Below are 142,988 nucleotides of genomic sequence, written 5' to 3'. Positions count from 1 at the left end.
GGGCCAGTTGTTGAGACACGCTTGTACGGCGAACGGTAAAGGCGGCACCAAAGAAGATCCGATGACAGCACCGATTCCAGTCCACTTATTTGGCATCGTCTTAAGCGCTATTCTGGTTAGTCCTTCGTTCAGACGTATAGCGCTTAGTGAAGATAAGAGGCTTTGGAATTAAGCGCGTCGTCGCGAAGGCGATCATTTGACCGTGGCGACGTGTGTAGTACGCCTGGATGCGTTTGCGCGTCTCTTCCTCCTGAGGTGCGCTCAGCATTCCTCGAGGGCCGCGTGGACCCACTGCGCTACTGCATGTGCGCCCTCCTTGCGGTTGCATGCCGGCCTTCCCCGCGCTGTATGTGCCGCGGGCATTCTTCCGGGGTCGTGATTACGGTGTTTGCGTTCACGCGCCATTAAAGCCCAGCGGTTCGGACAAGGGCAGGGGCCATTCGCTCCGCGTGTCCCCGAAAGTGTGCCAGGGCCGGGCCGCGCTAGTTGAACAAGATTGACACGCGATGGCTGTGAGAAAAGGAGGCGCTCCGGACGCTTTGCGATGAGTGCTGCCGCAGAGCTAGCACGCGGGGTGTGACGGGGTGCTTCGTGTGCGTGTGGTCTTCGCTTGCGACTGGGTTTCGGATGTGTAAATCGATGGTTTTGTGCCGAAGTCGCAGGAACGTGTACGCCGGGATAGTTTTATGATTATACAGGGTGTTTCATGTTATTCGCTGCAGTTTTCTTGTATACAAATGCAATAACATACTGTAGATGCGCTCCACCGCGTTTGATGACCATATTTCTGAATGTTAATTGATAATTTACCTCTGATCTGATAAATTTTATAAATGATCGGTCGTAGTTAACGAGCATCGAATAAAATGAAACGGCCATGTACAAAGCTTCAAGCTCAAGTTGAAGATAGGACATTATTGGATTTCTGCGCGTGCCTTCGTCACAGTCGTATAGCAGTAAGCGAGACCTGCGCTGTTGGAGGCTCTGAAAACGAAGCTAGCTGAAGGCATCTTCTGAACATCCAGTAGCTAGAGCCAACTCGTTGTTCCATTCTGTGTGCGGAAATAGGAGCTCTCCGGATTTGGCTCTGAGAAAAGGGCTATTTGTCGTCCTGCTAATCAACGGCCGGCTGTCCAAGTAGGGGACTCTGGCGAAGCGTGTATTGCCTGCCTTGTTATGTGCTTCCACCGCCGCTGAACCTATGCGTGACCGTCTCTATATTTCTTTTCCCCGTATCGCCCGCCTACTTTCCTTTTGTCTGTGGCTGAAACGTGTATACGTCAACCATTGTTTGATATACAATTGAACAAGGAAGGCACTTCTTAGTAAAACATTTATTGTCCACGTTTACGTTTACTGCCGGATCCCAGCCTTTCTCAACAGTCTCGAGAAAGGCCGGGCCCCGGCTGTAAGGTCGACAATGTCTCAAGTGCCTTGCTCACATTTTCCCTGCGAATGCCAACAGAACTGTAAACATCACTGTGCGCGCAGTTCACATTTGAACCTAGCACTTGATGCGTAGCAATTATGCAACGACTGTCTTAGAAGACAGGTAGGTGCGGGCGCACCCGATAGCGAGTAAGCTTCAAACGGTACTGCGGACAACGCATATGTGCGAGCCGTGGGAAGTAAAATGATGGGTGCAGTGTTTTGGAGACCTGGGACAGACAGACAGAGAGAGAGAGATTGCATGGTCCTTTCGGCCCTCGTCCAAGCCCCGCGTCTCTGTTCGGTGCAGGACCTGAGTGGAGCCATCCCGGAGAGCTGTGCTCCCAGCAGCGATGACGTTCCCGCCGCCGCGGAGCTCAGGTCTCCGCCCCCGCCCATGGGACGCCGTGCGTCGGCCGACGGCGCCGCCTGCAGCCCTCTGACTTGTGAGTTGCGCTTGCTTTTCGCGGTGGCCCGTAATCTTGTTACACTCGTCGGTCGACTGAATCTGCGTTCGAGGGAACTTTTCTGCTCCAGTCGGTTTTCTTTTGCGGTCGCGTCTAGTGTTGGATACGCTAATTTTTGAGCCATGAGCGAGTATATGCTAATTTCAGCGACACTCTAGTGCATTGAATGCTCTCTAATCGAACAATTTTTTTGCTGACTTTAGCGTGTAAAGGCCCCGTTTACTTCATAAAGACAGGCGCGTCCAGTTGAAACAGGGCAGGCTAGATTATATAAAAAAAGACAAAAATTCCAGACTTCTCGTCTACCTTCCTCTATAAAGTGGAGAAGTCAGTGATATCCAGCGCCGACTGGTACCTGTATACTGTGCATTCATTTTTCTCACAGGAGCATCTGATAAACTTAAAGATGTGCGTTATGAAAATGAAACATCCCCTCCATCATCCTTCCTTTCCAAGCCTCCTCCAATAGTTGCCCCTAAATCCACCATGGTTGCACAAGCTGCCGCGGTGGCGAAGTGGTCATGGTGCTCGGCTGCTGACCAGAAAGACGCGGATTCGATCCCAGCCGCAGCGGTCCCATTGGATGGAGGTGAAATACTAGAGACCCGTGTGTTGTACGATGTCTGCACATTACCCCAGGTGGCCTAAATTACCCGGAGCCCTCCACTGCGGCGTCCCTCACAGCCTGAGTCGCTCTACAACGTTAAACCCCATAAAACCAAGCCAAGCAATCGTTGCACCGTTGCTGAATGTACCTGTTCCAGCATCATTATCCAGTCGTGTCTTCGCGGAACAGTGGTTATTTGAAGAGGGGCGTATTGCGTTAATTGACAGCGCTTCTCTGGATCGTCGCCATGCATTCAGCACTGGGAAGCGGCTCTTTACGAAAAGACTACTTGGCTATTCGTGTGACAGTTGTCTTTTCTCCCCTGCAGCCCCCTCCGCGCGGCCCGCGCCTCCACCGCCGCCGTCCCCTCCGGCGCAGAGTGACGCCGAATCCATCCACGGCGCCCGCTCCTCGCCTCCGCCGCTGCCCTCGGCACCTGCACCGTCCGCGAGCAAATGCCTGCTGCTCGGCCGGCCGGGCAAGCTGATCCGCGACCGGCCCATCTCGCGCTCCGAGCGTCACCTCAAGGCCGCCAGCACGCCCGAGTTTCACAGCGGCAGCACCGAGGATGTCTGCTGCAGGTCAGCCGCCTTCCCTTTCACTCCCGCATAGTATAACGGGTGCATGGTAAGATCGGGCCTACCCTCGGAGGCCGCTTTCAAGAGATCGTGCGTAACGTGGCGCAGCGCTAAGGGAACTAAGTCGGTAAACGTCTAATGCGCACTTTGTCACTGTAGCTGGCCCTTCTTCTCTTTTGGATTCTTTCCCATACGTCCTTATGTCGGGTCTTGCGCAGCTTTATACTATCATCAGAGCGGACCGGGTGTCTCGTCCTGATGCGTAGACTTATATAAGCCTGCGAAGAGGTCACGGAGGCCGTTCTCTGCATTCGCAGTGGATCAAATGTTAAAACCGAATTGCCGGGTAACGCGAAGTCCCCCCACCCGTGTTTTTGGCTCCCTCTGTAGAAGGGTATGCGTATCTTCAAAGTCTGTCTTGAGCTGAATGGTTCGTCGTCCGGTCGGCAGGAACGTGCGCCGTCCCTGGTCCCAGCTGTACAGCGATGCGGAGGCCGAGCAGCTGTTCGCCGCCGTGGGCAGCATGTCCAACCTGCAGCAACAGCCGCATCAGCGTCAGTCGTCGTCCCCTCCCGACGGCGTCCACCCGGGACTGCCCCCGCGCTACTCCTCCCTGCGGGCGTCCAGCCCCCGGCTCATCGCGGACAGCGTTCTGCAGAAGTTCCGCAAGACGTTCTCGCTGCGCTTCCAGCGGAACCGCAAGGGGTCCACCACCTCGCTGCCGGCCGTCTCGGCCCCGTGCTCGTCAGTGGCGGCGGCTGAGGCCCCCGCACACCTGCTGCTGGCCAACGGCGGGGGCAGCGACGAAGAAGGCGGCTGGCCCCCCTGCGCCCCGGCTGGCGAGGACGAAGAAGAGGGCGGCTTCCGGCCGGGACCCACCATCCTGCGGTCGTCGCGCGAGCGCCGTCTGCACCGCAAGAACCGCGAGCTGCGCGGCTCAAAGTGCAGCAGCGCTGATAGTGGGATCCAGCTGGAGGCCCCCGGAGGACAGGGCGCTGACCAGTCCGAGGTATACGAACGCCGCTCTCTCTCTTCTGTATCCCGTCTCTCGCGCCCTTTCTCAGAGACTTCACAGAGCAGGGCATAGCGACAAGGGTAGTATTGTACTGCCGAAGCCAACTTTTGGGAACTTTAATTTTTATCCCTTCCCTTACGGCGCGGTTCAGGTGTCCAACGATATATGAGACAGATACTGCGCCATTTCCTTCCCCAAAAAAACGATTATTATTATTAATTTTACTCTGAACAGCCACCAAGTCTTCACAGTGCTCCTTCCTCGTGTCCTTGGCCATTATATAGATCTAAATAAGAATCAGGATCACGTGGCCAGAGTCGTTCAGCTGTGTGCAGAGCAGGCGCCGCGCCAATCGCCGCTGAAATGCTTCCTGGGGGAAAAAAAAGGTGTTTCCCGTAAAAGAGTTGTGGAAGTGGAAGTTTGAGCGGCTTCCGGGATTCCGGTTTTCAGACGTTGTTAAGGAGCCGTTCTCGGTGCCTCCTGCCCTGTATATGGTGTGGATGCCTGAGGAAGTTATGACAATTTGTCATCCACTCACTTCGAGTCTGTTTCCTTTGTTCTACTTTTGGCACCGTAAAGGATAGCCGACGAGGAGACTTTCTTTTCGATGACCGGAACGTCTTTGCATGTGTGCATAATTTGTCTCGCTCATGCCTTAATAAACGGGGCCCGTTTCATGGAGTCTCATCCGGGTCGGGAGAATGCATATAGCGCCCCTATTCTGCGTGTATTTCGGTTGCTTTAATGATGGCTTTCGTGCTGGGTCGTCTCCGCGCGACGGGAACATAGTCGCGTTAGCTGCAGAGGAATAAAGGAAAGGAGCTCGGAAAAGATGTCAGCTGCAGGGCGCCTACCGCGCTTGTCGCGCCATTGGTGAGTGGCGCGAGCTGTGAGAGGCATGTTTGGTTTTGGCTTAGCGACAGCTTTCCGCAGATATGCAATGGACGCTACGAGCACGGTCCATCGCGTCCTGAACGTTCGCGGACTGCTCGTGAGCGTGTGAAAGGAAAGCACGTGAACGAAACTTTGCAGCGTGAGAACGTTCCTTCGCGCGCGAGCTTCGTGACTGCGTCATCCTAGAGTTGTTCGAGCTATAGACTTTTTTTGCGCTGAACCTCTCGTGCACTCGAAGTATTCCAATAACGCGCGTGGCAAGGCCTGAACAGAGTTTTTGCGCCGACTGCTTTTCCGAAGACGAAAAAGGCTGCGGCGCACGCTTTCCTCTTCACTGAGCCCACACTCGCTCAGCGGCTTAGCATCGTCGTCTACGGCGCGGCTCACGCGTTGTCATGGAACCAGCGAAGGCAAGTGCCGCGGGTTACTGTCGGAAAGGTCGGCACACGCTGATGCGTCGCGCCGGCACGTGTTATCCACCATCGTGGCGTGAGGCTTAGCACAGCGGACGGCAGCGCGTCAGGGGCACGCATCGCAGAGAGTTTCGGGGTCTTAGCTAGCTACGCAGCTGGTCCTGTCAGGGCAGCGGCGCTGTGTGGTGCACGAAAGGAAAAATAAACAAATGTGAAAATACGAGGCGAAGGCGTCGTTTCGCGCCCTCGCGCCGGGATGTAGCGTTGCAGCCTAAACGCATCCACAGTGGGCTGGAGCTTGTATTGAAATGTGATCTTATAGCTTATTTTTTTTTCGTCCGAAATAAATTGAAAGTGTGAAAGTGCAGTCGTATTTTTAGTCAAAATGTGCAAAGGTGGAAAATGCCGTCTCTTGTTCTGCAGCCGGCTTCCTTCTGTGTAGTTGCTTTCATACACTCATCCATTATCTGGCAGGTTATTTTCTCATTGCTATATGGTTGGGGTGTCCTTTTTGACGAGACTTCAGTAATGTGAACTGTAAAGTGTGAACTGTAAAGTGTGAACTGTAAAGTTCACCCTATCTTTTGATCTGTCATTTCATCTGGTGCCTTGTTTGCACAGGTGGCAGTGGCTCACTCGTTAAGTTTTAAAACTGCTGCTCTCAAGGTGCATTGAGCAGACACACTATTCTATAAAATTTATGATGATGATATTATATTGGTCGGGTTTATGTGGTTTAACGTCCCAAAGCAACTCAGGCTATGAGGGACTCCGTAGTGGAGGGCTCCAAAAATTTCGACCACCTGGGGTTCTTTAGTGTGCACTGACATCGCACAGTACACGGGACTCTAGAATTTTGCCTCTATCGAAATTCGACCGCCGCGGCCGGGATCGAACCCACATCTCTCAGGTCAGGTCAGATCACCGAGTCACTGCGGCGGGTTATTATTATTATATTATATTAATTTATATTTATAACCCAATCAACCACTGTACATTCAGCGGAAATACGATGTACGTCCCTTTTCGAATATACGGATATCCGTGGGAGATCCGCCGATCTCCGACGGATCTCCCACGGACGTCCGACGGAGGTACATGTGTAACTGGAACGATCTTCCATGGACATCCGATCCGGATATCCCCCGGGGATCTAATGAGGCAATTCGCATGTGATACCTTCTGCGCTTTCATGAAGCAGGCCTTGGTGATTGCAGCCAGTAATATATCTGGCAGTTCCCATGGACTTTGATTTCGGGCATTCTGTGTGCTTTTATACAAGTCTATGGGAACTGCCTGATATATTACTGGCTGCAATCACCATATGTCCATCATTTGTCAGATATGCATGCATCTATGAAGAAACGGCCACAAAGCAAAATGTATCACTTTGAAGGCAATTTTATTAATGACGTTAAAGCTGCTTTCAATCTTCAAGAATTATTCAAGCCGGTCATACCAGCAGAAGTTTCATGCTATAGGAAGAGTTACTGTGAGCAGACAGTACTTTCATGGTTGAACTTGGTATTCCAAAAAGGGATGCTCTGAAAAAACAAATAAAAACAAACACAATACTGTTACTGAAAGGTTGAGCCAATTTTTTAAGTGGGAGATACTGCAAGTGAAAACGTTAATGAAAGACAATACCAGGAGAATTTCGTAATTTTAACCCAGCCTTGCTGCAACATACCAATGCAACTCAGTGACGTGATAAGAGGTACACAAGCATTTGCAATGCATATAGCACACAAAACAAAATCGGGCTAGTAGTCTACAATGCCGCAGTGCCAACCGCAGCTTGCAGAGGTATGTTACCTTCCGGTTGCAAAGGTCTGAAAAAGGGTGGAAAAACACGAGCAGGCAATTTTTTTCCAACCGGTTGCATTAGAAAAGATAATACCACACTTATGTTTTCCTACATATTACTAAAATAGCATTCATTTCCCCTAATGATCCTGAAAATATTTATCCATCACTGTACAATTACACTGCACAGAGCAAAGAAAAAGAAAGTGTCGATTGCATGAGGGGAGGAAACTTGCAATGGAGTTCAAACTTTCCTGCAGGCTGCTGCTGCACACTGCAGGTATCGTATAGGTCATAAGTCAGTCACATCCACACTGCATGGCTAAGGAAATAAAATATGAGAGAGTAACTTGTACTGCACTTTGTTAACATAACGGTTGATGCCATGACATAGCAAAACAATCTTTGTTGACACCCACTGCCCACAAGGTTCACTGATGGAGCAAGCATCCAGCACTAACAGCATATTTGATGATCCACAGCTCTGCCAGATTAAGGAAGAAAGGTCTGCTCACAATCCAGGGACATGTAGCTCTAGGGGTGCCATATATGGTACTGCTACCTTGCTCAGCATTGAACCCTGTCGAGAAGCTGTACAGGTAGATAAATTTTACATCATTTTCAACTTAACTGTAATTTTAAAGACATGGCGTTATTTAGGCACCAGTACACTCCACACTCTGGCCAAACCCACACCGCAAAGGCATTAAGAAACATTATTCTTTCCGTGCTTGTCTTATTGCAGTTGAAGGGCAAGAGACAAGCTCGACGCTCTGGCTTCCGGAGCTTTGTGGTAGGCTCGCGAACCCGGGCAAACACATTTGCGGCAGCTAATGCATCGTAATTGTAACTTCCACTCCAGTACAAACAAGTTGTGCAACAGAGTGTAATTGCGTTGCAGCGCTTCACTCATCCCACAGCAACATCCTCAAAGTAATTTTCAAGCTCAGTTACTTACCTCGCAAGTGATAACACCAGGCCACTTCTTTCATCAGAAGCAACAAAGCATCGGCGTCTCAGAAAGGGATCAGTTCGGTTTCACGAGAGATTCAGGCGCAGAAGAAGGTCTTGTCGAGTGTATAGCTAACAAATCACATTTCCAGTGCAGCCAAGCAACCACACAACAAACCGCACACTGTAGCAAAAATAAAGGCTGAGAGAAGCACATCGCAACGAAAAACGACGCAAAGACAACAAAGACCACGCCGGAACTGCTGACTGACGGATTGGATCGACTTTTAGGCCTATTACCGCTATCGCTCCGCCGCGGCCCCTGGAAGGAGTTTTAGCTTTGATGGAAGGCTGCATCACTGCAAGCATTGTTTACCTCGGTGGAATGCTAGAGAACAAAAGGGTGTTAATTATGAGCACTGGTGCCAGAATGTCATGCAAAAAAATCCAGGTTCTTTCGTATGAACACAATATTAAACTAATTGCTGGTATAGAAATTTAATTGCCTGAATTTTGTCATTGCAAATAAAATGCCTTTTAAATTTATTGTCTGAGGAAAAACAAAATACATATGTGATGTAAGCTCAAATTCCTAAAGAAATATTCACGGATACCTGTCGGACGTCCGTCCGTGGATATCCGCCAGCCATCTGATAATGAATGTCCATCGGACTTTCTCCAAATCTCCAATGCATATACGGATATGGACGTCCGCAGGGATGCTCTACAGACATCCTCACCTGGCGCTGGAGATTCGTATCTTAATCGGACATACCACGGATATCCGTGGTTTACTGGGAATTATTACAAGTATGTTTTACAGGGTGAAATTGTGACTTCACTGAACTGACAATCTTCAGTGTTTCTTTTGTTTTATGGAAATATCAGCATGTTTATTCATTGCCTTTGTGAAGACATTTGCATAGATGGTTTGGCTTTGCTTGTTTCTGTAGATGCTACTTGTTAAGTATACAACATGACTTCCTATTTCTCTTTCCAAGCTGTTTCCTTTCAGTATATTTTTTTAGTCGCATTTTTTCAGTTGATGAAAGCTCTCCTTGCTTTCTTCTTGTGTCGTTCCTGCCTTTAGGCCGATTCCACTGATGACAGCAGCCAGACCAGCATCCAAAGGAAAGCTGAAAGCATATCTGCAGTGATCACCATCAATGGCGTCACCTGCTCAGGTCGTCAGGGGTCTTACTCTAGTCTTTCACAAGCCAGGGCCGAAGCCGAATCTGTTGTGTGTGATGACAATCAACTTCCGAGCTCCCCGCACTCAAGCTCCCACGTGCCACCGCATGCACATAAGGCTCCATCCTTTGATAGGGTGAGCACAACTTCTCCTATGGCTACCAGTGTGAAGCATGCTTCGCTCTTTCTAGAAACAATTCGAGTTCATTGTACCAAAGTTTGATCTTTTATGGCCCACATATGAAAACACATACAGCATTTTTTTGGCTTGCTCGGAGTATCTCGGAGTGGTTCAGAAATCATTGGAGCTTTTAAGACAACAAGAAAAGCAAATAGGTGTTATTGCCATACTGTAATATCACGAAAGACGACAGCGCTTGAGTTGTTAGTCAGCACTGTGTTGTCTTGCCTTTTTCTTAGTCTGTCTCCTTTCGCACTGTTAAAGTATGGAACATTCGAAATAACTCGCCAGCTTTTTGGCCTCCAGAGATATTAGTAACTGAGAGAAATCAGTTGCATTATCATTGTAGGCATCCTTACTGTAAATATTATTTTTCCTCATGTGGGATTTGTTTTTTTTAGTGGTCACATGATGCTAGCTTAGCAGAATACAATAAATAGCTCTTTTGGCCTTTGCATGTGTGTATGAGTACTGAAGGCTTTCACTGTGTTGTACTATTATTGGTACTTTACTAAGGATGTACTTCTATTTTTTTTAATCCCTTCTGATGAACTGTTTATTTGTGAAACAGCAATTCTCTACGCCACCGCCAATTAAGACAAGGATTGAGCGTAGCCGCCCGACAATTCGTCGACAGAAAGGCCGGGGTGCTCTGCGGAGGTCTATAAGCCAGCCGCTGGACCTTGAGAAGTCCGATAAGAATGACCTTGCCCAAAAGGAGCAGCTTTCTCATGGTAAGATGATTTTTCCAAATATGAAGTAAGTTGGGTGTGTGTACACATAGTGAATTACAGTTGTTCACATTGGTAGCTGTGTCGTGCTGACCCAGTTGGCCGATGATGGATCTGTGTGAAGTTTTATTCAACTGAGTAGACCTGCTCATGATAGTGTCAAATAGTTGTTAACAGCATCATTTATGTTAGGCAGTGGTTTATGTGAAATATGGCAGCCACTGTACAGAAACCTGTCCAGTCAGGTAAAGTCACGTTACATGAAGACATGTCATCACCAGTTGACGCACAAACAAAAAGGTTTAGTGTAGTTATTCTCATAATAAATACACCTTTATCTGAGAACAAGTAAGAAAATTTGTGGTGGATGTATTCATTACATGTGATATTAGCAAAAGTTTATATTTTTGCCTCCAGAATAACGGGTGCATTCATTTGCTAAGTGTGTCTGTTATACAAGTAGATATTGTATGCTAAAATGTCTATCTGTTTCGTTGTTTGTGCACACACTGAAGTGTCATCCTTTTTCTTCACAGCTTTCTTTGGTGTCTACTGATTCAAATAAGCTAGTTTCCTTGTGGTCTACAAGATTTTTTCGACTAGGTGTCCTTTTAAACACTAAAATGGCTGTCTTTCTGTTCTTGTATATGCCTATGGCATTATAGTTTATTGCTGACAAAGCAGCAGTTGTTTCATAGACAACCATGATAAATTCTTTGCACTTCGAGGTAATGTTGCACATAAATCCACTGAGTTTCATATTGATACAGCTCCTAGTAACATATTTTGCTATATTCAGAATTTATTGTTCCCTTCAATGCTGCTTACAGGATATTACAAGAAAAGCCGGTGACGAAAGAGCCTGTATTAAACGGTGCCTTGTTTATTGTTGTTCAGTGTTGTTCTGCTTGTTGTCTGCTTCATTTTTGCTTGTTTGGCTTTTCTCATTCCTTAGGCTTGTCAGACCAAGAAGCATCCAGAAACCCCAGTACAGCGTCTTCAGAGGAAGACTTTTCATCTGACGGGGAGTCCTATTCTCAAATTCCCAAAGATGTGAGTGGTTGAGTATTTCTCAGGTGTTGAGGGTAGTAAATCTTTCCCAGCCAGATTGATTTTCTGTGCTTTGAACAACAGCAGATGTGCATTGTCTTTGTTGCATCTGTTTTCTTTTTGGTTTCTTTTTTTTGTTTAGTATGAAGGCGTTACGTACGTTGAGGCACTTTGGGACCATGTGACCCTAGACTCTGAGGAGCTGGCCTTTCAAGCCGGCGAAGTGATCGAAGTGACCGACATGTCTGACAAGGACTGGTGGTGGGGCTCAGTTGACCAGCGGCATGGCTGGTTCCCAGCAGCATTTGTTCGGGTAAGGAAATGGTTTCCCTTTTAAAATATCTTTGCAGTCTTGGAGGAGAAAAAATAAATGGAACTATTGAAAAATGTGGCAAGGTACCATATTATGCTGAAATGGCATTTTTAATGCTTGACAATGTTTCGGATTTTTTGCATACATTGTTTTTGCTGCTTTTATTTTGTATTGGAACCAGGATGACGCTTAGAGGCTGAAAGGATCTCTCAGCAAAAAGAAATCCTGGGCATTTCTTGTGCTATTACGGCAGGTAGAGCTCACACGGGTTTGCTCAACACAGCAGCGTCCTGATAATTACTCCAATTTTGGCACCACATGGAGTCCATGCTTGCGTTTAAAATGACCAACAAGAAGACTGTTTTCAAGTTGAAGAAGCAGTGCAGTGGTGATTCTTTGAGCAATGAACAGTTTAATGGGATTACAAAAGTTTAGAGTAGCAATGGGAATAGCAGTACAGAATAGCAAAGCATAATGTGTACCACTACCAAACTCATTAATGTTCAAGGGTGGAGGATTTCATGTCATTTTTTATGTTGTGGGCACTGTCATTCAAAAGCAGGCTGATAGGTACAGCTTTCTTTCTTGGGAAAAAAAAGGTTCTGAAGGTGCATGAAATTCGTTTCTCTGCTAATAATCTTGTAGCGGTGAGCTGGCCGAAAAATTTATTATGCATTTTGTTAGACTAGCTCCCACTAGGACTGCTTGTTTGCCGATTTCCAGTATTTGTAGCTCAGCAGCTGTGGTTACAAATTTAATCAGCGATTTTTATGCAGAATGCCATTTTTGATGGCTCTTATGGCGGGAACTATTTCTATCCTTAGGCCCCCACTGCTCAAAACTACATTGATGATGCCATCTCACATCTAAGAGGGCTTTTGCTCGTCTAAGTCCTTTAAAAGTCATGCAAGATCTTAAGATTCGTGACCTCAATTTACATTGAAAGCTAGACAAGAGGTGAAGAGGCCACAGCGTTGGGGCATCCTCCAGTGCACACATACTGCTCTGTATGAGTGCAATATTGCCAGGAAATGCAGGGCTGTTCCTTACATTTCATTTTTAACACAAAGCAATGTTCACCATTGTGCCTTTGTTGCGTGGTCGCTTGCAGTTACGTGTTGGCCAGGAAGACACTGTGGAGGATTGCATCACCAAGATGGCAGATGGCACACTCACACAGCACAAGCCTCGAAAGATGAGCATTGGCCTACTGAGCAACGAAGAGGTGCGCGCCAAGGTTGTCATGGAGATTGTCAACACCGAGCGGGACTTCGTGCGCCATCTCAAGGATGTCGTTCAGGTGGGTGACAATTTTTATAGTACGCATTTCCAAGAGCCAACTTTTTCTTAATGCAAGTAGTATTCACTGCCTTATAATGATGGTAGGACATGGGTAGACCAGTTATTTTTTAAATGTAGGTAATGCATGCTGTAAAAGCACTTCAAAGCTACAACAATATGTAGCTGGGTTAGTTAAATGATATGAGAACATGAAAAAACAACGCATAGAAGCAGAACAAAGAAGTAATGACACACAACACCGTGTGACTTTTGTCATTTGCTTGACCTTTTTCCACATGCTGTTTTTCAGCGTGTTCTATCAAAGAACATTGGAGCATGAAAAAATGCTGAAGTAATGTGTAATAAGACTCGTATGTCAGTGCAACTCTTAACACTAATTTCAGGCAGAAAAGGAAAGAGAAGAACTTGCAAAAAATTGGTGGAATTGGTTTAACTGTTTTATGCCTTTTTTTGTATATGCTGGAAGTATGGGTACTTCACAACATTTAGTATTTATTTTGCCCCTAAAAGTGATACTTACTGATCTTCTATTCACCTTGCAGAAACAGTCTGCCACTTCATGACACATGGTTTTGTTGCACACTGTTGTTGATACAGGACTATTATTTTTTTTTTTCTCTGTCGTTCTGATGAGGCCATTACTAAGCGCACAATTTTTTTTTTCAAGAAAAAATAAAACCGCTTATAACGCAGTGTGCAGAAATGTTCTTTCTTCTGTGCGTGGTGCAACTTCTAAGAAAGTGGTCCTCGAACAAGGGCTTGCAGACCACGGGCTTACTGTACGGAGTAGATTGTGCCTTTTAGCCAGTCGTGCCTTTCAGCCCTGCTTCTCCCTGAGTTATAATATATGTAACTAAATACATAATATTGTAAAAATAAACAAAAAGGTTAAGATCTGAATGGCTGAGAGCCAGTGGTACTTGCACAAAACAAACTGAAGATATCTGTTTTGCATGTCTGTCAACAGGGCTACCTGGCACAAGTCCGACGGAGGCCCGACATGTTCTCTGAGGAGCGCCGTGCAACCATATTTGGAAACATTGAGCAGTTATACGAGTTTCAGAATGGCTTTCTCAAGCATCTTGAGTCTGCTGTTGATTGGGAGCAGCCACATCTAAGTCAGATCGGACGTGTGTTCCTGAAGCATGTAAGCCACCACTTTTTATTTTATTTTCATTCTTGTAGCTCTGGCATCGCTTCCATATTGTTCATATAAAGTTTTCATTATTTGCAAAAGCAGTGCATGATTTGAAGTACACATTTGCATAGACTACATGGCTGCCTGTGGTTGCTGTGACCATTGACATGAAACACTAATTTTTTTATTTTTTTTTGTTTCAGAGGCAAGAATTCAAGATCTATTCGGAGTACTGCAACAATCACCCACTTGCTGTCAGCGAACTCCAAGAAGTCTATGCTGACTCCAAATATGTTCATTTCTTTGAGGCAAGTGTGTCATTTCCTTTGAAACCTTCCCTGCAAAATTGGGTCAATTTGTAATTCAAACCAAATTGGGTGGTAATTCCATTATAGTTTCATGATAAGTCTGTATCAGAACGTTAATGATCTCTCTGATGTGTCAGTTTGTATATAAAAGGCTCAATGTTACAGAAGGAACTAGCAGAACCAAGACTTCTTCTTCAGCACATATTGATAGTGCATTTCTGAAGTCTCCTCATTGTGTGCATGGTTCCAGTTTTACATGTTACTGTTTAATAAAACACGTTGCGGGGCTAGTTGGTGATGCATTTTTATTTTCATGAAATTAAACAGCGCTACACATTTAGACGAATACACTGTTCTGTCATGTCTTTCTGTGTATTTGTCGAAATGTGTAGCACTGTTTAATTTCAAGGAAAAAAAAAATGCTACTGTTTGCCGTTATTTCTGGACAACTCTGCTGAAAAGAGTAACAGGGGAAGTGAAAAAGTTCTACCAACAATACCAATACTTTCCTCTTTGTCATGACGAGAAGTCAAGCAAATATAAAAATACACGTAAACTTGTAACCGTTCTTGATATGTATTTCACAAATATCAACTTGAACATTTAGGCACTTCTATTTCTTGCTAAAAATATCTAAGAGCAAGTAACTGCCATTTTGGAGTTTAGCACATAGTATGTGACAAGATAAAAAATAATAACTGCATTATACTTTGCCATTTAAACATGGGAAGAAAATGCCATTGCTATGGATATAAAGCAGCTGACTATTTGAAATACCAGAAGAGAAACATTGGTTGCGTTAGGTGTCTACAGGCTCACTCAGAGGGCGTGTTCAGATTTAATGGTAATTATTGGAAACAGTTCTGAACATTGACAGTCATTTCAGAACTGAACATGTGGGGAGAAAGCTTTCTCTTTATCGTTTTTAGGCATATTTCTTTTTAGTCTGCTGTTCTATTTGGCTAAGCAATAACATCATAGTCTCTCTATCTCCTCTGCCTGTTCTAGAGGAGAGGCTTTAAACAGTAATACTTAGGACTCTAGGCTTATGTTGAACATGAGAAGAGCGAGATATGTTCTTCATTTGTTCGCTCGTTTTGTTCTTTTTCATACGATGTCGCTGTTGTCAGAACATGGATGTCCAAAACTGTATCGAGAATTTAGGTGTCACTTGAAACCTACCGAATATATCTAATTTCTATGCTCGGCAGCCTTTGTCCAGCAGTTGCAGAGATGCTTGTCATATCTTGCTTGGCAGGTGTTTGTCATATCTGTGGTGCGGAGAAAATGAGGCCGTAGAAAGGTTTCAGTTTTTTCTTACATTTCTTTTCTTTGTTTCTGCATGCAGGCATGCCGCCTTCTCCAGGACATGATTGACATCTCCCTGGATGGGTTCCTGCTGACCCCAGTGCAGAAGATTTGCAAGTACCCGCTGCAGCTGGCTGAGCTGCTAAAATACACACGGCCTGACCATGCCGACTACCATGCTGTGCGGGAAGCCCTGGCAGCCATGAAGGGCGTGGCTCAGATGGTCAACGAGCGTAAGCGCCGCATGGAATGCCTAGAGAAGCTGGCCGAGTGGCAGAACAGCGTCTTCAACTGGGAGGCAAGCTCTCTCTCTCTCTATCCTCTAACACATCTGCACCACTCTGCAGCATCTTTAAAGTGTACGGGCAAGCAGCTTGGGCCCATGGTGCTGCCAGTATTTGCAGACACTTCAAGCAGCTTGGAGCAAGTTACATTCTTGTGGCGTTTAAAGCCAGAAAGGCACACTGTTTCGTGGTCTTCTCCTGTCTTTTGTGATGCTAATAGTGACTGCGAGACATCCAGCCAACATTCTTAGTATGCACAGACAGTTTAAAGCACGACCAGTGATACAGACTGCTGCTGCATCTTTCGTAAAGCAGCGACTAGGAAATCAGATTCTCTGCAACCAGTTATGGGCACATCTCAGTGTCTTGTCTGTGTATGACATCGTGTGGTAATCTGCTCACAATGACCACTGAAGATTTCATTTCTTTTATATTCTTGCTCTGTCTGGCAGAGGGAATAAGCAAGAAATGTTTGTAGTGCAGATAATTGGGCACCGCTTGGCATTGTACAAGGAAAGTTAACAGCGAACAACTTTCTGGTTCATTGCACAGAAAGGCCTTGGTGCCCTTGGCATCACTCCTGTTTCTGCAGCCTCACTGCTTCATCGTTCTGCTATCTTGCATGTTAAATTAATTTTCTGCTAATCACACTTTGATGCTGTTCAAATTTTGCTTAGAACCGGTGCAGCAGCCTCTGCTGCAAGCATATGTTGAGTTTTGGAGCAGGATTCAACCTTGTTTCAATGTATTTGTTTCTGAAGGGCTGTGTGTTGCCACCTGTTTAAAGAGCTCGCTTCATATCTATAAATTCAAGTCTCATTTCATGCAACTCAAAGCTGCTCCTAGTGACATTATAAGATATGACATTGGATGCCATGAAGTGCTTTCGCTGATTGTTTGTTTTTTTCCCTCGTGCATCCAACAGGGTCCCGACTTGCTGGACACAAGCTCCATGCTGGTGCACTCTGGTGAAGCAGTTCGAGTGTCATCAGTGTGGTCCAGGGATGTGGTCAGCCTGTTTTTGTTTGACAACCTGCTGGTGTACTGCAAAAAGGTGAGCTGCCTCTTTCACCACGGAATGGTGAAGCCTTTCTGTGGACCTCCCCCCTTTTTTTTGTTATGGACAGGTCAGCTGCCATGGTGGTTGAGTAGCTGTCTTGTTTTATACTACCATGTGCAGGTTCAGTTCAGCTGTAGCAGCTAACAGAAGAAAACTATAAAAACACCTTGATGTCAAGATTTCAGTGCAGATTAAGGGCCACATGCGATTGAAATTGCTCAGGAGCCTTTTACCAAGTCATGCCTCATGGCCTAGGTGTTGCTTTGGAACAGGAAAATTTAACAACATGAGCGTTTTGTGGGGCAGTTTCTGTCACGTAGGGTAGAGAGCTGAATAAGCAGATTGGGGGCCCATGCTGCCGCCAGGTGCACAGCTTGTGATTGCAGAATTTTTGACAAAACAGTCATGTGGGATATTCACACAAAATATTAGTAAACAACTGCTTATATGAAGCCACTGATTATGCATTGTACATTCAAATTTGAATAATACAGCATTGGCAGCATAAATGCATTTTCACAAAGGGGACCACAAATTAATTATAATAAAGAATTAAAAACAAGAGGAGCTTTTTTAATACACTTGATGCTGATGCTACCAAATCATCAGTTTGATTAAACCGTATGTTTGAATTAAGTGGATTCATATCAACAAGAGCCTACTGTATAAGCAGAATCAAGCTTTCAATTATTCAGTTCATGGGTGCACCGAAAAATTATGTAAAAAAGAACTGGTTCTTGTTTTAATACAAACAACAGAATCATTTGGCATACCTGGTGCCGTCTTCCTGTTGATTATTTTAGTAAGACTATTGGCTGGATTTTTTTCTTTAGGTGTGTATTAGAATGGTTAGCTTTTGATTGCATAAGCATGGTAACACCTTGCCTAGTTTTAAAATATTTAGCAGCTCTGTTAAGTAGTAGTAGTAAAGTTTTTGTCTGTATTGAATGGGTTGTGCATGTAGAACAATGGTATACATACTCTAGCACCAATCACACAATTACTCTGTTTGCCTACACAGCATTTTATCTCAAGTATTTTGTAGCGTGATTTATGCAAATTATATGTCATCAGCATTAACAACCACATATCTCAGGTGGTTGTGAATAAAGCAGAAGTTGTCATTGTTAAAACTTACTCAGATGTTGCATGTGTCTTTTATTATGCTCAGGACATGATAAAGAGGAACACATTGTCATACAAGGGCAGACTGAACATGAACTCCTGCTGCGTTGTGGACGTTGAGAACGGCAAAGGTAAGCGTTGTTACAAAATGCTACCTGCTAGATCTTTGTGCTTGAAGACAGCATTTGAGATGTCACTGCATTTTGGTGTGAAGCGAAAATTATGAGATCTTTGGCACCAGTTTTGCATTGCTTCTCCATGTTTTATGCTTATAATTCACCACTTGCATTCTCAAGCTACATTCGACCACTTATCTGTTTTAATGTGCTTCTAATATCACTTGCTAAGGCAGAAACCTTTTTCACACCTGGTACACTACACTTTGCTTGGTGGAAACAATACAAAACGCCTTTTCTGTTGTTGCTCTCATTTTTAAATAAGAAAATGCAGGCAGAATTTGAATAAAATCACACCTATATTGAGCATAAGCTTTCAAACTTCTCCTTTTGATATCTTAATGTCACCTTCCTTTTTCCTTTTGTTTTGCATGCTGTTATCTGTACCATATTAAACCAATAACTAAAAGCAAAAGGTTATTCCCCACCTTTCACAAGGTTACTAAATCTTCAGTTGCAAACATGATCATTGCTAAACCATAGTGATGGTAGTCTCCTTGTGGCGAGGCTGCAGTCCATGTATCCTGAGCTACTAGGACATCATTGTGAGATCCATTGAACTTCACCTAACATGCAACTTGCTAGGTGCTGTGTAAAATTCTGTTAGCTTAAGTGATAACCAATTTGACTTCATAGAAGGCTTGTGACATGCCATTATTAATTTAGGTGCTGGGCATTGCAACTAGCGCTCAGAATATCTCATGGTACACTTTTCCTCTCAGATTCCCAGTTTGGAACAACCGTGAGGAATGCCTGGAAGATATACTGCACCACGAGGGAGAAGTGGTACCTGTTCTACACAAAGACAGCTGCTGAGAAAGAAAAGTGGCTGCAGGCATTCCACGCTGAACGGAAACGGGTGCGAGACGACCGGGAGCAAGGTAATGTAGTGCAGTTATAATGTTGATGCATAGACATATATTGTCAACTGCAACAGTTCGTAACCTGCTGGAGGTGTTCAGAAACAAGCATTTCTGCATGGAATATGCTAGGAACCAGCTGATGCAGAGAAGAGTATTGGGCTGCACATACAGTCTGTGTGATTTTTTTTTTTCTCATGCTCCATTGCCTTAAACTTTTGCAGTTAACAATACATTTCATTCCTTTTTTAATAATGTGAATTGCTAATGCTAATAGAAACAGGAAATCAGTCTTTATATTATTGACTGCAAAGAAAAAAAAAGTATGATATGGGAACACAGAACACATTCGTAGCCCGAACGAAAAGTGTTAATGTGAATCTGCCTCGTGTGTCATTCCAAGTAGCACTATGTTGACTGCAGTTTTATATCTGATCGTGTTCTTTGTGCATGCAAGGTGACGGGCACTAGTGGTGGTAATTTACGGTATGTTCCTGGAATGCTCAGTGCTGTAGTACTACCAGTGCCTCTTGTGTTATCACCATGGAGTAAGTTGCAGGAGGTCTGTCATGCACTTTTTAAATTTGTTGTTCTTTGTTGGTAGTGACTAAGCCTCAACTTTGCTAACTTTCAGGCTATGTTGTGACCGAGAGTGCTAAGAAGTCTGCAAAGATGGCCCTGCACAACAAGCTTAAGCCAAAACGTCCACGCGGTAGGTAACCTCAGCTTTTTCCTTGCCGTCAGGAGTATTTGAATCGGTTCCATGCTGTTGCAAAACCCTCGCAACCACTGCCTGAAAGTGAAGTGTACAGTGGGATTTTAGGGCTATACAGCCAACCATATTCCACCCTTCCTAATATTGGAATCTCAATGATATAAATTTCAGGTGGTCATGAAAAACATTCCTATCTGCAATTCGTATTGTCCGAAGCGAGCAAAATTCATAGCAGAAGCATGGGAAATACATTTACGCATATCTGTTGTCGGCTTACAGGATTTGTTTATGGCCGCGCCCACCATTCATTCGCTATATTGCCACAGTGCAGGCCAAATGCTACCACTTGTGGCTCATGTGACTGGTGTTCCTGGCCCATATGTAGCTTTAGGATATTAAACTCTACATACCATACTACACCATACCGTACTAGCTGCACCTTAGCATCCCATAGCATACCATATGATACCAAGCCAAACCATATGCTACCTTTAAAAAAACCCTGAAATGATTTTGATGGTCATATTCTAGTGCAACAGATCTGTGGAGATTGCCTTTGTGAGTATTTGAGTCAAATTTAAAAGCTTTGAGTAGAACCTATAGTTTATAAGTAATTTTTAAAAACTACTGCTTACAATGGCTTGCAGCTGGTTAGGACAACACCTTACAGTGTGTTCTTAGCTGCCCCTATCCCGCTGACATAAAGTGGGCAGTCCAAGTGAGCCTTCTCATTGGGTATGCCCAACTAACGTAGGTGGGATGGGGTGCAATGGGGCCAGGCAGGGTGTAATTCCGACCTGTTTTCTTTGTTTCTTTTTCTGGTGCATTGGCGTGTATTAGTTGAGGGGGCAGAGATGGAGGAGCATCATTATTAATGCCGATATTTTCAGTTTTAATGAATCTAGCTTAAATGTTTTTGCAGTGCGGTGACAAGTTATAGAATGCCATCACTCCTACGCATTTTCTAACCTCAGTAATTATCATATCATGGTCCCTTTAATGCCCATGAAACTGCATGTTGGGAAAACAGATGGAGAATGCATCAGCTAGAGGAAGAAAACTTTGAAAATACCCAGTCATCTATTGGTGAACATGCTGCATTGCACAAGCACATTATGTTCATTATGTTATATACATGTACTAACCGTTTTTATGCGGTTAGTACATACAACACTAACATACCTAAATTAACTTTTTTGGTATGTTGTCGTTTGCAGCAAAGCTGCCCAAAGGCCCCCGGTCTCAGCATCCTGATGTCGCAGTCGTCGAGATTCTTCTCGACCCTCCTGGCCCAAAGCCTCGAACTGGCAGCCTGCCATCGACTCTTCACACCAGCCACCACACCGTCTCAGCCAACGGATTGCCAAAGAAGAAGGGTTCAGGCTGGTTTCACTTTGGCAGTGGCAAGAAGGTCAAAAAGTAGGGGTGTGCAAACATTGTAAATATTTTTCAAATACAAATGGAATGTGAATATTAAGGAAGACGGAGTCAATATGGATCACCTGTTGTGTGGCCCCTCTCTCCTCCATCCGTAAATGTTATGAAGAGCCATCATGGGAGCGAGACTGAACAAAATCACTTTTTGCCAGCTTCAAAATGCAGAGCCGTCTTTGCACCAATGTGCACTCTAGTTGCAATGGGTTGGAGAGCACACAAGGTGCGCATATGGCACCAGGATTTACCACTTCTGTTTGCCGCTGCTACCAGAGAGGAAAATAATGAGCTACGCCCAACTGAAATGTGACTTCTATTGAAGGACGTGAATGAAACAGTCGGCTTGTATCTCATGACTGATAGAGCTGGCTGTGCATTCTGTACAAGCTTACTGACGACGACCTTTGCAAAGAAGCCAAACAAGGCTATGGCCACAGTCAACTTTCAAATAGCACTTGAACCTCTGCATGCTTCTTCAGTTCGTTATAGCTAGCCACTGTGCCTCTTGAACACAAAAAAATGACCCAGATTGCTCCGGGCACAGCATCTGATACCAGCCAATAAAAATGATGCCATGTGAGAGGTTCCTATAAGGCAAAGCGAAACTTACAGCATGGTAGCAGTGATAGGTACTGTTCCTACCAGCCGAGGATATCACTGTGGTCAACTTGAAGAATGCTTGATGATATGTGAGCAGAGGAGCTATCTGTTTGTGCTGTTTTAGGATGTTATCCAATCGCATATGAATGTCACTGGCTGATGTGACAGGCAGTATCGTACAAGGTGGTGACTGCTAACAGCCAGTTTACAGATAAATGATCATTGTAATTATTGCTAAAAAAATATTAAATGGAACAGTGGCTTCCACAGAACAAAGACCAGCCAAGTGGACACAAAATGAATAAATGAGACAGATATATATACTCTTCCTAGCGTTTAGGACCAGTGCATCATAGTTTTGACTGGTCACACAGTTAAACCTCATTGTAATAAAATTAAAAAGGGTGAAAATGCTTGTTCGTTTAATGTTTTGTTTTATAACTGTAAATGACCTTGACCTCAAGCTTTTGGCACCACTTCAGCTGTTCAGCTAGCAAGAGTTTGACTGAGGTAGAAGTAGCGGCCTGCAAAAAGGCTGAGCAACTCTGTGCATGATAAAATCCTAATACCATTTGTTATGTTGCATGCAGAAGCAAGAAACAAATCAGGTATGTGCAGTATTGGACGCATGCTGCATAACCTTCTGATGTGAGAATACCTAATAAAGTCTTTCGCATAGGTTCGGGCTAGCAGGCAGTCTATTGAATGGTCTTCCACAGTGAACCACAATAAAGAATCAAGGATGTAAGAAAGGGACATGGCCTACGTGGGTCAAGTGCTACCCAATGTCTGTCCTATGTCCATTTCATATTTCTTTATTTGTTGTGGCACACTTAACAAGATATTTCAGTGAAAACGCCATGCGAAGTAGTCTGCTGTTTTTCTGTTTGGAGAGATTATTCGTCGTGTATTTGGAGGGAAATTTTATTTTGTTAAAATGAAATGAAGGATACTTGCATTTTTATGCGCACTTTTAAAATGAACTGCTTGTGATTTGTTATGTCTGTTATCTCACTGGATGTCATTTTCTTTTAGCAAAGTTTGACTGTGTGAACGTGGAAAGTCAGTGACAATTCACGAGAGGCATATTGGTGTCTGCCTGTCAAAATCTATAGTGCAGCTTTGCATGTCGTGCATCCTGTCACAGATGGCATCATCCTGAAATTTTGTTTCATTAGTGCCTCTGCTTTAATAGCGTACCTTGCTTTGTCATTGATTTTGTGATGTTAATTGCCTAGATTTTGAATGGAAATGAAATATTGCTACTTGGCATTCAGTTTTTATTCAGAGTGTCAAAATGTTCACCCACCCTTAGATTGGGAGCTGGCAGCTTGTTTTTCTGTCTTTCCATCAACCCCCAAAATGCACCATTCCATTCTGCATGTTGTGTTTTGGACACTGTGGCCTTTTATTTATACTCTCTTTGCTGGGAATAGGGGTAACCCAGAAATGTCATGCGCCTTGGTACACGCACATGTGGGAGATGGCTGAGGCCTGGTCCTCTTGTATGATCAAACTACACAGGTCTCTTTGTAGGCCTAACCAAGTCACAGAAAAGAAGAAAAGAGTGGGGAAGCACTTGATGCCTAATCTGAAACTTGCAATCGCATAACATAGACATGCTTGTTTTTGTATGAAATGCTGACAAAGTGTCACGCATTTACATAATGGCATATACACGATAATCATATTTAACAGTTAATCCTGCCATCCTGGGGAGTGTAAAGTGGATTGCAAGGCGTACAATTTGCGTAATCCTGGCAGTGGCCAGTCTGCCTTGCAGATTGCTATGTCACCTTGTTGCTCTGCGAACGTTTGAAGTGGACTTCAGGTTCTAAAGTTTCGAGGTCTCAAGAGATTTGAGTGACGGTGACATGAGATGCCTGCTTACGTGGGAAGATTACTATTTATTAGTCAAGGTGCTGCCACTGGTAGATTCGTGTTTGGCCTTCTGGGTCAGTTATTGCTGTAGGACATTACTGCTTGTCTGCTCTGCCCCTTGTGCTGTTCAATCGCAGGTATATGCCGCTGTATACTTTGCCAAGATTGTCACTTGGAGGCAATAACCACTGCAGCTTTGAAGTCTGTATATTAACATCTGTTTCTCTGTGTGGCATATTGCACTGCCCTTTTTTTATTTATTTAATGGTGGTGCTACTCACTTGCCCTATCCAAACATGTAAAACCACTGTCCAACTAAACAGAACTCTGCCATACTCAGAATGTTTAATCAGTGGTCTGGTAAGACCTGCTGGTAACAGGATGGTGATAAAAACGTTGCTCTTTTGTTTATTGTTATCATGCTTCATGGACTTTTGCCAGTGCTCTATGCATCTGCAGCCTGTCTGCAGTTACAAGTGACATATACTATTGCATCCTGTAGTCACAGGGGTTAGTGCTAATACTGTTGGCTCTTTATGATGTTTGCCCAGCCATTATAGCCACTTGTGTTGGTTACTCTTGCATGGTTTTTTTCTCACCCACTGTTTATAGGATCTTATGTACATAACTGCTTGGCCAGCAAACACTAAATGTTCTGTATAATGACCTAGTCTAGACGAAACAGCCCAGACGTTGCACCTTGTTTATTGCATAATAGCTATGAACACTCAGGCTACTTTTATTTGCGTGCGTGTTGCACAAATGTTTAAGGCGTTGTTGTTGCTGATGTAGTGGAAACTTGACACATTTCTGTACAGGTACAACTCACTCACGGGTTTCTGCAGATTGTAACATTGTTGCATCCAAGTGTTGTCTCTAGGTGATTGTAAATGATTCCACCCTCTAGGTCTTGTTACTTCCCCAACCAGCAACATTGCGTGCACCCGCGCGTTATCACGCACTGCACTGGACAGTGTGGGATGAAGCGCTTCCTCTGTCTTGTTGGTAGTGCTGCCAGTGTGGACCGATTGTGTGGATTGTTAAGTGTGTCAGCACTCCTTCGGACATGTTCTTACCTTCTCCGAATGGCACAATCTTTCTTTTGTATAACGTCTTCCAGTGACAGGCACCTGGGGCTGTCCCAGACCAGCTAGTCTATAGCAGGAGGAGATGGGGACGGTAGCACCTGAGTCGAGGCACAGCGTGGATGTCCCAAGGCCGAAGCCCTTATTGTGTCAGACTCTGTGTGTCTGTGTGTGTATGATTTGGGCCTTTTGTAAAATATGCGCCTGTATATTTTAAACTTGTACATACTTTTATATGTTTCCACCATCTCTAGGATGTTGCAGAGTGTTTATGCATGAAATAAATATACGTTTACATTTACACATCCTGTTCCACTTGTTTGAGTCATTAATCTGTGTTTCCAGGGCTCTCCTGAGCCTTTCTCTGTGTTCGGAGGGCCAATGCGACTGATATTTACGCAGGACTAGGTGAGAACATGACGCATGACATAAATTAATTGCCTTGCACTTGCATTCTACAAGTTCACTACCATCATTTCTTGAGTCTGCTGGCAAGTTGCATATTGATGGTCATAAGTGTGCATGCTGCAGTGTGGAACAGTCTCCAGAGAAGCATATTTGTGCCCAGAAAAGTTGCTGGAAGGTATATAAGTCGGCAGTGTTCAACATTGGTCGTGATGCTGCTACCCAAGGATTCATATCTAAAAAGCCATTTAATGCATTGGCCTTAGAAAGAAAATTCACAGGGACACCTAATTCCATCATATGCTAGCAATGCAGTAGCGTTAGCAGCCGCTGATGCCTTTACAAAAAGTGATGTCACTTCCGTCCAGCCAGTGGGCGAATTTTATGACCGGCAAGGCATTTTGGCCCCATGGGGCTCCTAACGTTACTGTTTTAAAAAGCGCTAACAACTCTAGGCATGTTTTCGAAGATTCTTCACTAAGCCAAGCCATTTTGCCAAAACTAGGCCAGCTCAAGTCTGTGAATTGCAAGTGGCTCATTTCAGCAAAGTGATTCAAATCATTCCATCTTTTGCATAGCTGTAAATTTACAATGGCAATTTATGCAAGTTATCCTGTGAATATGCAGTCAAACTAGGCATGTTTGTTGCCAAGTAACCAGCACAGCCTGAAAATACAGCAATGGAACATTCACAGATCTAAAAGTTCGTGTGAGGTGTCCAGAGAACAACTCGTGTCATCAAGAGCATGGAATCTGTGCAAACCTTTTACTAAACGTGGCCAATAGACTTCATGACTGACCTGCATTGTATGGACGTGAAATCACATACTAATGTGGCTAGCTGCAGCTGTCAACGTTCATCGCTTTTAATAACAGCCTGTGTCACAAGCCGAAGGCGGCAGAACAGCAGCACTAGAATAGTGGTGAGCATGCCTGGATCCAGAGGAGGGGGTGTGCAGTCTTTTGCCTATCTTTTCTAACTTTTCAGAGCAGTCTGCAGCATATACTGCAGACAAGACGTTATTCATATGCGTTCAATAAATACAACCAGGAATTGTAGTCATATAAACCAGGTGTAGCACTCTGGCCACTCTGGCTACACCCTGGCACACTGGCCCCACGTAGGGATGACATTCTTCTATAACGAATTGGGAGCGCGAGAACTTGATAGAATTCACTAAAAGCGGGAGAAGATAAATTAGCATTGCGTACGTCGGTAACTCATCTCACAAGATTTCGTTATGGCATGGGTTTGTCGAGTATCTCGGGAAGTTACCGCATTCGTCCGGGTCTTCTCGGTCTGGCGAGCGTCGTAATCCGTCGTCTGCTTGCATGTCATCGTCAGCTAGCTTTGTACGCTGACGATTACTCGCAGCCGCAGCATAAAGCCTTGAAAATCACGTCTATGGTCGCGGCGTACCTGGGCTGACAGCAGCGTAGCATTGAACACAGCTGAATAAACAAGTGGTGGCGTTTCTTTCATTCGATCTTCTGCCAGTAAGTGTTAGTCAGAAAGCGCTATAAGCGACTTTACATTCAAAAGCGGGTATCAAAGCAAGAACATCGCGCGCATAGGAATTTCTAGGAGGTTTTTTCTGAGGCAGCCCAGCTTGAACTGTTGTTACGCCGTTTTCGAAGAAGTTCGCGGCCTAGGAAGGCCACACGTTCTAAATTTGGACGCCTCCTCTCATGGTTAGCTTGCTTGCTGTCTGGCCCGAACTGGAACAGCGAGGCACCCCGTGCGGCCAAATGAACAGATATAAGTCATGTGACCTTAAAAATCGTCTGCATTGAACTAGGCCTAAAATTCCTCTACAGCTCGCGAGGCTCACGATAACAATATAACACCTTGCGATATTGCTCGCGTAATTTGAATCGAAGGACTCTGGTTAGAACGATGTTGCTTCATTTTGTGCCAATATGCTTATAACATTTAGGTAAGAATGCCTTATTGCCGCTACGCGGTGAGCAAGCTTCAGAGAGAGTATATGCGACAACGTAGTAGCAACTGAAGCCGAGAAACTGCCGATCTAAATCGCCAAAACGTAAGTACGCGTTAGTACTGCATTCGTGCATGGCTACACCTGCATGCCAGTACCTATACTGTGATAATCTACTCGTGCTGGAAGCGTATAGAAACCGCTGGTCACTTGTCTTTCAGGTAGAGCGGTCGGGTTGCGACTGTCTGTGAAACGGGATGCAATATCTTCTACATTTCGCAGTACTCTGCTGTCGCACAAACCGCTCGCTTGCTTTGTTTAGGGCTTTACGTGTTTACTCGAAACGGATTCCTTCGAGTGTTCTGTAAGATATAAGAATAAAGCTTTTGCATACGTGCAAATTCGAGCGGTCTTTTCCCGAGCTTGACAGTTTTGTGTACTTGCGAACCCAAACAAGCAGAATTGCCCACGGTTTGCAAAAGAAAACAGTAAATAGCAGCTTTCAGATACTACGCAGAGAAGCCGTTTGATTATATAGACGTCAACTTCAAGCAGTGCCTGAAATTATTTGTTTTATCGATTGTGTGCTCTGAGTGTGTCGAATAGTCTAGCAGGCTTTTGTCGCATCGCCAATACATGATCACGCAGTGAAACTTTTGGCTACTATCTGTCACCTGAACAGTAAGGCGAAGGAACACAAGTGTAGTAGTGATCATAAGACGCTTTCGCTTTCCCGCATGATTTACACTACCAATTACTTGCTCTCATCTCGTACGTGACATCTGCCAGCAACTTTTGCGTTAAGTTCATGCAGTGCAAATGGCTGCCATCGCAGTCGGGTCCATTCTAGACATCTGAGACATTCTAGCTTAGTAGCATGCTGGTGAAATGCTGAAACCTGAATTTGCATTTGTATCTTGCACTTGGGCGCACTATAGCGTCCAACACGAGCTTTTGTTGAAATTCTGCTGAAGTTATCTACAATGTGGGTATTTAGTGCCTTCTCCTGTTATGTGAGACATGACATTTTGTTATTGGTGAGCTTTCTGTTGTTATTGCTAGAATATAATCTGACAGCCACAGTGCAGAGCGCTACGATTGACTTCACATTGCTTATGCATTTGGTGTATCTTTGAATTCATGTTTGCTGGGTAGCAATTACCTTGCTGTGTTAATACCACTCACATGTTCTCTGTGCAGTGCAGCTTATTCAGAAAGTAAGCATTCTCGCCGAGCTCAGAAGTTTCTCTGAGATGAACGGTCTTGCCTTATCATCATGCCAAGGTGCTTTGTTTGATACAACTGAATTGACAGTCGTAAAAATTTTAGTAATATATTTAGAAATACTGGTCAGCACATCCTTAAAGGTCCGCAAACATTAAGCAGAAAATTTCTGCACACCGTTGTCTAGTACTACAGTGGTGTAAATATGCGCAGCTGGTACTGCAATGGTGCAGGTATGCACAACTAGAGTACTGTCACATATTTTTGGCAGGTCTGATCCAGGATGGCTGCTGAGTCTGGAGGCAGTGCAGGCACCATGATGCCCTCCCAGACCGAGAGCAGTTTTGACTTGTCCACAAACCAGCAGACAATGCCGACAAGTGAAGAATTTGCTGAAGATGAGCGCTCGAACAACGACAGTGCTTCCTGGCAGGATGGGGACACTGAGCTGACAACTGAGTGTGCGAGTTCAGAGTTCTCGTGCCCGCCCTTCCTGGAAGTGGACTTCGCGGACCTACAGTTCTACGAGCGATGTGGAGGTGGTGCCTTTGGAAGCGTTTATCGTGCAAAGTGGAAATCTCAGAATCTCGTGGTGGCTGTCAAGAAGCTCCTTGTTCTAGAAAAAGAGGCAAGTTCCAAAATCAGCATTCTTCTGGCGGCAGCAAAATAATGAATGGATTTCTGTTATCACCGGTGCACCATGTTTTTACCTAATTCTAAATTTTTGTTTTCTGGGCCCTTACAGTTGCCATTTAACTCAAAAGCCAGTTATTACCAGGCCCAGCAGGACACAAATGGATGTGTACATGTCTGTTGTGACATCCGCATATAATTTTTTGTTTACTTTTCTTGAGCCCTAGAAGTTTGGTTTCGTTTGGTTTTATGGGGTTTAACGTCCCAAAGCGGCTCAGGCTATGAGGGACGCCATAGTGGAGGACTCTCGATGATTTCGACCACCTGAGGTTCTTTAACATACACTAGCATTGAACACTCCAACAATCCAAAACCCTGCATTATAGTGCCTCCTTCTCTCTTCCTTCTTTCAGTCCCTTCTTCGTCTATTCCCTCACAGTGTGGTTGAGATGTTTGCAAAGGGTGAGACAGTTGCTACGCCTTTCCTCTCCTTACAACCAGTTTTCAGTTTTTTTCACTAATCTATAAACGAATCCAGCGCATTTGAGTAAGAGCATTCAGTAATGTTTAAACTTTTCTAGTATTCATTATGTCGTTTAATGCCATATGCAAAGATTACCAGTTTTCTAAGGAACACTTTTCAGTCTTTGGAAAATAGCACCTAGCTTCAGTTGCTCACACTAGCAGAATAGGTTGACACATAATTGAATCCAGGAGAAATAGTGATTAAGAGACTAAAGTCAAAATGAAAATCAGTATTCAAAAGCAGATTGAGTGCGAATAAAGAAGCTGCATTAAAAGATGGAGTGCTGCCGCACCCACCTGCTTACCCGAAAGATGCAGGTTCGATCCCAGCCACGGCAGTTGCATTTTGATGGAGACAAAATGCGAGAGGCCCATGTACTGTGCGATGTCGGTGCATGTCAAAGAACCCCAAGGGGTCGAAATTTCCGGAGCCCTTCACTACGATGTCACTCATAGCCTGAGTCATTTTGGGACGTTAAACCATTACAAACCAAGCCAAACCAAAATTTTTACTTATTTGTTCTACATCACATCACATCACTTCAGTGGTCCAGACAAGCCAGCTCATGGCTGTATGCATGGTAGTTTGCTACTTAATTTCTGTCCTTAAATTTTTTGCAATGGCTAACAATATCAATTTTCGTACACCATTTAATTTTGTCTATACTACAAAAGCTCATTTATGAATACTTTATAAAAGCGAAAACGTTCAGGTGTGCAATGCCTTCAGGGTAGTCACTCAATCTATTTTATTTAAGGGCACACCCACTGGCATTCAGTGTTCACCAACTTATGCACTGCATAGCTGCCTTCTTTTGTATGTTAGCCTAAACAGCAGCTGAGGTTGAACTACGAAGGCATGCATAGAAGTAGTCAGTACTTTAAGGAGATGGAGGGTGCATGTACCAGAACGACTTACTGGCACTCGAATGCAGGTGTTTGTTGAATTGACTTTACTAGCACTGAATATACTTGTACACGCTTCATGGTTAGCTTTGCTGGTAAGAGTCAATGGTGTGCAGCATGCATACCTGTTTGATGCTTCACTACAAAGCCACAATTTAGGCTTTTACATTATCATGGTGTTCATTGTGTGCGAAGCTTACATGTGGTTGTTTCGGCTTGTCTCTAGGCCCAAGTATTGAGTGTTCTGAGCCACAAGAATATTATAACATTTTACGGAGCTGCCACCAAGGCACCAAATTTCTGTATTCTCACAGGTGAGCAAAGCCTTGTTATCAGGGGATAGTGGTGTGCCTTATATATACTTGTCAAACCTCTTTATTTTTTTTTTAAACGTCATGTAATTCTTGTGTTGTATGCTATGACCAATATGCGCCCTGCTTCTACAAAGGCATGAATATGCAGGGTGCTGTAGCTAACATAAACGAAAGGTTTAAAGAAACTAATGCAGGTTGTGGGAATGAATCAAAAACATTATTACTAGCTATCACCTGGAGAAAGCAGGATCATTTTTTAGCCTCAAATTGAATTAGTTACAACAGTAACATTTAAACAATGTGAGATTACAGAAAATTTTAACTTTGAAAGTTGTAAAGCACCAACAGAAATAAAAAATGGCTTACCTTTTGTTGCAGTAGCTTTATTTTGAAAATGTTTTTGTCCTTAGAAGAAAGTTGCGAATCCTCAAATGCATTCAGCGAGAGCAGGTTACAAGACACACCCAAGTTCACACAGCTGCAGTCACTGAGTGTGTATGAGTGGCTGAACTCTTGTTCTATTATGGTCTATCACATGTTTCATTCAGTGTATGGGAGAAACAGCCGTAATGAAGCAATGTTTTCATAAATTATGCTATTTGAAATTCTTTTGTGTACTTGAAGGAGTTTGAAATTTAATTCTGTCTAAATAATTAACAAATAAACAAGCCACTCATTCTTAATGATAGGCATCAAAGCACATTTGGAAGACAGACGGGCAGGCTGGTGTAGAACTTTAAACCAACTGTTCAAGCAGCGAGCCTTTGCTGACAGAAAAGAGCAAACAAACTTGCCAGTGGCAATGCTGACAGGCACACTCAGTGGTCATAAGGATTTAATGCCTGACACTGTTGGGTGCACTTTATTTAAACATCACTCAGAACTTCCCAGGTAATGGAATCGAAGCACATTGTTGGAAACAGTTGTGAACATCACAGAGTCGTACGTACTTGATTGCAATCCTTCTCGAAGGAACTAGTAGCGTTGTCGCAAATGCACACCAACGTAGATCACCCCTTGTAGCCGAAAAAGAAGTTATTAGACCATGTGCTGGACAGTGATGAGGAAGGCACATTGGTGAAAAAGCAAAAAGAACATAATTTCATTGCTATACAAAGCAAAATACACACTGTCTGTGCTTGGTGACCACTATTGACACTGCTTCAGTTTAATTCTTGCAACCAGTGGCAGAATTTCCTAAATGCTGCCTCACTTGAACTGGGGCACCCATTTTGCACGTATTTGGCTCTCGTCTGAATGTCTGAATTAAGTAGATGTGTACTCTGTGCATTACACGATCTATAGAACTCTTTGTTTTGGCAGAATATGCGGAGCATGGTTCCTTGTATGCATTTCTGGCTATGCAAGAAAATGACTCCATGCTGAGCTTTGGCCAGATTCTTCTCTGGGGCATCCAGATTGCCTCCGGTGAGTGGACGGCTCTTGTAGTGGTATGATGTGAGGTGTGCCTAAGGCAAAACAGCAAAATGTTGCAAAGCTTAGCGTTTGTTTGTTAGTTTGTTTGCCTGCAATGCCCAAGGTGCATTTAGGGAGATAAATACAATAATAACATGCAGAAATTGGCCACAAACGAAACCGTGCAAAAAAAAGTTTGGCTATAAATAGGATACAGGAAAATATGCACACTAGATGTATAGGTATGCCAGTAGTGAAAAATATATACAGCAGTACAGAATGTGAGCAAACAAAGCAACTGTGGACGTAACTTATGTAGGATGGCTTAGCCCAGAATGACACTTCAGCGTGACAGTGAACAGTGTCTTGTGGTAATTTATTCCAAGCAGTAGTGGTGATAAGAAAGAATGAACACTGGAACACTTTAATATGGCACATTATTTCTTGAAGTTTTTATGTATGCTCACACCTTTCAGAGATGAAATGAAGGGTTAATAAGTGAAGTGAATTCTGATTTTGGAGTGGTGAACATGAAAAAACATTTTTAACTTAATGCAAAGATTTTATGTGACTTAGTAGTTCCCCCCCTGATGAAGCCTTAATAGACATGATACTCTCTTAATAATTACATTTGCTGCTTATGAACCAAGCAGCCTAGGTATTTGTGCTCCTGTATTCTCGTAAGGTGTACGCTGTCTGTGAAGTATTTAGTCACAGGCAGGGAGTGCCTGCACATAGAAGATACAGAGTGGCACTACGCGGTATTTGAAGGGCATTCACACGTTCATTGTACCCCTCCTTGGGAAAAGGAGAAAGCGTGTCATGTGACTGGAGGGTCACGCTTTCAAGAGGCAGTGCAGTGACATAGGCTTCGGCAGTGGGGAGGAGCCCATTTGCTCGACTTACTCAAATTATATCCCTTCCCTACCATCCTTTGCCTGGTTGAGTGCAGAGTTTTCCTCGTGTGTGTGACAAGTTGTGAGGATGTGCCTTGTGGTACATGTGGCGGCGTGGCGTCTGCTTTTTTTGCCAGCAGTTTACTATGCGGTAACACTGATATATCTCTTGGCTACATGTTCCACTCTATGCACCAGCTGTAAATATGATTCACATCATGCTGAAGGCAAGCAGCATCAGACGCACAGCCTACATACTTTTGTAGGCGGCAGTCATCTGCATAAAGCTGTTCCATGGGGGACTCATTTTGGACAATATCATTGATATACGCCAACAACAGGAGTGACCCCAGTACGTATCACCAGGCACACAGATGTCAGAGGGAAGCTATCAGATTAGCAGCCGTTATGACACATTGCATGTGCCCTTGCAGGTAGTCATGGATCCATCCAACTACATATTTTGTGTATTGTGAGGAAAAATGCCGTATTTTCCGGTATATAGGTCACTCCTATGTAAGTCTCACTGGTGTATAACATGCATCTGTTGATTCGGTGAACGTTATAAAAACACATTGAGAACATACAAGTCACATTGTTGTATAATACGCACTGATGAAAAATTCTGAGAAAGAAAAAAAAAAAGGAGATTCTCCCCAGAAAAATATGGTAGCTTACAGAGCAAATTTGCATGCTAGACTGAATCAGAAGCTTTTTTAAGATCTAACGATATGCAGTCCACCTATTCATGGCAGTCAAATGCAGAAGAAAAAAAACTTGTGACCAGGTTCTAAGAGTTACTGCACAAGAACAGTCATTCCTAAAATCTTGGTGGAATTTTTTGAGGTCTTTTATGTTTGAGATGCTTTGTTACCATGCTATACTTATGTGCACCATCATTTTGCAATTGACACTTATCAGCGAAATCAGTCTTTAGTTTTCTGTACTTTTCACCAGGACGATTCTTGTGTACCGAAACAACATTAACATTTTTTCCAGTAATTTGGCAGACAATCAGTTTTCAGTGATTTGTCTCTCTATTAAAGAGATAGCTACTTTGTCAGTACAAGAGTATAAAATACAAGTTTCATTTCCATCTGGTTAATGTTGTTCGGTGCTCTTTCCCTGGCTGTTAACACACACCATGTTTCCGTTCCTTTGTACTGTATTATATTTGCAACAGCTGTTTGCTGGTCTTTGCAGGCATGCATTACTTGCATGAGGAGGCACCTATCAAAGTCATTCATAGAGACCTGAAATCTAAGAATGGTAAGGCTTCCTTCTAATTTGGGTTATAATGATTCAGTAGGCATAGCAGCAAACGTAGATGAGATGGATCGTTCAGGATGTTGCTAGTCCAGTTGGCCCCAGCTAGTATGCATTTGACCTACTAGCACAGAAGCATGCGTGCTAAGCAGAGATGTCTGCTAATCTGAAAGCATATTAAATATATTACGTCTAAGGAATAGTTTGTAAATTTAGAGACTTTTATAAAAGTTCATTTTTATGTCTGATGTGATAAGTGTTTTGTGACAATCGTCTGAATGTAGCGAGCAAGAGTAAGTGTGTCTGTGCACGTTTCATTTTGTTTTAGCCGATACAGTTTTTAAAAACTTTCATTCATTTGATACCTACCATTTGCAACTAACGGGATGATGTTTGCGCTTTTTCTTTTTCAGTCGTGATATGTTCAGACTACACATGCAAGGTAATGGTTTTCATTGTTTTCTTTTGCATGAAAATTGCATTAGCAACGTTATACATATAGTGGAAGGGGCTAGACAGGGTAAATCTTATAGCTTTTAATTTTTTTCTTTTAGGCAACAATTTACTCTGAAGTGTTAATATAATTCATTTATTACAACGTTAAGAGAGGACACTTTTTTGTGTTGAAATACATGAAGAACTTCCATAGTAAAAGAAAACAAAGCAATTGTGCATGCAAAATATATTTTATAGAATGATTCAATGTATTGGACAATATAATGGACATGGATAGTGAATTTTTTCTTTTTTTCTTGTGCATGCATTTTTGTTTTTGTGTATTGTTGTGTATTACAAGATGTTTTTGTTGATCATTGCATGTAATACAGTCTGATCTGAACTTATTATTTAGTCACTGCAGATGCTAATTTTACTTTTCCTTTTAATCAGATATGTGATTTCGGAGCCTCTCGATTCCTGGGTGCTACGACCAGAATGTCACTGGCAGGCACTCTGCCTTGGATGGCTCCAGAGGTGATCCTGTTAGGTTTTAATGTACTTTTTTTTTCTTCTGTTTAATCATTGCAACATCAGCTTTGAATAAAAAGGAACAGTAAGGACCAAGGATGCATTTATCAAGCAACGTGTAACAGAAATGAAACTTTGACTATGAACTGGCATCATGATTTTGTATTGCTGGCTAGCATAAATTGTTGTTCCTTTTACTGGTTCCCAAATGAACCAAACCACAGCTATTCAGCTCACTACAGAAGCCAGCATGCGTCATAACTCATAGTTCTTACTAGAGGCCCAGAATGTGTTAGTATACCTGGAGTGTCGTGACAAAGAATTTCCGCTGCTTATACTTTTTCTGAAACATTAATGTTGATTCTCTTTTTCTTATACCTCAAAGATGCTACAAGTAAAAATCCTGTCAAGTGCTCAGAGTAGATTTTCATTTCATGTCCAGAACAAAGCATAGGGTTGCTTGTTTGGGGTAAAGGATTTTCCATAGCTTGTAGACATTCTATAAGCAACTGTTGTTTTGGTTGGCCATGTAGCCCTCAATGATGTTGAGCAGGTGCATCAAATATGCGTTTGACACTAATGCAAGCTTTATTGTTTCTGATAAGTTTATTGCGTCTCAAGGACTATATATTTCAATCTAGCTGGACAACTGCTGCAAACATGTTGGAGGAGCTTTATTGTGACTTGTTAAATTATTTTGAATAGCAGTAGAGGCACACTGAGGGCAACTCTATGCAATTTTTGTTCTTAGTGAAAACAGATTCTATGGCCCTTTCTGGGTATATTGATGTTTGTCTGGCAGGAAAAGATGCATTTATTGCAAGGAAAATTGCGTTTAAATATTTCCCACCTCTTGATTCAAACTCGTGATGTCTACACCGAAAAAGGCTCTGTGATTACCATTTTTAAATAAAAAGTGGTGCAGCATAGCCTCTGGTATCCGTGTGAAGAAAACTATGTCAGCTCACCACAGCTTAACTGCAAAAGCGAGTGATTGGCGACACATATATTTAATTTCTTTACCTTTTCTAGCTTATAAAAGGTCCACTTAACTGAAAGTAGTGTCTTTGTTGTTAGAATGTGCTAATCTACTGATACAGGCCACCTTTAATTTGCCCTCATTGTCCCTTGGAAACATCTTTAGTACTTAGTTATACACAAACTATGAGAAATGTGTGCTTGTACCTGCCCCTGTTGCGGTTATTACCAACTTTACTGCATCCGGTTCAAAACATGGGAGCGCATTGTGAACTAGAAGTCTTGACCTCATTAAGTGGTGCACTGCATAATTTTTGCGTTGGCGAGTAGATCTGCTGAAAGAAATTTATGATGCACTCATGCATTGTGCGCAGTAAATATTTTTACATGCACACAAAAACTGTCCTGTCTAGTAGCTGTTGCATTTCTCATGTTCTTTCTGTGCAGGCAACTTTAATTGTCATGCTATCATCCTATGATGGACAACTAGTTTCAACAAAACTCAGTGCTTGCGCCAATTTTTTCAGGTGATTCAATGTTTGCCATCATCAGAAACATGTGATGTCTGGTCCTTTGGTGTTGTTCTTTGGGAGCTGCTCACTCACGAAGTTCCCTTCAAAGGCATAGAAGGATTCCAGGTGGCCTGGGCAGTTGTTGAGAAGGAGGAGGTGCGTCTTTTCTCTTTCTTGCTACAAATTGCTTTCTCATATTTTCATGCTGCGTTACTTCGGATGAGCAGTCATGTCTTAAGATTATGTGCTCATCTTGTTCCCTCCATCTGTCTTCCCATGTTTCTGCTGCCTCTGTTCAGCGGCTCACCATTCCGAGCACGTGCCCTGCCGCCTTTGCGAATTTGATGACCGCCTGTTGGAAGACAGATCCCAAGGTACACTAAAATTCTTCTCCTGTCCTCTGATGCACCTCGAAATAAGCCTGGTTGCCATTGCGTTGGGTTTATTTTTTTTTTTTTTTTGTAGTACTCGTGCATTTGTCTGCATCCCATTATGCATGCACACTAAAAATCAGTACATCTTGTTCTTAGACGGTAATCGGTACGTGGCACATGCGCTGTTTTGTGGGGCATAATATCAGATATTTTCTTCTGTTTTTGTTTAAATTTATCATATTTACATCTCATCAGAAGTATGCCCTAATTATTATGTTTACGTGCTTCATAATGTTTCTCATTCGCCACTCTTGAGAAATATACACAGTTGGAGGAGAGAGGCCCCAGACTAGTTAAGTGGGTGTGGCTAAATGCTTTGCTATAGTCAGTAATATTGGCTTGAACCAGTCTCAGCAAATTTAGGGGTTTGAAATTAAACAAGCTACATTGGCTGTGCTGAGGTCTAACATTATGGGACATTTCTGTCATGAGTCCATGCAGTGTTATGTCTTGTGGTGCGACTCAATGCAACATGGAGAGCATCGTTTTTGTTTTTTTTTCATGAATAATGAAGTCAAATGTTTGTCATAGGTAACATCTTTCATTGAACTTAGTGGTGCTAAAGGTTGGGCAGGGGTATTGAATACATGTAGGGGAGAGGGAGAAAAACTTATCACATATTTGTGAGTCACTGCTTTCTTTTCATTATTCACAAGTATCAACAAATAAATATTACATAATTATTTGCTATTGTCCTGTCATCGCGCTCACTCAGTGTGAAAAGGCCAGTTAAAGTGGAGCGCAAAATTTTATGAAATTATAAAGAAAATTTTCACATTTTGTCCTGACACTCAGGAAAAAAATAAGAGTGCACAGGGCAAAGGGAGAAGCCGTTCTAAAATTAATTAATTTTCTACTTAATTTTCTTTACCGCTCTGTGTTGGGTGCCTTTAGGGATAACAAAATGCTTAGTGGCACCGGCACACCTTTGTACTCTCCAGAGCTTTTTTCATGCCTTCTTTGTGCCATTTGTTAATCATTCATTTCTTTCTGTATGTTTGTACTATCCTAGAGAGAAGAAAAAGCAAAGCTTTGAAGCAGACAATAAAACAATTATTGTTACTTTAGGCCCTGCGGAGCGCAATGATGTTGTTTTACCCCACGTGTTGCCAGGTGCTAAAACAATTCTCTTGTAAGAACACAAACACACAAACATTCTTAAACTTTGCGTAAGATAAGAATAATAACCAATTGTAATAAATACTTTTGTTCGTCCAGGACTCTTGGTCGATCAATCTGCAGAGTACCATAAAAACGTAGCGACCTGGAATTCACAACTTTTATACTGCGCTCTCGTTCTCATTTTGTAGTTTTCTTTCTTCTTTGAGCATAATAATTTCATCAGCCTTAAGAGGAGTTTCAGCAGATATGTGGCCGCTTGTGTCAGCTTAATGTTCAATTAATATGATTAAGTAACAAAATGTCACATTTTGCCCCACTCTTCCCTAACCTGAAACGTAAATGTAACTTGTAAGCATGAATTGCTCCTAATCTTTAAAACTTTAGGTATCGGGAGGGTTACTGGGACCAGAAATAAACAGCATTAAAGCCATAAAAGTAAAGCCTCATGCAGGAACCTCTCTGTTAAGAAGGTGTTGTCAGGTCTTCCTGTAGCAGGACAAGTGGATACTGCCGGTGCTATTCAGTATCATTGCTTCCAAGGCATCATCTTGGCGTTTTCACTTGTCTCGCAGTGTTTAAACACTGTGGAATTAGTCGAAATGTCAAGCAAATGCGTTGAAAATGAATAATGTTGTGTGGCATTGGTGTGGTGCCTGGGCTGTCCTGGTAAGGAAGGACATGGCATTACCTCAGGCAATGAGAGCTTTGTGCAGGTGCCTGAAACTATCATGGGTGCCGTGCTTCGTTTATTTTTATCAGTTGTAAATGGTGCCGCTCCATGTCTATCTATGGCCTCTGCAATTATGCCAAGCCTTGAGCGTTTGCTTGCCTAATATTTTTTTGGGAATCTTGTAAAGTGGTGGAGCAGGTTTGAGACAAGAATGTAATTGGATTTAAGTTTTACTGAGCATAGTTGTGCCTTTGCAAAGCTTCTGCAATTTTTTTACAGATATGACCACTTTGAAAATGCAAAGGCAAAGTGAATTAGTAAATTTGTTTACTTCAAGATTGACGGTGTTTTAGTAATACTAGCAGCTTGATCATTTCCTGCATTTGTGTGTTTGTGAACTTAGTTTTCTGAAATACAGGATCTATCACTGTTTTTTTTTTCACTTAGTTTTCTTTTCCTATAGCTTGCCACAGCACCAGTACTCAGTTAGTGTGATTGTTTGATTTAATGTCATAATCAGGGACAGATTTTTGGGGTGCCCTCGCCAATCTGCCTTCAAGTTCTAAATTTTGGCTTGACGTACAGTAAAGGCAAGTTTTGTGGTAGCGAAATAAAAAATTATCATTGCTTTGTTTTATCTGCTTGCAGGAGCGGCCTTCATTTTCAACTATTTTGCACCACTTGAATGCGATGAGCGAAGATGGTGAGTGTGAGTTTATTATTAAGGTGCCATTGTGAGCATGCCGGGCATGTTTAATAAACAAGCGGCACCCTTGTGTCAGTCAGTGTGCTGTTGAGAGCATCATGATTCATGAATGTCGGGGTCAGTCTAGATGTTCCAGCCCTTGCAGCTCACTAGTTGTGATGGATTCAGTTTTAATCTTTTGTTATAGCTTGCCTGAAATATGCTACTGGTTGCATGACTGCTATCACAATGAACTGAAAGACGCGGGTTCGAAACCGGCCATGGCAGTCCAATTTCGATGGAGGCGAAATGCTAGAGACCCATGTATTGTGCGATGTCAGTTCATGTTAAAGAACCACAGGTGGTCGAAATTTCTTGAGCCTTTCACTACGGCGTCCCTCATAGCCTGAGTCGCTTTGGGATGTTAAACCCCCATAAACAAAACAAAATCTTTTGCTGTCCTGTCATTTTGTGAGCATGGCATTTTGTGAAAATTTTGTGAAAATTTTTGAATAAGGCATTCATCCTGCGAATAGAATTTCTAACCTTGTGCTTGCTGAAGGTAGGGCTGACAAGTATTATGTTTGTCTATTTGCCATTTGTCTTTGTTTCGTCTTGTAAGATGTAAGACTGGTCATGTTGAGATTTCATCTCATTGTGATAGGAGTCATGTAACTGGTAGCATATTCCAGGCAAGCGCTAAAAAAGGTTTAAAATAACAGCTGTTAATGGTGTAGGGTGTGAAGAAAGGTGAAACATTCAAGCAGGAAGGCCTGGAGACCTTGACTGTTTGGTTTTGGTATTGTTGAGTTACTTTTTTGAATGTTAGTTTTTGAGTTTGCTGTAATCAGCTGTCTTGTTTAACAGCTCAGCAGTGTTGCACTTTGTTCATAATAACACCTTTTCCTGAGTATTGAGAGGGTAGTTCATGCTTTATCTGTATAGATGTGGTAAGTCTTTTAGGTTGGTAGAGGCAGGGAAAATTATGACATTGCTGCAAAATTAAAGTGAAAGGTAAAAAGTATGTCCTCCTAGCATCTTAGCATAATAGTCTTGCTATTGCTTACTTTTTGGCTAATTGCTTTTATTTTGTTTCTTTGTACTGGCTCGTGCACATTTGGGGAGGCACCACATTTTTCTCTGGGCACACATAATACCGTAGTTACACGATTGTAAGTCGATCTATTTTTTAAAATTTGAAAATCCGAAGTAGGGGGGTCGACTTACGATCGAAACAAAAACATCGCACTATAAGTAAAGGCGAGACAAATGAGATATCAGGCATGCTACAGCGTGGTTGCATTTTTGCTGCGCGGCTCCGTCGCATCGCTCTTGGTGCTGGCCTTGAGCAGCTGCTATGTCAACGCGCAGAACTGGCATCCCCTCCCCGCGCACGTGGGTGGCGGCCGATGGCGGCTATCGATAAGCAGCAAACTTGCACCCCACGCTCCCCACACGTGGCTACTGACTGCGGTTGCTGACTGTGGTTGCTGATAAGTGGCGGCGGCCTGATAACGCAACTGCGTTTTAAGGGAAGCTCAAGCGTCCAACAAGTTTTCTTTGTACTTTCAAATGCGCACTTGGCGCTCAAGGGAGCGTTGATAGTTGATGGAAGGGCCGCTGTTCCAATCAAGGCAGCACTCCCACTCGGAACGGCAGCAGTGCCGGGGAGTGTCGGTAGCCAACGGAAGAGCCGACACCATTCACGCGTAGTTTCTATTTGGCTCTGACGCATTTGACTACTGCCGGGCGCATTTCACAAGCTTTTAAGTAGTGCTTCGTCAGTCATCATTTGTGCTCCAGGTCCAGCAAGCGACCAGCGCTCGTTCACGGCTACATTCAAGATGGCTGCCATTTTTTACGGCAAAGAAACGAACAGCCGGGCGCCGGGCCACAAGTTCGACATTCGCAACGGGTGTGGCAGCTGCAGCGAGGAAAATTTTCAGCTGTTCCACGCGATGTCGTGATGTGGCTGTTTTCGAAGTGCGGGACTTCGCTGGATGATGATGTTAGAACAACATGCTGAGGGACCGCAGCAGCGATCACGACGGCAGCGCTAGTGAGGACGATGGCGCAAGTGTGGACGAGTAGTCCAGTGACTAATACATTTTCGTTTTGGAATGTGCCCACAGCTGATAGCGGCTGGCAATAAACGGCGGCCACTGGATAATGCTATCGCGTTCAACTATTCAAAGGCAAGCTTAAACAACCTCGGAAGTTTTTTTCATTTTTCGGAAATGTGATATGGGGGGTCGACTTGCATTCGAGTCGACTTACAATCGCGTAAATACGCTACTCATATGTGCTCTCACATGGCATTTCTTATCTAATTTCTATTTAATATTTTCCTCAGGAACCTTTGGCTGTCATTTCCTGCACAGTTAGAGAGCCAATATCTATGAATTAAATTTTTACAGTGGTATGCATTATTTATAAAAATGGTCTGGGTTTCGTGCAATTCTTTGTTTCACATGAAAATTCGCAGAGGTAGCGAGTATTTGTTGTAAAAATATTCAGTTCAGTTCTATCACTTTTTTATTCCTATTCAATTTGGCCTTTAGCTGCTCAACAGACAGCGCGCATTACAGGCACGCACTTTTATGTGGGGTATCATGCTACTCCATATTATTTCACACTAGCTACACTCATAGTGTTCGATTCAGTAACAATGATTTACTATTTCTCTTTGATTCAGTTTTGAAAAAGTACTATTTACGCACTCCTAGCTTCACAAATTAGGCAACCTCAAGACCGGATGGAACTGGCACCGGTTACATCCTGTGTTATGATAGTGTAATTTTTTAAACCTGTCTCGTTCAGATTTTCATGCACTCAGTTTTACCTTCACAGTTTCACCTGCCTGCAATTCTGGGCGTTTATAATTAAAGAGGATGTGTACAAACCTTCAAATAAAATTCTACAAAAACAAATTAGTGTAGGCTGCTCACAATGCAGGCACAACTAATTTAATTCTTCCTTTTCTTGTAGCTGTGCAACAAACAAAAATTATGTTTTCATTTTTTCAAAAATAATTCTTTTATGTATTTGTGCAGCACGCTTTTGTAGCTTCCTCCCTTTCTCTCTCTGGCACTTTTCAGATTCTCTTTGCAACCTTGCATCTGCATATTTAAGTCAGCGCAGTGTTTGGAAGTAAGTTCTTTCCATCTTGCTAAAGCACTCTATCGTAATCAACTGCAAGTGATCACATTTAATGTAAATTCTTGCAACTTTTTGACCGATTTTTATTTTTTTGAGGCAAACCTCTGCAAAGGATACATATAAAAAATGCAAACCAGTGAACTTGGAATTTTTTGCTTAGTGACATACATGTATGTATACATTGAATCAAATAGAAATAGAAACAGATGTTCTTACCCAGAGTAATCTTTTTGCTTTTACCCTTTTCTTAGAATATTACATCTGTAATTTTAGTTTCCTTGTAGATTCGGCCCATGTGTTTTTCTTTTTTCACGAAGTATAACTGCTGACGCATTTATCTGTACCATGATGCTGGCCATTTTTGCAACACTGGTATAAGATGCATGTAATTTAGCACACATTTTGAAAACACTTATATGCATGCAGGCAAGAAATCGAATCTACTCTGGAGTTGATGAAGCGTGCCGAGCGTGACCTCAGTCAAAAGCAGAAGCAGCTGGAAGAATGGGAAAGCCGTTTACAGCAAAAGGAGCAACTGCTTGAACGACGCAGGGGTTGCATGGTGGTGTACCAATCCGTTATCTGCTTTTCTTGGAGGCATTACAGGGTTTAAGCCCTGTAAGAAGAGTTTAACGTTTGCTCATCAACTGTGTAATGGTTCAGCCCTCTTTCAGAAAGTTGTTAAAATGGTTTCACATTTTTTACCAAAGTCTTCTTTAAATAAACCATTCTAAGAAACCAGGTGATCATTTAAATGTTAGTCAACTGCTGGCAATTCATATTGTTATGCTTAATATTTAACTAGATGACTATAATTAGGTAAACTTGCTATTACCAAGAATTTTTATTTCTATATTGTGCTCTTTTTTTGGCAGAAAGAAAGAACAAGGTGGAGCAAAAAAAATGCATTTCAAATGACGCATTACTGTGCGCTGCTGTCTCTATCATTAACGATCTGATTACATTGGCTACTGTATAGATTTGTGTACACCTCAGAGCAACTTTCTGTTTGAAACATGAGAATTTAATGTGATATCTAGAAAAAAAGTTAATTAATAATGATAATTAACTGAAAAGTCTCAAGGAAAAGTAGTGATGGCTACTACACTTGGCATTCACCTAGTGCCATTTTTGTCTAAAATTTGTACTTCTTGATGTACATTTCTTTTTAAGTGATATTTCTGACTTCTGTCAGCTTAAACAGTACATCAAAAATAAGCAAACAAAGCATACTACTTACAGCTTTTCGCAGATTTAACTTTAAATTCCAAACTATAACTAACAAGTAGCAAAATAGCGCAAGTTTCTACTGTAGCGAGTGGTGCACTGGGAGGGCTTTTATAAAAAGTCAGTAAAACATAGACATTATGGTGAGCATGTCACACTCCCTTGAGTTGTTAGACATGAACAAGAGTTTTATGTTTGTATACCTTCAGCTTGGTTTCTTTATGCTTCTTATTAGGTACTGCAAATTAACTCTGCGTATATTCCTATATCGTACTATTCCAGTGATAGATTCTCAAATTATTAATGCACTGAGGGCAACGCGAAGTTTTATGGGAGGTGCGGTAGTGACTATCTTTCCTCTGCTGTAAATGGCATATATAGTTCATTCTGTTTACATTTTTTTTGCCACCTAGCAGTTTTTCTAATGTGAGCTGAATAAACTGTATTTTGCAGGAGCTGTATGTTCATGATGTGAACACATGGACAGTGGATCACGTGGTGAGTTTATAGTTCTATTTAAGTTACGCTTATGACTATGCAGATTGCTCCAGTGCATAGAGTCAGATCTAAAAGTGCTTTTATAATTTTAAACATAGCTAAACTTATGCTTGCTTGACATTATGAGGAGAATTGTTTGAATTCAAGGTGTCTTGTTCTATTTTGCTGTTGTGTACTTCAAATTTGTATTGTGTCCCAGCCTATTCAGATTGTTTTATTCTCATTCACTTTTTTCTCATTTCAGTTCCTTTGGGTGCAGCAGCTGGGCTGTGATGGTGAGGCTTTGCGAAATGATTTTTGAACACAACTGAAGAGAAGTTTGGTTGTCTGTATGGTAATATATATACAGGGCAGTTTGCTAGCCTTCTAGTTCACTTGTGGCGGCTGGCATATGTACACGTGAACAGTCATTGCAAACGTTAATGAAGAGCCATCTTCATATTTTTTGTGGCATTTTTTTATACAGGTACTGCCTGGTTGCACTTGCAATTGCAGTTTTAGTGCTTGAACACTAAACTCACAAAGCTCAGATGGCCAAGGAGTGCGGTCAATTGTTTTTGTGTGCATTTTGTGGTGGCTATGCTTTTTTTTTGTTAAGCATACCGTGTAGATAGTGGTGTGGTAGGCAATAAATCATAGACCTGTAACCATAAGCTCAGTGTGTGCTAGAGGGTGGCAGTGTAGCTTGCTAATTTTTGTTAACCATACTCATTTACACATCATTATCAGAGTCTTCATTTTATGATGAGTCTTCTGTACGCGGCATTGAAACAACTATCTGGGTCTCATCAGCGTGCTTGTCAACAGCTTTCAGTAGAGATAACCCGTGCAGAAACACTGTTGAATGAATTTTGAATTTGAGTGTACTGGAAGTTGTTTACATCTGCAATTCATTAGAATGAGTCAGCAGCCGTCACAAGGTGTACCTGCATGCATAAAGCCTACTATGAGCCTCTGTTTCGTAACAGCATCTCATTGTTTTTTGTTGGTCCCTGTGTTTCATGCTGTCTTCCCTGAAGCTCATCATGCATAACTTCATTACTGTGTTTACATGCTGTCTGGTTTGCTCTTGTGTAGAGGCCACAAAGGACTTGGAACAGTATGCTGAACTGTTTCGAAGCGAGCACATTGCAGGCAAGAGGCTGCTGCTTCTCACGGTGGAGCACCTGAAAGACATGGGCATTGCTCCATTGGGGCATAGGTTGGCACTGATGGTATGGGCCAAGGAAGCTTTTTATCTTTTCGTGCATGCTGTCCGGTGATGTGCATCTGTTTTTCTCCTCTCACTACTTACAACAGCAGCTTCGCAAACTCGAGAAGTGTCCTCCGAATGATCCTTTTTCCAGATTTTGTTTTTGTGAAAATGTAAAACCGAAAAGGAAGACATTTTCAATAAATAGTTTGAGCTCCGCGGGAAACATTTTGCATTTTTATTTTTGAAGGAAAATTTTGTGCTTCAAATATCATGTGACTGAGTTTCATCACTGACCCGTTCTGAAACCATGGTCAATGTGACACACATGACAGAAACAGAAGTAAGACTCGGTGCTCCTTTGCATGTTCCCATGCCGTACTGGCCATTTCATTTGTGAAGCAGGTGTTAGCAAGGTTAGTGTCAGCAAATGGAATCTCCTGTACTGGTAACATTAATCACGACAGTGTTTACTTGGATGTAAATTATAAGGCTGAAGAGGTGCCATTGGTACGTTCATCCTTCTAGTTATGTAAGCTGCTGCAAAGGCCATGCAAGGCCTGCTGTGGTGGATCTTTGTCCAAATAAGTTACGCCGTTGTCGTTTGCATCAATCACCTTTCCAGGATGAAATTGAAAAGCTCGCCATGGAGAACAGGCGCAAGTTTGAGATTTCGCAGCGTGAGGTAAGTTTGGTTTTGCGCAAAATGAGTCTAGTGGCTCCTAGTGTTTTGTGGGCTTTCATTGTTATATCATATACTTTGTATTCAACCATGCAGCAGTTTTTTTATTGTCAAGTACCAGCAGTGAACATTTTGCCCAAGATAGAGTAAGGCAAGGCAGCATCATTAAAGCACGCTCATCCCTTTGTGGTGTCATTGTTTCCTGAGACCAGCTGTAGCATTTTGGTGTGCAGTGTGAAAATTGGCATGCTTTTAGCTGCACTAATGGCATTGAAATGGTAGTAGGTAGGCCTTCTGTGCTGCATTCGTTAAATTAGATGTTTGCATTAAGACAGAGCTTCTGTTTTTTAATATTCTTCACAATCATTTTAGCAGGCATACTTTAGTTGATAGAAGGAGGAGTGTTTCCGAGTTGACTCATTTGTGCTTGTCCATGCCCAAATTCAGTTGTGATGAACACAATGTTGCAGCTAGTGCAGAGAAAATGTAATCTAATAAAGGCACTTTTATAGCGACCCTCTTTACTGTGAAGTTATCTAATTCTGATATTTGAAGATTTTACAAAAAGGACCATTAACTGAAATCTTCCTGTGCCTTAGAAGCATTCGGGATACAACAGGTATTGTTTTGTTCTTAAAGAGCTAGCCACTATCCTCAAAACATGCCCAGAGTGACTCATCTAGCTCCCATAGCAGAACTGTGTTTTTGCCTTTTGTCTTCTTTTTCAAAATTTTAAGTTGAAGACCAAGCAATGACTCCAGTTTTTAAATACAAGAAAACTGTTTTACTTGTATAGTAACTACTCAGTAAAGGCTTCGGGCTTGTTAGTGTGAAGTCATATGCAGTCCTTATTGCCTATAGAGTAGACTTCTTTTTAGGCAAACATAACAAGATCTTATGAACCTATCAAACATCTCAGAGGTGCAGCCGATTGGAGGTGCCTGAAATACGACATTATATCCAAGAGCAAAAAGTCACTTTTAGTAAACTGTTAATGAGAGAAGCAGGGATGAGTAGAGTTCACTAGGAAACATTTATAAGGGAATCTGAAAAATATTTTTTACCATCTCATACAGCACTGTTAGTCAAGCAATTAGATTTCTCGGGTTCCATCTTTTTCTTGGACGACTGCCCCATTTTGTCTTAAAAGGGCATTTTCCAAAGATGCTAACAAATGTAAAGTTTCTGGAAAATCTGTTGTAGTGTTTAAATAGGAGGGCAAACTTAATTGCATTTCATATGAGAGGACACTATCATTCACTACTGTAGAATCTCAGTGATACGAATCTCGCAGGATATTGCAAAAATATCCATATCATTCAAATTTTGTATCATCCAAAAACGAGCAAGATTTGCATGAAGTAGGAGAAACACATTTAAACAAGTCTGTTTATGGTTGACGGGATTTATTTACGGCTGCACAGCAACCACTCGGCGCCCGCTGTGTGTACTGCATGACTAGCTATCACGGTGTTGGCGATGCGTGCACCACATGTCAGCTGTTGGAGATCGCAGTATATACTGCATGACTGGCAAGGGCGGCTCTTAGTGCTCGTGGTTGCAGTCACAACTCCCGCGTTCATATCAACTCTAGTGATGTGGGAGAGTGTAACATCTGAATTTCTGCATATTGTACACAAAGCACTTAAGCCAGGGAATTTTACCAATTCATTTCGTCCATGATCATGTCATCCAGATTCTGCTGTATTTGCCTTGCCAGGCAGAAAACACACTGCTTGAACAAGCTCGTTGACTTATACTGCTTTGCTTTTCTTATTGCTTTTTATTCACTTATAAAACTTAACACAGTCACAAAGCAGCCGTCCTCTTGGAATTATGTAATGCTAGTTGGTCACAGTTTGTTTCAACCAATGTGGAAGTGTAAATGTGTCATGCTAAGCGGAGTTCTTTTCGCATTTTTTCTATGCGAAACTAAATAAGGGTCCCTGAACTCTTTAGCTTTGAAGTGAATCAGCTTAGCAGAATTGACCTAAATGGAGTCCACACTTTCAGAATTGAGGCTTTGCATACTGGTTTTTGGTACATCTTTCCTTTCTGCCTTTTTTTCTTTGCGTATGTGCATGTATGAATGCGTGCATGTGCAATCATGGTCAGAATAATATGAGGTATGCTGCCTCAATCTAACTTTTTCCTTGTTTTGTGAAAGGGTATAGGAAGGTTTGCTATGTTTAAGCATAAGTGCATTAGTGGCGCTTACTTGCACAGCTATTAAATACTACTCAGTTATTGTCAGGTAACACACGAGAGGACTTTGATTGACAAAGCACACTCCATATTATTCTGGCCGCTACGGAACACCTCTTTACTATGTTAGTTTCCACTCTACATTTTGCTGCTTATGCAAACATGTCAGCTTGCTGGCTCATTTGGTGGCCTTGTCTCTCCCAGTCCCTGAGCCATGACCGCAGCTCCTCCACCTTTGGGTCGTCCGCCCTGGGATCTGTGAGCCTTGCATCAATGACATCCTTTGGGTCCCTGGGCTCCAGGGCACCATCAAAGTCAGCTCCCGCCTCAGAACAAGCGCTGCTGCGACTGACGCTGCTCTTTGGCACACACGTTCGGCTGGGCGCAAGCCCCCGCGAGCATAAGTGGAAAGCCTTCGTGGAGCTGGACACGGGCGAGACACACTTGGCCAGTGATGGTGCTGCCCGCTTCATTAGCAACGTCACCTTCGAGTGTGCCCAGTCTGGGCTCTTCCTCACGCGCATCGCTCAGGTGGGTTAGAGGGTTCATTTGCAAGAGGCTATGCATATCTTAACTGGACGGGCATAAGCGGAAGATGCCATGTGGTGTTTCTGTGCACTATCTGTAAAATATTTGTAGTCTCCTTTATGAATGTCTGGAGCGTGTCTCTGGATGTTATATTGTAGCTTGTGTGCTACTTGTAGAAAGAGAGAGAGAGAGAAAAGCACTTTACTAAAGAGCGGCACATTAAGCACATTAAGCGCTCAAAATATCCTGGGCATGGAGCACCAGAACACACTGGTAGTCTTGTTGGTTCGATGCCAGCCAGGAACTCCATGTAGGAGGGGGTGAAAGGGGAAGAAGGTAGTTCGGAGGTCTTCTGGGCACTGAAAGAGACAGTGCTGCAGATTGGCATAGGGCATTGGCATAGTTGGGGCACTATTCAGAAGTTTCTAAAGGTTCAGGAAATTGTCTCTTTGCTCCCTTTGGCTTTGGAGAAGTTTTACTGCATGGAACAAAGAGTGCTTACGCTGCTTGCTTAGTTACATACTTTTTATAAGTGCATGTGCTTTTCGCCTTATGCAGTCTTATAGTATAGTTCAACCTGGAGCCTTCTACTATGTCATTGCTCAAAACACTTTAATGGTGATATTAAAATTCATGTTTAATGGAGCTTTACAGTGGGACTTGCACATAAAGAATGTTCTATTTCTTCATGAATCTCTGCAAACAAGCTTTTTTTGTGATTCAATCTCCATTTATGGTCAGTGACTTTGGTTCTGATTTCTTTCATGCTACAAGGCTGGTGAATTTGTAAAACTGTTTTTTTGGTTCTTTAGCTTAAGCCTTTTTGTACTGAATGTCAATTCCTGTTTGTTTTTGTCAATTTGCTGAACTACAATTGCATGATGTGCAGGCCATGCAATGTCAAGTAACCATTTCTTTGGTAGTTAGGTAACAGATTTGTGCTCACCCCTCGAGCTACACGTTGCTCTTACAACACCCACCATTGGCTTCAAACAGCTTTGAATAATTCAGTTCATGTTACAATCCATAGGTGAGGGAATGGTTTTTTAGCTTTTAAATTTATAACTGTTAGTGTGTTGTTTTTAAAACCTTTGGAGATGTGTGACATTCTGCATGACACATGGTTGTGGAGCTCAGATGGGACTGCTGAGGTCGTTGTCCTTTTACTGACAAGCTTTCTTGCTACTTTGCAGCACATTGTTTTGGAAAGTCAGTGAGTCTTTTGCAGATTTCAGACACCAGGATGTAATGCCAAATGACATAGGTTCTCCAACAACTTGCGCATAAACCAAGCATTGGATGTTCTGTGCTGCAGCCACATTTGAGGTTTTGCGTGCTGCCTAATTTGTCACTATCCTTCGGAAAGTACTATACATAGAACTGCATATCCTGTTAAATATACTACAAATGGTGCAACTAGCTACGCTCTGCTTGCTTTTATAGTAAAGCTTGCTGTACACTTTGCCTTTGCAGCCACCTTTTGTGATGGACAGATGGTGCATTGGTATCGCTCCGGAAACAGTTGTCACATGCATAGTCAATTATGAGGTGAGCCTTTTAGTCCTGTTCTTTCAGTAGTGCAATCTCTACGTTCTCCCTGTGACCCTTGACACTTTTTCTCAAGGTTGTTTCTTGGAACTATTGCCATTTTCTGAATTGCTACTTTCTTAGGTCATGATAATTTGCTGCCATGAGTTTGAGTGAATAAATTTGTAATGAGCCATATCTTGCTCCATTAGACTACAGAGATGTCCTTCCTTGGATATGCTTTGCACGTCACAAGTCCGGCAAGCGCATATGCTCTTGTGACCCTGTGGTGCGCAACCATGCTTTCTTTACTACTGAACTGGAGCACAGTAAATAGATATAAATAGTTGAAGAACACTGTTGGCTTTCTTATTTAGTTTATGGCCTGGACAGGATTCAAACTTTCTGCGATACAGTATGATATATCTTCTGCAGGTTATGATTTCTGCACCAGATTCACTCAGGCTCACACATGATTAAACACTTCCTGGGCTCACTCAAACTTGGGCATGCTTGGGATCTCTCACAATTGGAGTCACGCATGTACACGCTGACTTTCAGGGGCTTGACTCACTTAGAGCCAGGATTGGAACAATGTGCCCTAATGATGACTTATGGTTTCTTGGACTGGAGTCACTCAGTCTTGCACAGGTCCAGTATCAAGTGGGTTCAGTGTGCATCACATGGACTGAAACACAGGTTCAACTCACTTTGGCCTGAAGCTGATCGCAGAGACTGTGGTACACACAAATGTAATCGAAGGACTTATTTACCATGCTCCACAAGAACTTGCTCTGCCAGCACAAGTGCTCATTGTATGCGGTAGTACTTACAAAATCAGCACTGAATAAGCCTGGTGTGAGAAAAAAATGCGGTATTGTGCTGTTTTCACTCCACATACATGACCCCGTTTAAAGGTTGAGCTCAGGTGAGTTTGATTGAGTGGACTGCTGAATGAGCCCATCAACTCTCCTGGGGTCTGCATATTGTTTACTTTATGGTGACATTGTTCATGCAGTATGTCTCTCTTCTCTGCAGCGCTGCGTCTTGGAGCCCAGAGCGACACAGCTAAGCCACCGGGTGCACCCAGAAGGAAGCGCACCTAAGCAAGTTGAGGTTGTTCTGCGGCTGGCCGCTCAACCTTACAGAGATGACATCCCACTGTCTCGACGAGAGGCCCACTCGGCTCCGAGCCGGGCCCGCCGCCTCTCAGAGGACCTGCTGCCTGAGTCCTGGCGTCAGCGGGGCAGCCTCTTTGGTAGCTTCTCTCCAACTCGCCGGCCCACGCACCGTCGATCACGTGAGTACTCTGTTGCTGATGCAGGCACCTGCAGGAAACTTTGCACGCACAGGTCATGGAGCAAAAATGTACGCAGGTGTGTAAACTCTGTGCTTAGGGGAATGTGAGTAGATGTTGTAGTAATGTCCCATAAAAACACATGTACTGATAGAGGTGCACATAGAGAAATCATCTGGAGGCATAGAATGCAAGCTACTCATGTTGGTGTCCAGAAGCTTCCTCGTGTATACCTAGAGGTGTCAGTTAGTGTAAAGAGATGTCTTAGTGTAAAAACTACCACCATAAAAAGTGACAGATGACAATCCTAAAATATGTGACAGAATGGCACTGTAGAAAAAGTAGTCTTGCCCCTTGTGTGCAATCCTGCTTGACAGCTTCAGCAAATCTTGCTTCACACTGTGGAAAAAGAATGCACTGCAGTGAAACCTGCTCTCTGACATGGACGGATAACATCACAAATACCTAAGAACCACTCGCGTTCTAATAATGTCTGGTGACGAGAGAGACAACTATCCTCACACACTAGTTGTGCTTTTGTAGTGGTGGTTTTTTACTGTGGTGTACTGTTTGATGCTTTTAAGTGCATGCAGCCACTTTCACCCACCCCTGTAAGCATCTTAGATGAGCGAAGTGCTTAGTATGGCAAACTGAGTTTTACGAATGGGATCCTGTAGTTGTATGGTTGCGACACTGGGCAATAAAAAATGAACTTAAAAAAGAAAATTCCCAGTGATAATAATGAATCGGATGCTAACATTTTTGTATGTCTGCCAAGTGAAGTTGAGAGAACAAGTTAGTGGTTGGAAAATTTTCTAACCGAATTTTGAAGTTCCAGGAACAACGTATGCATCAGTAAGTTGGAATTAGGTGAACGGCACTCCCCAGATCCTTCTTTTTATCATTTTATGGGAGGTTTTGAGGCATTTATGATGATATCAACTGCTGAACCATTAGTGTACACTTGGCATTATCTAGACTGTAGGCTGAACTTACTGATAACAGATCAAACCAATCAAAGTGCCGAAGTAAGGCCCGTTGCAGCATAAAGTTCTGAAGTTTTTATGGTGGCAGATCACTCCATTAGCATACCATATGAAAAGTGGCTTTTGAACAAAAACTAATGGTATTGAACCTCATTTACCTCATTGCATCATGAATGATTATTTGTTGTTTATTACCACTGCTTTCTTTTGAGACTGTAAAGCACTGTGTCTGCCTTGATGTCACATGGGCCCAGGTGAGCGTGAATGATGGTCATGGCTCACATCTTCGTTGACATGCCACATATTGGCTGGCTACATTTTAGAATAATACGTCATCTCTGAAATTTAAAAATTCTTTACTGGCATTCAGGGAATTTTACAGTAACATTATTTATGATGAGCTACCATTTACTGCAATGCGCAGCATTTTTTTTATATTGATTACTGAAAAATAATATACATGGTTTATTATGAAGCACAATGAACTTTAGTGCTCTATCTAAGCCCTGAATGTTTACTGTAATGTGCTCATATTCTATGATAGAGATTACTGCATTTTTAGTTCAGAAATTTATCATAACAAAACGAATGCATCATGTAGTGTGTGTGTGTGTATATTTATATATATTATTATGCATCCTCATATGCGTTCCCATTAGGAGCTTGTTTTCATGTGACGCTGTTTGGTTGTCTAGTTACGTGCTCCCCCAAAAACTGGGAGATTTGCTGTTTTCTGTGTATCCTTGAACCATGACTGACCACCTAAAAGATTATACTAATAATAAAATTAGTATGTAGAAGCCTTTGTAAGTCTTCTGTTGAAACAGCTTCAGCACCATCCATGTTTACAGTATTTTGAAACTGTCTATAAGATTATTCATGAGTTGGAAATAGTTATGAAGCTATTCCTAAATTTTTTTGTAGTTCTTGCAAATTTTTAAGAGGCACAATCTGTTTGTAATCGGAGCTGTTTCATGCTGTTGCTTAATCTTGTTGGTCATGCAGGTTCTGGAGGCGACGGCTGCTGGGGTGCATCCATGCTGTCAGCTGCACGCAGTGGTTCCCCGCTGTCGTCGTTTGCACCAAGACGACTGCTGTCGTCGCCTGCCGATGGGGACCTGTCAAGCGAGGAGGATGAAGCCCTGGCCCACCTTGCCTCAGAGTTGGGGGGCAGCTCTGCCTCGACTGGACGGAGCCGCCTCAAGGAGCACCGGCGCCACAGACTTGCATTCTCGCTCCACTCCAGCTCGGAGGACTCACTGAGTGATCAGGGCGCCTCTAGTCTGCGCTCACACTCTCTTGCGGGGAATGCATCCCCTGGGTAAGGGCTGAAGCTCTGGGAGTCCCCCTCAGTAGCTAGACCATTGCAAGTCATTGGAGGAGAGAGCAGTTGCAGTCTCTTGTCATATGTGGAGATCAAACTCTTAAATGAGTATAGAAATTTTTTAGTTCCATTTAATTGCTATGTTGAGTAGCTGTTGCGCTACATAGAACCTCATTTGCTCCAGTGCAGAAGGCATGGTTAATTACATTGCAATTTTATGGTAACTAGTTCTTGTTAAGAACTATTCCATTTGTGACCAGTTTTGCGCAGATTGCAAGGGTGCAGTATGGTGTGCCATTGCTGGGAGCTATGGAGGCGCAAATGGTGATCACGTGAGCTTACAAAGCTCTGCTGACATGCCGGATGTGTAGTGTATCGATCGGACGCCAGGCTGGAACAGAACAATATTTATTGATGCAGTGCCTTTTTTATAGGCCGATGAACATGTGATCTGCCGACGGCCGCTTGCGTGGCTGATAAGCGATACATGAAAAATGCAGCGTGGAAAACATGCGCATGTGCTATCAGTACAGCACACTCCTTTCTTCTAAGATTTGCACAATCCAAAACTGACTGGCTAGACATCAATGCCATAATGCATGACAGGTCGTCGAACACGTGTTGATCATCGCGGCTCGACCGGTACTTGGGTGGCTTGGCCCGGACTCGCCCCTGGGTTTGCTTCTGGGCTAGCAGACAGCGGCTGTGGCTGCCTGGCTGCAGGAGAAAGCCTGACGTGGTAGTCCTCACTTGTGACTGGGTCAACTTCGAGCCATGTCCAGGCGCTCCTCAACTGGTTGTGGTGCCTGTGATGACGCTCGCCGTTGTTTAGCTGTACCACGTACGACGCTGGACCTCTGACTGCCACAACCCTGGCAGCCTTATAGCTTTGACCTGGACAAAAGCTTTTAGCGTAGACCGTGTCACCGACACGAAACCTCTTAGTCTCCGGTTGTTGTAGCTCAGGCACGTGTTGCCGGTCCGGATGGAGTCTGTCTAACGCTGACCTCAGTCTTCGCCCGAACATTAACTCTGCTGGCGATTTTCCCATGACCGAATGTGGCGTCGTGTGTTGCTTAAACAGAAACTGGGAAATCTTGCACTGCGTCGAACCTTCCTGCTGCATCTTTAATGCTTCTTTAATGCTTTAATGCACTGGAGCCTTAGGATCGCTTTGCCGGTTACTCTAGCATGGATGACAGTGCCGAACAAACTCTTCAATTTCGTGGTCCATCTTCAGCCACCACATGAGCCCGCTAGCTGATGCTTTCGTGGCACTCATCTCTGGATGATTTGCATGCAGGAGTCGGAGCACATTCTCTCTTGCTGCGGTTGGAATTATGACGTGATTCCCTCACAGTATGCAATCATGATGCATTGACAACTCCGACTTTCTCACCTCACAAGGTGCAAACTTGCTGTCCACTTGTGTTGACGGTCAGCTGCTAAGCAGCCATTCCTTTACCACGTATACAATGTTGTCCTTTTTGATCAGCGCAACAAGCAGTCGACCACTTCCAACAACAGCACGTCCCCAGGTGGTCTTCACTCGTCCTCGTCTGCCGGAGCTGGCAGACGACTGAATGCATTGGCTTTGGAGTTATCTAGGCCTCATCTGTACTCAAGGTGGTAGTTATACGCAGACAACAGTAAAATCCAACGAAGCATTCGGGGCGACACAACTTCGTGTATTTGCTTGTCTGTATTAAACAGGTCTAGTAACGGCTTGTGGTCTGTTACCACTGTAAATTGTCGTCCAGCCAGGTACTGGTGGAACTTTTTTACACCAAAGAACACAGCCAAACCCTCTTTATCAATCTGAGCATAGTTACGTTCACTGACGCCAAGAGTGCGTGAAGCATAAGCTATAGGCTGCTCCTTCCCGTCATTCGCACGATGGGCTGGCACTGCCCCCACCCCCACAGGAGATGCGTCGCAGCACAAAATTAAAGGACGCTTGCTATCGTAGGGCACAAGTACAGAGTCTGAGCTAAGCAAATTTTTTGGTCTCTCAAAAGCCCGCTGATGCTCACCTGTCCACTTCCATTCGTGGTCATGGTCGAGCAGTCGATGAAGTGGTTCTGCCACTTCAGTCTTGCCGTTGAGGAAACTGCTGTTAAAGTTCAGCAACCCCAAAAAGGTTTGCAGCTCCTTTTTTCTTGCGGGCGCAGGCACTTGTTGGATGGCGTTCGTCTTGCTTCGGCTCAGATGTATTCCTGCGCCATCAATCCTGTGGCCCAAGAATTCGATACTTGTCTGGTTAAATTCGCACTTGTCCTTGTTTACTCGTAACTGTGCCTTCTGCAGACACGATAGTACGGTCTCTAATCTCTCTGCATGCTGTTCTGCTTTACATTAAGAGATTAATATGTCACCCAGATAAGCTTTCACTCCGGGAATGCCTGCTAACAGCGTGTCGATGACTCGTTGAAAACACCCAAGGTGCGTCTGAAATGCCAAATGGCAGCCGTTTAACCTTGTACAGTCCCTTTATCGTGTTAACTTTGAGCAGCTCAGCCGACTCGTCGTCTAGCGTAAGCTGCTGATAAACTTGGGCTAGCTCCAACTTGGTAAAAAACTTGCTTGAACCGAGAGCTATGAGCATTTCAGCTGCTTTGGGCAGAGGGTATCCATTGCTTTTAATTGCTTTGTTTACGGTGCTGCGATAGTCACCGCAAAGACGTAAAGTTCTGTCTTTTTTTCTTACCACTACCAGTGTTGTTGCCCAGTTGGAGTAGTTGATGGGCTCCCATACCCCTTGTTGCACCAAGCGGTCCACTTCCTTGGCCATGTCGTCCTTGAGGGCCAATGGAACTGGTCGACTCTTGAGGAACACCGGTTGGGCATCATCTTTCAGTTCGATGTGAACTGGCAATCCGGTGAAGCCAGAAAGGTCTCTGCGAAACACCTCGGAGAATTGTGAAGGCACGTCCTCCACGTTTACTTGCTGTATTCCCCGCAAGCCAATGCCTAACGGGTTAAACCAGTTTTGCCCAATAAGGCTGTTGCCTTGCTTCTGTACTATGAGCAAAGGCAGCTTTACCTTCCAGCCTTTGAATTCCACCAAGACAGTTGCTCGACCCAGCATGGGTAATGTCTCCTTTGACCAGGTTACGATAGTTGTTCCAGAATCTTGCAGTGGTATTTTACTGTGATTCCCCTCAATAACCTGGAACGTATCTTCACTCGCAATTGAGCACGACGCACCAGAATCAACCTCCATCGGAACTTCTTGCCCTTCAGTCACTACTTGAACCATGAACTTCTGTTCTTGCTCATTTACTTCGCACAAGGAAAACAGCGCACTCTTTCGTACACGCCCTTGCTCTTATCTCCTTTCTTCTTTTGCTCATACGCTGTCTTCTGAGCCGTTCTACTATCGTCTTTCGATCGACAAGCTTTAGCTATATGTCCAACCCTTTTGCAGTTGAAACATGTCCGCCTTTCTAAAACAGCATAAATGCAGAGCGTGCTTACCGTTGCACCGGTAACAGCTGGACCCCTTCGCTGAGGTATCTTGCTTCGTACAGGTTCCTTGTATCATGTCCTGGCAGTCTGTCTCGTATTGGCCGTGCGTGTGTATGTCTCGCTGTTGCTTGGTGGTTGCTTCTGCAGTTGTGACCAAGTCATACGCAACCTTAAACGTAAGGTTGTGTTCTGCGAGAAGTCGCTGTTGAACCCCTTCGTTCCGGAGTCCACATACGAAACAATCCCGCACCATGATGTCCAACGGAAGCTGGGCGCTGCCAAAACCGCAGTCTTCGGCTAGCTTCCGAAGCGCTGTTACGTAGTCTGCAACCGATTCCTCGGCAGCCTGGTTTCGCCTGTAGAACAAAAACCTTGCATACAGCTCCGAAGGCTTTGGATGCAGGTGCTTGCGAATAGCAGTCTTCATTTCTTCGTAGGTTGCTGCTGTCGGTCTTGCTGGCTTCACCAAAGTTACGATGAGCCCGTACACTTCTTCGCCGCAACAGCGTAACAGGACTGCTCTTTTCTGCTCTTCTTTCGTTATCTGGTTTGCTTCGCAGAACATTCCCAGGCGCTCGACGTATTCGTCCCATGACGCGTTTGTGCCAAGACGATACTCGCCGATCCTGCCGACGACCATCGCCGTCGGTGCCTCTTCGCCAACTGTTGTGTATCGGTCGGACGCCAGGCTGGAACAGAACAACATTTATTGATGCAGTGCCTTTTTTATAGGCCAATGAACATGTGATCTGCCAACGGCCGCTTGCGCGATACATGAAAAATTCAATGTGTAAAACATGCGCATGTGCTATCTGTATACCGCAGTATGTTTCTCCACTATAATAGCTTGTGTCAATAATGCATCTTTAAAAGGCCTCATGATTCAGTTGTGACTTGCATTTTTCTTCGCCACTATAGGAGAACATTTATTCGCATAAGAAGAGTATATTAGGCTCTAGCTCTAAACAATCCCACTTTCTGTACATTATCAAGCAACCAAACAATGCTGGCTATGCTAACAAACTTCATGTAATGCTTCCTTAAGATCTAACCAAGCACTGCTGCCATGCACTGGTGCCATGTGGCTAGCCTAACGGATAATTTAATTTGCATATTTTCATTCTAGCATTTCAAAGTGGATTGCATTATCTCAAGAGTTTGTGCTAGGATTTTAATGAGCTCTCATGACTTATGCCCCTGCCTAAGCTGCAGCTTTCCCTGTCGGGAAACAAGACATGCAAAAGCAAATAGTGGAGGATCATGATCTCAAGGCAGCTTAAACCTGGTGCCTGAATTTCTACTGTACATATGATATACCCTGGTGTGATTGGTGACCCACAGTGATGATATTCCGTGGGGGAAATAGTAATGCAATTGCCTCTGAAAGTTTAGTCAAGGGCACCTTTTCATTGTTTAGTGTTTTGTAGCTTCCCTTGTTCTTCATTGCCTTCTTCCTATGCCTCTTGTTGTAGATCTTTTTGCTTTCTTCTATATACGACTTCAGGATTTGTATAAAGCTTTGTCGAGGTAATATCATAATGTGTTGGGAGGGACTTTTAGCTGTGGCATGTGTGCTCAGTGCTCACCCTAGTGTAATATTCTTGTCTAGTTTTTTCTGTCCATTTTGTTTCATTTACGTAAGCAGTCAAAGGTAGCTCTTTTTTTTTCTCTAGTCCTTTCAATTTGAAGGAATCTGAAAGTAAAAATTTCAAGATGCAATGAGTAGGCTGCACTAGCGAACAGGGCATGGGCAGTTGGCAGTTCCCCATGATTACAAAAAAAAAAAATTGAGAAAAGAGTGGCTGCACACTTCAGGTTGAACCTGGCATATTTCATTTCTGTGTGGTAATTCATCACTGTATAGTTTATTACTGCTCAAAAATTCTATGCAAGGTGCTGTGAAAGTACCAGGTGTACTTTCTCTTGTTCAGTATATTTCTTATTGACTTTCTAATTCCCATTTGTATATTGTTCTGTTGTGTTGAAGTTTGTCAACCTTTCATTTTTCCATTTTTCTTGGAAGAGGTGGTTGAACAGTCAAGCCCCAGTATAGCATTTCCTTCTGGTTTTATTTTGTTTTGTAGCATTGCTGGGAACTGCGGGAGGAATGAAGAGGAGCGTCATCGCCGGAATAGCACTCCAACCAGGCGACGAGACCCAAGGAAGTATCGGCACTCAATGAGTGACAGCGGCTTTGCATCTTCTGACGCATCGAGGCAAGTGCTACGCGTCGAAAAGTGCCATGTCAAGCTCAAGAGTGGTGAGCTGCCAGCAGACCGAGCTGAACTCGACATCGGCCTGGGCCCTAGCCTGAGCTCTGGCCTAAGCTCAGGTTTGAACAGACTCAGTTTCAGCCTCGAGACGGATGGCTTTCGGCTTGGAAGCCGGGAGCGGAGGCTGGGAGGACTGCTTGACCGTGTGGCCGGCAACATTGGCTGGCGCCGCATGGGATATGATGGTTCTATGTGAACACAAATAGTGTGAGAGTACCGCAGTCTAAAATGCTCCTAGGGGTGCGGTTAAAAAAATTGAAAAAGAAAGACATTTCTTCCATAAAAACGCACCAGTGAATGCTAGTCTTATGCCTGCTAAGCTTTATCTGCTGGCAATTTTATAGTTTTGCGCTTGTGTTGTTATTGTTTCTTTAAGTGTATGAATGAGAATGCTAGCTTTGGTTTTTGTTGGAGGGGTGTATTCTGTTAGTATTTGGTGACTTCACCTTGTATCTGGATTCTTCAAGAATGGTGATGTGCCCTGGTTAAAGTCATTGAAGTCTCAGCTAATGTTTGAGAATTTTCCTAGGGAGACACATGCTGCTGTGTATTTCAGAAAGTGGAACAAACATTGCTTCCTTGCAATAACTGTTGCTAATTTGGAGACCCGGTTTTATTTTGGTACACTTGTTTCTTGAAGTTTCGCAGTTAAGCTCAAGATTTTAGTGTGGTAGGACTAGAAGTGCCATATAGCTGTTGGAAACCTGACTGTGCTGTCTGATATATTTTCAGAGGCACAGAAAAAAATTATGATAATGAGAGAAAAAAGAAAAATACAGGACATACTTATCTATGATATCAATATACTTTTTTGTGGCCACTGAAGCCACTTGGCATTATATATGGAAGATGCGAGGAAAAGAGCAAAGAGAATATAAATAATAGCTGCTAACATTCTTTCTCAGAATAGTCAAGGCTGTAACTCTCTCGTCAGTATTTTTATCAGTAACAAACCTTTTTGTCAAAGTGCTGAACCGACTGTGATTCACGTTTGTTATATATTGCAAGACTGTGCCATTGTAGAAGTTGCACAACTATTTTTTGTTTCCTAAAGTATTACATGATTGGAAATAGCACTATTTCAGCTATTAGTTTTTCAATTTTATAGCTTCAAGGAAGAAAATCAAATGAAGTCTTTAGAGATGCCTCTTTGTAGTATTATTTGCACTTGGAAATCCTCTCTCGCATAATAACGCAAGGTTTCAACATTCTAGTCAAGGCAGCAGTTGCCTTTTATTCATTAGCTGTGGTGCTAGTTAGCATACACTCGCTATTGCTTTGACATTAAGGTATTGTGGGGGCTCATCACTGGGAACATTTATCATCATGAATGACTCTACAGGCACTTAAAACGGACAATGGAGTATCTGTGATCATCACCGCTACTTGATATGTGCTCCTAGGAAGAGTATATTCTAAGATGATAGAATATTACACACATCTCTGTTTTAGTCTCTAACAGTTTATAGCAAAGTTCACATTTTGGGAGATGAGAATCAAAAATAATGTAGCCTTAGCATCTGTAAAAATACTACACCATGAAGTATTGTCGTAAATGTGCAGTGTGGCCATCTCAAATGTACCATAAAAACTCCTTAGGCTAATCAGATGTCGTTATTGTGAAACAAAAGACGATAAATTTTGAGGGACTTCCAGGACAACTCAATCCGATTTTTGTTCTTAGTAAATATCAATTGTATGACTCTTTCCAGCTATGCTGGTGTTTGTCTGCTTGTAGACGATGTACTCTTGACTGAGAAAATTGGGCGTAAAAATTTTCATGGCCCTTGATTCAGACTCATGATGTCAAGACCAAACAGGACTCTGTGATCACCATATGTAACTGAGTGGCCATGACTCATAGCCTCAGGGATCTGCACATAAAGAACTGTCTTGATGTCACCTCTGTTTGCTTGCAAAAGCAGTCAGTGGTGGCGACACCTGTATTTCAGTTTTTGGCCTCTCTTCTAGCTTGTAAATGCTCCATTTTCAGTGAAGGCAGCCTCCTTGACATTAGAATGAGGTAATATATCATTATAAGTCAATTTCAATTTGGGGTCAGTGCCCCTTAAGCCTTAATTCAGTGTGTAGAAGAGTTTTTAAAGAGTTTCGGGTCAGCAAAAGGTGGGCCTGTGTGCACAATAGTGAGGCTTCATTTATTCTGTCATCCTTGATTGCCTCTGGTGTGCGAGTAAGTATGTTACTGGTGTAGATGGCATCTGTCTTGTTGCATAAGAATTCAGAGTAGCGTCACCAGCATCATACACCACTGATATAGCCCCAGGAGTTGCATCGTGGACATCTGTAGCAGCATGTGGAGGTGTCTCAAGAGCTTCCTTGATCAGCATTCTCTTTGCTTAGTGCCCTCCTTTTCTGTCTCATGCCTCACCGTCTCTCTTGACTCCTGTGGTTCCCCTTTGGCCACTTTCACAGTTGTCGCTTCATGTCCTTCCCACACCAAGTCATTGAGGTTGACATCCATTGCAAAAGTTCAGCTGACCGAAAAGTACAAGTGTTCAGTGAATCCTTTTTTTTCTCTCTCCCTAAATTTTGTCTCTGTCTGCTGGTCAATACTCCTCTATTGTTTAGTATATCTATGAAAGCAGCATAACTCGGCTAGGTCTTGTGTATCTGTAGTCTTTTTATTGCACAGAAGAAAGGAGCAGAAGTTGTGTATTCTGGTCAGCCTGTGGTGCAAATTTTAAGGTGGCACAATTTTAACTTTTTTAATGGAGCTGTCGCATTTTAGAGTGGTCGATTTCCGATGTATGCGTCTCTTCTATATTAACTTATTTGGAAGATAGAACAAAAACTAAGGATATGGACAAATGGTTAAATACGTCATCCACCCTGATAATCTTATGCAGTGCTTCTCAAACAGGGGTTCAGGGACTACTTGACACTCTAGAGGACATTTATGGGGTCCTTGAAGCTTGCTCTTCAATGAAACCACCCAACATTTCTTTGCTAAATAACAAGATTCAGTGAAGCTTCATGTACTTGTTCAAGTGCAGTATTTGAATTGACTTGCGCCTCTTCAGGTAGTTTGAATAGTTTTAGGGCTACAGTGTCGCCATGCATTCTTGAACAAACCTGCCAAGTTAACTGGCGAAATACTTCTTAGGTAGTTTTACTGCTTAGGTTAAAAAACAAGCTAAGTTTATGGTTGTGGTTAGCTATGTAAACTTTCTTTGTCATCATAATACTACATCTATCCTGTCCCGATGGCTCCTCATTCACCTTCGTGCTGCTTCGAGTGTCCTGGATAGATTCATGGCTAGGTAGCAGTGCTCTGCTGTTGTTTAGATAACATTTGCATGCTGTATAGACTTGCAGGCTGCTATCTTTAATGGTAAACTCACGTCTCTGCACCAAGTATTTTACTGCTTCTTCCTTGGCATCACTGTTTACAAGCTGATCTGGAGCCTACAAGCTCCGTGTTTATGAGCATTGTTCCTTGGGAGCCTGGGAGTGTTGGTTTATGCATAAAATTTCTATAAGCATTGCTCAATTATCTGGAGTGACAGCATTCATACAAGCTTACAGCAGGAGATGAAAGTATGAAGTAGAAGTTAATACTGCCTTAAAATCTCATTTAGATCGGCACTCCATAATCACTCATAAGAAAAGCATTCGTTATTTCAAGGTACAGGTAGGTACCTACAGTTAGGTCCACTTACAATGGTATAGCAGGCTATAATGAAACAATAACTGTGGTATGATATCCGGTTGCCAGTTTTTATTTAAAAACCCATAGATTTAGCTCATCTGGAGAGGTCATAGCAGAATTGCACATTGGTTTATGTATGTTGACATCTTTGTTGGCTGAAAACACTTACATTGTTTGACTGGCATTGTCTTAACACGGTTGAGCAAGTGGAGCTTTGATAACCAGTAATGAAGCCCCGATGAAAACATTTTTATTGCTGATAATATGAAGCCATGCACAGCCCTTGATCTAAATCAGGCACCTTTGCTGTTGGATATGAATGACCTTAATTTAAACATGTTCTATAACTAGTACCCAGTGCTTTGTGCAGTGCATATGCATGGATATGTTTTAGCAGTATATGGTGAAAGGAGTCTGCTGATTTTCATTAACAAAATTTCCTAGCTTCACTCTTGAGGATTCTGCTGTCATCATTCTTTATAATGCACACTATCAAGTCCAGCATTTCAACCAAATCAGTACCTTTAAAAGTAATAGTTAAAAAAGTGGCTGATCTCTCAGTGTAATTAGCTGGCCTTTTCTGTGAACACAGAGCATTAGAAGGGTCTAGCAACCTGAGTTATACAGTAGAACGTCGTTGATGCGCTTTTTTTTAACTGCGGGAAGAAACGGATTATCTGGGAAAACGTACGATCCAAACCGCCTGTTTTTGAGAAATGTAACTGTTGAATGAGGTAAAAAGACATTTATTGACAATTTCACTTTATAAGAATGTCGATTGGCGTTTCTGAACAGATCCTGAACAGAACCTATTCCAGAGCTCGCTGAATTCAGTCCGCGTTCGCGCTTTCTTTAGCGTGGAAGTAAATTCCTAATGTACCCGGTCCATCGACGGCAGTGACGAAACTAACCAAAACCTCTTCGTCGTTTTCGGATGCTTCGCCCCTTTGCTCCCTAGTACTGTGGGAAAGCCGCCGCGGCGGCTGATTGTCGCAGTCTCTTTCTTGTGCACCGCAAAGAAACCTCAGCATTTCTCCTCTTCATATTAGACGTTTTCAACATACCGGGGACGTATACCGGTTTACCGGACCCCTCTCGCGCATGTGCAGAGGCATTGTTGGGGTGAGGGGGAGCCACTGGGCATGCGCAGCCAGAGTCCGGTAAACCGGTATACGTCTCCGGTAGTGCGTTTCCGGTATGCTAAAAACGTGTATTCGTCCCCTCAGAAACGGCCGTCGCGAATGCTAGGGCGCGGTTTTTATTTTTTGTTCTTGGTGGTGGTGGTAGTGGCAGTGGTGCTTCGCCTCGTTGCATTGAGGCACTGCAGAGAAGCCACCAAGGCGGATGACTGCCGCATAAAACATGACGCGTGCCCTCTCGTTCGGCCTACTTGTATGTTTGCACATGTGCGGTTGGTCAATACACGTATTATACGACCAGAATTTGTCGAAATTTTAAGCGTAGTAGCTGGTAAATCGTGTTTTCTGGGAACGTGTTAACCGGGAAAAATATAGTGGAACTCTATGAGATATTTTTAATGTCCACGATTTTGAGCGTACGAACCGGCCAATCGTATAAACTGGGAACGTATCAACGAGGTTTTACTCTATATGTAAAATATGCTGAAGTGGAATACCCTACGGATGATTCGGAATGCTTCCCAGATATGCAAGTTAAACACTCACAGGGAGAATTTGTGCCTTTATATACTGTCTCGAAAATTATTGTGGGACTAAACCGTTTTGTCAGGTGGGATGTCAGAACTGCATGCACTTCCTGTGCCTAAAGTCAGTGTAAGCTGGCTTTTACAGTTGACCAAATAGTAAAGAAAGTGTGTTTGAATAGTAAGGAGAACCTGTGGTTTTGGAAACGCCCAACTGAGGCTGACCTTTCTACCTTTCTTGTCAGTGCACTTCTCTCTCTCCAGCGTTTGAAAGGTTTAGTCCAGTGCCGATTAACGAATTTCTTCATTTGGTAGTAAAATTGTCACTTTTACATATGACCCAGCATTAGCGGCTTGCAAGATCTTTACAAACAATCTTTGCTTAAAATGCTACAAAAAAATATGAGTGAAAACATAAATTATGTGTATTCAATTGGATGTGAAATTTAATAGAGAAAGTGTGTATGTGTGAGTGTTCAGTCATCTTTGATATAAGATAAACACTACTTTTGTCCCTGGATGAAATGCATGGTTATTTGGTCCATATACCTTATTCTTGCTATGACTTGTTCTGTAGTGTCTTGGCAGGCAGGCTTTATTTTTCTGTGCATTTTCTTGTATTGTATTCTCACTCCTTGAAGTTGCAATTGTAATTTCCTGCTGCCTTTTTTCTCGTATTCTTTTCTCAGTTTTGTTGAGGAATTTACCGGATTATGTTCTTTATTTTTATAAAGGCCCACATGTGATGCTCGATTGCAGCAGCACAGCCTTAGTGGTAGCTTTGAGCACTTTTTAAATTTGTGGATTTCAGTGCTAAGAATTTCCTTTCTCATACTTCTCCACTAGAGTGACCCCCCTAGTGTACATGCTACTGAATCCTGTACTGCTCTGAATCGCCTTCAGCTCCTCTCGTACTCCTGTTATTAAAAAGGCCAGCATCTTCTCAGGCATAAGTTTTCTCTTTGGAACTCGCAGCCGCATAGGCGGTGTTGACTCTCTCTGAATGCTTTCAATATCACTGTTAGAAAACATTATATTATGCATACAATAGACTTGTCTAGCCGCGTGGCACGAAGTGCCCTTATGGTGCATCCGAAGTAATTGCTTTTGCATAGGCTAACTTTTAACTCGGTCATTCACTTCCTCTTCACATGCATATATTTACCACAGCATAAACACTGACCATTGTGCCATGAAAAACCTGTTTTTTTTTTTGCAATAAATCTATTGTGATACAGGGGCTACTCTTAATAGCTTGTCTTTAGCGCCCATAGCACGGCACTTTGAGCAATTATGAGTGCCTCCTTTTCTGCAGCAAAGTTGCCTTATGTGTATGCCTTATAACTAAGGTGCTGTCACTGTTTTATTGCCAGCGTTTCTTGTTTGCTGTTCTAAAATATACTGTGCAGACCAAACATGGTACAGCAGACAATGCTGCTACACACGATTATGTTGCAATTGGTATTTCCCAGATGGCAATTCAGATGCCACGTTTCGATGTTCACTGAATAGTTTTCTGCTCAAAGATAAACCTAATGGTAGTGCTTCTTCGGTTTTGACTCAGAAGTTTTTTGTCTTGAATGCGTGAATGCCCATTAAGCAGCTGAAATATTTTTTGAAACATAGGTACTATAGTCTACTGCATGTGTCCAGTAATTGAAAGGCATAGTCTGCACTTGTGCGTGGTGCTACCACAGTGCACCTGTAATTCAGCTGTGTACCTTTGTTGCAAGGAAATTACTTGTCTGGTGGTTTCCACGTTTCAGAAATTTTTGGCACTGACAGCTCCTTTTTTGTGCAGTATGTTTACAGCACTCCGTCCATCATGGATATCTAATGCAGCTATTTTTATAAAGTGAGTGCCATTTGAAGCTGTGCCTATTTTTTAGCACTGTTAATTTCCTTCCTTTTGCAGCATGTGTGCTGGCCTGTTTGATAACTGCGCTTCTTCTGTCGTTGCGCCTGTGCCTGCATTTCTTCTTCAAAATACAGATGCAGGCAGTTAGTTCATGGCCTGCATAACCATTCTTGAAGGTAGCTTAGATGACAAAAATATGACATGTCTTGCTGGATAACTCACACATATGATGTTGTTGATGACAGCATAATGCCCTTGAAAATGGTTTACAACTTGGGAGTTCTTTTTTTTTGTCCTGAACAATGGTGCAAATGAGAAAATTTGCTGGAAAAGGTTTTAAAGAATCAAACTTCTAGTGATGCAGTGGAAGCTTCTACTGATTGCATGTTGAAAACAACTCTCATGCGTAGATGTTGAGTAGAACAAGCTGTAAACCTTGTATTGAATCTTAAGAAGCTACAACAGCAGTTAAAGTGGTGAATAGAGGTGGAGGGGGCGATGATGGTGACAGTCATGAAGAGGAAGAGGATGATGATGATGTTGTTTATTAGAATAAAAAGAAGAGGCCTGCAATCAAGTAAACTTTTGAATATGAACAGTTTGGAGGCCTTTTTGTGGATATTTCTGACTAGCAGCTATATGTCCTCAAGCTATGGTTTTTGGCAGAAAGCTTTTTTAATGTCTTGTCAATGCATACCTTTAGGTAGCTTTGTCACTAGTGCGGTGTTTATGGCTGCCTTGCAATGTATGTCCGCTGATTTCTGCCTTATTAAAATTTTCATATGCCATTTTGAAATACAGTATAATGTGGAACTGCATTCATATTCCAGCTCGCCATCATTTTATGGTGGTATTATATTGACTGGTTGGTATAAAAGGAACCAAAAATTTTTTGCATTTTTTATATGTGGTATGCATTTTTCCTTTCTTGTCATTCATTTTGTTCATTTATGTGTTAAATTTTTCAGCTCCTAATTGTGAAAGTGGATGTCTGTTGCTGGTTTAGTAATGCAGCCACCTTCGAGGCCACCAGCTAGCACTGCTTGTATTTGAAACTGTGCCTGTCCTATTTTTACTGTATTATTTGTATCATTGCAGAAAATTTGCCTAAGGTGCAGTATGGAGCTTGTTTACATGCATCTTCTCTTTTCTGTGGCTGTATGATCTTGCATAATTTAGCCACACCAAAGAGACCAAGATGGAGGGGAAAAAAGAAAGAAAGAAAAGACAGCATTGGAAAAGGCCAGGCATTGCTGACAACCAAGTTCAGGAATTTGTAGTCAGAATATGCCCTCCCATTCCTTTGCCTTTAGCTTAGTCTGTCTGGTGCTGCTAAACTGTGTCGTTACTAATTAACCCAGCGTGCCATCTTACTTAATGTGTGATCTTGAAACTGCAACCTCTTGCATACATTAATTCATTTTGCATCGCTTATGCACACGTCCTGTAATGCTTTTTGCGAAATTGGGCAAAATTTATGAGCTGTGACATTTTCGTTTTAAATGGATGAGCTGTCATCTTTCGTGCATCTCAAGAAACATGTTAATTAATATTTTGTTGGTATTTACTGTGATGTATTTCTCAGATATATTGGGAACTCCTTGTTGTTGTGTTTATTTATTTTATTCTGTTGAAGTTAATGGTCATCGCTGGTTTCCTGTTTTCAACAACATGGGCTGGACTGATGTGGAATGGTTGGGATAGATGCAATGGATACCATGTGTAAATACAAACCTGCCTGTATTGCTATTTTCAGTATTGATTTCTTGCTTTAGTAATGTAGTGTTTTTTTTCTTTTAGAACTTTGTTAGCCAATAGGCTTATTGAGCAATAAAGACATGAGCAAAGATTTGTTTCTGAAATCTTCACTGATGTGCTGGTCTTCATTAAGGGCATTACATTTTTTTATTTTTTATTTTTTTTTTATTTATTTGAACCTCAAGGGTCCCTGACGGGACATTACATGAGGAGTGGGCGCAAGAACAGCGGTTAACAATGAATGTTACATGGGAATCAAGATGATGACATGGCTTCCTTGATGGCAGTCTTGAAATGGGCTGGATCAGGGATTAGTGCTAAGTCGGAGGGAAAGTCATTCCAGTCGCGAGCTGTGTGGACAAAAAAATGATTTCTGCAAAGTAGTAGTGCGGGCACGATGCGGGATGACGCTGTTTGGATGGCCTGTGCGGGGTGTTCGATGTACTGGTAGAATGAGCTTGCTGTCACGGGGTGAACAATGGAAAAACCTGTGATAAAGGCAGAGACGTGAAATTCGGCGACGGGAAGTGAGAGAAGGAAGTTTTAGTTGGAACTTCAAGACGGATATGCTAGAGTATCGCGAGTTGTTTGAAAGAATAAAGCGAGTGGCCCGATTCTGAACAGATTCAAGGGCTGAGGTAAGGTTAGACTGATGCGGGTCAAATATTGCGCAAGCGTATTCAAGTTTAGGTCGCACAAATGTTTTATAAGCTAGTAATTTTAAGGAAGGTGTCATGCGCAGGTTACGACGGAGATACCCAGTTGCTCGGTTCGATGAGCTTATTATGTGGTTAATGTGGCAAGACCATGATAAGTCACTAGCGAGGTTAATACCAAGATACTTAAAAGAGTTGGCGAAATAATGGCAGCATCGTTAATTTTATAAGTAGGCGGAGTATAATTTCGGCGGCGGTGAAAAGAAATTTACACAGTCTTTGTAGTATTCAGGGACATCAGCCATGTAGTGCACCACTGCTGTATGTTATCCAGGTCATTTTGGAGGATGTAAGCATTCTCGGCGTTAGTTATGGGGCGGTAGAGTATGCAATCATCCGCGAAAAGGCGGATGCTAGATGTTACTGCGGAAGGTATATCGTTAATGTATATTAGAAAGAGCAAGGGGCCAAGAACTGTGCCTTGGGGTACTCCTGAAAGAACGTGTGAGTAAGATGATGAGAAGTCATTAGCGGAAACAAATTGCATGCAGCCAGTTAGAAAGCTTCGAATCCAGTTCAAGACACTAGGATGAATGTTTAACAGGGACATTTTAAGTGGAAGGTGGGAATGGGGCACTTTATCGTAAGCTTTCTCGAAATCTAGATATAGCGCATCAGTTGGGATACTGCGGTCAAGATAGGAATGAATGAATGATGAAGATAGGAATGAATAGGAACAAAGCTAATTGGGTTTCACATGAGTGGTCTTTCCGGAATCCGTGTTGGTTTGGATGAAAAAAGTTGACCGATGTTAGAAATGTGGCAACATTAGAGTAAATGACATGTTCCATGATCTTAGAGCATACACTGGTAAGCGAAATGGGTCGATAATTACCTGGGGATGATCTGTCACCTTTCTTAAAAACTGGAATCACCTTCCCAATTTGCCAGTCATGTGGAACGGAGCCTGTATCAAGCTACTGTTGAAAAATGAGGGAAAGAATAAGACTGCAAACATGTTTAGTATTCTTTAAGACTTTCGAATTAATTCCATCGATACCGCAGGAAGATGAAAATTATAGCGAGTCGATAATATTAACAATACCATGTGCTTTGAAGGTGATGCCATCCATTGGTGAATGCGGCAAAGGCACGGGATCAGGGACATCACGAGTTGTTTCATTAGTAAAAACTGAAGAGAATGCATGGTTCAAGACATGGGGTACGTCGGATACGCCAACTGGTGAGCCAGTGCTGTCAATGAGAGAAATAGTATTATCAACATCGGGGATGATTGTTTTCCAGAAGCGCTTAGGGTTGCTTTGTAACATTTCAGGGAGGGTAGTGGAAAAAAACCGGAGTTTAGATTGGGTAGCGAGATCGGAATATTGCTTGGCAGTGGCGTGGTATTTGTTCCAGGCACATTTGGTGTTGGATAACTTGGCAGAACGGAAAAGGCGCTTTTTCTTATTATTTAAAAGCTTTAGTGTAACACTAAACCATGGAGAACGTTTTCGCTCTGTTATGCTGATGGTGGTGATGTAAAGTCGAATCAAACGCAGTATTTTTGACTTGAAGAGAGATCAGTTCAACTCAGCAGAACGTAAGTGGTAGGTAGAAGCGAAATGGTTATGGAAAACAAGAAGGTCACGATTCATGCTAATGCAGCCTCTTTTGTCGTATAGCGTTAGTACTTTTTTGGATTTAGGCCTTTTGGTAACGCTGGTAGAAAAGGTAGTGTGAAGCACAACGTGGTCACTAAGGCCCGTAATGTAGGAAGCAGCGCTGAATTCGTCAGGGTGAGTAGTAAAAGTAAGGTAAAGAATGTTTGTGAAGGATGGTCAGTCGTGCGGGTGGGCTCAGAAACAGTTTGAGACAGGCCGATAGTTAGGCATGAGTTTAAGGATTCACTAGATGCCTGACTTCTTGTTAGGGTGCGGGACATATCATTCCAATGAGTGATTTGCGGAGCGAAAAAATGTACATCATATTTTTAGAGGCAAGCTGACTCTATTCATTGATTTCTGGCGGGCTGTCAAGAGCCTGATTCACAGTGCTACGGTCTGAATCATAAAAACTAAAGTCCCTAGAAAGCTTATAGCGGCTTGAATAAAAAAAAAACAAAGCCTTTACGAAAAAACGAAACCGAAACATGATTATTTTTAAGGAAATTGTGGATTTAGTACTATACGACAATGTTTTGTTTCAAGAACAAACTTAATAGCAGTTAATGAAAAACAGCTAGTTTATGCTGCACAGCAGCGGTAAAAGGAGATTCTGGAGGCGATGTTTTTATGCATAGCCGGCTACGGAAGTAACGGAAGCTCACGGCAAATGGCGTCGTCGAAACTCTATACATGTGGTTTCGTCGTCTGCACAACAACACTGGCAGTACTGTTCTGCGTGAGCACTGAAACCCTGTAGAGTGTTTTTGTGCTTTGTCAACTACCAGGCAGGTCACTGAAACTGCTACTGCCCACTGCAAAAAAGGTAAGTGTGTAGTGTCTTTCGTTTCGGCTTAATTGATTCCATTTCCTCTTCGTCTCGGGCAAACCCGGGTTTGGGGTCCCTTATGACCTGATCTTTGCGCGTTCTTCTAACCGGGAAGTCTGAGGGCAAACGTAGTTCGTTTAGCTGAGGAATAGTGAGGCTCATGTAATTTTCTGCGTTAGCAGCTCCAAACAATCGCGCGCCGCCCTTTTATGTCTACCGGGAAAGTCACGCCATTAGTGCGCGTGGTTCAAATTGTTGCGGCTGTTTTGTAGCGGCTGCTGCGCGGGTTCGATAACTTCGCTCTGCTTCCTAATTTGACTGCTCGCCATGCTTTTGTAAAGCCGATACCCATTAAGATATTCTACTGATGAGCGGCAGTAGTTAGAAATACTATGTTGAATTGCTCAACACGGTAGTGTTAACATATCCGTGTAGGTTCAGGCCGCGGTTTCAGGTTATTGCAGCGCGAAGCGCTGGCGTCAGCTTATTCATTGAAAACTATGTACTACAGTATTGTGCGTTTTTATCCGTGACACATTCAAAAATTTCCCCGCCTCAACCGCTGGCTCGTTTGCGGTGAAAATGCACACAGAGCTTGAGTATTATGGTAACTTTTGTATCGTAGCAAGTTTGACAATGGTACTTACTTAGTTCAGGCGCACATGATGCGAAAACGTAAGCGTCTGCGAGAGATCGGCGAGCCAAAACCCGCAGACGACGCTTTTTCGCTGAGAACCGGCAGTGGCGCCATCTGTTTTCGGCAGCGGAAAGCGTCACGACTAGGCCGCCGAGGCGAGCGTTGCAAGGAGGGCGGGCTCGCCTCTTTAAATCAGTTGTTTTGATATTTTTCCGCTCTTAGCCGAAAATATTGTAAGCGCTTTAGTTGAAGCAGACGCAAATGCCGAACGGCATATTCAAAGGGCCCGCGCTCCTTGCAACGCTCGCCTCGGCGGCCTAGTGTGACAGTTTGCGCTACCGCAAACAGATGACGCCACTGCCGGTTCTCAGCGAAAAAGCGTCGTCTGCGGGTTTTGGCTCGCCGAACTCTCGTAGACGCTTACGTTTTCGCATCATGTGCGCCTGAACTAAGTAAGTACCATTGTCAAACTTGCTACGATACAAAAGTTACCATAATACGCAAGGTCTGTGTGCAGTTTCACCGCAAACGAGCCAGCGGTTGAGGCGGGGAAATTTTTGTGTCAGCGATAAAAACGCACAATACTGTAATAATTCTCTAGGGTGCCAGCGCAACTCCTTAAAATTGTGAGAAAATGTTGCTTCTTTTTCTTTTTTGTAAACTTCGCGGAACCCTAAAGAATGCGCGCTTTTGCCGACTTCATGAAACAATGCCTGCATGAAGACCTGTTTTTACTGCTTTGCTTTGCCAGATATTGGGTTCAAAGCATGAAAAATGACTGAAAGTAGCCTTAGCGTGTTTTGAAGTGTAGGCTTTTGAACTTTGGAAACAACGCTGACACAGAGGGCAGTTTTCTAGCATTTTAGCTTTACTTGTCGGGCTACGTTTTTCGAGCGCTATACAAGCTTGAAAGTTGCTTTAAGGCTCCTTTAACGTTTAGCTCGACTTCCCGTATAACACTGACACAGTTTGCAGCTTAATAATTATTTTGTCACAACTCGTATGTGCAATGGCACTACAAACACCAGTTGAACCACACTCCTGCTCTTTGACTGACACTGCCATACCTTTTGTCAGCGTTGTCAAATATCATGCATCTCCTTTTTTTTCTTAATTGCTTATTTGCTCGTGTTCACGCAAGTCTTCATGACATCGTATTGAATTAATTATTTGTTATCTTCACACCCCTGCCTAATAGCCAGGGCTAGGCTCACCCCTTTTCTACAATAAATTTGTTCATTCATTTGTGTTCGCACAATAGCCACATAGTCAGTTGAGGCATTCCTTTGTTGCAGTTCACCTTGTATGCACCATATCTACTTGAAACAACACTGTGGTAGATAAGCACAAGGTCTGACATAAAGATAATCTTGCTCTTAAAATAGTAGTTAAATAGCACAGGAGCCGTGTTGCATTGAAAGCTCACAGTCATCAGCACATTAGTGTGCTGCGAGAAGTGGTGAGAAGCTGGAAGAGCAAAGCTTAGTCTTGGTGTATGTGCGTATCAACTTGTTTGATATTATATAAACCAAGGTACAGTGAATGGCATGCCACTTTTCTTGCACTCTGTTTTCCATGCCCACATTTATGTATTTATTGGCACAGACCTTCTTTGGCTCAGTTAAACTTCACTGCATTCCAACCATATTTTTCTTTGTCTGGAAAAGGCTTGTTTCTGTTTAAAATATGGTACCATTCATTTATCGTGAACTGTGGGAGAGATGTTAAATTTCCATGTTTCTAATTTATTCATTAGACATGTAAAAGTGATGCCACCCTTCACTAGTGTATCAAAACTAGTTCACAACCAGTTAAAAACATTCATGACCACTGAAGTTGTTACTGTCATCTTCTGGATTTCTAGATTTAAGGAATTGTCACAGCAAATTAAGGAATTGTCACACTGTTTCGTGGTTATTATTAAACACTATTTAATGTAGTTATTATCTTCTGTAGGAGATTCTGATAATACAAAGGCCATTTTTATATTTATAACAGTCTGTTCTGATTTAGGATAAATATAAGCAAAATTAGCCATAATCAAAAGTGCGTCGAAGTGGCAGCTACACAAATAAAATGCCAGTTGAATATATGATGGACTCCTGAAAAAAAAATTATATTGTTAGTTTTTATCCCTTCTTTGGCTTCATCCATTGTTTCCCTCAAACCTCATTAAAAACGCCTCATAAAAGCCTTACAAATTTGCATCCTTGCAGCAGTGTACACTTTCTTGTGTGCAAGCACATTTCATGCAGGCATTGCCCAAAGGTTAGCTGTACTGCAGTGGCTGTGTAATGAGAGCAGTTATATGTTGGAAGCATTCAAAGGCACATTCGTTTTTCGTGCATGCATGCATGTATGTGATATTTAATGCCCCGAAGCTGCACTGGGCTCTGAAGGACTCCTCAGTGCAGGGTTCTAAATTTCGACCACTAGAGGTTCTTTAACATGCAGTGAAATTGCACAGCACATGGGTGTTTTTTCATTTTGGCTCCCAACGAAATTCTGCCACCATGGCTGGGATTTGATCCCATGACTTTATGCTCACCAGTGAAGCCCATAGTCAATGAGCCACCAACAAGGGTTCATGCATCTATATAGCATAATGCCTCTTTTGGCTTTCTAGACTGTCTTATTGTGTTGGTGCCCTTATTGCTTACGTTAGTGAGGTTTGAAATTTAACTTTTTAGTACATATTTAGCAAGCACTAGTGCCTTGTTACAATAACATAAAAGGAAAAACAGAACAAAATGCTGCAGTGCAGGTAAGGAATATTTTTTTTCATTATAACCTGTAGTTGGTGCATTGACACTGCTGCATTTTGCGCTCTATAGCAACTTTATACAGCATTTTAGTCTCCATAGAGCCTTCCTAAATGTGCAGGAAAATGTGTCCTTTTAGTGTGCAGCTCTTTACTTTACTTGCTTACACTGCATACTGCATAGTGTTTTGCATTTCAGATATATCGATTGTGACTGTACTTCAGTTACACAGTGGTTGATGGAAATCATACAAGTTAGCTTTGAAGCTGTTTGAAATTTATGTAGTCATTGTGTTCATTTGTGCTAGAGAGATATTCCGTGAAACTACAGCTTTGCTTGTTCCTATACGGGTGGGGGTATTACTTCCGCACTTTTTCCCTTGTGTGTTAGAATATTTCATTCTCGAATAGTGTAGCTTTCTGCTCTGTTGCTCATGAAAAAGTGGGCCTATTACAAATGTCTGACAGTGCCCATTTCACTCTTCTGGCAACCTTTTCATTCTTTATACAAGCTGCAGAGAAATAGAATGCCTCTGGAATAGTCTCGTTGTCCTGGGTTTTGTATTTCTGATTTCTTGTTAGAGGATTTCATGGACTTCTGGTTACATCTAATATTTATAATGACATTTCTTGTAGATGGATTTCAACAGTGCCTTGTCAGGGGCAGGTGACTTTGGCACTTACCAGAAGCTGCTGGTGCTGCTGCTTGTGGTTCCTTCAGGTGCCCTCTGTGCACTGGTCTACTTCACCCAGTACTTCATTATCCTCCTTCCTGAAGACTATTCGTGCCATCTTGAAGAGCTGCCTTCAGCTCTCCTAAATTCCTCCAATCTCACCACTGACCTGTGGAGGTCTCTGGCTTTGCCTCCTGATGAGGAACGCAAAGGTGCACTGAGCCAGTGCCGCATGTATGATGTCAACCTGACATTGCTCATTGAGGCCGGCACTTTGGAGCCAAATGCCTCGTGGGATACCGTGGCCTGCCAAAATGGCTATGACTATAAGTATGGCAACCTCTACCCAACCATTGCAACAGAGGTGAGCATGAAAAGTTGACAGCCGTTAGTTAACTGGTAGTTTTTTGGAGCTGTGGTCAAAAATACTGTTTCTTCCAGTTTACCTCAGATCTTAGAGTTAATCTTTAAAAAAACTTTGACTGCACGATCATGAAACCTGATGCGAGAAAGCTGTGATAGCGGTTGGATTGATGCTCGATGATTACTTTGATGCCCTTACTATAAGCTAAGGCTTCACACATGCGACAGAATTTTTCCGGGAAGTGAAAGTGGGCGGAGGTGAGGTGGTGAGGAGGGTAGAGAAGGAGGTGCCATAATGGAGTGCTCTGGATAAATTACAACCACCTGGAAATGTTGCCACCGCAGCTGTGGTTGAACCCGTGACCTTGGGCTCAGCAGCTGAGTGCCTTAGCCTCTAAGCCAGACCAGTTGGTGCAGTTAATTATCACTTGTGAATTATGGGCCTATTGAATCCACCTGTTTTGAAGTGGGTTGAGGTGATCTTTGCAGTTCTGTACAATTGGCACAAAAGAAACATCACAGGGTTTGCAGGTCTTATTTTCTGGTTGTGATTTGGCCTTGTTAGTGATTTGCTCTTGTTAGTGAAATGATAACTTTGCAGATATGCACGAGACTCATTGGATGTTTGTCATCTTACTTTTTTACCCGCTTAGCTGGACATGGTGTGTGATCGAAGCCACCTTTCGTACTATGTGCAAACATTTTTCTTTGCTGGGACCAGTATAGGCTCTGTGTTCTTTGGCTTCATTGCAGACAGGTCAGTGGCATTTTTTTTTTATTTTGTCCTATTGTTCCAGCTTTGCAGCCAACTTTGTCAAAACTCCAGTATGATGCGAATATATTTTCTTGATGTGTTGATTATTCTTTGAATGGTTTTTATGAAAATTGCACAGGACATTTTTTGTTGTTTGTTTCATCTAACAACACATGATCTAGTTTCTGACTGCTCATTGTTTTACTTAAAAAGGCTGCCATTGCACCATGCAAATGTAGCAGTGTCTCAGGGTGATACTTGAAGCGCAAATAAACATGCATACTTTTTGCTTTACGTAGTGTCTTGATTTCCAGTGATCAAGTCAAGTAAAGGAAGGTAAACAGTGCTGTGGGATTTTAATGCACAAATATAGTCTGGCCTGTGCTGACTTGGTTGGTTTATTGGGTTTAACGTCCCAAAGCGATTCAGGCTATGAGGGACGCCGTAGTGAAGGACTCTGGAAATTTCGACTAAGGGGGGGTTCTTTAACATGCACTGACATAGCGCAGTACACGGGCCTCTAGAATTTCACCTCCATCGAAATTTGACCGCCACGGCCGGGATCGAACCTGTGTCTTTCGGGTCAGCAGCTGAGTGCCATAACCACTGAGCCCCCCGTGGCGGGCTGTGCTGACTTGGTGGGGAAGAAACAAAGTAATGGCACTGCAAAGAGGCTACTGGAATGGATAACAGCTTCATTGTCTGCATTTTACGGAGCCCAGCTTTCCCGCCATGCTGTTTCAGTAACCAACTAAACAGTTATCGGACACCTGCCAAACTGGAATCATTTCAACCATGTTGATGTGTGGCTTCCTTTGCAGGTATGGTAGAAAGCCATCCATTGTGATCAGCTATGCCTTGGCATGGCTGGCAGGCTTAGTGTCTTCATTTGTGACAAGCCTGGTCGGCTTCACCATTCTACGATTCCTTGTGGGCATGTGCATCATTCCACTTTCGGAAGATCCCTATGTGCTTAGTAAGTACATTGCCGCTCAGTTTTCTGCTTAGTTTTAAGGCATAAGCCTTACTTGCCCCATTGAGTGAAAAACGCACCTGTGTGTGTGTTAACACTTGATGGTACCCATAAAAGATGGTGTCCTCATGCAGCCTGCCAGGTGGCGGTTAAACTAACGATTGGTCGAGCGAGGTTGCTCGGGAAGAGCAATCTTGATCGCCCAAATTTCATCGGTGGCAGCACCTGCCATCCCAAGGGAGTGGCTTGGGAAGAGCAACCTGGATCTCACAAATTCTACCGGTGGCAGCACCTGCCATCCCAGGACAGGGGCACACTGCTTTAACCTCTGCACCACTGCACCAGGAGTGGTACTAAGACTCCCAGGGATCTATGAATCTTAAGCAGAGAAATACCAATTCTGCATGTATGGGTATTAACCCATTATCTGTCCTGTCATTTAAGGCGGAGTGCGGGCCGCGGTACGGTGGCGACTGCCTTCACGAATTTAGTGCGCAGATCAGAAGGGGTGTGGGGGCATCATGGTGGCGGCTATGTGGAGCCATGCAGAGGTAGAATTGCCACCTGCGTGACATTGGGTTACATCATGCCGCAGCGCAAAGTGACTGCGTTCACAAAGTGAGGGGATGGGCTTACGCCTTCTCACATGTAAGCAGTCTTAAGTGTCTCTGCCGACTTTTTGTTGCTGTGGTAAATGCAAACGGTGATTTGGTTTAGCTACAAAGAAACAATAAGCTGAGGAGACCCGGCAGCTCATTCTGACCATGACAGTTGTACAAGTGACCGGAAGTTGTTCATTTCAGGTGGAGCATTGTAGCTTCACTGCAGCGAAGCTGTAGTGTGAAGACTTGCTAGGGAGCAGCCTTAGACTGGCAGATAAAATAAGTCATGTAGGTTTAGTGTGTTTGTCCTCCAAACATGTGTAGGTTTAGTGTGTATGTCCCTCAAACATGCGTTTGGCTCGTGTTGTCGTTATAACTTTTGTCGCTCTCTTTGAGCTGAATGTGTTTCAGCCAAAGCTCTATTTCATGTTGCATTTTTGGCACAGGCATTATCTGTTGTTAATGCAAATGTTTGAGGTTGTTGTGCTGTGTTTTACGAGGAAGGCACTAGCAAGGCACTAGCAAGGCTTGCATACCCTGCATTTGTGAAATGAGATGTATCTCTAAACCTTCTGAGCGTGATCTTTTGCACTGGGTACCAACACAGCAGGCTCTGCTTATAGATTGTTCTACTTGTGAAAAATGAGGAAAGCTGCTAGTACCATCTGGATAGTTTTGTTGTGAAACTGAGTTTTTCTCTGTTGGAGTAACCGAGCGTCAGATTTTGTTGATCTTGCATGCAGGCAACTAAGCTTGAAGAGGACCTGCTGCATTTTGAGAGTTGACAAATGTCTGTGATGAAAAGGATGCTTGTGTTACATTCTGTGTAGGTCTCGAGTACATTGGACCCCGTTGGAGAACACTGCCCATTGTACTGTGGGCTCTGTCATATATCATCTTCTCCATGCTGTGCCCCTGGTTGGCCTATGGCATCCACAGCTGGACCTACCTCTCTGTCTGTACGAGCATGCCTTTGCTACTGATCGTCCTTTTCATGAGGTGTGCATTGTTGCAGCATTTCTTCCACAAGAGCAAAATGCAAAAATGTCCATGTGTTGCATAATGTTAGTGCACATTGAAGAATCCCTGATGGTGAAAATTAATTTTGAGTCCTCCACGTTCCAGCATTTCTTTCACAAGAGCAAAATGCGAAAATGTCCATGTGTTGCATAATGTTAGTGCACATTGAAGAATCCCTGATGGTAAAAATTAATTTTGAGTCCTTTACTATGGCATGTCTCATACCCTTCATGCAGCTTCAGGACACAAAACCACTACTATTTCTTTCATGGTAGATGTTATGCTTAGAGACAAGACCTTGTATTATTAGGAAAAAGGCTGAAAGCCTTTTAAAAAGGACTACCTAAAGGTGGAGAAACACAGGCACTCTCAGAAGTCACTGAACACTATGTTCATTAAGTTTTGTTTTGCTTATGCCAACTGGGTGCCACGACTGTTGTGTGGCAGGGGTCTTTAATTTATTATAGGAATCAGTCATTTATGATGAGTGAGATGGTGGCATATTGTAGGTTTTACTTTGTATGTGCTCATATGAATTTCAATAAGTTCAGCAATCCACTCAATCACGATTGAGACATCTTATGTGACACTGGTATCAAAATTGCGTGTAATTGTCATGATATTGTGGGTGGCTTGATGGTTGGTTTGCGCCGAAATTATAATTAATCAGGCCAACCTGCCCACTACTGTACTGTCCGTAAGTTTGGAGGAGGAGGAACGACAAACTTCTCCACCCCGCGTGCGAAAGATGAGATTCAACTGCTGACCGGCGATAGGGGCCACGCCTGATTAGCCGTTGACCGGAGGCGTGAGGCGTATACTTGTTCCGTAACAAATCCCTTTACTTGGGCAAAGAACAACAACAAAATGGTACGAAATCAAACCCAACAAAGTAGCGTCCGTACATAGGCGCGACCCAAATCACAAGCGCAAAATGAGTACACTAACACTACAATTAACACAAAGAAGGACAAAGTAGGGCGATTACTATTCACAATGCTGTGCGAAAAAGAAATACAATACAAAAGACTAGGACGAGAAACAGCAAGCAACAAGTCAAAAACAAAGAGTTCAAGTGAGTGGGGAAAAATGATGGCTTAGTCGCAGGGCAAAATAGTCGCCGCCATGCTGTGACATATTTCTGAAAAATAGAGGCGCTTTTGCTACCTCTGCCGCAGAACTGAAAGACTGTCCGGGCAGGCACGAACTTTGTGACAGTAATGTAAGAAACAGCTATCTTCAGCTGAACGTAGTGACATTTGCATGTTACTGTAGGCAGAATTTCTTTATACTCGTTTGAATTCAGATCTTCACTAGGTATGGGAATTTGATTGCGGCTGAGTGGAAGAGAGAGATAGAAGAAGGTAAGAGCACCTATTGCTACACAATACTCTCATTACATATTGATGAACATGGCAAGTTTTGGATATAAATTATTACTCACTATGTGGGTTGTATTCATAAAGGATGGCTAACGAAAAGGTTAAGGAGCTATACCAAAATAAGCATGCTTAAACTTGGCATGTGTGCAGCTAAAATTTCAGTTCTTTTTTATATATTTGTGCAGAGGAATATTACTTTAAATGCAGAGATGTGCTAATAGAAAGAAATGCTGCCTGGTGGCCCTTTCTACATTTTACAGCTTTCAAGCTTAATTTAATAGTAGTGCAGTAGTTCATTAACACTGTAATATAGTTCTACTACACCTGCAAGTTCAACCTTGACCAGCACTTATATTTGTGTTCCTGCACAGTGATGGAGATTTTCTCATGAGATGGTTTATGTGAGTTAGGTTTTGTTCAGTTTGGTGAGATAAGTAATGGTGAGTAGCCTAGATACTGTTTGTGTCATTTTGCTTGCTCATTTCTCAAATTTTAGACTGTTTGCTGTGCTTTCTACCCATGCCATCCACACGAACTGCCTTGACTTGTGTATTGCACCTCCACAGGCTACGTGTACACCTATTTGCATTCACGTGCACTCATGTATTACCGCTGTTGCATGATCCAAAATTTATTTTATACACAGGTTCATACCAGAATCTGCTAGCTGGTTACTAACACGAGGTCGGAATGAAGATGCGGTCAAGTATCTGCGCAAAGTGGCCTTCTTCAACAAGCGGGATATTCCCGAAAATCTGGAGCTGAAAACAGAAAGGGTATGCTTTTTGAAATGTTGCTGGGGACATCCCTGTGTCTATGCCACTTACTACTACAGTGTTTGCTGCAGCTGAAAAATGACAGCATAAGTGTGTATGACTATGGTTGCTGATAAATCTACTATAAAGGGCTCCCTAAACGTGTTTGAGCACAAAAGTAGACAGTCGGGCTAGTTGGTTCGAGTTCATCTTGAGAAACAGCGCAAAAGACGGGACACAAGAAAGACGACAGGACGAGCGTCTTTCTTGTGTCCCGTGTTTTGCGCTGTTTCTCAAGATGAACATGTTTGAGCTTCCTCTATAAACAATTCTGGCATGTGTACCATGTGTCTGTGACCATCTTTGCCAAATGTTGCTGCTCTAGACACTGTGGCAGCTCCCATAAGAAGAGGAGCAGTTGAAGGACAGTAACTGTCATGTGAAGCTCTCCACCTCTCCTTGCTTGGTCATGCATAGTGATTTGAGGAGGAGGAAATTATAATGAGAGGAGAGGTGTGACAATTGTCTAGTGAAGCTTTCTACCTGCTTTCATTAGGTCGGGATTAGCTTTGTGAGAGAATGAGAACGTCATCACAAGAAAAAAGGCACAGAAAGAACTCCATCAAATTGCAGCTGCTGTAGCTGGGAACCAATGATTTGGCACACTAAAATGCAGTATTTAAAGTGTAAATTTTAAGCTGTGGAATAACAAGCAACTCGAACTGGTAGGGACAATGTAAAGAGAAAATGCGGAATTTTTTGCTGTCTTTGTTGTGTGCCCTATGTCCCAAATTGTACTGCTGCCTCTTTTCCTGATTAGTTCCTGTGGTGTTCTTCAGGGTGCCAAGGAAGATGCCAAGAGAGTGACATTTCTGGACTTGTTTCGAACCCCGAGAATTCGCAAGCATTCGTTGCTAATGCTGTGTGCATGGTAATTCTTTTGCTGACTATTTATTATTCTGTATTGATGACAAGGTTTTCTCTTTATAGTGGCTCTTGGCTTTGGTCTTGCAGACCATGTTATTTAGAGTTTTCGATTTGAAGGCCCCGAGAGTTTTTAACACCAAGGATATCATACGAACAATAGTAAATTTGACTGAATTGAGCTATGTCATGGTGAGATGCTGTAGCTTGTTTTCTAGGGACGTGCTCATGGCCCTATGATTTTCTGAGGTGCGCTGCACACAGTAAATCTAACTGCAAGTTTTATTAAATAATGAAAAACATATAAATTTTGCACCTAAAAAGTTATATATAAGAATGTTGCTTAATTGCCTGTACAGTAACTGTTAAGTTGGGATGCAGCAAATAAAAAGGCCAGTTTGATCAAAATTTTCTATTTCTCAATTTGTTTATTTTTTCACAAACCTTGGGTCTTCATGTGTCTTGTGACAAAAAATTATAGCGATATATGCAGCACAAATTTACAAAATGGCATTTTTTTTATTTGCGGTCATTGAGAATTGTGAGCAAATTGCGCTTCTGATGCTCTAGGTGCATAGAAAATTCCACAAACTTCCGATGACGGAGCACCACTGTCTTAGTATCACCATACAGAGATGAGGTCACATCAGAAGATAAGAGCTTCTGTTGCCTGCATTGCCATATTTCTCTGACCGAAAGCAAAAGTATAAGAGGTGATAAACGAGTTAAACAAGGGAATAAACTTTAATATTCATTTTCTCAGATTTCACTTTTTCTGCGATTGCTATCACTTATCCCTTTGGTATTTCATAATGCATTATAGTAAAATGATTGTTTTTTTTTTCTGCATGAAACCTGAGACGACGAGGAGTGCAATAAAGCTCTCGGCTTTTCTATGTGCATGTGCGGTAGTAAAGTTATTATTTAAAGAAACGTTTTCATAAATATGCATGTGGAAGTTCAACTTTCATTTCTATAAGTATTGGGCATCTAAAAAAAGAACTAATGGCTTTATTGCAGAAAGCACAGCTTTGTGAACATGCAGGCATAAGAAATTTATGCACTTTTGCAGTTTTTTTTTCCTGGCAATGACTTCACAAAGGTATTAATTGTAATGAATCAACAACTATACCAGCTAGCTTAAAATAAAATGCAGTTCTGAAACCAGCATACAAAGCTGCATCTCTACCAAATTTGGTTACATTTAATTCATAAATAAGAAAATTAGTATTAATGGGCTTTAGATGGGCTTTTTATTCAAGTAGTTTTAGATGGGTTGCTTGTTATCTAAACATTGAGGGCATGTCAGAGATTGAATGAATCAGCAAGAGGAGGTTGTTGTGCAGCCACCACTGGCCACCATGGTTTATGAGAATGTGTAATCTGTTTTGGAATGCTATCTTTTTGTAGCAGTAGCTACATTACAGTAGCATTTCGAGCCTTCAGCATCGCGGTGGCACGTGACCGTGGCAGTGGCGCCACGGAGCAGCGAAAGACTGACTTTGCAATTCGACTGAGCAAGTTTCACTCGGCCAGCTGTAGCTATCGCGTCACTCCAGGTTTAATCAGAGCTAAACCACCACCAATTTTTTGAAGGTAGCAATGTAACAGTTTGTCCTGTATTTTTAGGTTTTACAAATGTCTTAAAGTATCGATGAAAAAATTACTCAAATGAATAAATAAACACATATTTAACATCTCGTTTGGTGCATGATAGCCTTAGTTGCTCATGTGCTATAAAACTGAACACAACGCAATGCATGCGTTGTTGTGTTGTGTCTAAGATGAACTTAACAAATGGCATAGTGTTTATGTTGTAAACTACATTAAGAAAAACAGGCTGTGCATGGTTAAGTTTCTGATGTAGTAATATTACATGGAACCAATGTCTGAAGGAGGCTGCAGATATTGTTGATAGTGTTGTGAAAAACTCAGCCACTCATATAAGCCAGTAAAGATGAAACTGCAAAGCCATTGCAGATGCTATTGCCAATGACAGGCGAGCTTAGCCATTTATGGGTCAGGACAACGCATTGCAGACATGATGTTTCATATATGTTAACTTATTGACAAAAGGATGCTACACTGGGCCGTCAGCCTTTGAGGCATGTTTTTAGACTGTTTTCATGCAGAAATTTTAAAAGGCAGCCACCAAATTGTATTCTCATATAAATAAGACCTTAATTCCTCATTCACGTCTTTTCACTTTTGTGATAAACTTGCCTATTTTCTCTGTTTTCTTTAGTGTGTTTAGGCCCACTGCAGCTCTTGAAGCTTTTAGAAACTGAGCCTGTCTATACATAGTAAAGAATTCATGCATGAATACCTGTTATATAGGCTCTCAATGGCTTATATAATTGCAGCATCAGTCCCTCTAGTGCTGACGTAGTGTGTTGAAATTTTCAGGTTTGTGACATACTGCTGCTACCACACCAACGTGTACAACACATCATTCCTGGGGACAGATGTGTACCTTTCCTACACATTGAGCTCCTTGGTGGAGTTGCCTGGAATGCTGCTGGTGCTGTTCGGCTTGGACACACTTGGCCGCCGCTGGCCCATGATCATTGTCACGGGCTTTGCTGGCATTGTTGGCATCGTGTCCATCTTATTCCGCAATGGTGAGCATTGTAAAAGCGGAACTTCAGTGTTGCTACAGCATGGCATTCCAGGATATTACTGCACCGCACAAAAAATTGCCCAAAGTGCAGTCATGTATGGATACGGTCATAAGTGCATTTCTAAGTCTGTGTAAGTCTGTTGAGAGAACAGCAAAGACCAGAGAGAAGGGATCACTGTGAAATGTGTCCTTGATACCTGTTCAACCTAGTGTCAGTCACAATAAACAATCATGGCATTTGTGTTGCAGCTTCTCACAGCATCAGCATTGCTGCGGTGGCTCTGATTGCTGTTGATTGATTTGCTGTTGTGATGTGACCGACAGCTGTATAGGGAACCTTTTAGAGTGATAGCTCTACTAGATGCAAAAGTCAATCTCTGTGTCAATGTGATCATTGGCCTTGAATGACCTTGATAAACCAGCATAGCAGCAGAATCACTTTATGTCAAACTACTATGCATAACAGGAGGCTTACCATGGACACCACGATTCACCATGGTGCCATGGCCTTTGACCTTGACCTTGACCTTGAAAGTTGACCTTTGACTTTGATTGTATGCTTGCATTCACTGACAACATCGTTAGTAATCTTGTACAATAGAGTTTAACCCTGCAAAACTGTGTCTAGCCAGGCCAGAGCTGTCGCTCGACCTTTGGGTGTTACCGTGGTTAAACCGTTGCCACTTTTTTTTCACTCTATGCAGTGCCACCAATGTATGTCGTTCTGTGTTCACATGCTGTGCAAGTGGTACTGAGGTGTAAGGAACATATCAGCTGGATAGTAGGCACTGCCAAGAATATGGCTTCTGTAGTCATGTGAACTAGGTAGGCTTGGAAGAGGGGAAAAGAGGGAGCGGCAGGGCCACATAATAGTTGTCATCTGTTCATAAATTCTGTGCAAACACCGCGTTCACATGAAGGGAGGTGTGCGTGCACACATGCACACACACTACACACGCATACACTGCTCCTGTGTGCCTTCCTTCAAACAAACTTGGTTATTTGTGCTGCAGTTATGTCTGAAGCACCAAACGAACTTGCCCAAAAGCTAATCTTTCTTGGCTATCATCACTTTGTACCGCGGGAGGGCAAAAATTATAAGGCTTTCTTTGCCTTGAATAGCAGTGCTTGGTGTAGATAGAAAGCTCTTGCAGTGGATAGCAGTTTTGGCCATTTTGACTTGCAGGAAGAGGATTTATGGAGTGTCATTTTGATGTAGCAAGACTTCAGTTTGAGCTAGTTGGTGAATAGATCAACTGTGTCTTAGGGTCCGGTGTTCCTGTGTTTTGAGTGTTCCTGTCCCCATTTTCTTGCACCGTTGTATTCCATTTACGATGTCATTTTGAAGACTTATTTTCTCTGTGTCAAAGCATGCAGCTAGTTTTGCACAAGTTTTGTTTTAGCTCTCTATTTTCATGTGCACTGGAATCGCATCAGTGTGTCAGTGTACAATGTATTCACAATACAGTAGAGCCTTGATGATACGAACCTCATGGGGTCATGAAAAATATTTGTAACATCTGAAATTCATGTCATCCAAAAGAACAAACTCCATATGCATCAGCATAGGAAATGCACTAACGCAGAGCTGTTCAGAGCTTATGGAATTTATTTATAGTCGCGCGACCACTGTTCTCTGCTCGTGGCGTCTACTGCATGGCTGGCGATCGCGACATCAGTGATGTGTGGGCTGCGCGTTGCTGCTCACTGCTTACATGAGTACTGCACAACTGGCGATAGCCGTGTCAGCGATATGCGGACAGCGCTTAGTGCTCGAGGATGCAATCACGGCTCTCACATTCATATCATCCATATTGGCATGAGAGAGTGTTCAGAATATCCAAAACTATGTGCATTCTACACAGTCCACTTCAACCAGTGAATTCTACAAATTTGTATCATCCCGAAATTTGTATCAACCATAACCGTACCATCGAGATTCTTCTGTATAAGACAGCTGATTTGTTGTGGTTGTGACGTTTGAGGCATTTTTAGGCAACTACTAAAGGAACACCTGTGTATAATAGCACTTATAAATGAAACCTCTTCTATAAGCTGCATCCAGTCTCAACAATCGCTGACTGTGCTCATTTTTGCCCCCTCCACTTAACTGTTACTTCATTTTGTGGGCACAAGTGGGTCATGTATACAGCGTACTTTCCAAATTGGCTAGTCGATTTAGATGCTGTTGCAATATTACATGACAGTATTTCTTCTACGGTGTTGGTGCTGGCAGCTTACTATTGTCCCTTCTGCACAGGTTCCCATGTCTCCGTGCTGGTGCTGAGTCTTCTGATGCGGGTGTGTCTGACGGCTGAGTATGACACCATCATGCAGTACTCGGCCGAGGTTTATCCTACTGTTCTCAGGGGTCGAGGCCTGGCATTCTTACGCTTTGCGGGCACCCTCAGTCTCTACGTCAGCCCATCTATTGTCTACCTGGTAAGTCCTTGATGGATTGGTTCTTTTTTGCTTGTGACTTATGCACATGGTTTTTTGAGGAGGGATTTTTCAGCTCAGTTTACATGCAGCTGTTTGTCGTGGTCATGTGAATTCAGCCTACACCAGTATTAATGCAATGGCATTAGAGCTGTTGTCACACCAAAACCCCACCTCCGGATGTCAGGAAATTCTTTGTTTGGTTGAGACAGTGATGACATCACTCACATGACCACCAAGGATGAGTGAAAACTCCTCACCACTGGAGGAGCTGGGAGCTGGGAGGTAGTGGCAGTATCATCACTACTGGAGAGGGCAAGGGTAACAGGGGATGTCAAAGTGTCAGTTAGATGGATGACTAAATAAATAAATAAATAAATAAATAAATAAATAAATAAATAAATAAATAAATAAATAAATAAATAAATAAATAAATAAATAAATAAATAAATAAATAAATAAATAAATAAATAAATAAATAAATAAATAAATAAATAAATAAATAAATAAATAAATAAATAAATAAATAAATAAATAAATAAAACACTTCATGGCCGCGAGCAGGATTCGAACCTGTGGCGGCATGAACAGATTTTCGCTGGCCACTGCGTTAGACCCCTATTTCGTCACCGCAGCTGAACATCCTGCTTTTTTTACTGTCAGTCTCTCACACTGTGCTTTGGGTGTCGTCTTCTTTATCAAATTCCGTCCGTGCGCAATGGATCGAGAACACACCGGTGTCACATTTTCTTTTAAGGTGTCTTAAGTGGCCCCATAATTTATTCATTTAATCTAAGTAAGTGAAAGTTTTGATGCGGCCACAAAATGAGATGCTCATTTTTCAAATACATTTTACTGTCTTCTGGAGGGCAGGTTACATGTCACATGTTATCAAATGATAGCTAGGTTACTACTGCTGTAGTAACACATGTGTTGAAACACATGTGTGTTGAAACGGTTATCGCAGCAGCGTTTACATTGAAGCTGCAAAACTGAAGAAAGTGCACTTGGGCAAATATCCTTCAAAGCTTCCATGTTTTCATCTAGGAAAGCATGCAAAAGCACTCTATGCAACATCGTGATGACAGAAGTTTTCAAAAGAAAAGAGGCTAACAGCACTTGTTATATGTAGCACTCCTGTGGTCTTTGCAAGTTATATGTAGTCATACAGGACTCACAGTCACATATGCTAGTTGCGTATCTGACTTTTTTGTCACTGTGTTTGGGTGAAATTGCAATGTCTGGTGACAGTTATGGTGGTCTTTTGATTGTGATGACAATTTTTTGCCCAAGTAATGAAGCTTTGTGAAATTGCCATTTTTTGTGCCTCTGTTTTTTTTAAAATAATTTCATTCTTCCACGCTTTTCCTCCATGTTCCATGCAGTCTCGCCTGGACCCAACATACCCAATGCTTATCACGGGTGTTATGTCTCTAGTGCTGAGTATTCTCTCCCTCTTCCTGCCCGAGACCAAAGGCAAGCATATGCCACAGACATTGCAGGATGGAGAACTGTTTGGAGCAGGCCAGCGTGTCTGGGATTTCCCTTGTCTTGGGGAAAAAGGGTCAGTCTTTTTTATAGCTATTGGATGTTGCTTCTCCGTGTTTGCAGTTTGTGCATGGCCTAATGCGGGAATGGATGCTTTGCATGCTCAACAGTTTATTCTTTACTGATGCTTCATGCATAGTCCACATCGCCGCACAGAATGGCATAGTATGTGTGACTATTCACTTTGGCAGAGAATGGAGCTTAATCATTTGCCAAATAGGGTGTAAATTATCGCTCCCATAATTGCTACAGTTAACCTTCTGTGCAGTATACTGAATGCTGGCATGTCTTCTACATACAAGAACTTAATTGCGTATAAGTATGTTTGTTGACTGCATGTGTGAAGGTAGCACAATTTTTTAATAATCGTTTAATGAAGCTTATGACTGAATCCTATTTAATGAGCTTGGTTTGCACTCATGCTCATTAGCAGGTGAAGCACCCCCCAACACACTTGAATCAGCGTTCACAGGTGCCTTTTTTGTGCTGGCTGCAAACTGTGTAAAAGGACGGCAATAAAAATGCTTGCACGTGTGTGTGCACAAGCATGGCACGGGCAGATTGTTGTGGAAGTGTGCCAAGCCAGGCATCTTTTCCTGGCACACTACTATTTACCACAAATCTCAACAGAGGCACCATATGAGCAGTCTGGCAGCACGAGTGTACACTGCAACGCTTTGTTTTGTCATCTCTTGCTTCTGGCCATCTGTGAGTCAACAGGTGCCTTCCGCTTCAGCTTCAGATTGCTGCAGTTCTGAACCAGCCTTTGTCTAGGAACTGACAGCTGCACATCTACAGTAGTTCACGCATGCAGCAGGTGATGCGCTTGGAGCGTGCTCAGTACAAACCCAGCAACATGAACAGGATATTTCTATGTTAGTGATTTTAGCATGGCCAGTAGCATAACATTCACATCAGCAATTTACCCTGTTCAACTTAGCTGGAACTCAACATCTGATGTTTGATTTAAGCATATTTTCCTCCATATGAAAAGATGTGCACCTGTTTGTGTGTTTGAATGGGGTGAAATGGAAGGGACAGATGGATTAACTTCTGGAAGCCTGTTCAACTACATCTCATGTGATGAAAACCAGCATTTTAAAACAATGCAGCATGTTGATGGTTGCTTTCCCAGCCACCACATTTCACCAGCATGCTACTGGTTTTGAGTTGCTTGCTGTGACAGTTCCAAGGGGAAAAAAGTGGCATAGGCTGCACCTAACCTAACCTAGCCTAGCCTAGCCTAACCTAACCTAACCTAACCTAACCTAACCTAGCCTAGCCTAGCCTAGCCTAACCTAACCTAACCTAACCTAACCTGACCTGACCTGACCTGACCTGACCTGACCTGACCTGACCTGACCTGACCTAACCTAACCTAACCTAACCTAAAGGAAAATGGACATGGGCAGGGAATGTAATGTGGAGAGCTGGTGAGCAGATGAGGCTAGACTGCCTGATTCCTCATGTGTTGTTTCTTTGCAGCGAGCCAACAAGGTGCGATTCGCCCAGCATTCCCCCTGCTGCAAGCTGCTGAACATGGACCAAGCGCAGCTCGTATTCTTGGTACACTTGGCATGTCAGCGTTGAGTTGGGTTTGGCTGCAGGTCTAACATCTTTCTTATTTATGCTGCTGGTGAAATGTCCAAAGAACAAAGTTCTTATTTTTTATTGTTGCTGCAGTATAAGTTGAAGCAGATCTGTCTAAGTAACAAGTGCTGTAGTTTTGGAACAGCTCAGTTAAACCCCGATTTAACTGCATGCACAGATGCTAAAGAAATCGCCTTGCTAATCTTGGAACTTCATTACTTTAAAGAGCAGAGCAAAAGCATGCAAGCAAGGCAGGAAAAATTTAACTGGGCTTACATGACGTTTAACTAAATGGTCCTCATGCACGTCCTCGGTGCCCTCATGCCCTCCTACAAACCAGCTTGGGAGGCTGTTGTCAGCTGACTCTGCTTTTGCTTAGTATTGGCACAAGATGTTCAAGAGTGTTGGTGTCATTGCTGTGTTGTGATTGCACAGTGATACTGGCAGCAAGTTTCCTATTAAAATGTAGCCTTCATTGTACAAGTGATGTGCCCACATAGGCATCAGTGCTTACTAAGCTGCCATTGGTCCTTTTCGGCTACGAGGTTACTCCAAACTTCCGTGATGGTGCAGCAGCCATGCGCAGTTTCATAAAACAAAAATGTTGTGCTTTAATGGGTGCGTTTTCATGTGTGCCAGAAACGAATATGGCAGCATTTGTTCGTATCATTGTCCCCAGTATGTAGTTATTTTTGGAAAATATTATGAAATTGGAATCTAAATATAATTTCATTATTTCAGCATTGAAAAGCCACTGAATTTTTTAAATATTTGCTGAGCAATTAGGAATTTTTTTCTCTCAGGTTTTGTAAAATCGGGGTTCAACTGTAAGAACTTTCAAAAGTTTTTGTTTAATTATTCTTTGACATTTATTTTAAATCCTTTTGTTTACCTTTGGACATCTCACATCATTTGGTTGTCTAGGTTCTTATTTGCACTGCATCTTTTTTCATTGAGGTCTTGGTATTTTTTTTAAAACTCGAGCAAGTGTTCACTGCATCGTGCAGTATGAATGTGGAAACACGAAGCTTGACAGTAAGGTGTCCGTCACTGCTAAACTGTGGCAGTCCACTGGCCCAACATAATTTTGTTTGTAGGTGATGTTTCCATATTATCAGTTTTGCAAAAATAGAAGTGCCTTTCAGCACAGCTTAGCTCTTAGCTTCAAGAGGGTTGTCGTCCTCAGGTAATGGGTCTGTGATGAGAATCCTGTGTAACATTTTGTTCAATTGGGGCACTGTAAGCTGAGCTATAGCTGCAACCGATTTTCACATTGTGGTCGCTGCATAGTCTGTTATGTGTGTGTTATATTTATTTTCACTAACTTAATGGTTGTAGATAGATAGCACCACTTCTTTCATAGGAACAATTCATGGTAAGACATACAAAGAAAGAGGAATTGACTGTTAAAGAGCAAAAGTAAGGTTATTTCTGTTGGAACTCGTTGCAGGGAGGTAAAGAATAATGCGAGCTGCCTTATAAATGGTGACACAGCCTTGATGATCACACCTCAACTTTCCACAATAATGGTGATATGTATGATACAGATTGTGTGAAAGTAGTTCTATGCAGTGGTTAATCTGTTTGTTTACTCCTCAGACTCGTGTGATTACTTTTTTGCATTTTGTAGTAGAAGTCTTTGTATGGCAGACCCTATGCTAGGGTGTATATCAGCATGGTACGCCTGGTGCGTTCTTTGTGTGTTTGTACAGATGGAGTTTAGGACGTTGATTAGCTGTGTAAAATTGCTTGTCCTGATCCTCATGTAATGCCATGAAACTTGTGTGACTCATTCAGCATATCTACCTGCAGTGGCTTGTGTCAAAGTAGTGCCCTCCTGTGACCAGCTCAAATTAAACTGTTTGCAGAAATCAACATATCTTAATAGCGTGCTGAGGGTTGCACATGAACATCGTCTGCTTGTTTTGTGAGCATCTAGCTGAGGGAATCAGTCAAGCTGGTTGTGCAGAATTTTAGTATGCAAGGTTGTGACTGCCAAACTCGTGCTGTGCTAAGTGATAGTATAAGAAATGCTCCTGTGAGCTATGTCCACTTCTGTACAACAGGTCTGGTAAGTCAGAAAGTAGTCATTGCTCACAGAAATCTTAGATAGTTTTGTGGAGCCTGTTGACATTAATGTATATTTACTAGATATGCGTGAATATCAGATTTATTGCCAAACCCGTGCTGTGCTAAGTGATATTATAAGAAATGCTCCTTTGAGCTATGTCCACTTCTGTACCACAGGTCTGGTAAGTCAGAAAGTAGTCATTGCTCACAGAAATCTTAGATAGTTTTGTGGAGCCTGCTGACATTGATGTATATTTACTAGATATGCATGAATATCAGATTTATTGTTACAGAGTGAATAAAATTTGCAAAAATGAGCATAAATAGAATGGAATATTTTTAAATACGAGTACTGCTGCCTTAAATTGCAAATTAAGTGTATTTTACAGAGTGCACTACTATGGAGAACAAAAAAACAGCTTTACTGCACAGCAAGTGTTTTACTGCCATGATTTTGCATAATTGCACTTGATTGCAAAGGTCTTGTGTTAGTTGGTGGTTGCATGAGCTTACTACAGGTTTCAGGATGTAATTTAAGCTGAACAGCATATTCCACAGCAGAGATACTCTTCTGCTTGTCACAGTTAGGCAGAACACTGAACCGAGGAGACTGCACGGCCAGAGCAAAGGAAGATTCTAGAACTTAAGTTATTTTCTATTACTCAAAAGACTTTGGAGGATGCTTCAAGCAGGGAAAGCACGGTATAAACTAGATATCAAACATTATTCAAAAACTATTATTTGTTTAAAATATTCGCACACCACACCAGCAGAAAGGAAAGTGTGAGATGACCACAAGCAGTGTGTGGGGCTGTATGAAGTCCGACATTTATACTAAAGTTTTCATAGCAGAGACAAGGCAGCTATAACCAACAACTGTAGTAATGGTGCTGGCTTCTAACCTGTGTGGGGTTCCACTTGCTTCACTAACCACTTTTGTGAATCTCATTGCAATCACTGTTCATAGATATGCATTAAAACCCTGTGTCATGAGTTGGATGTTACTCATGAACAGGGTGAAAATGTTCCTGCTTATGCGCATACAAGCACTCGCACTCTTGGTGTCATATAGATGTGGTGTATATTGCACTTCAAAATTCACGTCCCATTGATGTCTCACTGTGACAATGCTGTGGGTTTATTGTTCATAGTTGTTTCCAAAGAAGCAAAGGTCACCTTTAGCAATGAACAATATATAAATATGTGTTGTGTTCATTTTTGAATAGCACTTGTTTAGGTTTGGTCCCTGGTTAAGTACTTGCATCCACTTATATATATAAGTGAATGCACAACTAAAATCCAGTATGTTATGAGCAGGCACGTAGGGAGTTTTACTGGCTTGGTGACTTTGCACCCTCATTATGTGTTGCTTTAGTAACATGCACCCAATGCAGGATTTTACCCTAAACACAATTTATTTATAGCTTTCTCTTTACTTGTTTTGTAGCACTGATGAATCTGTTGTGTACTGTTGAGTTGGAAGTAAAATTTCGTAAAATTCTTCCCACATCTTTGTCCACTTTTATTCCTGCTTTCGTTGATTGCAAAAAGCGTATGCATTTGTAGTTATTTTACATCACTCAGCGTGTCCCTTTTGGCATCGTGGTTTATACATGGCGGACTGCATTCTTGGGTTCTTATTGAAGTTAAAAATCTGGCGACCCTTTTTTAATCAAAAGTTGGTTAATTGCAATTGTTTCTCTGTTTGGGTTTCTCTAGCTGTTTTGCAGTGAAGGGATTTAACCATCAGGACTAGCTGTGTTTCACTTCATAAATCACATGTGCTTTAATTCCTTAAGCTAGCTTTGAAAGCTAGATTACAGAAAGGCAGTGTTATGAACTGATGTGTACTATTTTTTTATTTTTTTCCTGGTATTTAGTTTTGGAACAAATCTAATTTTACCATAAAATGAAAAGCCCTGCTTATATTGGATATTTCAGAGAAACCCGCCACTTTTTTTTAAAAAATGGGCTTTTTGAGGTAAAAAGATTACTTTTGCAGCATAGTAATACCGATATTGGTAGGCATCAGAAAACAGTGAGTCATGTTAACTAGCCAGTGCCAGTGCACGTCGCTTCGTGGCGCTCATGACCTCCGCCCTGTTTCGGCTAGAGTAGTGGCGAGGGCCAGACAGAGAGGGTCATACGGCATGTGCATTGCGAAGCGACGTGTATTGGTGGGGATATCGGTGCATGCTCCGCAGGATAAAACATACGATACCTTCTACGCCATGGGTAACCCTGTGCGCAACGATCTATACTATAAGGCCAGTATTACTTGTAGTGGAGAGCCATACACTTTTCGAGTAGCTACAACATTGGGTCATAAATGGAAGGCCCGGAAGTGTAGGGATCATGGCGTAGTTGACAAGGACAGGGATGCACAATTAAGTACCCTGCCACCCACAATGATGTGTTCAGTGCCATGGGTGCCAGAATTGGTATCAGCGTCCGATGCGGTTGTAAACAAGACCAATGAATTTAAATTCGAAAGTTCAGGCCGCATGAGAGCGTAAAACTTGGCCCCAAGTTGTCGCTCCTCTTGGGAGGTCATGAGGAGCTTAGCACACGCCTGGCCCTACAGAGGTTAGGAAATCGCAGGATGCTGGCGTTTCCACATTTTTGAATCCAGTTTGCTTCAACATCGATAGCACAGACACTTTCTCCTCAGCACCACTTCAAACTTGTGGCCTTGTAGAGTCTATGGCGGACTCTGAATGGCTGCAGGGCGCGGTGCAGCTTTCATTGTCATATCTTGGCACTGAGGGAAGATAGAAAGTAACTGCAAGGAATTTTTTTTTTCGCAGCCTGCAATTACTACTTAGGCTCAGTATTCCCGGCCTTTTTCCACAAGAATATCGTCCTCGCTACGTTCCAAAAGTGAATCAGCTGTCGCTGAATTTCTTGTTAAACTGCTATAAATGCAGCCTCATTTTTTTTCCACAAGATGTTCCACAATTCTTAAATCACCCATAAAATAGGTTTGAAAGCGCCTGTAAAATGCGTGCATTATGTTGTAGAATAAAGGCCACTGTGCTTTCATGCCACCTGCAAGTCCTCAAGGCAACTGATCATCTACAAATCTTTAAAAAGCTCCCATACCCACGCATCGTGGCGACATCCTGTGCCGGTCACTCACGTGAATCCTGCCATGTGACGTCGTGTGGTCCGCGTGACGTAGCTTGTGAGGGAATGCCATTCGGTCGCCGAAAACCGTAACCATGTTCGTGGACGGAAAGGGCATAACACTGAGATTTGAGCGTGTTGGTGCAGCATATCCTGAAAAAAAAAAAATGGCAAAAGACGACAGGCATAGAAAGAACAGACACCACAAGCACTGACTCGCAACTCATCATTTATTCACAAATTTCAGAATAAATACATAGGCAAAAAAAACGAGAGAAGAAATCAATGAGGCATGCCTAGATATGAAAGCTCTTTTCATGCAGGACAACTGATGGGTCACTAACACATGTGCTTGTTCTTACAGATATGATAGGCCTCTGACACTTCCCTAGTTAATTGATTAGTATCCTGAAACAAAATTGTGGTTTGGTCAAAAATAGGGTGCCTCGATGGCGCACGCCCTCGACAGGTGCGCCCTCTCCTATGGTGGAGATAACCGCGTTGTCTGCTACGGCGTCTGACATATTTGTAGTAGTAGTAGTGGTTTATTGAAATAATAATAAAAAGTAAGGATAAGATTTTTGCTAGCCCTGGCATCTGCCATCGATACTGAAGCACCTGAGCTGGGGCAGCGGAAATAAAGGATAGCAGGCAGAATGTAGAAATGAAATGAAAGAGGTGAGGGGACAGGAAGAGAAGATAGGGGAGAGGTAATATACGCAAACTATTTACACAGTAAGAATGTGTACAGGTTGCACGCGTGATTATGACATATTTGTGCTCAATCTTTTCATCGCGCTTCGGGAGCGCGCACTGGGGCCGGACGCGCTTCCTTGAAAGTAAGCTGTTTTGATCACGGAGCGACATGTATCAATACAAATAGAAGGCGGATGACTCAAATGATAAAATGTCATACTTTTGGCGAAGTCAAGGACCTCTCTGGCTGCCTATTATAAGGCAGTTGTTCTTTGGGAGCACACGCACACAAACAATGCTAAAATGCAGTATTTGGAATGTATTTGCGACATCCAATATTATGCCATATTTTGCGAAACCGCTTCATGTAAAATCGACATTTTATGAGGCCTTAAAAATTAATTGTGGGTATGGGATTTGAAAGGCACAGAAACTGTCACTATCTCTCAGGACGACATTGCTTTTGTTGAAGGAGGGTGAAACGCAGCCGTGCCAAATTGTTTGCCACGTGCGAGCAAAGTGGTATGAGGCTTAAAATATTGGAATACTACAAAGCTGCACCCAACTTCTAGGCCAGGTCGCCATGGTGAAGAGACATTTCGTCTACAGGAAGGTTGGCTTTCGGAATTTAGCAAAGGGTGTATAAAACAATCACTGGTCTAGTATTAGAACTACTAATCACTACACAGGCAGTAAAAATCAACATCTCGAAATACTTCGATGCCATTATATTAGTACTCAAGCAATGGAATCTTAAACTTGGATAATTTGTCTCACAGCCTACGTGCCTTTACCTATTTTCTTCAGAACCTTGGATAAAAGATACGGTGTTATGATTCCTGATGTGTTTGCTTTCATATCCATTTTAATCAGTAACAGAGACATGTGCAACTTTAGGCAAACAGATTACGAGCGACAGAGGGCTAGAACATAAAGGTCTGGGCGCCACTGCAGCGCATGGATGTATTTCATGTGTTCTGTTCAGATCAAGGTCCCTTATTCCTTGCAACTTAGCCTATTTACACTAAATATACGACTCATGACCGCAACTGCACGTCCTGAAAAGTACGTTGGCTAAGCATTTTAAACACAATGCACGATTCCGCGGTAAATGTTGGCATAAACGATCATACCCAGTATCATGCACGAAATAGAAATGAATGCCTGCAAAAACTGCAACGCAGTTTTTAGCACGCACGTTGGGTATTAATTAAAGCAGTACACGTAACTATGGGGCAAGCAGCAAGGAAACGAACAAGGTGTTGGCCGGCTGCTCCTTGCCACGTTTCACCTTTACAATCCACAGGAGCCTTCTTTTCGGATCTCTGGGAAATGCAAACATTCTCTAGCCATTTCGGGAGTGATTTGTGCACGCAGCCACGCAACACCCCGGCATGTCTTCCCCATCTTGTGTCCAAGAAAAATTTAGTCGACGGGAAACACGCCGCTGCACGCGCAAGTGACGCAGGCGGGACAGGGAGTGGGCACAAATATGGCGCGCCCTCGCTGAGGCGGCACTGACCCCTTCAAAGGATATCCCCACGGGGGCGCTGGCATCGAGGCACCGTAGTCATAATTAGGCTCACACCCACGGCATTCACTACAATGCTTTGCTAGATTTTAGAAGGCGTTTTTTTTTCAGCGATAGCTTATGCTCCTGCAAGCATACGTGCAATAAGGTGCCGAAGAAAGTTAAAAATACCAAGAGCCCAAGTGAAATTATCCAATGGCCGATGGTTGGTAACTCGCCGGCCTCGAGTTGGTAGCCGATGTGCTCGGGCAACATAGCTCGGGCTAGCGTCGGGAAATGGCTGGCCAACTGCTTTGTTGGCCTATGATTGGCAAAAGGCAAACAACCAACCGGTGGCAAACGCCTGGCAATAGCTGCCCATCGACACCGGGCCACCGCTGGCCACAAACAACTTCGAGCAAATTCTGAGCCAATTGTGCATAATTAGTGCACAGCCGCGGGTCAAAATGCTACGTGTTGACCGTACGTGTAAAAGCCGGCAGAATATATATATATTTAAATACGAATGTATAACCTTCATGACATGCACATGTCGGGCATTCGTGGCGCCTGAGAAAATAGTCTCATTAGGTTTATATAATGTTGGCAACAAACATTGCAGAGTGGACTATTAAGTTTTTTCTAATATGAAGGTATTTGCAACATAGTTTACTCATTTGCATTTCTTGTTTGCTTAACGTGCAAGAGCCACTGGCTCCAACAGCAGGGTCTTAGATTTGGAGTATATAAGCTCGTGAAAATTCTTCGTTCGGTGGATGTATGCTCAGCATGTTGGTGAAACATGACCTTTTCTGGTTTGTATAGTGTTTCTATAGCTCGATCTGCGTGTCACATCTGCTTGTCATTAGGCATTGGTCTTCGTGACAGCGTGATAATATTTCTATCCAGATTTCACCAGTAAATATATCGGCACTGTGCCAAACGACTACACCATTGTGATAAGCTGCAGACCTTTTCATGTCTAAATTACAGAAAATGCAAATTAGGCTTTGCGGATATTTTTCATGTCTTGTACAGCTGCCTGTCTAGTGTACTTAGCATAAAATCTAATTTATCGTTAGACCGTCGTAGGGCTGAGCATGGCCCGGCATTGGCAAGCGGTGATCGGCTCATGCAAGGCCGATGTCAGTCCCCAACCACGGCTCGAGCTGGTTTGCCGAGCTTGGGCCGTGGGCGGCCTGACTGGCTGCTGGAGATGGGCTATCGACGGGCCATGCAGCTTTTTAGATTGGGAGGTTAATTATCACCCACGATTGCTGAGGAGGGAAAGAAAGACATCCGTATGTTCATCGTATCTGTCATCAACTAAAAAATGTAGGTAATAGGTACGGTATCCATGTGCTAATTTCAGCCCCCAAAAAGTTGGCAGAACCTGTGCTATAGTTGGCACACGCTCTGGTGGTGATGTGCGTGGCAGGGCTATAGAGGACACATGTGCAGTGAACCATGTAAACCAGTTTGTCACTTGTGAAAAAGCGGGTCTACAAAATTCTGCTCTCCTGTGGTAGTTCGTATATTGGACAAACAGGTTTTCTGGAAAAGCAGCGCTGAACAGACGAGGACAGAGACGAGGCGACAAGGACAGGCGCTGAACTGACAACAAATTTTATTGAAGGGATTCACATTTATAAGCGTAGTGCAGCTACCGTTCGCGCATGCTCAGGAAAGTCAGCTCTTTTGGTGAAAGGGCGATAGAGGCTGTGCTGACGCAGCCCTCTCCCAGGCTATATATCTGATTTGATTCTGCTATTTCTCTAGTCATACGTACACTGCTCTTTCTGATTATGGAGGTGTCACCGAGTGCAGGAGTACAATCTAGACAAGTGATACAGTGACTTGCGAGGAAGCCTTCAAAATCTTTTCCCTCGCGTGCATTTTTCACGTTCAAGGCATGCTCTCTTAACCTCTCGTTCACGCATCTCCCAGTTTGGCCAACATACGTCTTTCCACAACTTAACGGAATTTTGTAAACAACACCTTCTGTGCAATCAACATAAGGCCGCCTATGTTTTTTGCCACAGCCACGCTTCTGGGTCGCCTCCGGATTAGTGATCCTGCAAAGCTTGGACAGCTTGTGACGCTGGGCTACCTTTTTCAGATTGTGCGAAAGTGAGTGTATGTAAGGTATAACAGCTACCTTCTGCCTGCGCTATGGCAAAAAACATAGGCGGCCTTATGTTGATTGCACAGAAGGTGTTGTTTACAAAATTCCGTTAAGTTGTGGAAAGACGTATGTTGGCCAAACTGGGAGATGCGTGAACGAGAGGTTAAGAGAGCATGCCTTGAACGTGAAAAATGCACGCGAGGGAAAAGATTTTGAAGGCTTCCTCGCAAGTCACTGTATCACTTGTCTAGATTGTACTCCTGCACTCGGTGACACCTCCATAATCAGAAAGAGCAGTGTACGTATGACTAGAGAAATAGCAGAATCAAATCAGATATATAGCCTGGGAGAGGGCTGCGTCAGCACAGCCTCTATCGCCCTTTCACCAAAAGAGCTGACTTTCCTGAGCATGCGCGAACGGTAGCTGCACTACGTTTATAAATGTGAATCCCTTCAATAAAATTTGTTGTCAGTTCAGCGCCCGTCCTTGTCGCCTCGTCTCTGTCCTCGTCTGTTCAGCGCTGCTTTTCCAGAAAACTATGTACCAACACGCCCAACTCGCCGCATGGACAAACAGGCCGACGCTTGTATGAACATAAACTATCTGAATAAAAAACGACTTCTTCAAATCTAGCGAAACATTGTAGTGAATGCCGTGGGTGAGCCTTTTCTTGACCAAACCACAATTTTGTTTCGGCATCCTAATCAATTAACAAGGGAGGTGTCGGAGGCCTATCATATCTGTAAGAACGAGCATACCATCAGCTGTCCCGCATGAAAGGAAGTTTTCATATCTAGATGCACCTCATTGATTTTTCTTTTTTGTCGTTTTTTGCCTATATATTTATTCCGTGTTTTGTGAGTATATGATCATTGCGAGTCAGTGCTTGTCGTGTGTGTTTTTTGTCCATCGTCTTTTGCACTGTTTTTTTTTTTCAAAGACGGAGAAGGCTGTGTGGGAGGGTGCGTGATCGTCTGCTGGAGATGGTGGCGCGTCACTCTTTTCCTGAGCGGAGAAGGAAATAAAGTAAGCAATTAACCCGGGCGACGTATTCGTGGCGGAGTGTTGTTCTCAGAGACCCGGTATACATTAGTGGTACGAGCGAGCTCTTCTCTGTCGACCTCAACCTTCAAGTTAGTCTGTCCTCAAGGAATAATTGTGACTTAATTTTCTCACCCTCGGTCCAACCCGTTTCGGGGCATTTAATGCGGTGGGGAAATTTTTTCGAGCCTCGTTGTTACATCTGCTTCTAAGTGTTCTGTGTGATAAGATTAGTCTGCCGTTCGACGCCAGGGGGCGTCCTGGTTTCAATGCAGTAATGACGGCGCACATGACCAAATCTGGGCAGTGCGGTTCCCGCCCCTCGTACGTGCGTTCTGTTCAGTCCGGCAGCCGGCATGATCCGGGACTATACGCAGCTACAACATTGTGTCCTCGACCAGCGCGTCTGGTGTTGTGTGGGCTGGCAGCAGGCTTTATAGAAGAGGTTGCTCATGATCGCATGATCATTGCGCTCATGATGAGCATCACATGATCATGATGACTGCATGATTATGATGATCATGATGCTCATGATGTTGCTCATGATGAGCGTGATCAGCTCATGATCATGATCGGCAGTGCTCATGATCGCACGTTGCTTGCCACATTCTTAATTTTCGTAGTCAAGGGGCCAATGAGACACTTCAAGATTGTACTGTGACACTGATAGCAGTGCCTCAATTTCATCACTTTGCCTTGATTGCAATCACATTTGCACTATATGGTGCTTCGTGATTTTCAACAAGGTGCATATAAAAAGCAATAGCTCGTTACAGCGAACTCGCTTGACTCAAATGTTCGGTTAATTCGTGATGACACTGTGATCCCTTCAAACTCACGTGTATTTCAATGAGAGGAAACTTCAGGTCATTCCATTTACCCCTTAGCGTATAGGATATGCAATGGTTGAATTCGAAAAATGCAACCTACCTGCATGCAACCTACCCCTCATGTAAAGCCCTCAAGGGTCCTTGAGGTATCTATAATAAATAAATAAATGCCCCAGTTGGCGAAGCAGCCCAACAGTGAGTGGCTGCCATGCCATGCATCATAGAAACCAATTGCACGGTTACCTTGAGCGCACGGTTTACGCAGTGGTACTGGTGTCGTACGTGCACGCGCAGCTGACCAGTGTCACCCGTGTAATTTTTCATCAGCACATGCTGTTTTCCAGAGTTGAGTTGAGGTGTTGTATGCTACAGGTGGGGTTAGCCTTGCTTATTCTGCCAGCAATTGCTCCACTGTAGCGTCCCCTCTATGTTAATAATGTCCTAAAGCCTGTCGCATCTGCCCCGCTATGCGCACAGTCTCTTATAATAGCACACATTCCTCTCCCGCAGTCACCATCTATGCACACAATCGCTCCACACAGTCCACATCACAGTCAACTCCAGAAGACACCATCTATGCACGTATTCAGTCACAGTAGAACATAGGCCATTGTAGTGCCACAGTCCATACACACATTCACTCACAGTATAACTAGTCCACTTCAGAAGACACCGTCTATGCACGCATTCAATCACAGTAGGCCATAGTCCGTTCCTGCTGTCACCATTTAGAAACAGGATCCGTGTCCTGCAGAAATGTTAAAAGAAGGCGCGCAGCCTCCCTTCTGTATGTCTGGTTTCCACTCGGGTAGACAATGTCCTGAGCTGTACTGTGGCGGGTTCCTGTCTTCTTGAAGGAAGCGAACCTCGCATACGTTTCTGCGTTGTACTCTGGGCAGTACATAATATAATGTTCGATATCCCCGCACACACCACATAAAGAACAGAGTGCAGACGATGCTATGCCCATCTTATGCATCCAGGCAGGAGTGCGAGCAGAGGCCGTGCGAATTCGATGTAGTAGAGTTGCCTGGGATCTTCTCAGTCCCTTGGTCACACATGGCTTGTGGGGCGCACTCCACAGGGTACTGAAATGATCGAGCACCGTTTTCCTGACTTTTTCCATCCTAAGGTACTTTTTTTGATGGATTCCTTGAGAGAGTTTTATGGGCGAGATTGTCTGCCACCTCATTACCGTTGACTCCCATGTGAGAGAGCACCCATTGGAAATATAGAGTAAAGCCTGTGCTGTGCAGATTCTGCACCAGGCGCAGAGAGCTTATAGACAAGGCATCAGTAGGGAATCCGCGCTCTAACCTCTGAAGGGCAGGAATCAGTTAGGATGACAACAGGTTGAGCCGGACAAGACCCTAACTTCCGTAAAGTAACACTTTCAGCCGTTGTGGAGGATACGACAGCAGTAAAGCGTATGGACCACTTACGGTCCAAAGAAGGAATGCAAAAAGCCGCTGTGCTAGCTTGTTTTACCTTGTCCACAGAGCCATTCGTGAAAATTTGAAGATGGCGGGCATACTCTGTTTCGAAATGTTCAAGTACGAGCGAACGCGTTGCTGCCAAAGGAGAGCTGCGCTTTGCGCTCACATGGGGAATTTTGACCTCACAGTCGAGGGTCGGAAAAGACCAGGGGGGTTTCAACCGTTTCCTTTGACTTTTGCCTTCGGACATTAAGGCCTAAAGAACTAAGAGTATTGAGTGCCAAGTAAGCCTTCAACTCATATCTCTTGCAGAGCCGCTGGAGAAGGGATCGCCCAGCTACCGTCTCTCCCAGGCGGCCAAGATGCATTAGTAGTCTCTGAGAAGCGACAAGGCTAAGAGGTTTCGATAGAGACTCATGAAGTACTTCCTTATTCGCAGCCGCCTGAGGAACTCCAATGGCTCTTCTTAGGCCCTTTCTGTGGACAACTTCGAGATGTTCAAGCTGTAATGCCGGGGGGAAAATTAAAGGTAATTGATACATTATGCGACTGACCACCAGCGCTTCGTGAAGTTTGACCATTGAAGAAGGATGGTTTCCCCATTGCTGACGTGCAGTTCTACGGATCACATTGAGACACGAAGATATAGATGAAACAATCGCGTCTACAGCTTTTTATCACTGTAGACAGGAGTCAATAATGACGCCCAGGAAACGCGTGTGGTTGAATTGACGGATGCAAGAGTGACCGAGGTGTCTTCAACCGCGCTTGTCAAGTCTTCCTGCACCTGGAAACAGAACAAAGCCGGATTTTTCCACTGACAAGACAATCCCACAGTTTGAAGGTAAGCCTGTGCCGAAAGTAGAGCCTGTTGAGCTATCGGGTCTAATCGCTTGTGTTGTTGTGTTGGTAGCCAGTAATCCAAATACAGATGTCATCAGCATATATTGACATACGCACTTGCCTGCAATTTTTTTGCAACGAATCGGAAGGCCAGCCATTATGACGTTAAAGAGTGTGGGGGAAAGAACACTTCCTTGAGGCACACCTCGTGATAAAACCCTTTCGGTGCTTAAGGTACTCCCTAATCGTACACAAATCGCGCGATCACTTATAAACTTGTAAATGAATCTTAACATATGGCCCTGTATGCCCATGCCTTGCAAACTGTTTAGAATTGAGCTCTGAAGCATATGTTGTCGTAAGCTTTCGCAGCGTCAAGAAAAATAGCTAAGGTGGAAAGGCTGAAAGCTCTCTGGTGTTCATTGCGACTCACCAAGTCTAAGGTGCTATCTTGGGCACTAAGACCTCAGCGGAATCCTGTCATACATGTTGGCAGTGCCTTGCTGTCCTCAAGCCACCACGATAAGCATTCATTTACCAGCTTTTCCATCAACTTAGCTACACAGGAGGTCAATGACACAGGGCGATACGAGGCAAGATCCGTCATGTCTTTGCCAGGCTTCAGTACTGGAACTACATGTGCCACCTTCCATGACGGAGGAACGTCGCCAGTCTCCCAAACTCGATTGATGAACTTGAGGAGCTCCTTCCTGTGTTCCAAGGGCAGATTATTCAGCATTTGATTGGTGATGCCGTCGGGACCTGGTGCACGCCGGCGCCGCTGGCCACTGAGCGCAGTCTTAAGCTCACGAAGCGTGAACGAGACGTCCATGATAGACCTGGAGGAAGCAGGTGGTGTATATATATCTATTCCAGAATTAGCACGTGCGAGTGCGTCTGCAAATTCCTCTGCCAAGCACGCAGTAGGTTTTTCAGGTGTGTTCTCGCCGCCCTTTCTTTTCCGTCGCTCCTGGCGCTGCAAGGGACCAGCAAACGTTGGAAGCCGCGTGGAAACTGCGGCCGAGCGGCGTCGAGGGGGTGCCGACGCGGGAGACCACCGTACAGATCCGAATCTTGTCTTTGGTTATGAGTGGCTGCACATGCACGGAAATGTTTAGTGTGAGCTATAGTTCTGTTTGGACTCTGTTTAGTCCGAACTTTATTTAATTGGAACGAATCTTTTGTTCTCATCGACTTCGAACTAGCGGGCTTCGACTAAATTGAGCTCCTATAGTTCCTCGTTCTTGACCCATTAGGACTTTTCTTTTTTTTTTTTTTTGGCCAACAACGGACGAGTATTCGCATGTTCTCAAAGAACACCGAGAACAAATTAAAGTTGGCATGAATCGACGAATTACCGCGTTCTTATAATAGTGAGGCTGCGTTCACTGAAAACGGAGCTTTTATGCGCCAAAGAAGAGAAATAAAAAATGAAGTACAGCCGTCACCACCACCGACCTTTTCCTCAAGATGATGATGATGATAACAACTTTAATATTCCACCAGATAAGGAGGCCCCCTACTCCCCGACCCCGGCACGCAGGCCTAGAGGACGGGGGCGGGGACCTCCGCGATCACAAGCAGGCAAAGAGGTCTTGACTCTTCGCGGCTTCTGTCGCCAGGCGGATGTCTTGTTGCTGTTGGGCAGAGACCTCGCTCTGCAGCAGGGCTTCCCAGGCTTCTCTACAATTTATGTTTGCTTTAGCCCCTGGGGAGCTAGCGCATTCCCAGATTATGTGGTCGAGGGTCCCTCTCTCCCCACAGTGCTTGCACTTATCATTTTTTCTATCACCAGTCTGAATATGATAAGCCCAGACCGGGCTTACGAAGTTCCCAGCTTGAAGGCGCCGATATGCGACTGCTTCCCTGTTGTTTAGATTTTTGTCCGGTGGTGGCACCAGTCTCCTGCATAACCTATAATTTTCAACAATCTCCGTGTAATTTTGCAGACGCTCGTACATATTCCGGCAGTCGGGCGGCTCCACAGCCACCCGGAAGTAGAGAGCTCGGGCTAACTCGTGGGCCGCCTCGTTGCCAGGAACGGAAGCGTGTGCGGGAGTCCAAATTAGACTGATTTTTCTGTTGAGGCGTCTGCTAGCCAGAATCCTTGCCGCTTCCGGCGTGATCCTACCCTTTCCAAAATTCCAGATGGCTGTTTTGCTATCGCTGATTATGAAATTGGCTTCCGTGCCAACGCAAGCGAGCGCTATCGCAACTTCTTCCGCCGTTTCCGTGTTTCGGCTTCTAATGGTGGCAGCGGATACGGGGGCACCTCGGCCGTCGACCACCAAGGCGACCGCCGCACCCGACTTTCCACTTAATTGCCGCGTCCACGTACGCAACCGACTTGCTGTCCATCGAACCGAAGCGTCTGATTAGTGCTTCTGCTCTCTTCTCCCTCCTCTCCGTGTTGAATATGGGATGCATGTTACAAGGGAGGGGGGAAATGATTAGATTTGCTCGGCAGTCCTGCGGGATGCTCGATTTGCCTCGTAGTCCCCTATCTGCATGCTTGCAGGACTACCATTTCGAGGATAGCTCTGCCCGTGGTCGTTCGGCTTAATCTTTCGAGCTGCGAAAGCAAAGTGCGGAGACGTCATGACAGTTACTTGCACATGGATCCCTGAAGTGCAGTGAACTGAAGTATGTACTTGAAGCTAGGCTGCGACGCTGTTCACTTCCCGACGGCAATCATGGGGTCCTTGTCGGGCTTGACTTCACGAGTTTGGATCGACTAGCGAGAATAATAATGTGCCGTTTTTCAATATACTTTTCTCAATACGTCTTTTGCTGCCGCACAAACATCGAAGCAGCCACAAAGAGACAAGCAGCCGATGATTATCAAATAACAAAGATTGGATGGAGTGTTTTGAGAGTCTCTAACAGCGGTGGCCTTCCGTTCTCATTCAGGCTGTCCACTTTGTATGGAGCACAGCAAGGGCTCGGGCCGGGCTCGGGCCTGTTCATAGAGGGGCCATGTATAGCATTTTATTCAGTACTTTAAGGCGAATTACATTTGGGGTGTTCTAGCAGTGAGGCGGATGAAACAGACTGAGAAAAAAAAAAATTACTCAACGCCTATTTACTTTTGGTGGCTGGTATATAATTCTCCTCACGCGAGATAAATTGCAAACGATATACTGTAACTGTTTTTCTTTTCTTTTTTTGACGGTGGAGTTGGGGGGGGGGGAGGGGTGATTGTTGCCCGGAACGTCTCTGAAATTAAGTAACCCGGCGCTAAAATATCTTTCCAGCTGTTTATTGATAAACCGATAAAATAACTACAATTTTGTTGGCGCGGAATTAATGAGAGATAGCTCATCTACAGAGTTTAATTAGTGTTGCTATATATACTCCCGGGAGTAAGTTTAGTCAGCGTCACTCGCAGTGCTATGTCCAAATAACTTGGGACGCCCACGCCAGGTAACCTTTTAACAATGTATAACAGAAGTTAAAAAGAAAAAGCGCGAAATCCAGCGGCGGACTGCACTACAGCAGTGTTCTATGTGAAGCGTTGTAACCGGCTTGGCCTGTTTCTGCTAACAGCTAGTGCTTGCCATCAGATATGCCAGAAATGACTGAATAAAAATCTAGAGGTAGCGCAAAGTTTATTTCATGCATACGAACCATTTTATTTCACGCGTACCAACCAAGAGCCTAGCGGGAGAACTCCCCTTATGTTCTATCTTTTCTTTTTGCAACAAAACCCGGCGTTGTCCAGCAACAGCGTTCCGAGCACTCCAATGACGTCGCCATGGTCTCGCATATGACGTCAGCAGTGAACCATAAAGTAACGGGTGATCACAGGCAATGCAGCAAAGACTTAGTTATAATGATAGTGGTAGTTTTGGAATGATAAAGGACGTTACTAAATAATGATGAGGGCCATTAGTGACAATGGCAACGATAAAGGGTGAAGACCATCAGGCTAAAGGCCTTCAGGTCAAAAGTATTTGCGGTAAAGGCATTTAGGTCACAGGACGCTTTTTTATTCACAGCACGTAAGCACCTTAAGTGCCCATCGTAAATTTTGTGCTTACCGAATGCATTCTTTCAAGCGTTATTGCGATTTGAGCGCATTTGCCGGCCACTTCACTTGTGCAGCAGGATACTGCTTGCACACAGTGAGCCATTTACCTCTTGAGCTGGTGCGGGAACGGCCCCGGGCCATGCCTCACGTCGAGCTTGGCGTGCAGAGCCCGTGCCTCAGCAGTGTCTGCGTTTTGAGTCTCGGGCGCGGGCTGGGCTCAGGCTTGAGAATGCGGCGCATGCAGTGTTCTAGTATGGAGCGCTTATTGCTTCCCCCGAGGATTACATGGCCACGCAGTGTTGGAACAGACTGCGCCAGAAAGCAGTCTGTGCCGCTGCTGTGCAGTGAGTGTACTAATAAAAATAGCGCGAAATAAAGCGTTTTTCCTAATCTCACATAAATGTCGAGCTGAAGAAGTGGATCTTATAGAAATTTTATGGATTTTATTCCGGTGCTATCTGTAGTGCAATCAGATTCAAGTCTCATCCCAATGCGATACGCAAATGCGGCTTTATGTACGAGCGCTTGCAATAGCGAACTCATTATGCAGCTCGAGCACATGCTGCTCTTTCTATGCATGAACACATATATATACGTTCACGGATCAACTTTGCGCTCAACCGTGTCTTCACTAGAAGAGTCCGTAAGGCGATCTACGCGTGCGCACACCAGGCACGTAACCAAAATTTTTTTCGGGAAAGGCCCAACGTAACTTTCTGTCAAGGCGTTTTTCCTAATCTCACATAAATGTCGAGCTGAAGAAGTGGATCTTATAGAAATTTTATGGATTTTATTCCGGTGCTATCTGTAGTGCAATCAGATTCAAGTCTCATCCCAATGCGATACGCAAATGCGGCTTTATGTACGAGCGCTTGCAATAGCGAACTCATTATGCAGCTCGAGCACATGCTGCTCTTTCTATGCATGAACACATATATATACGTTCACGGATCAACTTTGCGCTCAACCGTGTCTTCACTAGAAGAGTCCGTAAGGCGATCTACGCGTGCGCACACCAGGCACGTAACCAAAATTTTTTTCGGGAAAGGCCCAACGTAACTTTCTGTCAAGGCGGGGGGATATATAATGATCGGTCGCATGAACATTGTCAAAGGAAGTTTTCCTAGCTGCGTCCTAAGTTAACTGGTAATTACACTCTCGTTGAAGAGACATTTCACGCTGCTCGCGTCTACATTTAGAACGAAAATTCAGAACAGTGCGAGGGACGAAATACGCACAACAAACTGTAGTCCAAACCCATTTAAGAGATCGCCTTGAACTGCATCTGAATATTTTTCCATCGTTGCCTCCGGCTGTATACGAATGCAGTGCATAACAATACCTGTTGTGAAAGATGTCCCGTCTGTTGGTTTGTAGGCAGTCATATCGCGTAATATATGTTTGCAACAACACAACCAAAAAGTAGGCGAGTCTAACGGCGCTTGAAGGCGAGTACAGCAGACGTCGCGGCGGCCTCAAATTCAGAGGTTATCTGCGGCTGCGCTGGTGCCTTCGTCATCGGTGGACTTCAAGGTCTGCCGTCGAGCCCGTGATGCTCTTCGTTGCCGGCGACGCTCCCAGAGAGACGGCACAATGTTTTGACAGGCGATCATGAGGAACGAGAGAACCACGAGTGCGATGCCGCCCAGGGTCCACATGTCCGGGTAGAGGTCCAGGAAGGCCATCTGGAGGATCACTGAGAGGATGATGTCGCCGCTAAACTTGATGGTGGCCACGAAGGCTCCTGACTCGGTCAGCAGGGCCTTGTTGAGGAAGTAGATGGTGCAGAAGGAGAGCTTGCCCATCATCACCAGGGTTGCCAGGAAGCGGCCGTCGAGGAACAGGTCGAAGTCGCCGCTCGCCATCGCCATAAAAATGACCAGCACCGTGCGGGTCAGGCCGCTGTTGAAGCTCACGAACCTGCGTCGAAGACCTTGCAGGTATGTGTTAAATTTCCAGGGCTGACTTCGAGGCAAGAACTCTAAACAACAAAGACAAAGTCCGCTTATTTTTCAACCTGTGATGTGGACGGAATGGACGGCGGATGTTGTTTTCTGCGCTGCGGAAAATAGCAAACCAGCCCGTTCACCCGCCACTCCATACGGTTGGGTAACTTTTGGATGGGTGGCAGGGGAGGGCTTATTTCCGCAGTGCATTTGCTGGACTTTCTTCGTAGAAAAATGGAGTTTTTCATAGTTTCCCGCGGAAAAGTTCTCGCAAGAAAAAGCTGCACCCCCCCCCCCCCACCTCTCCACTCCCAAAATCTGCCACTGTCAGTTAGGACATCGATTTTCAAGTTTTGATATCCTTGAAGACTAGGAATTTTTGTTGCACTCCTGTAAATTTTTCTCAAGTACCTTTTTGAGCTCATGCCTGCAAAGAAACCTTGTTCTTGCAGGTGCTTACTAAAATTGCGAAAGAGAAAATTTGCAGGCACAAAGCCAGAACATGCAGGCCGGGCGGTTGGCGACTACGAAGCCGCAGTATCGTACAACGTCTCGATCAATGTCCGGGGACGTCCAGACTGAGTCAAGAAGATGCACACATTTCTAATGAATTCCCCTGGACGCTTTCCTCTGGTGCCTTTACGCAACAAGTAGCACATGGACAGGTGCCTCGCTAGCGAAAAAGCAGTCTTGTCTGGGGACGAAGCCTAGGAGCACAAATAAACTAAAAACACTATATGCGGCCCCGAGTGGGTTTCCAACCCGGGTCGGTGCGAACAGATCCTCTTTGTTGGCCACTGCATTTGACCACTACACCATAGCCGCAATGCGAGTCGGGCGCGCTACCTTTTGGCTATCGCCGCAGTTGAATATCCCGCGTGCTAAACAATGTCTCTCGCGCTGTGCTTTGCACGTCGCCGCCTTCATCAACTTCATACGTGCGCAATAGATCCAAAAACCGAATTGAGAAACGAAGTGCGCAGCTAATTCGCATTTGGACTAAGTGCCCCTCTGGAGAAAAGGCCGCTTGGTCTGGGGGTTAATTAACGGAAGAGCCACCTGCCACAGTTGACAGGTGGAAAAATAGGGAGGTAAATCTCCCATTTCGTCTTGTAGTTACATAGTTACTTATGTTATGTAGTATAAATATCGATGTTTCTTCAGTTCTAAACCTTGCTCGGAATGATCATCTAAGCCACACTACCGCCGGCGCTCATTGTATGCTGGGGTACAGAAGAAATTTTTCTAAAGCTTCTTATGCCATATTACTACCTAATAAATCGTTGTTGAATACCAGGCTAAAATATGCTTCCGAAACTAAGTCACTTACAGAAGCTATTGCCAGGTGGCGTTCGTGGCGCTCGGAAAGAAGACGACGCTCGTGGTGCTCTCGTTTTGAAAGACGTTGAAGTTCGCCGTCTCGCCAACTGAAGGACGTGCTGCCGAGCCCTGCCTTCTAACAGGTCCTCTCTTGTCACCAACACCGTGACAAATCTGGTGGAGGTCGGATCGATCTCATCTCCCGTACCCCAACCGTTAGTCGGAGCTCTAGTCCAATTCCCGTCACGACGCCTGTTCACCGTACTCGCCGCCGGATTCGAGGCTTACCCCCCGAGCCTGTTCCATCCGGTATGTCCACGGAGCAACCTGCCTTGAGCATCCCAATGCCTGGGGCGTCGACACCCTACTTCACGCTCCAGAACCCCCGCATCCCGAAGTCCTTCCACGGCGACATCTTTGAAGACGTGGAAGACTGGTTGCAGCACTACGAGCGCGTTGCCGCATTCAACCAGTGGGATGACGCCGCCCAGCTCCGGAACGTCTACTTTAGCCTGGAGGACGGCGCTCGGATTTGGTTCGAGAACCGCGAAGATCAGCTGGTCTCTTGGAGTGAGTTCCGGCGTCGGCTCCTAGACACATACGACAGCTCGGATCGTCGCGAACGGGCAGAACGCGCTCTGCAATCTCGCGTTCAGCTGCCCAATGAAAATGTTGCAGCGTATGTCGAGGACATGACGCGCCTTTTCCGACGCGCGGACCCTGCAATGCCCGAGGACAAAAAACTGCGCCATCTCATGCGTGGCGTCAAGGAGCAACTTTTTGCCGGCCTTGTCCGCAGCCCTCCGAAGACTGTCGCCGAGTTCCTCACTGAGTCTTCCACGATCGAGAGGGTTCTTCAGCAAAGAGCATCCGCGTACGATCGACCCGTATCCGCCGCCTCCGTTTCCAGCGAGTTACCGTTCCACGGCACCGATGCCTCCCGGATACGCGATCTCATACGGTCGATTGTGCACGAAGAAATCCGGCAGCTGTACGGGGCCCCTACCACATCTCAAAGCTCCATGGCGACCTTTGTCCGCGAGGAGGTGCAGCAAGTGCTCCGGCCGTCCTTACCTGCCGGTGAGGCTCGTCCATCCCCTCCTCCTTTCGCGCCTGACCGTCGTCTCACCTACGCCGAAGCCCTGCAGTCCCCTGCTCCAGCACCGGCGTCCTTCGTTCCGGCTCCTGCTGAAGTGCCGGGGCCGCCTGCACCCGTGCTGCAGTACGTGGAAGCTCCCCGACCGTCCGCGCGCAAAGCCGACGTGTGGCGCACATCCGACAGACGCCCCCTGTGCTTTCACTGCGGGGAACCAGGTCACCTGTATCGGCACTGCCCCTACCGCCGTCTGGGCCTCGAAGGGTTTCCCCCCGATTCTCCTCGACCCCGCTATGGCGAACGACCCAGGGCCGTCGCGGATTTTCTTGAAGACCAACGTTGGCAACAGTCTCGTCGCCAGCGGGCTCGATCCCCATCGCCCGGGAGTCGTCCTTCACCTTCTACCGCGAGTTTTTCCCGGGCGGCGCAAGGCCGGTCGCCCAGCCCACGGCGGGAAAACTGCAACCAGCGACCTTAGGGGGTGGGCTCGCTGGACGTCGTTCTGAGGGGGACCCCCCATCGCCGCGGGCACGACATGCCGACGCCTCGCGGGTTCCGAAGTCCGCGGTCACCATTCACTCCGACACAGCGACACTCCCTCGACATAACGACGCTTCGACGGTTCCGAGGTCCGCAGTACCCGTTCGCTTCGACACATCGACACTGACACATGACGGCGCCTCACCGATTCAGACGCCCGCATTCTCCGATACTTCCGACGCATTGACCCCATTAGAAAGCACACGCCACGCCGACGAACTACCGGTGGCACAGCCTGCAGACAACGACGCCTGTGCCCGATCATCCTCTCCGGAGCCTGCATCTCGTGAGCGGCTTTCCTTAGACATACCTGTGATGCTGGATGGTCGCCACGTTCGAGCGTTATTAGATACTGGTGCTGATTATTCGATTTTAAGCAGCCAGCTCGCCGCCGTCCTCAAAAAGGTTCTCACGCCATGGGCTGGCACACACGTTCGCACTGCGGGCGGTCATTTGATTGCACCTCTCGGCATGTGCACCGCCCGAGTTCAAATCCGGGAGTCCACATTTGTCGTCTGCTGTCTTGTTCTGAATAACTGTTCGCGCGACCTCATCTTAGGTGTCGACTTTCTGCGTGAATATGGGGCGATTATTGACCTACGCGATAACAAGGTCACGTTTTCAACTGAGAGTGCTGTCGCCCTCCCCAACGCGCCGCGACCAAGCCAGACACTTCGAGTTTCTACGGACACAGTCACCCTGCCGCCCCGAACCAGCGCCTTCATTACGGTTGAGTGCGAATCATTTCAAGACGGTGACGCCATCGCCGAAACCAACCTGTCATTACTGTTGACGCAAGGCGTGTGCGTGGCCCGCAGTCTGATCCATCTTCACAGTGGCCAGTCACAGGTACTTGCTACCAATTTTTCGCACGAGCATCGGCATCTTTTTCGCGGCACTTCCGTAGCCTTTATCGAACGCATCTCCGATGTTTCCGAGTGCTTCTCCTCAGAACCAGTGCAGCCTCCTTTTCCCCTCGAGAGCCTCGATGTCAACTCCGCGCTGTCAACCAGCCAACGGGAGCAGCTGTGTGCACTATTGCTCGAATTCAGACAGTGTTTCGCCTCCTCGTCGAAAGTGCGTCAAACTACCATAGCCAAGCACCACATCGTGACGTACGATGACGTACACCCGATCCGTCAACACCCCTATCGGGTATCGTCTACAGAGCGCGAAGTCATTAAGTCCCAAGTTAAGGAGATGCTCGAAGATGACGTTATTCAGCCTTCCAACAGCCCATGGTCCTCGCCGGTCGTCCTCGTTAAAAAGAAAGACGGCACCCTCCGTTTCTGCGTCGATTACCGGAAGCTGAATGCAGTCACGAAGAAGGACGTTTACCCATTGCCACGTATTGACGACTCTCTCGACCGCCTTCGGCGCGCTCGTTATTTTTCGTCCATCGACCTAAAAAGTGGCTACTGGCAAATTGAGGTCGATGAGCGGGATCGTGAGAAGACGGCCTTTGTCACTCCCGACGGCCTTTATGAATTTAAAGTTCTACCTTTCGGTCTTTGTTCTGCGCCTGCCACATTTCAGCGGATGATGGACACTGTCCTTTCTGGTCTTAAATGGCAGTGTTGCCTAGTCTATCTCGACGACGTGGTGGTTTTCGCCGACTCATTTAGTCAACACCTTGATCGCCTGCGGACGGTCCTCGAAGCCCTTCGTTCAGCTAACCTGACATTGAAGCCCCAAAAATGCCACTTCGGTTACCAGGAGCTGAAATTTCTCGGCCATGTCGTCAGCGCCGCCGGCGTGAAGCCCGACCCCGACAAGCTGGCCGCGGTTGCGGAATTTCCACTGCCACGTGACAAGAAAGCTGTTCGGCGCTTCCTAGGGCTCTGCAGTTACTATCGGCGTTTTATCGAAAATTTCGCTGACCTCGCAGAACCGCTGACTCGCCTCACCCGTGACACCACACCTTTTGTTTGGTCCCACGAGCAAGAAATGGCTTTCGCCGAGCTCCGCCTGCGACTTCAAACGCCGCCCGTTCTTGCCCATTTTGATGAGCGAGGTGACACTGAGATACACACCGACGCCAGCTGTTCTACTGGCCCAAACTCGCCACTGTTGTCAAACGCTATGTGCAGAGCTGTCGGCAATGTCAGCGCCGTAAGGCCCCGACCGCCAAGCCTCCGGGACTCCTCCAACCTATTGCACCACCACGCGCCCCATTCGATCAGGTCGGCATTGACCTTCTCGGTCCGTTCCCTTTGTCCTCGGGTGGCAACCGGTACATCATCATTGCCACAGACTACCTCACTCGATACGCCGAGGCCAAAGCCTTACCCCGTGGCACAGCGTCCGAGGTTGCGGATTTCTTCGTGCATCAGATCGTACTTCGGCACGGCGCCCCGACCTACGTCATTACCGACCGAGGAACCTCATTTACTTTCCAGATGATGGCCGAAATTTTTCAGCTAAGCGGGACGACCCACCGGAAAACTACTGCTTACCACCCGCAGGCAAATGGGCTGACAGAGCGGCTTAATAAGACTATGGCGGACATGCTGGCGATGTACGTCGATGTACAACACAGGAATTGGGATACGATCATACCGTACGTGACATTCGCCTACAACACAGCAGTTCAAGAGACGACCCGTTTCACACCGTTCCGCCTCCTCTACGGCAGGGAGGTTCAGACGATGCTCGACGCAATGCTCCCTTGCGCAACCGATGACCATCTTTCTGCTGACGCTGAGGAGTTTACCCACGAAGCAGAGCAGGCTCGTCAGCTAGCCCGTATTCACATCACCCAGCAACAAGACAAAGACTCGCGGCGATACAACCTCCGGCACAGACAAGTCTCCTACCATCCCGGCGACCAGGTTTGGGTATGGATACCTGTTCGACGACGCGGCTTGTCCGAAAAACTCATTTGCCGCTATTTCGGTCCCTACAAAGTCTTGCGGCGCGTCAGCGACGTTAATTACGAGGTAGAACCGGACGCTGAACTTTCCCAGCAGAGAACCCGTCGAAAGCCCCGTCCAGAGACCGTCCATGTTTTGCGCCTGAAGCCGTATTTGGCACGGGGACCCACCCAGAATCTTCGTGCCTCTCTTGTGTGATTAATTGTGCTTGTGTGTGCTTGTGTGTGTGCTTGTGTTCGCGCGCTCTTCTGCGCGTGTTTTTTTTTTTAAGAGGGGAGGAATGCCAGGTGGCGTTCGTGGCGCTCGGAAAGAAGACGACGCTCGTGGTGCTCTCGTTTTGAAAGACGTTGAAGTTCGCCGTCTCGCCAACTGAAGGACGTGCTGCCGAGCCCTGCCTTCTAACAGGTCCTCTCTTGTCACCAACACCGTGACACTATTGAAGCAGTAAAAGATCGCGTCGGTCGTTTTATTATTTCTAACTATAATGGTTCAGTAGCGTAAAACTCATTAATCATACTTTATCATTACTGCGCCTTGAAATGCACAGAAAGCTGTCGCGACCGACCTACTCTTTAAGATTTATCTTGGGAACGCGGTTCTGAGAAGAGCACTGTTCATCCTACAGTTCATCATGCATTGGTCATGCGCTCAAGGCAGGCATCCCACTTTGTAGCACTACTTCTTAATTGGAATCTTTCATTCCTATAGGACGTCATCGGCATAAAACCCACTGCCGGCGGTTTTACTTACCTAGAATTCGAAAAGCGGTTACGGGAACATTTTGCAGTGGTTTAGAAGGCATACTATTTTCTTCACGTTGTACTCCTGTATGGCGATGACGCCGATTTTCTAAATATTGCATTATTCTTGCTCTTCTTAATATGAATTACGCATTTTTCTCGCTTATTGCATTGTATCTGGTTTGTATTATAACTACTGTTGCTGTAACTGCTTCCAAATGACCTCAACCTTCTAATACCATCTTTTAGAGCTTTATTCTTTACCTTAAAATATTTTAATACCTACTACGTTCTTTTTTATAAAACTGCGTACCCTGTATTTCTCCACGTCCAGCATTAATGGACAAAAATTTTGAGTATTGGAAGATTGTAAGGTACTGTTATGTAAATATTGAGTGTAATGGTCCATTCTTCCGATGCGTAGAAAAAATCTTCTTTAAAAATTTTTCCATCGCTCGCGTCGAGCAGTTAAGACTGCCATAGAAAATCAATGGGGAACATTTTTGACGATAGCAAAAACATTAATAGCAAAAGGTGCAAGCTTGCCGATGGGAGCTCTACGGATATAATGATTGTTAAAGTGAAATCTTGCGATATAGGAAAAAATTGCGTTCATAAACTCTTTCCCGTTGAAAAATGCTTTTGCCCAGAATTGCTGGGTATATTTACTTTGCAATCCTGTACAATGATGCCGCAGAATTTTTATCTACCTGCGTTATAGATATCATGAATAACCTGTTGTATAGTGTTCTCATCCATTATTTTAGCTGCTCACGCCCCTCTCCGATGCCCTTTGGGCCGTGAGGAAATCTGAAATAAATAAACAAAAATAAACGCTGCCCCATGGCACGTATCCGTAATTTAGAGGCGCGAAATTATGTTGAATGATGGCTCCGGCTTTCACTATTACTGCTAACTTCGGGAAACTTGCGAACCGACCTGCAGAGAGATTTTCAAAAAAGGTCGAAGAGCGTCGTCATAGTGAAGACAGAGCTGCGCTCGTAGAACAGGAAACGGTTGAGGATTAAGCTCCCCCGCGCTTTCCCCACAGTCCAAAAAGCCGCTGGCTCCGAATATTGGGAAAGGGCCTAGGGAGCGCATATAAGCGAAGGTCACCGAAGTGGAGCTAGTGATATCTCTAGCTCCAGGGACATCGTCTCCTCAAAGAACTTCGTTTTGCAGCCTTATCTATAGCTATTACAGCCAGATCTTCCTCTCTGGATCTTAAGGTTAGGGGCACTGCAGCGTTGTCAATGGAGCTAGGGCCAAAAATACTCTCGTAGATTTTGATTCGCTTCTCATCCTGGCGCAAAAAATTGTCAATCTATAGCATATGTAGCACCAGATATCATCATCAGCAGCAGCAGCAACCTGTCTATGCGCACTGCAGGACAAAGGCCTCTCCCATAGTTCTCCAATTTAACTAATGTACTATGCCAGATGCGGCCATCTTATCCCCGCAAACACCCTTATCTCATTCGCCCACCTAATTTTCTGCCGCCCCCCTGCTACACTTGCCTTCTCTTGCCTTCGCATTACATATGCCTTGCCCGTGCCCAAATCTTCTTGATTTCGACTGCGATGTCATTAACTCGCGTTTATTCCCTGACCCTTTCTTACGTTATCTCTTAGCGTTACGCCAGAGATATACCGGAGATTAAAAAACGACCTCCGCGTTTTCCTTCGTAGTTCATACATCGAAGCGATCGAAAAAAAATAAAAGATCACTGACCAGGACCGCACTTCGCCCACGAAAGCTTCACCCAGCCAAACCCGCTCGGTTGTTTACACCCGCCGCGGTGGCTCAGTTGCTTTGGCGTTCGGCTGCTGATCCCAAGGTCGCGGGTTCGATCCTGGCCACGGCATCCATATTTTGATGAGGCGAAATGCAGAAGACGTCCGCTTTTTGGGTGGTGTCAGCGCCCGTTAATGTATCCCATGCGGTCTAAATTAATCCAAAGCCCTCCACTGCTGCGTCCCTCATACCCTGGGTCTCTTCGGTACGTTAGAACGTGACAAAAATTATGGTGGGTCAAGAAAAAAGATTGAAAAATAAAATGCCCCAGTCCCTGTCACTAGGTATAACGGGCTGAGTTAGAACCTGACAATCAACAATCGGTTATCTTTATTTTTTTTTTTGCCGCTCGCTCCCCGGCATCGGCTAGGCAAAAGAGGAGAGAATGGAGGGGAGAGGCGCGCATACATCTGCTTCGTCTACTGACATCAGTGCGGTTTTTGGAGAGCCAATGACAGCCCCTCACTGTTGACGTCACGCGTGCCCTACGATCTTGAAAGGAGAATTGGCGCGAGAAACCGGCACCGGGCGTCGCCGCGAGGCGCGGGAATAGAAATTTTAAAATAATCTTTGTAAATTATTGGCCTTACTTTACGCGGAATGAACACTGAATAGCATTTACTCCACAAGATGCGCGCATTTTACACGCACTTTCAAAACTTCAGGGTCGTCATGCACATGTAATGACGCCATCACATAGCAAGGTAACCTGAACTATCGTTATTTGTTACGTGATCGATAGCGATGGGTCATGTGATCTTACTGTGTGATGGGTGACTTAAGCAGTACGTGACCGCCACGCACTAGCTCTGTACACATGACCATGGTCCCCTTAAGAGCTGATGCCGAATCGCATTACGAGAACGGTCCTTCAGCTTCACATTTTTCTCACTTTACGCGAGCTTACCTGCTGGTAGCGGTCTGCGTGACTCGCACGAGTATGATCAAGGCGACCAGGGCCAGGGAGCTTCCGAAGGCGTACAAGAATCCGGTGAGGCGCGCCTGCGTGGTGTCGGCGTTCCACTCCTCGAAGATGATGGTGGGCCGCATGACGATGACGACGCCGCAGAGACAAAGCGCCACAGAGGTCCACAGGGCCATGCCCATGCCCTCGCCGATGAAGTACCACGACAGCACCATAACGCACACGGGCACCAGAGTGTACGCGACGGCCAGGTCGCTCACCACCAAGTATCGGAGAGCCTCCGCCTTGAGCATTAACGACATGAGGCTGCTCAGACCCCGGAGAACCAGGTGCACCTGCGAGTGCAATGAGCTTTACGAGAATGCGGCCGTTAAACTCCTCCCCCGTGGCCGTGAGTGAAGTTTTACAGTCCTTAGTGGCAATCAGTGTGCAGTCAGTGACGGACACTTTGCAGTGGCAGCGCTGTGAGAAATTTTCTCCTGTGACAAAACAGAATCGCCACTGGTGTCGCTACCAGAAATCCCAGTGTGACTTTGCTGGTCACGGAGAACGCTATCATGAAGTGAGTCTGAGCAATAATAGCGACATATGTGAAACGCATAGTGGGGTGCTTTCGAGAATGGGTCGTATGTAATCATTACTGGCGTCCTGAACTTGAGGCATTTTGTCCTTAAAAGCTCACAAACGCGACATTCCGGAACTTTCCTGCATTTCTGCCGGTTGTAAACGAAGAGTGCGTTTTAGTGGAGTCTTCGTAAAAATGACCCAGCCCCTTCTCCCCCACCGGAAAGGATTATGATGATGACGCTAGGTTTTTATGGCGCAAGGGCACCTAAGGCCAAACAGCGCCAAACACGGAAGGGCACATGCAATAGTGAAGCTTCAAGGCGCCATATGCGAGCACATTTATTAGCTTACAAGAGTATACTTCCCCGGTCGTGTGCAAAAGGCGGCTCGATAACGAAGTCCCCTCCTACCTGGACGTGCCTCGGTGCGAAGGGCTTGGACAGCTCGAACGCCTCTGGCATGCTGCCATACATATAACCGAAGGCCACGAAGTAAGCTATCTTCGTCTTGGGGATGCCCACCACCTGCTTGATGAGGATGTTTACTAAGGCCTGCGCCAAGCAGTGGAGGATGGTGAACAGCAGACCGCGAGCCTTCGCCTCGTTGCTCCATGACTCGTTGACGCCCGTGTCGAGGTGCCCCGTAACCGTGGCGCTCATTGTCGCATCCAACGCGGGGCCGATCAGGTTCGCGAAGAGGAAAACCGGGTCCTTGCGCCTGCGTTCTAACCGGAGCTGCACGCTTTCGCGCCGTTGCCGTAGGCTTTCGCGCCGGAGCATCACGCTTTCGCGCCGGTGCTGTGCGTTCGCCCCTTGCAGGGCTCTGTCAGCGAACGTCACGTCGCCCGTAGCGGCCGTGGGAGATGAAAAAGCAATTTCGACGTCCTGCTGTCCCGAAGACGCCTCCTGAGGCGATGCACCACCATGTTCGCCTGGTCGTTCTTCTGCGAACTTCACGGGAGGGCTAGTCGGGCGACTTTCATGTCCAAGCTTGGAGCTGTGCGACTTGACCTTCGTCGGCTTGGGCGGTGGCGCCGATGGTTCCTCAGATGGAATCGCGGCTTCCGACGCTCTCTGCTGGCTGCCCTGATACCCAGCCGGCGATCCCTGGGCCGCCGCCGTCGGTACCGGTTGCCGCTGCCCTGATGTCGGCTCATCGCGAAGTCGAACTGATGACAGCTGGATGGCCGATGCTCGTGAAGGTGGCGTTGTCGATGACCGCCCGTCTGGAATCTGGGATGGCGGCGGCAGGGTGGGAGTCACCGGCTGCGGTAGCGCCTTCGGCGGCGACACGTCGGGAGGCGTAGGTGTTGGCGTTGGGTAAGTTACTCGCCGGAGCAGCGGTGGGAGTGCGTAGTACTCGCAAGGAACCAAATCTGACGACCGCTTTCCGGCTGCTGTCACCTGCGGTGTCGCAGAGGTCGCATCCTTGGGCTTCTCTGACTGTTGCTGGTCGGTCGCAGTAGCCCCTTGTGTCTGGGGCGGCGTCGTCGCGCCTGGTGACAGCCGCCTCTCTGCGCCGCTTCGTGGTGTGGCTTGCTGTCGTGGAGTCCCCGACTTCGAACCTTTTTTAGCCTTTTTGCGGCTAGCTGACCGGGAAGGGCTGGGATGCATGGTAACAAATGGGGCCAGGAGGAAGATATGATGTTTCCGTCCGTTGTAGCCCACTTTAGGACAGCGCATAAGCAGCGAAAGGACGGCCTCTTCAGCTGAAAACTTCTTCGTCTTCTTGCACATGCAAGGCGCGCCTCAAGCGCTCGTGCTCCGAGTTCTTCGCCGCATGCACTTAAGCACGTAACATGTTTCAAAATCGTACAACACGTAGCACGTATACGTACATATAGCTGATGTTCAAAATCAAATAACATTTTAGAAAAAGAGTCTTGACGGCCTGAAATTGGATTCATAGTTAATAATATCCTGAGCAGTAGCGAATCCAGCAAGCCTTTTACAGCGAGAGCCGTTAATAGGAGCCCACGACCAGTCGTCGTGTAACTGAAGCCCGTTTTAGTTGCAGTTGTTCTTCCTTGGCTTGGATTGCCTTAACTTGTTTCCGCTTGGTGCCTCAGCGGGTAGGCGCGAAGCGAAATCAACTCAAATCCAAGAAGAGAACAAAGAAGAAAGCGTTGTTTTACGGCAAGAAGTCGTGTTAACAAACAACAACAAGTCGTGTAACTGAAACAAGTTGTAGTAGAAGTTATTCATCTTCAGTGGCTTGGCTTGCTTTGGCGTCTAAGCCATGTCAAAAGAGAGAAGAAAAAGAAGGAGGGAAAGAAGGAGGGAAAGAAGAACAGGAAAAGAAGAGAAGCGGGCTAAAATGGAGAGACGCCGTCGTGGAGAGAGAAGTGGAAAGGAAACAAAAAAAAATGGCGGTGGTTTAGCTCTGGTTAAACCTGGAGTGACGCGATAGCTACAGCTGGCCGAGTGGAACTCGCTCAGTCGAATTGCAAAGTCGGTCTTTCGCCGCTCCGTTTCTCTGGGCGTTCCTCCTTCATCTTCGTCCCACTTGACATGGCGCATGCGCACAGCTATCGCAGCTCGGTTTCGCCGGCGCGCCGCTCCGCCGGCAGCAGCAGCTGCTCCGCACCACGTGACCAACCACGTGACGAGCCACGTGACCGTGCCCACGCTGAAGGCTCGAAATGCTACCGTAATGTAGCTATCGCTACAAAACAGTACCGTCTAAACAAGGCCGCGGCTTAGAACATGACGGCTCTCGCCGAATGTTTCAACCAAGCCGCATCAAATTGTTTAACCTTATTTTCAGAAGAATGAGCGCTATGCAAATTATGTGTGTGTGCTTATGCCTACAATCATTCTCACGACTTTATTTCTGGTGGCTGGGTGTATAATGTAATAAATTACACATATGAGAACAGGTCTGCCGAAAGGAGGTCCTGGGTAAGAGCAGTGAGCTTGACGTACTTGATTAGAACGTGGATGCACGTGTTTATCCGATGGCTGCCGCAACGGTGTCTGGCCGGAATCAACGAGAATTGTAGAATATCAATGAAATCCTGATTCTCGTTCGAGGGTTCAGAACGCGTGAGAGAGTGTGGGTCCATGTTGTCGCTACAATTGCGCTGTATCAGGCACTGAGCACATCCTAGGGATGCTGAAGTGGTTTTCTGAGAATTCGAGGGTATTCAAGAATTCGAATCTACGGAGCTTCTAGGCAAAACATGCAAAGTATTTTTGCACTAGCGTTTAAAATGGTGACGTAATCATCGATTAAATCCGCGACGATGTTCAGGCTTCTCCTCACTGCATTGGAGATGTGCGAGGAAACTCGTTGTGACGTCATTATCGCGAAACTTCAAATGTCTGCTGCTTTCGCTTACATGCTGCTGTGCTTTGTCCGATGCCGCGAAACAATGATTAGTGCGATTCACATTCAATGGCGTTGGTTTTCTTCCACGAAACAACTGTTTCCTCACTTGAACGTAGCGCCGTCGTATGTGACGTTATTATCGGGACCTCTGCCCGTCGCTGTGCACTGCAGAGAAGCCTCAACGCCGACGCCGCTTTATTCGGCGATTATGCCGCCACTTCAAATGCTAGGGCAAAACGATTTCGCAGGCTTTACCTGCATGTTTCACACATTTAGCCCTTTTAAACTCATCGAATTCTAAAACCTCCTTACAGGCTTTACACACACACACACACACACACACACACACACACACACACACACACACACACACACACACACACACACACACACACACACACACACACACACACACACACACACACACACACACACACACACACACACACACACACACACACACACACACACACACACACACACACACACACACACACACACACACACACACACACACACACACACACACACACACACACACACACACACACACACACACACACACACACACACACACACACACACACACACACACACACACACACACACACACACACACACACACACACACACACACACACACACACACACACACACACACACACACACACACACACACACACACACACACACACACACACACACACACACACACACACACACACACACACACACACACACACACACACACACACACACACACACACACACACACACACACACACACACACACACACACACACACACACACACACACACACACACACACACACACACACACACACACACACACACACACACACACACACACACACACACACACACACACACACACACACACACACACACACACACACACACACACACACACACACACACACACACACACACACACACACACACACACACACACACACACACACACACACACACACACACACACACACACACACACACACACACACACACACACACACACACACACACACACACACACACACACACACACACACACACACACACACACACACACACACACACACACACACACACACACACACACACACACACACACACACACACACACACACACACACACACACACACACACACACACACACACACACACACACACACACACACACACACACACACACACACACACACACACACACACACACACACACACACACACACACACACACACACACACACACACACACACACACACACACACACACACACACACACACACACACACACACACACACACACACACACACACACACACACACACACACACACACACACACACACACACACACACACACACACACACACACACACACACACACACACACACACACACACACACACACACACACACACACACACACACACACACACACACACACACACACACACACACACACACACACGCACGCACGCACGCACGCACGCACGCACGCACGCACGCACGCACGCACGCACGCACGCACGCACGCCGTGTAAAACGAGATACGAGGTAGGTGTTTGGTGGCGCTGTTTTTAAAGTTCTATGTAACTATGCATTGAATGCGAAGCTCAAAAAGCATCCAAACGGTGACAAAAAGAAATACCTGAGGGGTGCCGCCATAGAAGGCTTGCCAAATAGTACGCGGCCTTCCGTTTAATGACGTCACACCGGATGTCATCAGTTCTCTGGATGTCAGAGTTCTCAGGGGCGAATAAGAATTCGTTCAATCACGCGCTTCCTAACTAAAAGAAAGGAGTGTTCAGGCACCAGACAAGCAGGGACACAATTGTGGCCGGCCCGCTTTAATTGATTATAACCATGACGTCGGGTTTATAGCCCAACTGTACACCCATCCACAGGCGCTTAGCGCGGGAGACCAAAAAGCGGAAACGGTTCTTCATATAATGGATCCGAGAATTCTTTTGAACGTAGCAGGAAGGGCTGGAACGGACTAAGGGTGGCAATGTAATTTAGATTTTATAGAAAGCAAACATCAAGGTGCTTTCTGTTCTAGGATTATATTTACAACTCCTTTCTTTACCGAAAAAAACAAGGGGGGGGGGGATCCTTAGTCTTCTGTTTAAGAACTTCTTTGCCGTGAACCATGTTACTCAGTGCGTCTGGGAAGAAATAAAATACATTCTGATATTTTCATATTATATGAAATGCAAACAGATAATTGCACCTCATTTTCTACTGCTGGATTTTTGTTTTTGTTCTTCAGGTCGGTATTTATGAAGAAACAGGGATGTAGAGTGCGTAAAAATGTAGAGCATCACTGCTTCCACGCAATTAACTGAGACGCATTGTGAATATGTACTGTTGAAGAACGTGTAGAAGAATATGCACCTCTCTAAAGTGCTGGAAAAGTATTCATTTATTAGCTGCCTTAATGACGATCATGTTCTCGAACCGATTATTTATTGCGTAAATCTTTCTTTAAACGGCTCGGAGCTGAACTACACTGGGGTTATTAATGGCATCAGGTGCATAATGGTTTTAGTGTCATTCGCCGCAATACCATAATGCCAACACTGGTCTACGAAGACTTTATTCTGCATATATAGGTTCCCAATCAGCGATATATAACTATCCCGTCCAAAGGCTTCCAATCATTTACCAGGAGCAAGACTTTTCTCAGACTTCAAACTCAGAAAGATCTAGCAGCCGATTGCTTCTAAATTGTAAATTACAAACCGTTGCGACCCCTGCAGTATTGAGGGGAAATTTTCTGGGTTGCTTAAAAATTCAAGGGTGCTACAGACAGCTGACGCTAAAAAGAGTATATGCGATGTTTCCCTCTTCTTTTAGCCTCCGAAGATTTCTCTATGGGATTCTGACCTGCAGCTTCTCAACTGCTATGATCGGCTACATTACTCCAGCTTCTGCTCCATTTCTATATCTCAGAGCACGAGCCAGTCTCTCGAAGCGCTGTCTTCACGTGCAGCGGCGCTGGCCGGCGGCGGTGGCGGCGCTGCCTGATGGTGCTGCCACGCGGCGGAAGCTGTGATGGCGGCCATTTTTGCCCTGAGTAGCGTCTGCAGGTGGGTCCACTGCTCGGTCTGCGCGCGCAGCGAGGTCTGCTTCTCGCGAAGTTCCTTCTGACGCTCCCGCAGAGCCTTGCCTTTTTTCTCTTGCTCGGCGATCTCTTGGCTCAGCCGGGTCCTGCAAGAGCGAAAGCGTCTTTGGTGAAACACAAAGTCCGGTGTTGTATGAAGATTTTTAGGATAGGTCTAACGTGCTTAGTCAGAGATTCCTCGTATGTGCGAATTAGTGAGGGGGGGGGGGCAATAGAGTGTGCCATACCGCACTTGAGCTACGGCTGTTTGCCTATAGCTGTAAGTGATGGTGATGCAATAACTTCAAAAGGGGCCAGGTTGGTAAATCTGCAGTCCATAATCAAGCTTTCACTGTTTTTATCGATTTCAAAAGGTTGCCCTGCCCTTCAAAGTAGTCTCGATGTTTTTGTTCTCGTGCCCTTGTGATATACTTAATGATTTAAGTTCGTGTCATCACCCGGAATGCTTCGTGTATACGTTGATTTTATTTCACGCGTTTGATTTTTGTTCTCTCCCACTGTGAGAAAAGTGATGCAAAAAACTCCATGCTTTTGTGTGAGGTGTCTGTCAACAGGCAAGGCAGCGGAACTGATACATGCTTATTCGAACCCCGAGAGAAAAAACTGGGAACACCCTAGTTTTAGTAATTCTTATTCTTGATGCTCCTCTTGTTTAAAACATAACTCGACATGCAGGACTGCTAGCCCTAGTATTTCGGAAAGTAGCGGTATGACGATATGACTTATGTTACAGTTGACGATGAAAAAAATCGAAAGACAGGGTCGCTCAAGGTATACGAAACATATATTAACCGAGTCGCGGAGAGAGCCTTCGTCGTTGTTCTATAGGGGAGCGCCTTCTAACTTTCGTGTTAAGTGAATCCTTTCAGGCGCCTTCCTCCTCTTCTCTGCAGAAAAAAAAAAGGAAATCCACCTGAATAACCTATGCAAACCTCAAGAAATAAGCAGGCTTATCGTTGGTTTTCTGCTGGCCTTCTGCTGCTAACATACTTCGTTCGTCTCGATAAGGCGAGCATCTCGTCTTCGCTTCGGCTGCCGTTGTGCTTACAACTGAAGAAGCTGTAGATACGGGCGCTGAATAGTGGCGTGCTGAGGGAGGTCTGGCCCTGAGGGAGGTCCTGACCTGAGGGAGGTCTGGCTGTCGGAGCCCGCTTCGGCTGCGGGGTTTCCAAGCACGCCGTTCGCCTTGAGGAAGTTCAGCTGCACCTCGTGGATCCTAAGGCTGTGCTGCAAAAAGTTGAGCTTGGACTCCTCGCTGTTCAGCTCGCTTCTGAGACTGGCCACCTCCTAGAAGTGCGATGCCGCCAAAATGAAACATGACGCGGGGAAAAGCCACCGCTATACTGCTGCCGTTTTAACCAAGTTGGGAGTATTGTGAGCTTTTGCACAAAACGCTCACAGGCAGAAGGGTGATGGCGAGGGACGAAACGCATGTTTCTCGATTGCCCTTCCGCTGAATGTTTACTGAAGCTAAACTAGCAATGGGCACAATTAAGGGCGTGAAAATTAATGGAACAGAGGCAGCACACACCTGCTCCAGGCATGCGAGGCTGCTTTCCAAACCAGCCGCACAGGCGTCGTACGCTGCCTTTTTCTTCTCGTACTCTGCTGACACGTCCTGTGCGGAGCAAGGAGACATTGACCGTTTATAAAAGGCACGTAGTCTCCAATCGCGCAAAAGCCTGGAGGTGTCTCAATTCTTTTTTAGCATTGTGGCTTTAAGTGACTAGGCGACAGGTTAGGAGTTTTATTTTGCCAGTTACGTCTTTAGTAACAGCGTTGCCACATGAGGCCGCAGTTTCAAATTTCTTAGACTGGCATCACTTGCCAACCGCGATCCATCGAGGCTACTACGCTTACTGTCGTTGAATGGTTCCTCTTGAAGGTTACTCGCGCCATGGAAGGATATAGAGATTTATCATAGCGGAGGCGTATACCGGATTACCGGACGCCGGCTGGGTACGCGTAGTGGCCCCACCTGGCCCCGCCTCTGCCTCTGCGCGTGCGCATGAGTCCAGTAATCCGGTATACGCCTCCGCTATGCTACATCTCTCTAATGAGAATGCTTGTGGCTACGGAGAGACTTCCCAAGTAAACTGAAAGGAGACAAGGCGTTCAAATCCAATTTAAAGTTACATGTTGAGAGCGCTTGAAACAGTGGAACAAAAATGGACGACACAGAGTTTCAATTTTTGGCCCAAATTTGGAATCGCTGTATTATTTTGTTCATGCTCGAGGTCTCGGCGGGAATCCTCTGTCGTGATCTAGATTTGTTTAACGCATAGACGGCATGTGGCGTGCCCGTGATGGCCCGACCTGGAAGCTTTTCCTAAGCGGTCGGAGGTCTCTGATAGCCGGTGCCAGGCGCCCCTTCCTTTCGGCGATGCGCTTGTTGAGGTTGGTCACCATGGCGGACATGTCCTCGAGCGTCGCCATCTTCGTCTCGTCTATCGCAGCCTTGCTGCCGGACAAGCTCTCCAGCGTGCCCTGCAGCCGGTGGTAGCCGCGGACGCCGTGCCGCTCTTCCAACGCCTCCTGCAATTCGGCATGCCGTATGGTCGCTGGGATTAAACAAAAGTGTGGACCAGCGGAGACGTATGCCGTTCACTTGGTCATACGAGTGTGTCTCCTCACCGGCAACTGTAAATCTGCTGGTCTGCGGGGCACTTCCCCAGTTACTGCGCGTTTGCGCTACTCGAAAAACTAGACAATGAGCCGCCTTCAGGAGTCTTAGCGGAACGAACCGTCCCGCAAAGTCGTACTGCCCATGCCCCTATAGTTCCCTTACGCACGTTGAACTGTTCGCGCGTCCACTCAAACTACATACACGGTATGGAAGAAACTACTGCTTGCGCGTCCGTTCAAACTACATACATGGTATGGAAGAACGGAGGCATAAATGGCATGGAAGAAACTGTTGCTCGCGCGTCCACTCAAACTACATACATGGTATGGAAGAACGGAGACATAAATGAATTCCACACGTCTTTTGTCAAGACGCCATGCTCGCTGCGGGCAACTTACGGTGTGCTTTGTGATGCCTCCACATCGTGTGTCCTGGTGCACTTACCAGACTCTGCGTCAGTTCCCGCTCCTTTTGGGTGAGGATTTCCTGGGTGCGTGCCAGCACCCCAGTCTCGGCCCTCAGCTCGGCCAGCTCCTGGCGTTGCTGCTTGTACTGGCTGCTCTTGCCACGGAGCGCGTTCACGTACTTCTTGAACTGCGCGCGCCATGTTGCGCATTGTAAAGTCCAGTCAGATGGCGTGCAGTGGTCAGCACAGAGCCCTCCTCTCTTCGCATATACGTACCTCGTCCCCCTTGAGGACCTGCTCCCCGCCGGAGACGAGACTTTGCTTCTCCTGCAGCTGCGCCTCAAGCTGGGCCACTTGCAGGCGGAGCTCGTTGAGCGTTTCGGCTGCCGCCTCCTTCTTGCGCGCTATCACCGCCGCCTGCGGTGCATGATTCGACATGTCAGACGATGCACTCCTCGGTTAGCATGCTGGAGTGGGTGTAGAAAGGGCGCTTTCCACGGATGCACCTCTGAATGCACGCAGTACACTTAAAAAGGCTCCCATTTAAACATTGCCACATGATCGCTCTTGTTCCTACGAGATAACATATATAAAATATATAACATGTACACATAACTACATAACGTAACATAACATAACATAACATAACATAACAATATGCCCATTCAGTACCCATGGTAACAATGCATATGGTGCTGGAAAGTTAACTTATTTTGAAGCGGTATGTCGTTTAATGCGCCTGAGGGAGGACTGCTAGTGTGAACTTAGCTGAGCGTGTTCTGTGATCATGTTGTCATCTTTGCATGGTGGAAGTATGAGGTCTTATCGACTGAACATTCATGTTCACCAAATGTGACGCATCAAAACAATCAACATTATTGAACGCTGCGATTATATTGAGAATACTGGCAGGTAGTGTTACTGGCAGCCTCTTAGCGCAGTTCAGATAATTTTTACTGCTTAAGAATTAGTTGGGACAGCTTACTTTTCTAAAATCGAGGAGTACATAGTAAATTTCTCTGATAAAGTGGGGAACGCATTTTATAGGAAATAAAAAGTCGTTTGATATGCGCTAGTCAACCAGTGGCAATGTAGTACTTAGCTTTTATTGTAGCCTGGTCAAACTCTAAATTTGGATAATTTTACGCTAACCGCGCTATTATGTTTTGGAAAAGTAGCAATTCATTTTTTGGAAGCTTAAGAGTGTGTACAGTGAGCGTCGTGGTTGCTCTGTGTGCCTTCTCTGATAGTGCATTTTTCGGGGGCTCTGCTACACGTTAACCACGAAATCCTTTGAAAGCCGCTGGTTTTTCACACTGCATTTGTAAAAAGAAGATAAAAGAAGGTGTTTCAGAGCATACTCATGTACCCGACCTGTTGCCTGAAGAGCGTCAGCTTGTCATCCGCTGCTTCCTGGCTTCGCATCTTCTGTTCGTAGAGGGCGTTGATTTCCTGGTTCTCAGATTGAACCTGCACCGTCAAAACAATAGAAAAGCTGCGATATGTAAACTTCAGCAGACCAGGTGCACCTCGTGACGTAATTTCAGGTCACTACCGGGAGAAGAGGGCAAGCGAACGCTGCTTGTTAAGGCAGGGTGAAAAATTGAGGATTTTAACGTGGGCATCTGCGAGAGGTGGTCAGTAAGTGTTGCCTCCTCAGCTGGTTTTCATTAAGCAAAGAAGTCGAAAGTTGTTTCATTAAGATCAGAGTGTGGAATGTACTGTTTCTTAGGAGCACATATATATTTTTAAATGATTTTCGATATTTTCAGTGTGCACTTCTCTTATCACTGCACTTGGTCCGTCTCGCAGTGCCGGCGCGAAAGGCAACGGGTAACTTCATGCGCGGCAGGAGAGAAAGGCCTCGAACGTCTTCGGAAGTATTTATTGTGAACTCTGGCAACACAGGTGGCTTCTGAAAAATTGTCGCTTATGGTGATTCGACAAGTCGTGCCCTTTTATACTGAACTGAATTTCTAACTTTGACGAAAGCTTTTTCGAGGAACGTTTAAAGCACCATCTACCGAAAAAGACGAACCTTTTCATTTCTATGAGTCACTGACATTTAAGTGTTACATTCTTCTGGTGATAACAGCCTCTGTCGCGCGGAACGTATTGCTGATTTCTTGTTCAACATGACGCGTATGAAAAGCGCTGATGTCGCGGCGCTGGTATCGCGGGCTGTTTTTATGCGCCACGGCAGAGCGTGGCGTCGCTCTTTCCTGCCCGGCTGCAGAGATGGAATTCTGACAGCCTTCGGTGTCGTCGCTTGCTCGTCGTCTGTTGCATCGCCTAGAAACGTAACATCGCAAATCTATAAGTTGAAATGGCTCAGCTGCGGTAACGCACCTACCTTCGCCTTGAGCCTGCTGAGTTCGTTCTGTCCCATCGCTGGCTCGGCGGCCACCTTCTGCAAGTCTCGTAGGGCATTCTGGCAAGCGGCGATCTCCTTGGGGAGTTTGTCTCGCACCAGGTAGCCATTTGCTCGCAGCTCTTCCTCCAGTCTCTTCAACAAGACTTCCAGGAGAGAAACAAGGAAGGATACAAGCACTTGATTCTTGTTGGCATCGTTTTTAGCAAGCATCAAAGCGTATGCTGGCAATATGACAGCGGTTATCGTAAAATCCTGTTATTTTTTAAATATTCTAAATCCATAATTTTCTTCTTTATTGTCCTTGTTTCTTTTTATTTTCATTTGCTCTTTTCTTTCTCTGTATGTTTTTCCTTATTTTTCTCCCTAGTTCTTTCATGTAAGTTTCCTAGCAGGTTATCTCTGCTTCCAACTGACCTCCGAAAAAAAAAATTCAGTTTATTATCGGGTGACAGAAATGTAATGCAGTCTTTGACTACACGGCTCCAGAACAAACGCACCTAAACGCATTACCTTAGAATGTCAACAAACATTACGACCTGACTCTACGGTGAACACTAAAAGCAACAATACATTTTTATGCCATGTACATATGTTGCCGAATAGTATAGAAATTTTTTATTCCAGTAGTGCACTAACGTTGAACTCAGCTTGTGCGTGCAAATACCTTCTGGTGTGGCACCAGCTGCAGAATGCTGCAGATCTCTCAGCTGCAGCGTCAGCCTCTGAATCTTTTGCTCGCAGTGGTTCAACTGCAAATGAAGCGGGTCAAGTATAAGGTCTTAAAGTATTATGCAAACGCACTGGTGGCGGAAGGCGCTACTTATGTTTATGGTGGGAAGTGTTTGCTACCAGCTATACATAATTCGGGCAGGCAGATTCCTAACGCAAATAAGCAAAAATCCTTTTTATTTTTTTGTTCTCAACACATCGCAGAACCTAGATTATGAGCTGTCTGCCGATGAAAATATACGCAAATATGTTCGCTGTACTCCCTTCCTTAACAAGACAGTGGCGCCGGTAGGAAATGTATTGGTAGCCCGTGGAAGAGATGGCTTTAGGACTTTGGATGATAGGGTAGAGTAGAGAGGGTACTCTGGGGTGTTTGTAGAAAGCCGACTACATGTCGGAGCACAGTGGGCGGGGGAAGAGACAGCGGATGGAAACGTGGGTTGGTAGATGGTAGGGTTAATTATACTGAAGCACTTGTTTGCAAGCAGAGGTTGCGTGATTGTCGCTTCCACTTGGTGACTGTTAGCTTGACAATGAGCCCGTCTAATGTATTTGGGCAATCTCAGTTTAGTATATTTTAAATAAGGAAGTAATTGCTCATTAGTATGCATATGGACGTAGCCATGCAGCTATACAGGAAAGTTGGCTACACACGAGGCTAAAACGCTACAAAGGAAACAAGAACTATACGCTCAGTTATTAATTCGTTAATGGTCAGTGCTGTTAAGGGAGATGCTGGAAGATGCTAGCAGGGGTGCTGGAAGTGCTTCGTGGCAGTAAACCCAGCTAGCACGGCTTGGTGCCAAAAACTCAAGTCGCCTTAAAGCACTGTGCTCGCGTGCGCTATACGGAAGGGACTAACCGCGTCTCGAAGGCTGTTCCTTTGCTGTGCAAGAGTCTCTGCCCTGTCCTGTTCCTCGCGGAGACTCCTCGCCAGCTGCAGGAGAACGTCCTTGTTCCGCTGCGTCTCCACCTGCGAGTTTCGGAGGGCCAGCGCGACCCACAGGTATAACGACGGCCATTAGAATTACAGTGGAATCCACGCTTAGCCTGAACACCTCAGTATTACTCCAGCGTACCGATTTGCGAAGAAGGTCATTCGATTTTTAATGAAGCAAGAACAGCTTGACCAAAGAGCGACTTGGCTGACGCGTTTGGTCCGCACAATGCGGGGCAAAAGTACTTATTACGCCATGAAATCCTGCAACTTATTTTCCACGAAACTCAGCAAACGAACCAGCGCCTCATTCACGGCGTCCTGCGGCCTGATTCAGTTCTATATGACGTCACGGTTGTGGGGTGATGCTTGTCTACCATTTTCGGAAGTCCCTCGCAATTTTCACATGAGGTCGTGAATTTGCGGCGCCTAGCAGATCTTGAATGAAAGCACTAGGGATTGCTACCTATGTGCGTCATGCTTCGTTGCGGCTGGGCAGATCCGCTTCTTTGTGCTCAGTTAATCATATGCAAGCATCGACGCAAAGGTTTGGTTTGGTGTATGGGGGTTTAACGTCCTAAAGCGACTAAGGCTATGAGGGACGCTGTCGTGAAGGGCTCCGGAAATTTCGACCACCTGGGGTTCTTTAAAGTGCACTGACATCGCAGAGCACACAGACCTCTAGAATTTCGCCCCCATCATAATTCGACCGCCGCGGCTGGGATCGAAACCGCGCCTTCAGGGTCAGCAGCCGAGCACCAAACGCTGAGCGACCGCGGCGGCTCGACGCAGAGGAGAATTGTTTCTTATGCGGAACCTCACGTTCAAGGTTGAAGCGCAATAGTTTGGCCTCCATTTTGGCGTAGGGTCAAAAGGCGAGTTCAGTAGGATAAGTTTTCCCTAGAAATATTGTGGGAACAAGCGGACAGCACTGTTATTGGCCAATGTTTGCCAACAATGTGCGATAAATGCAACGCAAGCCTGGCTTGCTTCGTAGCCCTCCGCCTAGTCCCGACAGCAATTCGAGTATGAATTTATATTCTTGGTTATGCGCGTGTGCTGTTACCTTTCGACGCAGCTTGGCGACCTTCTTGAGCAGCTGCTCGCGCTCCTGCTCCATCTGCGCGATGTCCTTGCGCAGCTCCTGGGTGTTCAGTCCGCTCGCCTTCAGCGCTTCGCCCATCCTGTGCGCCTCTTTGAACTGCCCCATGGCTGCTTCGTACTGCACGGGGGAGAACACAGCTCAGGCGCTTTGCTCAGTCTCTGCAGAGCCTCCTTCAGCTGTGCGTCTGCTGGCACGTGAGAAGCTGTGATTTTTCAGGTCGCTATTGGGCTACCGTTTCGAAGGTCTGCCAACTCGCCAGTGAGAAGTTTGAAACAATTCCTTACAAACACGCTATTTGCAAGTGTATATAGAATGTTATATAAAAAAGTAAAGCTTGTATTCCTTTCTCAAGACGATAAGTGTCGTCTTGCGTAAAAAAAGGGTCACCATAAGAGAAAATAAATTAGTGGCGTGAACAAGGCCGACCAGCGAGCGCTGGCTGGGAAGCCTATATGTCAACGCAGCTTTAGATGCTACGAAGTTGAACGAGAGCCTCGTTGTAACTACCTCGTTGCCTCGGTGCAGAGCCTCGTTGTGCTGATGAATCTTCACTAAGAGTACATAGAGTGTCTACGCATATTAATGGAAGAATGGTGCATTTGGTACGCCGCCATGGCCGCTGCCACCTGAATCATATGCAATGGAAATATGCACTGAGCGTCCTCTAAACTAGACGTTCATTCCTGAGTCAAAAGCGCACCATGCAGTGTGGTCGCTTTTTACAAGCTATTCCGTATATACATTCAAGCTTCCCTTTGGCTTTAGTCAGTGTCACTCACCTTCGTGCCGTCCACGCATGACAAGACATTTTGAAGCTCAGACAATGAAAGCGCGATGCCCCGCTTGGGAGCCCGTCTCCCGCATGCCGTACCTGGGCGTAGAGCGCCTGCAGGTCGACGTCGCCGTCCAGCTCTGGCGGCACGTCGACCTTGACGAGGAATCGGCCCAGGTAGGCCCTCTTGCGCAGCTCGGGCAGGCCGCGCAGCGTCCACTCGAGCACGGGCAGCACGGCTTCCTTGGCACCCGCCACAAGGCCCTGTCGGAATGAGCCACTGGCCGCGCGACGGTGTTATTAGTGCCCCTGTTTAACTCTTGAAACGACACGTGCCCGGAAGAGATCAGTGCGTCATCATAGTGCGTTTTGAAGGCCAAGAAATGGTACGGCTTGTCTCCAAACTCGAAGGCGGTGGTGATGGTATTTAATGCATCTCGAGCACCACTGACGGTACCATCGAGGGTTGCTACTTCATGAACCTCTATGTTCGTATACTGGACCTAAATTTGCGATATCGGCAGCGACAGATATAATGTCTCACATGGGTGTAACTCTTTATACGTCGTCATTATATCTTTCTGTATTGTGAGGTTACGCCCGGTTATACCGATTCGAATTCTTCTAGTCATTGGCACTGCTGCACGGTTCTGTTCACAGAACCACGGTTCGGTTCTGTTTCACAGCCTATACTGTCAGCATCCTTGAATTTTCATAATTTAATCCTTCCTCGGCTTCTTCATGATGGTAGAGGTAAGTGGGAGGTGGAGCCGGAGTCATGGTCGATGAAGGCAATTTCGATTCCGTTAACTTTATTCTGTCTGTTAGCGATCAACCTGAGAGGGCTACACTAGCCTCGTCGTGTGGACAACGAATGGCTATTCAATGCTCTTTAATAGCGCGTATCGTATCCATGGACACCCAAGGCTTCGAATACCCTGTGATTGCATCTTTGAGCACTGGAGCAGCTGGCAAAGCACATTGGCCTCTTCCCAATACACGACTTCAGAGCTCGATTTTGGTCATGTTTTGCTTTTTGACAACATTGTATTAACTGCATTCACGAAAATGGTATATAAACGGTTCAGGCGTGTTCTCGAAGCTGCGTGGCTGAGACTGTTGCTCATGCCTAATGACGAAAAAAAAAACGGCCATTTTCCTATCGCGTTGCTTTACCAGTCGACTCTTGCTAACATGACTTCGTTTCCCCACTTTTCAGGAGAAAAAGGTGGATAGAAAAGGGTGCTAAAAAATAGAAAAAATTCTTTGACGGTCCTCGGCGGATCGTTTGAGTGCGCTAGCAGCCAAACGTTCGTTATACCCGAGGTCTCGACGCAAAAGCTTGTTATATCCGAGGTGACATACATGGGTTTGGTATATCTGAGGTTAACACACTAAAGTTCGTTAATAAGGGAGTAATTACTCTTTACAAATCTACAAATCTACTCCACCTTGGGGGGATTCTCCTAAAACATTTGACCAACACTGTTTCCACTTCGAGTTATTGATAAATTCGCCCCCGCCCTACTATAAGCTTGCCGTCCCGATTAGCTCAGTCGGTAGAGTGACTGCTCCGGTGTAGCGGTGGTCCCGGGTTCGAACCACGAATCAGGACGAATTTTTCTTTAACAACGAAGTTTCTGAGAAAGCTGTATAGCTTTCTTTTGCAGCCGTATGGCTGCGCTCGGGTGTATCTCAATGATACAAATCTACTGCAACCTGGGGGATTCCCCTAAAACATTTGAGCAACTAAACTTCGTTATATCTGAGGTAGCATACAAAGGTTCGTTAAATCCGAGGTTAGCACATGAAAGGTTGTTACATCCAAGGTGGCATACTATGGTTCGTTATATACGAGGTTAGCACACCGAAGTTCGTTATGTCCAATGTGGCACATACTAAGGTTCGTTATACCAGAGGTAGTATACCAAGTTCGTTCGTAGCCTGGAGGGCAGGTTTCCACCTGCCACTGACTATTGACAGACGGCGGTCGCCATTTCCGCTTGCACTGACCCTTCTGATGCTAACGCATTAAAAAAATAGTTTCAACATGCGCAGTGAAATGTGCCATCTGAAATATGCTGTATATCATATAATACATGAACCAGCTTGATCGAAGGCTCTGAAACACTTGACGGTGCTGCACGGCTGGTGTGAACCGGCCAGCTCCGCTCGCACGCTTCTCGCAGGCCACTGCTTACCGGCCTGCGATGTCGGGCGGTGGCTTGTACTTGAGAATCCGAAGGAAACTGAGGTTCTTCATGGCCAACTGCTCGGGGTCTTCGCTGCGCACATCCGCTTTCATCTGCAACGGTACAGCGCCAAAGTGGGCAGGTCGGGACTGTAGTCATTGGGAACTATGAGTGCAAGCGGAGCATCTCGGAACCGTAATTTTTTCCTTCTGCACCCATACATCGCATGACTTCGTCCTAACGCTAACTCTTTCTACAGATTTGGGGTTCTTTGCCGGCAAAGTGTTAGCTCTGGACCATCATGTGTACAATCAGCGGTCTCGTACTCTTACAGTGAACTAGCACTGGGTCGTAAAAGCCGGGCGGCCGCTACTAAGCGTTGAGCCTGACCTGCTGTCGTGTCACAAAATTTATCCACCATGGACTGTACCTATGCCGCCTCAGATGGGAGACAGATCTTTCCGTTGATCCACCCGGAAAGCTAAACAAATCTCGTGACCAATAATGACAGCGAGCGTGCAGAAACTTATTTGCGTTAAAGGGAAGTTTAAGCCCCAGTGTAGAAAGCGAATTACGATTGTTCTTTTTTTATAATACCTCTTTTAAACTCGTCACATTGCCGTAACCAAGACAGGCAGCCTAAAAGATATATGCGTAGTGTTCTACATGTTGAACACGACTTTATTTTTTTGCTCAGTAACTCTGAAAGTCAATTGTATAAAAGCTCGCGCCCGCGCTAGCATAGCTTCAGTAGCTCTGTACTTTCCCTGTTAAAACTTTATGTAATGTGCTTTCAGTAAGAGCGATCGGTATTCTCTGGAAGCAGTGAGCAGATTCGACAGCAGCAATCACGTTGTGATTCCGCAAGAAAAGCAACGCAATTCGCGCATTGTCATAATAAAACCACCCCGCGCGGTGAGAAGTGCGACACTGGAGTCGGTGTCAAATGCTTCCGAGCTTTGTCTGTGTAGAAAAAAACATCCTAAAAAAGATGATTCTCAATCCTGAACTGTAATAAACATTTTATGTAACCATATATTTTATTCGCTGAAGTTTAGCATATATGGGTTAAATTAAGAATGCAAACACGCAGCTACCGCAGCTAGTGAAGCTGCAAAACGGCGCATGAATAGTTAAAACAAACATGACGCCTCGCGTTTATCACAAGTGTCCTGTTCTACATGCGACACAAGCGTGAGCCCGACCATTTATCGCATTTTATAGGAGCATGTCAGACTACAACGCATCCGCTCCCAAGATATTCCCGAGATATTCGCTGCCTACAGGATTAGATTATTGTCTCGAATCCTGCTCGCGCCAAAGAAACGCTCCTATCCTTGTGTGTCCTTGTGCGCGCTGCCGGCATCGACCGCCACATGTGACCTCCCTCCCGACTACCTTTCCCAATAACTGGGCCACTAAGAGAGTTTCAATCAACCAAACAAACATTCACGCGCATAGACGCCGCCCATCATAGCGAACACATTGATGCTATGGATTGTGAGCCACGCTTACAAACCTTGGGATCCAACTCAGCGAAGACGTCCATCAGCGTCTGCAGTAGTTGGTCAGGCCGATAGGCATCGAAGCTGATGAGGTTGAGCTTTTTGTTGAACGGTTCCTTGTTCAATTCCTGAACGATGAACTTGAGTTGCTCGCTCATGGTGGAACGTTAGGGCGCTATTAGTGCCGGTGAATCAGTGCAGCGGGATTCAGCCTCGGAAGCGGGGCCTGTACCCACTTTTCTCCCCGCCGTCTCGTCACAGAGGAGCGCACCTTTCGATGCGTAACCAGGGGCGACGCAGTGTTGGTTGGCGTGTCACCGGTCGCCATGGCAACGCCCGCGGGTGCCAGCGAAGTAGTGTCGCACGCCGTAGGAGGCGGTAAGAGCGCAGTTGCCACAAATTTAACAAACCGAAGAAAGAGTTCGAAGTATTGTCAAGGGTACAGACATTTGAACAAAAATTATTAGAAGAAAATATTGTTCACGAGCTCGTATTCACCACTGGATCTGTACAGATGAGAGACGAGCATTGAACGGCCACTTTAGGTTGCCAGTAACGAGCACAGGATTCACCCGTATTTGATCCGCCGCTGAGGTTAGCGTAAGAGGCGATTACTTTAGATAAAGGCGCTCAGCTCTTTGTGCGTGCGTAATAGCGGTTCACATTTGAGGTTCGGAAGACCACGATCAATCTGAGCGAGGTGCCAGATAGAGCTGGGTCCGAGAAGTACGATAGAGTATTGTTAGTTTGACCTTGCTTAATTTGAACATATAGTAATCCTTTATGCAATCCTCAGTCACTTTTGCAGCCACCAATACCTTGCCACGCTACATACCAGCCATACGGCGGAGTCTCACGTCTCATTCCAAAACGCGCTTGCACTATAGTGCAGAAGAAGCGCCTAAAAAAGCGAGACAGTGCAGTTTGCACATGTATTTATGCTTTACCTGTAAAACGTTTGAGTTCATTTGTGGGACCAGCTTGAACATTGCGACGTCCCGCAAATGGAACGGACCTGCGAGGCAGAGTGCGCGCGGTCCGTCGTGATGCCCGTGATCATGATCGGGAAGTCGCAGTGCACGACGAACAAATTGTGTTCTATTTTGTTTGCCTCTCTCGTGTGTTAGCGCATTTTGTTGCAAGACCTTTCGTTGTATTGTAGCCGCTGTAGTGATACTTTGCATGTTTTGAATTGTTTTGGAGAACACTGGGCATGCGTTCTTATGAGCGCTATGCAAGTCCTCTGCATCGTCTCTGCTATATAAAGCTTTGACTTCGACCCATTCTCTGGCTTGCGACCGACGAAAGCGAGGCACCAAAGGACCCAACCTTTGTTCCCAGTTTCTGGCTTAGCTTGCCACACAGAGTTGAGGTCATCTCTCGAGAGACCGGAATCGCTACCCCCACATGCTCCAATGATGTCTGGGAGCACACGCAACAAGTGCGCCTAAGTGACATCCGCAGCGATGCATTTGGCAGTATACCACACGGTCCACATATGCGTATGCAACCTTGCTGCGATAGCTGCCTTCCGTGTCCACGCAAGCCGAGGTCATCGTTTTGGAGCGCTTATTGCTTTTTATTCAGAGTTACACCGAACACTGCTGGAAGTCCACAGATTACGTCAGAATTCTACGAGTCGGCGCCGAGCATAAAGTGCAATATAAAAGAATGGCTCAAATTAAACTCGTTATTCGTAATTCAGACAGGCTTCAAGCCGGGAAGGTGAGCGAGAGATTTTCTAGATCGAATTTCAGGTGCTCCCTTTAGTGCAACGAACTGCCCATCTATTGTCACTGTCGCATCAAAGGTGCGCCTCTATTTACAACTAGCATTCGCAATAGAGCAAAATGCAGCGAAGCATCCTCTCTGTCCACACACACATTCAGCGACCAGTCTGACTTGTTGTTTAGCCGCATCTTCAGTGGGCGAAGTGCAACAGCTGCGCTGCGCAGACACGAGTTCACACGTAAAGTTGCAAGTAGTGCCATTTAAATTGTCCAAAGAACAGTGCGGATTGAAAACTCTGCGTTGAGAAAAACGTCCACTTGAATACTGTCAAAGGAAGCAATATTTTGCAGCACTCTAGAGAACAGTAATTACTCGGGATAAGTGGTAGCCCAATTAATATCTCATTAAAGTTCCACTTCGTGCCGAGAAATTCCGTGGAGAACGAAGCCTTGAATTGAATTTGCAACTTTACCAGCGTCACTGACTGCTGTAAAGACACGAATAAGACACCGCAAAGTCTGCTGCTTGTCCCATAAGTGTGGTTGGAGGCAGACATACAGCGTTACATATTTACGACGCAGAACTCGCAAGTACAGGCGCTGACAATGCCTATATCAGTGCTTAAATACGGGTATAGCGCACAACATAGCCTCAGTCTCGAGGCGTTGGGGCAGAAGTCGTGCTGACGGGTGGACTGGCAACAGACGCAGCTGCGGAGGAGGACACAGCTGCGGAGGAGGACACAGCTGCGGAGGAGGACGCAGCTGCGGACGAGGAAGCAGCTGCAGAGGAAGCCGCGGCCGTCGCGGCGGTCTCGTCCTCGGCGGATTTCAAAGATTTCAGTCGAAGCCGCGATGTCTTTCGACGACGGCGCCGTCTCCAAGAGGAGGGAACGATGATGTTTCCACAGGCGGTCACCATGAATGAGAGCACCACGAGGCCGACGCCGCCCAGCGTCCACACGTCCGGGTAGAGGTCCAGGAAGGCCATTTGGAGGATAATCGAAAAGATGATGTCGCCGCTGAACTTGATGGTGGTGACGAAGGCGCCCGACTCGCTCTGCAGCGCCTTGTTGAGGAAGTAAACGGTGCAGAAGGACAGCTTGCCCAACATCACCAGCGTCGCCAGAAAGCGGCCGTCGAGCAGCTGGTCGAATTCCCCGGTCACCATCGCCATGGACATGGCCAGTACAGTACGGGTCAGCCCGCTGTTGAAGCCCAGGAACCTGCACCGAATTCCTCGCGGGTATAAGGAGTGCGGCAGGCGAGGGGCGTTCGATAAGAATTAAGCCTATTATGCAAGTACGAGCCCTAGGAC

The 142,988-nt window shown here is 44.8% G+C and overlaps 5 protein-coding genes across 9 annotated transcripts in view; 3 read left to right on the top strand and 2 right to left on the bottom strand.

The window, feature by feature from the left end:
* RhoGEF3 (Rho guanine nucleotide exchange factor 3) overlaps positions 1 to 25,213 on the top strand; it is a 374,922-nt gene extending 349,709 nt beyond the window's left edge. For both annotated transcript variants that reach the window (XM_077658614.1, XM_077658613.1), the window contains exons 3-18: positions 1,739 to 1,874; positions 2,831 to 3,083; positions 3,531 to 4,089; positions 9,250 to 9,486; positions 10,103 to 10,265; positions 11,218 to 11,315; positions 11,455 to 11,625; positions 12,737 to 12,925; positions 13,895 to 14,074; positions 14,269 to 14,373; positions 15,722 to 15,979; positions 16,891 to 17,019; positions 18,197 to 18,281; positions 19,049 to 19,207; positions 19,821 to 19,898; positions 21,119 to 25,213. In XM_077658614.1, coding sequence (XP_077514740.1) covers positions 1,739 to 1,874; positions 2,831 to 3,083; positions 3,531 to 4,089; positions 9,250 to 9,486; positions 10,103 to 10,265; positions 11,218 to 11,315; positions 11,455 to 11,625; positions 12,737 to 12,925; positions 13,895 to 14,074; positions 14,269 to 14,373; positions 15,722 to 15,979; positions 16,891 to 17,019; positions 18,197 to 18,281; positions 19,049 to 19,207; positions 19,821 to 19,898; positions 21,119 to 21,324 — 3,006 coding nt within the window. In that variant the 3' untranslated portion in view covers positions 21,325 to 25,213. The remainder of the gene's footprint in view (positions 1 to 1,738; positions 1,875 to 2,830; positions 3,084 to 3,530; positions 4,090 to 9,249; positions 9,487 to 10,102; positions 10,266 to 11,217; positions 11,316 to 11,454; positions 11,626 to 12,736; positions 12,926 to 13,894; positions 14,075 to 14,268; positions 14,374 to 15,721; positions 15,980 to 16,890; positions 17,020 to 18,196; positions 18,282 to 19,048; positions 19,208 to 19,820; positions 19,899 to 21,118) is intronic.
* Positions 25,214 to 27,032: 1,819 nt separating this feature from the next.
* LOC144125329 (mitogen-activated protein kinase kinase kinase 20-like) lies at positions 27,033 to 64,074 on the top strand. The gene is made up of 21 exons (XM_077658608.1): positions 27,033 to 27,351; positions 28,742 to 29,098; positions 30,761 to 30,848; positions 32,172 to 32,276; positions 34,364 to 34,429; positions 34,840 to 34,868; positions 35,315 to 35,398; positions 36,898 to 37,038; positions 37,182 to 37,256; positions 39,757 to 39,811; positions 42,892 to 42,943; positions 43,379 to 43,514; positions 44,633 to 44,677; positions 44,922 to 44,952; positions 45,755 to 45,891; positions 46,495 to 46,554; positions 48,961 to 49,287; positions 50,758 to 50,832; positions 51,850 to 52,111; positions 54,100 to 54,415; positions 59,971 to 64,074. Exons 2-21 carry the CDS (start codon positions 28,754 to 28,756, stop codon positions 60,353 to 60,355), a joined length of 2,814 nt encoding a protein of 937 aa, XP_077514734.1. The 5' UTR covers positions 27,033 to 27,351; positions 28,742 to 28,753; the 3' UTR covers positions 60,356 to 64,074.
* Positions 64,075 to 72,080: 8,006 nt separating this feature from the next.
* Positions 72,081 to 94,876, top strand: LOC144125327 (carcinine transporter-like). 4 transcript variants are annotated; one of them, XM_077658604.1, is made up of 11 exons: positions 72,081 to 72,254; positions 76,292 to 76,693; positions 77,346 to 77,449; positions 78,268 to 78,422; positions 79,852 to 80,020; positions 82,070 to 82,199; positions 83,018 to 83,109; positions 85,509 to 85,723; positions 87,983 to 88,164; positions 89,547 to 89,725; positions 91,195 to 94,876. In XM_077658604.1, the coding sequence occupies exons 2-11, from the start codon at positions 76,292 to 76,294 to the stop codon at positions 91,244 to 91,246; spliced, it is 1,680 nt and encodes a 559-aa protein (XP_077514730.1). In that variant the 5' UTR covers positions 72,081 to 72,254; the 3' UTR covers positions 91,247 to 94,876. The 4 variants fall into 4 exon arrangements, with proteins under 4 accessions (XP_077514730.1, XP_077514732.1, XP_077514731.1 ...); XM_077658606.1 differs by lacking the exon at positions 72,081 to 72,254 and adding an exon at positions 73,254 to 73,346; XM_077658605.1 differs by lacking the exon at positions 72,081 to 72,254 and adding an exon at positions 74,309 to 74,427.
* A 15,209-nt stretch (positions 94,877 to 110,085) lies between these two features.
* LOC144123445 (solute carrier family 35 member G1-like) lies at positions 110,086 to 120,434 on the bottom strand. The gene is made up of 2 exons (XM_077656271.1): positions 120,225 to 120,434; positions 110,086 to 110,927 (listed from the first exon to the last, which is right to left on the bottom strand). Exons 1-2 carry the CDS (start codon positions 120,422 to 120,424, stop codon positions 110,489 to 110,491), a joined length of 639 nt encoding a protein of 212 aa, XP_077512397.1. The 5' UTR covers positions 120,425 to 120,434; the 3' UTR covers positions 110,086 to 110,488.
* A 6,524-nt stretch (positions 120,435 to 126,958) lies between these two features.
* On the bottom strand, positions 126,959 to 140,159 carry LOC144123444 (intraflagellar transport protein 81 homolog). Its single transcript, XM_077656270.1, has 14 exons — positions 139,955 to 140,159; positions 138,445 to 138,548; positions 136,343 to 136,523; positions 135,433 to 135,588; positions 134,292 to 134,402; positions 133,365 to 133,449; positions 132,680 to 132,843; positions 131,701 to 131,796; positions 130,603 to 130,743; positions 130,365 to 130,514; positions 129,611 to 129,829; positions 128,826 to 128,912; positions 128,418 to 128,581; positions 126,959 to 127,380 (listed from the first exon to the last, which is right to left on the bottom strand). The coding sequence occupies exons 1-14, from the start codon at positions 140,096 to 140,098 to the stop codon at positions 127,119 to 127,121; spliced, it is 2,064 nt and encodes a 687-aa protein (XP_077512396.1). The 5' UTR covers positions 140,099 to 140,159; the 3' UTR covers positions 126,959 to 127,118.
* Between the last annotated feature and the right edge of the window lie 2,829 nt (positions 140,160 to 142,988).

The sequence above is a fragment of the Amblyomma americanum genome, chromosome 3 (genome assembly GCF_052857255.1).
Source record: "Amblyomma americanum isolate KBUSLIRL-KWMA chromosome 3, ASM5285725v1, whole genome shotgun sequence".
Lineage (NCBI taxonomy): Eukaryota > Metazoa > Arthropoda > Arachnida > Ixodida > Ixodidae > Amblyomma > Amblyomma americanum.
This window is presented reverse-complemented; position numbering and strand designations above follow the sequence as displayed.

Excerpts from the sequence above, each read along its gene's own strand:
- LOC144125329 (XM_077658608.1), top strand. The coding sequence starts at position 28,754 with ATGGCTGCTGAGTCTGGAGGCAGTGCAGGCACCATGATGCCCTCCCAG. Across the intron at positions 35,399-36,897 it reads TGCCTTGGATGGCTCCAGAG|GTGATTCAATGTTTGCCATC; the intron begins GTGATCCTGTTA and ends CAATTTTTTCAG. Across the intron at positions 44,953-45,754 it reads GCAGCAGCTGGGCTGTGATG|AGGCCACAAAGGACTTGGAA; the intron begins GTGAGGCTTTGC and ends GCTCTTGTGTAG.
- LOC144125327 (XM_077658604.1), top strand. The coding sequence starts at position 76,292 with ATGGATTTCAACAGTGCCTTGTCAGGGGCAGGTGACTTTGGCACTTAC. Across the intron at positions 80,021-82,069 it reads CTGATCGTCCTTTTCATGAG|GTTCATACCAGAATCTGCTA; the intron begins GTGTGCATTGTT and ends TTTTATACACAG. Across the intron at positions 83,110-85,508 it reads TTGCTAATGCTGTGTGCATG|GTTTGTGACATACTGCTGCT; the intron begins GTAATTCTTTTG and ends TGAAATTTTCAG.
- LOC144123445 (XM_077656271.1), bottom strand. The coding sequence starts at position 120,424 with ATGGGCATGGCCCTGTGGACCTCTGTGGCGCTTTGTCTCTGCGGCGTC. Across the intron at positions 110,928-120,224 it reads ACGCAGACCGCTACCAGCAG|GTTCGTGAGCTTCAACAGCG; the intron begins GTAAGCTCGCGT and ends TCTTCGACGCAG.
- LOC144123444 (XM_077656270.1), bottom strand. The coding sequence starts at position 140,098 with ATGAGCGAGCAACTCAAGTTCATCGTTCAGGAATTGAACAAGGAACCG. Across the intron at positions 128,582-128,825 it reads GCCTCGCATGCCTGGAGCAG|GAGGTGGCCAGTCTCAGAAG; the intron begins GTGTGTGCTGCC and ends TCGCACTTCTAG. Across the intron at positions 127,381-128,417 it reads GACAGCCAGACCTCCCTCAG|GACCCGGCTGAGCCAAGAGA; the intron begins GTCAGGACCTCC and ends TCGCTCTTGCAG.